This window comes from Rhyacophila brunnea, unplaced genomic scaffold (genome assembly GCF_057557595.1).
Source record: "Rhyacophila brunnea isolate RB1 unplaced genomic scaffold, BYU_Rbru_1.0 scaffold_13, whole genome shotgun sequence".
In the NCBI taxonomy this organism is placed as follows: Eukaryota; Metazoa; Arthropoda; class Insecta; order Trichoptera; family Rhyacophilidae; genus Rhyacophila; species Rhyacophila brunnea.
The window spans coordinates 8279538-8403954 of NW_028232785.1; the positions used below are offsets into that span (position 1 = coordinate 8279538).

At 35.3% G+C, this 124417-nt stretch overlaps 5 protein-coding genes across 6 annotated transcripts in view; 1 reads left to right on the forward strand and 4 right to left on the reverse strand.

Moving 5' to 3' along the window:
• Window positions 1-3917, reverse strand: part of RSG7 (Regulator of G-protein signaling 7) — a 22009-nt gene extending 18092 nt beyond the window's left edge. Inside the window, exon 1 of the mRNA XM_085941726.1 lies at window positions 3485-3917. The gene's annotated coding sequence lies outside the window, so the exon portion shown is untranslated. The remainder of the gene's footprint in view (window positions 1-3484) is intronic.
• Window positions 3918-55684: 51767 nt separating this feature from the next.
• On the reverse strand, window positions 55685-67805 carry mmy (UDP-N-acetylglucosamine pyrophosphorylase mmy). Its single transcript, XM_085941718.1, has one exon. It carries the CDS (start codon window positions 67471-67473, stop codon window positions 66022-66024), a length of 1452 nt encoding a protein of 483 aa, XP_085797844.1. The 5' UTR covers window positions 67474-67805; the 3' UTR covers window positions 55685-66021.
• A 571-nt stretch (window positions 67806-68376) lies between these two features.
• On the forward strand, window positions 68377-87805 carry Aduk (unc-51 like kinase 3 homolog Aduk). 2 transcript variants are annotated; one of them, XM_085941719.1, is made up of 11 exons: window positions 68377-68581; window positions 70423-70574; window positions 72609-72748; window positions 73596-73683; window positions 76021-76163; window positions 80185-80282; window positions 81535-81687; window positions 83377-83526; window positions 84283-84772; window positions 85493-85677; window positions 86074-87805. In XM_085941719.1, the coding sequence occupies exons 1-11, from the start codon at window positions 68495-68497 to the stop codon at window positions 86179-86181; spliced, it is 1794 nt and encodes a 597-aa protein (XP_085797845.1). In that variant the 5' UTR covers window positions 68377-68494; the 3' UTR covers window positions 86182-87805. The 2 variants fall into 2 exon arrangements, with proteins under 2 accessions (XP_085797845.1, XP_085797846.1); XM_085941720.1 differs by lacking the exon at window positions 68377-68581 and adding an exon at window positions 68626-68692.
• Window positions 87806-92757: 4952 nt separating this feature from the next.
• On the reverse strand, window positions 92758-96263 carry LOC147076343 (partner of xrn-2 protein 1). Its single transcript, XM_085941722.1, has 2 exons — window positions 95821-96263; window positions 92758-93390 (listed from the first exon to the last, which is right to left on the reverse strand). The coding sequence occupies exons 1-2, from the start codon at window positions 95985-95987 to the stop codon at window positions 93252-93254; spliced, it is 306 nt and encodes a 101-aa protein (XP_085797848.1). The 5' UTR covers window positions 95988-96263; the 3' UTR covers window positions 92758-93251.
• Window positions 96264-105461: 9198 nt separating this feature from the next.
• On the reverse strand, window positions 105462-118088 carry LOC147076344 (uncharacterized). Its single transcript, XM_085941723.1, has 4 exons — window positions 118018-118088; window positions 116453-116692; window positions 111596-111748; window positions 105462-109305 (listed from the first exon to the last, which is right to left on the reverse strand). The coding sequence occupies exons 2-4, from the start codon at window positions 116627-116629 to the stop codon at window positions 107620-107622; spliced, it is 2016 nt and encodes a 671-aa protein (XP_085797849.1). The 5' UTR covers window positions 116630-116692; window positions 118018-118088; the 3' UTR covers window positions 105462-107619.
• Between the last annotated feature and the right edge of the window lie 6329 nt (window positions 118089-124417).

Here is a 124417-nt window from a genome sequence, read left to right on the forward strand (position 1 = left end):
GCAAGCTAACTGTCTGCAAATATTGAATAAGCGATATGTTTACGTGTCAAACTTTAACGCATATTTCCACTCCTGAGACCCATACCCTGTTATATCATACCTGCGGGTCAATTCTATACAAAAGGCTGCTTTCGTCCGCTAAAACCGCTAACTAGGGTATGTTTGTATCGAATTATTAGCACGTGTTGTAACAATTACAATTAGATGGTATTAATTTATTGCTGCAATAAATGCTATATTTTAACGGCATGCCCCTTGGCTGTGCTAAAATTTAGAGCATGAGCGATAGAGAGACAGTTTCGACTGATTAAACGGCTAACTGATTTGTTACAATTATAATATTTCAATACAAAATGTATGTAATAAATACTAACACATTATCACGTTAGCACGTTAGCGGTCAATACGCGCCTTTCGTATAGAATAGACCCGCTGATACAGTAAGCCAGTTTTCATTAATTTTGAGTTTATTGGGATCAACCTTGGCTGATGATAATATGAAATATTTGTTGAATTAAAATCACCATATCCGCGTTAAACTTCAGCGGTGCTACAACAATGATCTACGCGCTACAGAGTTAACATATAACGAGGCACAGGGCCTGCCTTGAAAAAGAGTCATTTCCTGCACAAATCGAGTCATTTAGTGGTATCTACCCAAGAAGTAGACAATAATCGAAAAGTAAACCTATCGACGGTATAGATAGGTTTTGCGGAAGTATATTATGCCAATGAAACTCACAGGACGGGATGAATGGAATCAACTTGGAGAGGCCAGTCGATAGATCCAGGCTGATGAAGATATTTAATCAAAACTAGCTCATCTTGGGTAAATATTGTTTTCTTATCGACAAAGATAAAGGTGAAAAGGATTTGCAATGCTGCATGACTGTGTATAGATAATAATAATAAAAAATTATGTAACCCTTAGCTTGATTACTGTAATGCTTGTTAATTTATTACCTATCTAATCAAATACATTAGGTGCTTATTATCTCTTCTCTGAATCTCTGATAGCCATATAATTTTATTTCTTACAAAAACAACAAATTATTATTAGGTATTTAATAATTTTAGATTGCGTGTCTATAATAATTCAGATAGGTAAAATATTATATACCTACCTACCTACAATAGACACGTAATTAGGTGATGCAGGGTTTCCCAAACTATGTTCCGCGTTGAACCTGAATACTTAGATGTTCGCCGACAATTTGGAAAGGTTTTATACACTGCAACACATTTAAAGATACTAAGTAGAAGTAAAATAAGTAAAACTAAAATAAGAAATAATGAAAGGCGAGTGATGATCAATCTCCACTGATGTTTATGACGTCAAGTAGTATCTTGGTACAGGCGGAGGACCATCTTTTCTAACACCGTGTGCATGAAAGAGATGGGGTATACAGTGTAACCCCGATCTACCGTTCTTGCATAAATCGTTTTCCCGCACGGATCGTTCATTTTTGCAAGTCCCGCCAAACACCCATGAGAACAATGTTAAATAATCCCAATTTATCGTTTTCCTCGATCTATCGTCTAAATATTATGGTCCCGTCACAAATATTATCCCGATTGACCGTTTTGGTTGAACATTTTTCATTTCGCTTTCGTAGAATTGTTTATGATTACGGACTATTACAGACCTTTCAGAAGTTTAATAAGTCGCAACTAAAATTCCCCCCATGAAGAAAACTAGAACGCTAGCTGAGAAAATGAAAATAATTCAAGGCATCAAAAAATTCCGGGAGAAAAACGAGTTTTTTTTAAAAAAATAAATTTATAAGTATATCCCGCATTTATCGATTTTTTTCGAGGGTCCCTTGAAAATCGTAGAATCGGGGTTTCACTGTGTTGTTTTTACCTGATCAGCAGACAAGTCTTGTTAGTTTAACGACAGTTGCCAAGATTGACAGAACAGTTAGCCGCGCTAAGAAATATTGTTCATAAACCTGATAAAAAAACAGCTTGAAAATACGTGTTAAATATTCAGCATATCGGTGTACAAATTCTGGAGGGAAAAGTCTGCGGGAAGTGTCCATGTTATTTTTTTTTTAACTTTTTTCATTTTTTACGCGTCATTTAAGTACTGGAACCAATGTATTGCGTTGAAACAGGATTGGGTGTATACTTTTAGAAAATATAGATGAATTAAACTTGCATAAAAATGTAACGATTTTCTTGAATATTAATTTAGTCTGATTGCTTACAGTGCTTACAATGTACAGCGCAAGTGACTATGAAAATCTAATTGATTTAATTACTTAGTGACTTGATTTGAAACAAAAATACAAAGATCAGCCTTTAAATGATTTCTGGGCGAGTTTGTCAGAAGAGTACCCCAATTTTTCAAAACACGCTATTATTGTTTTACTTCCGTATTCTACAACCTATTTATGCGAAGCAGGATTTTCTTTTTATGCTGCAACGAAGTCAAAGTGCAGGAACAGGCTCGACGCCACACTAGACATTGAGCTATTTTACAAGCTGCTAGTCGGCGAGTTCAAAAGCGGGCGAGTCAGCTAGTGCGATTGTGATGATGACACACAAAACTTTCCACTCGCTCAGAAGCCAACAAGCTAGCGAGTTGAAACCGTCATTTTTGGTACTATTTGACAGGACGTATTGAGTAGTTCGTTTTTTTACCGGCAGGTTCGCCACTATCGCTCTACTGCGCAGACGCAGATCGGCTCACACGCCACCGAGCAGCAAGTAAAGTAGCCGGGTTTTGAACTTTTCTCGGTAGATTGTTTACAATCTGCTTGTTAGCTAGTTCGATGATGACACTGGGCGAGTTTACAAGCTGATTGTAAATTCGCCGGCTTGTAGCTTGTAAAGTAGCTTAATGTCATCGACGCTTTATAGTTTTATATTTAAAAATAATTAAGTAATACTAAATAAATAATGTGTTTTAATAACATTTTTTTTTAATTTATACTAGTAGGAATTACCCAACCTACTTAAAAAAATAAGCTACTTAAGTGTTCAGTAAAAATTTCCGGGTTTGCGAAGTGTTCCATTGCAGAAAAAATTTGGGAAACCCTGGTAATGAGATAAAATTGAGTCAATTATTCCATTTTTGAAAATTATCCGTAATTATCGTAATGTTGTCTATTGTTTTACATTCCACTCAAAATGTAAAGTGTCAAAACAAGAAATCAAAATTACTTAAATAAACAAAAAAAAAATGTCAGGCCAGTCCAAAGATGTTGAAAATAAATCTTCGAATCGGTCGGTTTGCATAGTAAACATAAACAAACGAATTATGTATTTACAATCCTACGAATACAAAATCGAAATATAAGAAGTCAACAAAATTGATTTTTTTAAACGTCAAAAAAGATGTTAACAGGGGGGGTTGAAACAACCCTTATTGTGCACATAATTTGCGGTACTGTATAAAATAAATAGCGTCCTACAATAATTGATCATATTTTTTACGCCGTGGGAGTTTTAACAATAAGAAAAACAAGCATTGACATACTTAATTTTTTTTCTAATATCCGGGACTGGGTGTCACTCGTCGGAGACACCTAAAAGCAGACATTTTTCACATAACAACACACAAAACATCACTGAATATCGACCGTCAGCACAAATATGTCTTTAATTGTTGTCCATTTGCTATTATTAGTTGATAAATCGCCGTCAATTGGCGATAAACGATAGTATTTGTGACACCAGTCGGGAATGGAGGGCAAGCGAGTGTCCCACGGGAAACGGCTTGTTTTCATCGATTTCGTAGCGAATATGGTCGCTAATTACGGCGAAGCGCTCGCCAAAAGAACAATTACTTCAGACATGAGTTAATTTTCACGCTCGATCGCACTTTTTATATAGGTAATTCGATTAATTTCCAAACCAGAGGGTCGGCCTAAAAAATCCAGCCGACATGATTCGGCATCGGGACGCGACGTACGTCGCGCGGGCGGCCGGGAAAAACGTCCCGGAGATGCACCAGAATCCTGTTGGAGCGAGACGGCAATATAAATTTTGTTGAAGAGAGAGCGAGATCAAACTGTGTCCAGATATTGAAATTAGATCCTGTGTGAAAGGGATGCAGCTATAGTTTAGTGAAGCGTTAGAACAGGATGGCGAATATCCAGGGCCGTTTTGACACATCATTTTTTATATTGCGAAGGCTGTACTGTGTACATACGTAGGACACCTATGTTAGTTATATTTCAAAATAATAATATTATGCTATTTTCCACCTACATTTTTTTTCTATTTTAATACAATACTACGCCTACGATGTCCGAGCGGTAGCGTGTCGGCTTATAATATCGTGGTTTCCGAGTTTGGCAAAAAATCACATGTTGTTTTTCAATGTGTGTTCGGACCCAGACTACGAGATTCTACTAATATCATTTTGAAACCTCAGTATCATACCTACTACATATTAGAAAAAAATTGGACCGAATGGGCTTGAACATCTTTTACTTTACGGGTAAGTAGTGGCTTAATTAACATCACCATGAGTGTATTTAGCCACATCACTAGCAAATAATATATACCTACAGGCAGGGGCGGCTCTACCTTAAGGGTTCGTAGGGACCATCCCCACATCGTTATCGTGTCAAAATTACATGCCCGATATTTTTATCATTATCATAATATACCTACTTAATTACATGATTAAATGAACTATTTAATTTATTTTATCCATCTAAACCGTTGCAATTTTATAGAGATATTTAGTCACTCAGTCCCATCCCATCGCCGCGGTACAAATCTCGTTCTACAAAGGATGTGAATGCATTAGCGTTAGTATAGACATACGGGGGAACGAATCAAATAACCCCTAGGTGAGTAAAAACGTTCTCTGTATATCGTTGTTCAAAACTGATGATGGTAAGTCTATAATAAGTATTGTTGTTAATTACGTTATTATTTTTAAGCAACCTTTTTAGATGTAATTAAGTAACGACTTAGATAATCATATTATTATATATGCAGCTACTAGCTTGGTTCATATTATTGTATAATATGAGAAAGTAGGTATGTATGTATATTTAATAATTAATGGCTAAATCCCACCACCTGGAAAGTCGTCGAGCCGCTACTGCCTACAGGGGAAGCGTCCCAGATTGAATCGGTAGCAAGAGGCTATTTTTTTCCACTCTCACTACACTGGAAATGAATTAGGTATAGCGAGCTGCTCCAGTTTCAAAAAATACGTGTTTACAGTGCAATATGCAAAAATAATTCATCCCCTTGTTATGTTTTACTCTCAACTTGTATGTAAGTTCATTCTCTACACCTTGGCCGCTATCGGCAGCTGTCGAGGGTAGTTTGTAATTTTTAGTATCGAAATACTAGCACTTATCGTAACAATTACAATAAGTTAGCCGTCTACTCTAAACAGTCAAAAAAATTATCTCGCTCTGAGAGTTAGCATAGCCAAGAGGTGCTGTTAAAACATTGCACTTATTGTAACAATTAAAACTAACTTATTGTAATTGTTATAATAAATGCAATACTGCGATACAACAAATGAAAAACTACCCTCGGTAGCTGCCGATAACAATCTTGTGTATAGAATAGATGCGCTTAAATGGATAAATTAAAGAATTTTTTGACTCTAATAATATTATACACATAATATTATACAAACACACAGTGACATCCCGTGGGAGTAGGCAGGTAATGCGTTGCATAATGGCGACACGTTATAAAGGGCGGCGAATGAAGGATCCGATACAAACATGACAACTGAGATAATACTGTCACTTCATAAGTAAGTATCTACGTCTTAGTTTTTAAAAATTTAGATTTAATATTAATTAACCCAGGGCCTTACACATGTAAATGCGGCCCTGCTAACTTGTGCATTGAAACGTCATGTACTTTAACTGCATCAAACCGACATACAATAACAGTATTATCTCGTAAGTAAAAAGGGATGGTATAAAAACTGTTTGCAAACATTTGCATAACAATATTATTTGACAAGACAAACATCGACCCTTCCAAACCAAACGGCTCGCACCACACTCGGTCTTAATCGAGCGAGGCCCTACGTTTGGTGTGAGGCATCAGCCTGGGAATGTCTCAGGAGGAGATGCCCAAGACTGAGATCGCCACGCTCTCTAGTGAGCTTTAACTAAGTTTACTGAAAGACGTAATTTAATAAAAGTGCCATGAGAGAGAAAGGCACGGAGACTAATGGCTCAAATAGACTCTATGACGATCGGTCACATATATGCCTAAAAACCCGTTTCTTATGTTGGAGTCCTGTGTCACAGAGTGTAAATACGAAGTCATAGCTGTCATACAATATGTATGTATGTATAATATGTCGGAATGGCATAGATATGATCATAGACACAAAATCGCTCTTAGCATAATATTATAATTATGTGCCCGATCGTCATAATATAGTATATTTGAACCTTTATTAGAAATACACGAATTTATTGAATTTAATGATTTATGTACTTACTTACTTATATATTATATTTTTTGACAAATGACGATAACTTATAGATATTATTATGGTGGTTTTGAAGCAAAATTATTTTTGTTAATGATTCTACTTTATTGAGTCATTTATATTGACAGCTGTTTCGGGATATAAACCTGGCTTCGTAACAGTGTTAACAAAAATAACTTAACTTAACTTAAAACCATTATAATGGAATTCTATCAAGTAAGCCCCAGTTAAATTAATAGACAATATTATTCTATTATATAACCCCGCCAATGAAGAACGTGTGCGAAAATTATACTTGAAAATAAGTAAGTGTGGTGTATATTGGGGGGGGGGGGGTATTCTAATTCATCGGAAGTAGCGATGAAACCATGGACTGTCAAAATATTTGCAGATGTAGACATGAGATGGGTTTCATGCAAATGATTATGCACGTGTATTTTTCTAGCGGCAGAAGTTTGCAAACAATAATTGATTATTGATTTGTTTGCAGGTACAGAACAGCAGCAGGCCTATATTATAACTGGTGATATGAAGTCACCCGACGATATGACGTAATTGTGACGTAAGCCAATACACGCTCGAGGCAAGCCGCCCAACGCACACTGCTCACCATAGATATTATTATACTGAAACACCTATTTGTGTATGGGGGCAATGGATAACGCCAGTATTTTAGTAGCGTTAATTTCTCGAATGCTATTATCACTCCAGTAGTACGTCACAATGATGTCATATGACGTCATGTCGACCGGGCGACTTCAAATCGCAAGATCTAACATAAGGCCCCAGATGTGTGTTCCTTCTTTGCAGTGTATTTTGGTCTGCACTAGGCTCTGGGTACATTGGTACATAATATGTGCATAATATTACATGGATACACATGGGTCCTTATATCGAAAGAAAAGTGATTGTTTGCGAGGGATTTTTTTTCGCTTGAATTGGTCACATTTGCAGGATAATTAGTTCAAACCAACTGACGAAACTACCCTTATTGTAACTTAGGTAGAGTTAATTTTTTTTTATTCACATTCCATATTATTATGCATGTTTACAATAAAGATCTGGCGGTAATGTTATAGAAGCGTTAGCATAATAGGGCAATAATAATTATGTAACTATAGAAATGTATTTAAAAAATTATTTTTATTTCTCCTAATGTAAGATACCACAGCTCTACGGTGCATGGTTTCAGCATGAGTCCCGTGCGGCTCCGTCTCGGGACGGAATGAGTACTTAAAATCATTTCTTTCAGACACGTTTATAGCGCCATCAAAGGCGGCCGTGCATTTTCACGAATGTACATACATGACGGGTGGTGGTGGGAACCTAGGTAGGTAGGGTAGAGTACTAATATGCTTCATAACTTTGCACTCCAGCTCTAGGAGGAAAATGATGTACTTAATATATTCTAAAAACATATTATATTAACTGTCTATATATTTATTATTCCATATTATATTAATACTAATAACTACCATTATTTGATCTAATTTCATGTGGGGTAACCAGGCAAAGAGGCGTATCAGTATAGTAAAGAGTGCAAAAAAGTGCAAAGTTATAAAACGTATACTCTACCACAGAACCGATTAATAAATATAATCCAGATAGGCTATGCCTATACCCCAATGCACACATTTTGAAGCAAGGTTTTGAATGTGTGAGTGCCCTACGAAAATGAAATAGACATCGTACAATCTTCAAATATACACAAATATTGAATGAGCGCCAGTGCATAAACCGAGCGCCGTTGTCAGAAAGGACAGGATTAGAATGACGTATTCTTGGCACGTTTAATTTTATACCATATTCTTCCTCACTCGAAATCGGTTGCCTGTTACTCCACACCCGTTAGGTATTTCAGTTCCCATTAATTCTGTGTGCCCTGTTAAAAACCTTCTGACGAAATTACCCTTATTTCATTCAAGTAGGGTACTTACATATTGTTTTATTTTGTCAACCGATATTATTATGACGTGTTATTTTATCTTCTAAGAGCTCCGGCAAACAAAAGCGGAGTTTTTATTGGCACAGTCGCTTTTTTTCACATGCTGCATCCGTTTTATACGTGGGCATTTTCGCCAAAGTTTGTACATGTTTGAAATTTGGGTAATATTATTTTTTCACTCAAATTAACCATTTTTATATAGCTAGCAGATTCCTTGTTCTATTGCTGAATTGGTGATAGCAATTTTTCAGCAAAATATTGATTAATACAATATTTATATCATTTTTATTATGAAATTGGGCATAATAAGTTTCCGTTCCGTGACTACGAAACTTAGCTTTTAAAACATGAATGAAACACTTTTTATCACTTAAAAGAGCTCTATTAGATTAAAAAAACCATACACTTCAAAATAAAACTACAAATAGTCAAAAAATATTATTGAATTTTAATTCTTGGGCACATTTCGTTCCCCTCCGTTACCCTATGTCTATAATGGCAGAGCATTTTTCCTTTAGTATTTGAAAAAACCAATCAATGTTCGTTCTGCTATTTTTTTAAAGACAATAATCACTTTTACTAAATTTTATTGGAAAAATAAATAAGTTTCGTTATTTAATAATCAAATGAAAAATAGTTAACGTTCAACTTTTTTGGGGACATTTTCGGAATGGAACGAAATGGTAACGGAGTGTAATTTGTAAAGCTTAAGTTACATGTTACCATAAAAACAAATTTTTGTTTTATGAAATTTATTTGAATTTTTTGATAGACAGATAAATATTCAACGTGCGTCAAAATAACAAAACAAATCAAACTTAATCACTAAAATAGACATATTTTATAATAAATTTCACAATACTTGTAAAATAAGGTAGGTAATAATTTTGACACACTATACATTACCATAACTTTATTTGGCATTTATATTATTTGTAACTCAGATAAAAAATATTTTTAAGCAAATTAACAATATATGAAAAAAAAAATCAGCAAGGGATTCAGACGCGAGTTCCTAGCGCGGCACGGAGTATATAACTTTTACGAAAATAATTATAGTCAAACTCGGTTATTACGATCTCGGACATAGCGAGATCTCGGATGTAATAACGAAACATTTGTTGACAATTGGTTTATGATTTTCGCCATACATTTAATTTTTTCACTGTTATAACGAGCAACTTATCGGATATACCGAGCTAAAATACTGTTAATGTGTCGACCGTTTTGAAACATTTCGACCCTAAGCAATAAAATCCGATTGGACAGGATGCCGCCGGGGTCGGATTACGTTTATGACACTAGTAAAGTGTCTAAGTACCTACCTTATTGGTGTTTCACCGACAATAATAAAAAAGTATCCACGCATATGGTTGAAAAATCCAAGGTTTGTGAAGTCCGTAGGTACCTACCAGCGTTAATTACAATAAACAACTTCTTTTGTAGTTTATGAATGCCATGCTCGTTTCGGGGATTTTTACGATGGTTTCCAAATTTTTTATTTTCGACTTTTTGTGTAATGTGACATGCTCATTTAAAAATACCTATTCTCTGATATAACGAGTAACGCTTATAACAAGCAAATTCAGTCGGTCCCATCTTCCTCGTAATAACCAAGTTCGACTTTATGTTGTCTTGAAATTTAATTGTATTCATCAACATAAAATGTAGCTATACAGGTTGATTGTAATCAAGACGTACTTTTCTGACATTTCGTGAATACCTACAGTTCTAGGTATTAAATCTAATCGAGTACACATTTCTGTTAAACGTGACAAAAAAATACTTTTTCATACATTTTTATAAATTTCTATGCCTAAAATGTATGGAGAAGTTTTAAAATTTTGGTGGCGTATAACAGAAAGAGTATGACAGAGCCAGTGCCTGTCTCGCAATTATTTCAGTCTGGTGTTTTTTCTTTTCCTTCTGTTGTTTTTTTTTATCTCCATACTTTTATGTGCGCTATTTTTGCGTATTCAGACATATCACATACTTTTTTAATCTTTATTATATTATTATATTATAGTCAGGTTATTTTCTATATTTTTTAATGAAAATATTTTTGTTTTTCATACGAACAGACAAAATAAATTTTTTTATAATCTATGAAGAACTAAACACACACTGTAAACCCAACTTTATGCATGCCATTTCGTTACTTTTACATTCCACATATACGTTACCACCAATATAGTTTCGGAATGGAAGTAACGGATTCTGTTTCAGAAGTGTTTGAAGCCAAAATTTAGCTTAGTTTTATTGTTAAACCTGCGATATGTTTTATTATATCTGTAGTATGAAAGATAAGCTCCATATGTGTAGTATGTGAAATAGAAATATGTGTTTTCTTACCTTATAAATCGTGGTAACAGTAGTGGAACTTCTTAAATGACCAACCCAGAAAGCAACCTGTTCCGATAGCGATACCGACACACACCAACAATTTAAAGTGTACATGGCGATCAGTGTTATACAAAAATGTTGCTACATTAAAAAAAAACATATTTATAGTGAAAATTTTTCGCCTTCATGCTAAAATCGTGGTAACGGAATGTGGAGTTCCACTTTTTCAAATATCCTGGGACACACTTTAAACGTGATTTTTTTTCAATATTGGTACAAATTTACGAAAAAACTATATATTTTCCAAAAATATATAATGTAAGCTGTTGAAAACACTACGAATTTAATTTTACACACTCAAAATTAATGACGAAATCAGACTTTGTTTATTTGAATTTATGGGTGGGACATGGTAAAAACGCACTACCTTTCGATCTAAATAATCAATTAAAAATATATACAGGTCAGATAGTTGTATTTAACTGATTGAATAGAGTAAATTAATAAATTTGCATGTTAAAAGTACACAACTTTCCAACATTTTATAATATAATAACTATGAAAAAATCAATCAAAGTCATGGGACATGCCAAAAACGCAATGTACAAACTTTGGCGAAAATGCCCACGTACACTAATATGCTGAATTAATACCCTACGTAAATTCAAATGTGACTGTTTAAACCGGGTATTCCCAACAGGCGGCCCGCTGTAAAATATTGACGAATGAAAATAATTAAAAAATACCTAGTAATTACTACTACTTATAGATATACCATTATAAATTGTCCGGTGTTCGAATTTAGAACTAAGTTCATCACGATAGAAAAATTATTGAATGATACCCATGTCAAATGTGGCGCCCTCACTCAGCAGACGACGTCTTATACTGGTGGGTCTATAGCTACCTACTAAGTATTAATTATTAACAAATCCATTTTTTTGACCATGTCCGATTCTAAGAAGATTATACTTAATATGGGCTTGCACCAATGTCATTGGCTTGCACAGAGTGGAGATTTGTATTAACAGATCTTTTTACGAGAAATGGATGTTAGCCACTTGATCAACCTATTAGGTCCATATTCTGACTCCAAACACACTGAAAAACAATATGTGAATTCGATACTGGGACCCACGACATTATAAGCCGACGCGTTAGCCGCTCGGCCATCGTAGGCGTAATGCATTATTAATTAATTTAAAAAATCTTTTATACCTAATATGTACTTAAATAAAAAAAATCAGGAAAAATATCAAAAAACCCTTTATAAACCAAAACAGCAGTGGTTTCAGGTACGTCGAAGTCTGAGGTGTTGACATGTATGGAGGCAGTCACGTCCCTAGACAAAATGCCGCCCTGGGCAGCGGGAAAATGTCACCCCATTTTTTTATACAGTTTTTTGTATCATCCGTGTACGACGGTGCACGTGTCGTTTCTGGTCACCATGGATGTCGAAGGGCAACGGAAGTAAACTAGACGTCGCGAACTTGACACTTGAAAAAATACTGTCCTGTTAAACTTTTTGTGTTAATTAATACAGTTTGTTTCCAACCAGTGAGCTGAATTTTGTAATAGTTATTTCTATATACCTATACCAAATGATTCTCCTCGATTTGCCGCCCTTCGAGTAACTGCCGCCCCCAAGCGACGCTCAATTTGCCTACCCCCACGGGACGTCGCTATATGGAGGTCCCTTTTCGATGTTTTAAAAATAAGACGTCGGTACTTTATAACGAAGCAACCCGGCATCGTCCGACTCGCGGAAAACCGCTACTGCTTGTGACGATCGTAGTTGTTCTTTCATTTATCGTTCTTTATTATGTTGCTGTCACTAAACAACGCATGACATATCTACCCCCACGGGATGTCATTGGATGACACTTATCAAACGGTGACAAATCGAAGAATAATAAAATATGTTTTTTAAATAGAAACCAAACAATAATGATATTTTTATTCCAAGATCTCCTATCTATGACTAATGCTATGCACCACAGTTGTATAAAAGTACAATGAAAAGAGTTCTCTCAGCCATAAATAGTTTCTGCAAAAATATAATTATAGACAGGGCTTTTTTTTTAAAAAAAAAAGGTGCCGGAACTCACTTCATGTCAAGCTTTTTACTAAATAAAATTATATTCAAATGTCACTTAAATGAAATTTAAAGGAGCTATGCCACGAAGCGAACAAAAAAAGGTTGATTTTTACGATAATTTTTTATTTTAGTCAAAACAAAGCTACAGAAACAATAAAATACATACATTATATTTGAAATATATTGTACAAATAAGACTAAATAAGACTAACTTTAAAATATAATTGTAAATACATATGTAATGTATTTATTTATGAACTTGAATAAAAGTTTAGAGTGATTTCCAAAGTTTTTTCCAATTCTCGTCTGATACATCATCTCGATTCCTTTTCTTAGTGTTAGAGTCTAAGGCCGAATGTCTTCCTTTAAGTAACCACCTATCAACATATTTTGAAGGATCGAAAAGTGTCAAGGGTGGTCCCACGAGTTTGATGAACAAGAGTGCCGAAACTGTTTTAGTGTTTAACGAAGCTCTTGTTGGGGTAATAATAAGATTCATTTGCGAAAACCCCCGTTCACATTCACTTGAAAAAATGGGAATAGAATTCAGAGCATATACCAAACGCAAGAGTTTTTCAGAATATGTCTTTTCGAGAATGTATTCGCGAAATCCACGAATCATTTCTCGTTCATCTAGTTGTAGCCTGATCGAAATGTTTCTAATTTCCATCTCTCCAAATCGTCGCTATAGGATTTGTTTCCCGAATAGACCAAATGTCAATTTTACAGGAGACGAAAAACAAATTTCACTGTCGTATATTTTAATATCAGTAGATGTAACAATCATTCTTTCTATACTGTATGATTGCAACATTATCTAAGAATAGATTCCAAGAATAATATACTGGTATAAATCATTAAATGAACAGAAAATGCGTTTTATTTACAAGTACTCACTGTGGATATTCGGGAAATTTTTAGCGCTCTCTCAGAATAATGGATATTCGGGACAAAACATGGACGTTCGGGATTTAAAACCGTAGCGTATTGCTGCACGGCCCACAGATTACTGAGTGGTCAAAAAGTACGCGCCTCAAATGTTATATTTATTTACACGATAATTGTTAATAATTACCTCTACTATTTAAATACTTAATGATCGTAATTACCCAAGTTCGTATGTAATAATAACACGCGGCAATCGCTTTTTTAGGTTTTTTTTCGGATTAAGTAATAAAATAGTTTTTAAGTAATTAACTATTTTTTTATTGAACGAATATTTCACAAGATTTAAGAATGTACCATTCTAATAATTGAACATACTTACATATTTTTTTTAAATCACTTCTGAGAAAATATATTATAAGGTATCTACTACTTCAATTACTAACCGACGTCACGGTCATTTCTCCAATATTTTATGATGGTACTTACTCGTACTTGCTAACAATTTTATATTAATACTTTTTCCAAAAAAAAAAAAATTCTATTTATATATATCTGTATATTATATATATATATATATATATTTCTATAATTGACAATTAAACTTATTACAAACCACCAAATAAATATTATATATTTACTATTGTAAGGAACAACAACACAAAATAATAGCATGTATAAATTAATTACCATTGGCTGCTAATATTAGGTAGGTACCAATATCCTAAGTATATAATATCCACCAAATAAATAGTTACTAACATACATATTAAATTAAAATATTAATTATCAGCGCATTCAAAAATAAATAATAGCATCGCCTTTATTTTCATAGAAATACCTAGATTAAAAGTAAAATAAAGACAAACAATGTTTGATTAATAATAATTTGAAATAATAATTATTTTTTACGTCATAGTAGTTGCCGGGTCATACTGTAGAATTCTTATAAACATTGGGATTTTGTGTCATTTATCAAAACAAAATGCAGTTATTTAGGTTGAAATACTCACTTCCACAACTCTATTGTAAGTTCAGGGCGAACTGGTGATGTATCAACTATGAATGATCTCTTCAAATTTGATGAATTCACTATTAAAACAATAGTAACGTTAAAAACAATATCAATAAGACGAAATTTGAAAGAAGTCTCCAGACGGCGGAAAAATATGAAAGTGGGCGTGATTGTTTTAGAGCTAGACAGCGTGAATGTGGGAGCGAGATGCACGGCGTGAGCGCGGTTTGATTGGCTAAAGTCATATTCGGGAAATAAACACTCAGCCAGAGATATATTTCGACCGAAATTAACTTGGATATTCAGGTACGAATAGTTGGACATTCGGGAGAAAACCACGGAGTAATTGTAACTTAACATGGCGTATTCGGGTTTTTTAAAAAAATATCTCTGTTCCTAGATAAAAATATATTGTTTTTATAAATGATTTCAGTAGAGTTCGTTAAAAGAAATTGAACTGCATTAAAATGTCGATTTCGACAAAAATGGATATTCGGGAAACAAATCCTATAGCGACGAAATGTCAACCGATTATCAATGTCTTCAGGCCAATATTTTTGGTCAAGTACGCGAGCCCAAAGTGCAAACTCAACATCTTTATTATCTAGCAGCCTTTTTTCAATTGACGTTTTCAACGTGGAATAAAATATTTTCGGATCAATAGGAGGATCATTTTTAGAAACTTTTTCGTGAAGTAAAACTCCACGAAAATGCAGATTGCTTATAGCAGCTGCAGCACATTTATAATAGGGTCCAAAATTCTGTTTTCTTTCTTCAAAAACTTGAACGAGTTCATTTATTTTTCGATTTGCAATGTAAAGGTTCACATTGCGATTTTGTAGGTCCAAACTAAGTTCCGACAATTCTTGGAGAGCGTCGCACATCAATGCTAGATCCAATAAAAATGCTGTTGATGTTATTTTGTTCTTTAAGCCACTGTAAGTACACTTGTCATTTTTATCTCTTGTAGGGTCATTCATCGCTTCTTCAAAATGACGCACAAGGGATTCATAATTATTCCACACAGCCGAAACTGAACGAAAACTAGATGCCACCCATCGGGTACTTAAAACTCTTCCGATTTTCAGTACCTCAACGCCTAGTGATTCTGCACATAAATGCAACTCTCTATTATTTTTCGGCGACGCGTGGTATAAAACATAAAGTTTATCAATAAATGATTTGAATCTATTGATCCCTGAAATTTTTTTTTCAACATCACTTACTGATAATTCTAATCTGTGATTAGTACAATGCCAAACTATAATTGAAGCAAATTTTTCTGTCAGCAATTTTTTCACTCCATTTTTAGAACCTAACATCACAGCAGCGCCGTCGCATGCAACCGAAACTAAATATTTTTTTAAATATTCTTCTGTCATCCCATATAAATCAAGAGATTGGAGTAATGATTCAAATATTCCTTTTGCCGTTACGTCTTTAAGTTCAATCAAATCCAAAAACAAATTAATTGGTGAATTCATTCCAACACTTTCGACACAGCATCGAACATACACAATGAGGGTGGTTTTTTGGCTTATGGTGGTAGACTCATCAATTATCAAAGAAATTATATTTTTCGATTGAACAATTTCTTTGAAAACATTTTTTCTCATTTCATCACATATATGATTTACAATGTTAACACATGCGTTAGTGGAATGGAGAATATGACCCATTTCGATCCCATTTAGTTCTTGGAGATTAATTTCACTTTCAAACATATTGAATGATTGATTTTCCTTAGCTACTTTATATGCAGTTCGAAAAATGTTTGCTGTTATTACTTTTTCGCGAGATAACGATTTTAAAAAAGTATTTTCAATCTGCTTTTTTTTGGCTTCAGAAATGACTTTTAACGCTGCTTTGTGTGCAATAGATCCTCTGTGATCGAAAATTTTTTTTCGAAGTGACCCCAATTGTAGCTTCCTCTCTTTCCCAGAATACGTGATTTCATTATTGGCCCATTCTTTGGATATTTTCATTCCCATTGTCGTTTCAGTTCCAAGAGTTCCAACGTTTCTGCAAATTGTGCAGCCAAGTTTCATTTTGTGTACGTTCAACCATTCGTTTTTTGAGCAAAAATCGTTTTTTTGATCTAATGACCAGCAGTCTGGCCAATCGTTTTGAGTTCGACCTTGATCCCCGAGATCAGCTAGAGATGATTCAGGAACATCTACATGTACCGATATTTCCATATCTTCTGTCATCGTTTCTGTTTTGAGCTTTTTATTTGCGGAATCGGCGCCGCTGCCGGTGGTTGAGAAGTAACAGGAAATTTTTTTCATATTTAAACTTGGGGTTGCACTAAATAATATATAAAATAGTTGCACAACACGTAATCGTAACACAAACTGACTAAACAAACGTAAATAACAATATACGCAGATGCTGCCATGCGATAAACGTCAAACTGTCAAAATCATAATACGCAGCATACGTATGAAGCTAGTTACATACGCATGTTTGCTATTTAAACTATACGGTTACTTCACTAACACTAACACGCCAACATTCAAAATGGCTTCCACCTGTACCTTATTTTATCATTTTAACGAATTATTATTGTAATTACTTAAGCGCAAATATTTTTTCGTTTAATTGATTTTGAAATAAAACCGTGAAAAAAGGTGCCGGAACGCCGTTCCACCGCGTTAAATGGAAAAAAAAGCCCTGATTATAGATATATACCCAGGTAATCAACCTTATAATCTATTTATACAATTTTGAAGCCTTGTTATCCTTTATATTTATTTTAAACATTTGATGACAGCATAAAGTATTTTTATTACATAAAATAGTATTCTTTTAAACCTCTCGCTCTTATGTTTTATGTTAACATGTACCTAACCGATTTTTTTTAAAATGGTACATGTTCAAACACGCGCGTTAACATCATTTTACTCCCTACTTCAATTATAGTTTGTCAATTTATGGCTACGACTGTATGTTGTAGCTTAACCACTGGGGAATGCCAAAAGAAATTGAGTATTTCAAAAAAACACTACCTTATTCTTAGGTCAATAATTATTATAAAGCAATCATTATTCGTAGGATGTTTATCACACTTGAATCGTCAAAGACATAGCTTATAATGAGTATCTTTAGAATGTGTTAATCTTGCCCATTTTTTGAATGATAAAATGCCCAATTCTTGTCAAATTTGGGATCACAGAGATTATCAATATAATTTTTTATCGTAAATATTTCACTAAAATAATGTCGATATAAATTATATTGATGGTTTTATAAATGCGTTTAAAAACTAATAAATGTAAAAAATCTTAACACCACTGTACATTTAAGTACTGAAATATGACTATATTCTAAACCATTAGAGCGTTTAAAAGAATACTATTTTATGTAATAAAAATACTTTATGCAGTCATCAAATGTTCAAAATAAATATAACGGATAAAATGGCTTCAAAATTATGTAAATAGATTATCTACAACGTTTAAGGTATGTCCAGGATCATGCTTTGAAAATAGAACAAAAGCTCCATTTTGACCTACGCTGAGCATGTCCCCCCTTGACTTTAAAATAAAGACTGTTTATTTATTAAGAAGGTTTCCAGACAGTAAAGTTTGAAATAAGGAACATTTTGGTATAACTAACTCAATATGTAATTTTTTTGAATTAATGTCTTCTGCCAGATCAGTGACGATTTATTAATGAATTAGTTTAATGTACGCCCTTCGCGTCATCGTTCTGTGATAAATAATAATTATGCTCGTGATAAAACAGTTTAGAGCCACTGGTTTAACCCGTGCTTAAACTTTGTCCTCTGCTAAAATTCAACAACAGAATTGACCACAAATTGAATGCTAATGTGAAATACTAAAAAAAGTGGTGTGATTTGAATTTAAGTTACTGATTTATGCTAATTTCTCACGTAATATCACAGATTCGAGTGATTTTTTTATTAGCAGAATAATAATAATTTTATACAAAATTACATCATTCAGTCAAAGAAAAGAGTAAAGTTTGTACATATCCAGTAATATTATTATAGGCCAGAGTTTCCCTGTTTTAGGCGCGATCCCTATGTTAGAACTTGCGAGTGCCAGCTGCCCGGTTGACATGACGTCATATCACATCATTGTGACGTACTACCGGAGTGATAATAGCATTCGAGAAAATAACGCTACTCAGACAGTGGTGCTATTCATTGTCACCATACACAGATAGGTGTTTCATCATATTAATATCTATGGTGAGCACTGTGCGCTGGGCGGCATGCCTCGAGCGTGTATTGGCTGACGTCACAATTACGTTATGTCGTCTGGTGCCACACGAGTCGATAGTTAGGAAATCGCGGTGCAGATATTAGAATAATAGCTTGGTTTCGCGATCCAACAAAGCAAACCAGATCTAAAGCAACTGGAGAGACAGCGTCGGCACTGGATCGTCCAGGGTAGAGGAAGTTTTTGAAGTAGTCCAAGACCCGCCAAGGGTTGTAGAGTCATACATGATGATCTGCCACATATAAGCAGTGCATGGGTTTTCTAACCCCGTTTTTGTATTTATAAAAATATGATGTCTTATTTACGGTAAACGAACAAAACAGAACAGCCAGGGGAAAAATGAAACATTAATTTTTATGGAAACTATTTATTTCATTATTTCGTTGTACCTAGTCACCCAATCATTTTTAACATTATTTATTATATTGAGTAAGATGAGATATCCTAAGCTTGCCGGCAAAGTCCCGTTTATTTGAGGCTTTCTAGCGATTAGGAATGCAGAAATTAGGTATATAATTTGATTTATTATGGCGTATTGAAAATCTGTGCTATTAAAAATCTATAAACATAATAGAGATAGGAAAATTTCAATATTAAATTTATATTTTTCCTGAAAGGTCATAGTTATATTTATCGTTATTCTGTTTTGTCATGTTCTGTTTTGTCACTGTTACGTTTTGTCACTCATTTACGATTGTTTAGTAATATCATATCGCAGTGGCGCACCCAGGATTTAATATTGGGGGGGGTCCAAGGAGGAGAATGTAAATTAGTCCCATAGGATCTTTTTCTTCTTCAAAGCCTAATTTCTCGTTTATCGGTCTTTTGTCTATTGCACTTGGTGTACCTACACCATGGTCCCCACATCCTGAAACGGGCCCGCAGGCTAGGATATTTGGCGGGCCCTCTACCTACCGCTAAGATTAAAGGCAGTGTGAAACACTACATTAACGTTCTTCAAATTGTGTTTCAATTCAAATCAAGGGTACTTATATAGTGAATTATTGGCGATTTTTAATACATCTACTTTAATAATGGAGCTGTCGAGTACCGACACATAATAATCAAAAAATATATTGCACAATTATATAAGTAATTGAAAATGTTCATGGTCATGAAGTATAATAGCACCGCAGGCGACTTGTTTTACTATTAAAGCTAATTTATGATGTGTGTTTATCTCACTTATCTGGTCACCTCGACACGCCGGGCCCCCCACAGCCTGCCCCCCAGGCTAGAGCTCTGTCAGCCCTCCCCAGCCATGACCTACACCACTCCGGAATTCGGGTGGACACCGAGAATTTTTTGACAGTTCCATTAGGGATTATGTTTCTAAAAAACCTGACAATAGTGTTTCGAAATTTTTGTGTTAGAAATTAAAATCTAAGAAATTTTTCTAAAAAGGGTGCTGGAGAATTATTACAAATCATTTTTTGCCGTGTTTTTATTTGTCTAAGCCCAAAGGTATAGTTTATTGGCTTTCAATTTCAATGTTTAAAATCATTCTGATAATTTTCATTTTTGGGGGGTGCCAGGGCCCCTTGCCCCCCCCCCCCCCCTGGGTGCGCCACTGTCATATCCACATTTATAATATTGAAGATGTCCTAAGGGGAATCCTGGAATACTGAATCCAAATCTAATGGAATCGTACAAAACTCTCATTAGGTATACTTACATAATTTTATCTTTTATTATTAAGATCGCTTAAAAAATTTGTAACAAAGCAACAGGAAATGTTATTAACTATATTATTGTTTGTAAAAAAAAGTTGTTTACGACAATATGCCAAGTTTCTTATTAAACATAATGATACCCGAACCGGAGCGCCATTTTTTAATTTTTACACCAGACAGAACAGTAGTCTCGAGGATTTCACGATCCAGTCAGGGCTCGAAATGAACGTGAGTGAACGAAGTGACGTCCCGTGGGGGTAGGCAGATTGAGCGTCGCTTGGAGGCGGCAGTTACTCGAAGGGCGGAAAATCGAGGAGAATCATTTGGAATATTATATAGAAATAGTTACCAAAACTTAGTAATAACGAAAATAGCTTTCCATTAAAAAAATCAGCTCACTGGTTTTGTCGGATACGCGATATCTAGTTTACTTCCATTACGCTTCGACGTCCTTGGTGACCAGAAACGACACGTGCAGATTTGCGAATAATTACAGTCTAATATTTTGTTATTATTGTTAGTACAACACATTTCTTAGATATTGGACTCGTAAAAGGACGATAAAAATACAGTATAAAAAGTGGGGCGGCATTTTGGCGCTGCCTAGGAGCGGCATTTTATCTAAAGACGTCACTGTGTTCGTGAAATCGGTAAAATTATCGCTCCGTCTCGTGGAAAAAAATAATTTGACCGTCTGAGCTAGATAGGCCATAGGTATAATAGTACCTTATTTTTTAAACACACTTATTTTTTTTATAAAATACACATAACATTTGATAACTACTAAGTAACTTTTACATTTCGAGCACTGGATCCAGAGCTGTGCTACGGTGCGTTTTCGTCCATTTTCAGAGCTGCAATCGACCCAATGTGGGGTTGTTACCAGGCGAGCACACAAGGGAGGGGAATTTCGGGTCCGGTCCATGATAGTCAAATAGTGAGTGTCTAGACTATGGCCCCCACATCTTGAAGCGGGCCCCCCTACCTATCGCTATGGTTAAAGGCAGTCTGCACTCTCCAGTATTGTTTTTCAAATGGTGTTCGAGGTCAAATAAAATTCAGTGTAATTTAACTAAATTTAATTAGAGCAAATTTAAGATGTGGATTTATCTCATTTATCTGGTCGCCCCGTCACGCCGCCCCCCCCCCTTGTGGGGGCCATGGTCTGGACTGTTGCGGTAACAGAAAATGGTGACCAGATGGTCGACGAAGATCAATATATAATAATTATTGGTAATTAAGCAGTTACTAACCTTATTTGGACATGGACAGCTCGTCGTTCCTTTCATTTCTGCGTAGTCTCCAAACGAAATCTTCTCGACTTTTAAGAATCACAATATCTTCAATTTTCGACGCGAAAGTCATTGGAATAACAACACCAGACGATAATATTTATTATTCGAATCACTAAATTAAACAAAAAAATATAGTAGCTGTAGTTATACGTAAGTTCCTACATTATTATTTAAATGATAGTAATTTATATTCCCGTTCACCAGTAGCGAAGGGTGGAGGTAGGCTGTTAAGATCCGCCATAAATATTGCACGTTAAACTTTGTTAGTCATACGTATTTATTTTATTGAACTAACACTACAATTTATTTACAGATGGTGTTTGTTAGTTTATAAAAATCAATTAAACCTTGCCTAAACCAAAACATAATAGTTTTAGTATACTTTGGGCGATACGACAAAATTGTGCATGCTTTTTCATTCAGACTTTATTTTTCGTTAGATTAAAAATACATTACACAATATATTGTTGGCTCATTTTTTTTAAATTCATTTAGCCTCGCTTAGACCAAATTATAATATATAAATAAATATTATTCTATCTATAAAATATCCAAAGTTGTGCATGATTTAATTGCATAATTTTAGATATTTTATAGATAGACGAGTATTTTTTGACTTTATCTATTATGGCATGGTTTTCGCAGGGTTTAATTGAATTTTAAAAACTAACGAACACCTATATTTGTAAATTGCACTACGTATGACTGACAGAGTTTAGTGTGCATTATTTATGTCGGATCCAAACAGCCTACCTCCACCCTTCGCCAATGCCTTTTACACGTGCATGGATTTACTGCTGACAGTACGTATTATTTATTGTGCAAGATTGCATGCACCGATCAAACAAGTTCAGAAGCTGCATCATAAATAATGGTGTACCCGAATATAAATCTTTTTGGGAACACCTGATTTAATGCACACTGTGATCAAAACCATAAACGATATTGTAATCATTTAATAATATTATTAATCTCTATTTTTTATATTATTAATCTCTACATTTGATAATATTGTAATCATTTACTTTAGGGGCGTTAATTTACTGATTCACGGTGTTGATAAAACATTTACAAAAAATCAACGATGAATCTTTAACAGTAATAATGAACGATAATAGATAATGGTCTTAATTTTGTGTTAGAAATAAAATTAATTAAATTAAATAATATTTATAATAAAATACTTCCGACCATGTCCGATCCTAATAAGATCATATGGGTCTAAACAGAGTGGAGGTTTGTATTAACAGATTTTGTTTTTACGAGAAATGGATGTCAGCCACTTGCTCAACCTATTAGGCCCATACTCTGACTCATACACAAATTGAAAAACAATATGTGTACTTACCAGACCCAGGATTTGAACCTGGGACCCACGGCGTTATATATGCATACGTTTAGCCTCTCGGCCATCGTTATATAACAATAATTCCACATATTGTAACTATAAATAAAATTATTAAAGACCGATTTCTTCTGGTTTAATAGATTTGCATATTACTATATTATTAAATACAATATGTATTCTATAAAAATCGCTGTTAAAAATGATTCAATTAAAATTTAAGTAGCTTCATTTAAGTATGTGGATGTAGATCGGCGGTGAAGGATGGAGGTAGGCTGTTAAGATCTGACATAAAGAGTTCACACTAAACTTTTTTAGTCATACTTATTTCTTTTTATTGAAATGCAAATTGCAGATGGTGCTGGTTAGTTTTTAAATTCAATTAAATTGTATTATAATTACTAATTAGTCTGCAGATTCGGCAAAAATGGTATACACTTTGTCAGGCATAATAATTATTTGTTTTCGTTGAATTAAGAACACGTTAGAATTACGTTTTATTGCAGATATTGTTAGTTGGTTTTTTTAAATTTATTAAACCCATCCCTAAACCAACCCATAATCGATACAAATATTCTTCTATCTATAAAATATGTAAAATTATGTATGATTTAATGGCATATTTTATGGATAAACGAATATTTTGCTATGATCTACTATGGATTGGATTAGGCAGGGTTTAATTGTTAGTTAAAAAATAACAAACACTATCTACACATTGCAGTTCAATGAAAATAAATACGTTTGACTTACAAAGTTTAGAGGTTCTTAACAGCCTACCTCCGCCCTTCACCATTGATTTTTTTTTTAAATTCTTTAAGCCCTGCCTAAAACAGACCATAATATATAAAAAAAATATTCTTCTTTCTATAAAATATCTAAAATTATGTATGATTTAATTGCATCATTTTGGATAATAATATTTTCTAGATAGATAGATCTATTAATAATTATTATGACTTGTATACGTAGGGTTTAATTGAATTTAAAAAAAAATAACTAACACTATCTTCAAATTGTTGCTATGAACAATGAAAAAATACGTATGCCTGACAAAGTTTAGTGTGCACTATTAATTTATGTCGTATCTTCACGGCCTATCTCCACCTTTCGCCACTGATACATAGATAGTTATGTATAAGAATGTATTATTACAACGTTTTTCTTAGCTAGTATTCTTATTTGTCCGGTGGTTCTTTGTCCGGTACAAATCTTGCAATCGATTTTTAACTAACTTCCCGACTAGCTAGACATTTGAAACTTTTAGAATATATCAGAGCACGATGCCAACGCATTTTTTAATTCCTTTAGCCATCTTTAAGTAGAATTGAATTCATTTTCAGTTAATTCAGTTTTGTATGAAAAGTTATTTCGACGCCATTATTGGTTGCTAGGGGTCTGGGGTCCTAGCAACTAAATTATTAATATATACGTGCGTTACTATGGAAATCAATATGACATTTCAGTATTATTTCTATTAAGTACACATTTTTTTTGATCGTTTAAGCTAAAGTCAAGTTTATATGATTCAACAGAAAATTTAAAAACGTTGTATATAAAAAGTTCTTTTTATCTTGTAATTATTTTTAAAATTTCGCCAGACAATATTAATATATTATGTGAAATAAATATTAGTATTATAGGTATAGATTGAGTTTTATTTTAAAATTATGTAGCAGTATCAGACAATAATTTATTTATTCTCTTTGTCTGTTCGATATTTGATTGACGTATTTTATTTTTAATATAGAACACATTTTTTTTTAACTTTTTCGTAAGATTTGAATTAAGAACAGTATTCATAGACAATATTTTTATTGTGTTTAATAGTTTTTATGGCTGTTTAGTGTTAGATTATTAAAAATGTATTTTTAATAAATATTTGTCAACTTTCGACATAATGCTGTTATTCCAACGACGTTCCTATTTTAACTGACTGCCACCTCGTAATAATTGCAAGTCTGGAGCGGCCGTGTTTCTCGTCGCCATGGAAATCTGCTATTCCCTGGACCAGTATTGATTTTGTATGATATAAATGCATTTCCAGGAAATTGATGCATCGCACACCTGCAAGGATCCCCGGGTGAGGCAGCACTACACCGACAAACTATTGTATCTCCGTAACCATGGTAATCAGGGCGCAGTTCACCGATGGTTCCAGATGACTCTAACACCTAGCGGCTTATCACGGGGACGAAAGAGGCGCCCGGTGCAAACGTTAATTAACCGACTTCAAGAACTCGAGATCCCCTTACCCTTATTTCACACTATACGGTTTTAGCCGTACGGAAAAAATCGAACGGTAAAAATCCGAATTGGCAACAAGTTCACGCTCTTTTCGCATTATACGATTTATGCACGGTTTTTTCCCGTCACAAACTCAGTTTGTGGTTGAGTGTTGTGCTGACCGTATGGTTTAAAATCATCGGTGGACGTCCGGGCGCCGTGAATACAGTGGTAATAGACGGCTGCTATACGGCGCCGTTTTGGTTTTTAACCGTCGCCGTGTAATGTAAAAGGGACATGCTCTTCTTCACGCCTATAAAAGAATGTCGCCGTTCGATTTTTGCGGTACGGTCAAAACCGAAGGTATAATGTGAAAGGAGCGTTATTTAGAGTGTTACAGATTATTCAAATTGGTTTTTTTTACATTGGCGAACATTACAAATTATATATGTAAGACTTTCACGAGGAGTGATGGGGGAAAAATAATATAAAACAATGATATATTTGGCGGAGAAATACAGGTTGAAAACTGCATCCTCTGAGTTAATAAATAGAATTTTCACATTACACAAAATTTACATTTTGGTGCAGGGTTTTGAATGCGTGAGTGTCCTACGAAGGGTCTAGGACGATTTGGCACCGCGAACTGGCCTCCGCCGATTGGCCTCCGGTAATTGGCCGCCGGTACAATCGGACGCCGGCCCAATTGGACGCCGACCCAATTCGACGCCGACCCAATTGACCTCCGGGAGGATTGGACGCCGCACAGTTGAATTAAATGCGCAAAGGAATAGACGTACGTTACGATTTGTTGGAGTAAATAAGCAAGTCAGTTTAATATGCTTCTATCTTCTCAGTAGTTGTACCTTATACATTTTGCGCTTGACACATTTTTAATATAGATTGAGAATAATTATTATGCCTTATGATGTTTATTAAAAGAAAATAATTCTTCCCTCGCTAAAACTTAAATATGTGCATAATCAATTAATTTATTGTCTATACATGGGTACTTATTTATATTTACAACAAATATTAAAAATAATGTTAAATGTTAGAATGAAAATTACATTATATTTCAGCGTTTTATCGACTAAATAATATTATAATAAAGCTTAAACATGTAAGTATATTATGCATAAATGCGTATTTTAAGATAGTATGAACAGTCGGAAGCCAACAGCGGTGGAGTGAGGTTGTACAACTTCGCTTGCGTATTCGGGACGCTATTCGCCTGGATACTCGCGAACGGTTATAAATACGGGATACAACAAAAATAATATTGTTTGTAAATGAATTTGACAATAAACTCAACATGTGTGGTCCCATGTGATTTTGACAATCAGTGCCAGTGCTTGAGAAAAAGTGAAAAATATTTATTGTTGCACGGATAGTGCACTTTGTGCGGGGAGTGCGTCAAACGCTGTGAAGCGAGGGGTTGTCCACACTGTTTTTTGTTCACACTGTTGCGCGAATTCCAAGACCGCGTGAACGGCAAAAGCAATAAAATGGAAAACACCACGATGGAAGTGAATGAAACCAAAAAAACGAAGAAGAAAAGAAACGATGATGAAGAGGAAGTGGTTGGAGAAAAAGAAGAAGAATGGCAGACGGTGACCTCTGGAAAAAAACCCAGAAGAGACTCTGGGGTCACTCCAAAGGGAAACCAAAACATCGTCATGATAGCGACGGGAAGTAAAATTCCATTAAAATTGAAAATAGCGCAGATGCTGCATAAGGCAGGAGTAAAAGTACAGAAAATTTACAATAAAAATTTAAAGACGTACATCCAAGTAGAAGACGAAAAAGAAGCAGATAAAGTGAAACAAGCTGGAGAACTCAAAGATCTCGGTTTTGTGACCAAAGAGAATGACTCCTGCTCTTATGGAGTAATAAGAAAAGTCGATATTGATATGGACCTCCAAGAACTGCAAATGGAAATCAAAAGTGATGCAAAAGTAATCAATCTTAAGAGGTTGACAAGAAAAGGTGATACAGGAGAGCTGACAAAGACCTCGTCAGTCAGTATTAAATTTGGGGAGAAAATATTGCCGAGAACAATTTACATATATGGAGTATCTTTTGCTGTAGAACCGTATGTATTCAGGGTTATGCAATGCTACAAATGCTGGCGATATGGGCATATCGCGAACAATTGCGGACGTACAGTAGAAACGTGCCCTAAGTGTGGTGAAAACCACAAAACCTGCGAAAAAAATGAGGAAATTACGTGCATCAATTGCAAAGGTAACCACGCGGCAAACAGCCAAAAATGCCCAAAGTGGCAAGAGGAAAAGAATTGCAAAGAAGCAATGAAAAAAATGAACATACCTTTCAAGGAAGCAAAAAAAAATATGTTAAATAATAGCTATGCTGACATATTAAAACAAAAAAAAATCGTAGGAAGAGATGAAAGCGAAACAATTCAAAAAACTAAGGAAAACAAAAAGAAAGAAGAAGCGGTGGTAGAAGCTTCAGGCTCAACAATAATATCTACAGGTAGTAGCGTAAAGCCTACAAAAAATAAGAAAAATTCAAAGGGGAAGACAGAGGTTAACGCGATGGGAGAAATTATGAAAGTCTTGCTGAAAGGGGGAGACTGGCAGCAGATCATTAAACAACTAATAATTAAAGCAGTGGACTGGGTATGCAAACAATTCAAAGAAGGACACTTAAAGGAAATTCTAGGGGAGGTTCTGGAGCAAAATGGATAATAAAAAACAAATTAGGATTTTACAATGGAATGCCAGAAGTATGAAGCAAAAAAAGGATTATATAGAACTCTACTTAATAAGACAAAAAATTTCAATAGCATTAATCTCAGAGACTTGGCTGAGGTCTGAATTAGACTATCTGAAATTCAATGATTACACGATGTATCGAAAATACAGAAGGGATGGATACGGAGGAGAGCGATTCTGGTGCATAAAACACTGGCGTCTAAAGAAGAAAGAAAGAAAGACGGAAGAGCTAGACAAAATAATTATAAAGCCATTTAACAGAATAGGAGTGAGGACCTGATCGAAGGATCCCCTTCTAGAAGAGAAGAGGCGATATGACAGCGAGTCGCAGTCAAAGCCTCGGTAAAATCACAAAAAAAAAAAAAAAAAGATAGTATGAAATTACAAACAAAATATTAAGTAAGTTATCTGCTAAGTATAAATGTTTCAGTAGTTTGATTGATAAATTACTTAGGTACTGGGTGCTGGACGAAATCCCGAAGGCCAAAATCCCGAATTCTGAAATTTCGAATGGCCGAAATCCCGAAAAATAAAAAAATACAAACATCAATAATTGCGCAATTTTTGCAAGAGAGACAAAAACCCATTTTTTGTGGAAATATAAATAAATGTAAAATACAAACATCAATAATTGCGCAATCGTGAGCGCAATAATTTCAGGAGAGACCATTTTGTAGAACGAATGGATTTTGTGTCTCTTGCAAAAATTGCTCAATTCACGATTGCGCAATTATTGATGTTTGTATTTTACATTTTTTTTAAATTTCCACAAAAAATGGGTTTTTGTATCCCTCAAAAAAATTGCGCAATTCACGATTGCGCAATTGTTTGTGTTGTATTTTACATTTTTTTTATATTTCCACAAACAATGGGTTTGTGTCTCTTGCAAAAATTGCGCAATTATTGATGTTTGTATTTTTTTTATTTTTCGGGATTTCGGCCATTCGGGATTACAGAATTCGGGATTTCGGCCTTCGCGATTTCGTCCAGCACCCAGTACCTAAGTAATTTATCAATCAAACTACTGAAACATTTATACTTAGCATATAACTTACTTAATATTTTGTTTGTAATTTTATACTATCTTAAAATACGCATTTATGAATAATAATATACTTACATGTTTAAGCTTTATTAAAATATTAAGTCGATAAAACGCTGAAATATAATGTAATTTTCATTCTAACATTTAACATTATTTTTAATATTTGTTGTAAATATAAATAAGTACCCATGTATAGACAATAAATTAATTGATTATGCACATATTTAAGTTTTAGCGAGGGAAGAATTATTTTCTTTTAATAAACATCATAAGGCATAATAATTATTCTCAATCTATATTAAAAATGTGTCAAGCGCAAAATGTATAAGGTACAACTACTGAGAAGATAGAAGCATATTAAACTGACTTGCTTATTTACTCCAACAAATCGTAACGTACGTCTATTCCTTTGCGCATTTAATTCAACTGTGCGGCGTCCAATCCTCCCGGAGGTCAATTGGGTCGGCGTCGAATTGGGTCGGCGTCCAATTGGGCCGGCGTCCGATTGTACCGGCGGCCAATTACCGGAGGCCAATCGGCGGAGGCCAGTTCGCGGTGCCAAATCGTCCCATTCCCTCCTACGAAAATGAAACACACATATTAAATATATTGTGTCCTCGCAGGCCGAACCCGGAGATCCCAGATAAAAAACCAGCGCCTTACGAACTGCACCACGCTAAATCGGGTTTTTTGTTTTTAAATTATTTTTATTAACTCTGCCCTCTGATTTTCTCAAAGCCTGGGTGTTTGCGATTGTTTTACTTCCATTACTAAATACACTACTGTCATTAGGCCACTAGGCCTGTTGTAGTGTTAAAAACATAAGAAGAATAACAGAGCGACGAAATGCAAGTGAATAATCTGCATATTATATTATAAATAATACAAAATCAGACCAGTTTATTCATAGTTTGCGTGTAGTAAGTATACACAGATATACTATAATTACTTCGATAGAGGACGTCTAGCCCAGATGGGTTACCAAGGCAACGCCAGGGTAACCTATGGTTGCCTAACAATAATGGACTCGCCCTTCGCAATAGACTAGATTTTGCAGTGTCGAATTATGACTATGCAAATATTTCGTTTATCGGAATATCTTTGGGGATGTCTTCATGCCATATCGACATCTCAGTTTAAAAAAATAATATACTTAACTATTATTGTATTGAAATACCATAGAACAGATAATAAATAAAATTTAGATGGGCTATAATAGCAGCAGTCTCCAAACTCATTAAGGATGTAAGCTTATTTGTATTAACCACAGAACAGATAATGAATAGAATACCAATAGGCTATATTCAATACGCCGCATCTTGATGCAGGGTTTTGAATGTGTGAGTGTGACGCCCACGGTGGCCGCGCGGCATAAGCGTTGGACTATAAAGCTGTGGGTCCCAGGTTCGAATCCTGGGTCTGGCAAGTAGGTACACATATTGTTTTTCAATTTGTGTGTGTCAGGGTATGGATCTAATAGGTTGAGCAAGTGGCTGACATCCATTTCTCGTAAAAAACAAAAATCTGTCAATACAAACCTCCACTCTGTGGAGGCCCATATGATCCTATCAGGATCGGACATGGTCGAGTGTCCTACAAAAACGAAGCACGCATTATGCACGTGCAATAGTGTGTGTATTACACCAACATTAAATGAGCGTAAATGCATAAACCGAGAGCAGTTTTCAGTATTTGACGTAAAACGTATTCTTGACACGTGTGTAAGTTTAACCCGGCTTCTTCCTTACTCGAGTCGGTTACCTGCTATCGCCTTACCCGTTATGTTTTTCAGTTCCCATTATTTCTGAGTTCCCTGGTATTAACCCTTTGCAGTGACGTCCCTAGACAAACTTCCGCCCATGGGCAGCGCCATAATGCCGGGCCATTTTTGTCAGTATACAATATTTTTCATCATCCGTGTTCGTGTCTTTTCTGGTCACCAAGGACGTCGAAGGGCAACGGAAGTAAACTAGACATCGCGAACCCGACAAAAAATACAGTCCCGTTAAACCTTTTAGGTTAATTAATACATCTTGTTTCCAACCAGTTAGCTGATTTTGTTAAAGGAAAGATATTTTCGTTATTAAGTACTTAGTTTAGGTAGTTATTTCTCGCGGGCGTAGTCACTAACTCCAGTTTTAACGAAATTGAGATTTTAATGTCATTATATAGAAAAGGTAATGCTGCTCGACTGGCATTAGCTACGATTTAAGATTATTGAACATATAATGTAAAGTAATGAAGAACTCAAAAAGTAAAGATTTTACAACCATTTTAAGAACACCAAAAACACAAGACTGTTATTGGTTGGAGTTATTAAAAGATATTATTAATTAAAATTAATGTTGTCCTTTATTTTCCATTTTATGACATAAAATCACATAAAACTTTTACTGGTGTTTTTTATATTACTGGATAGGCACTAGGCAGGAGTAATATTAGTGCAGGATCCCATAGACTTTTCGTATACATAATATGCGGAACGCATTCTGACAATATTGGAATAGGTTTTAGTGGTCACCAAGATATATAATGTCGATGTTGCCAGGCGATATTAGTGGTCAAATTTTTTTTATTGAGGTTTTAATTTTTTTTCTTATAACCCACCAAAAATTGTTCTGCGTTCTTCAATAAAACCAAGACCGAATCAGGGATTGATTGAAAATGCAATAATTGTACCATGCCAGAACGGTTCGTCCCATTTGAAAAAATAAAAATAGCGGGTAGTGCAATGTGTTCAAAAATATCGATTCTTAGGATCCTCATTGGCTTGAATTATTTTATTTAGTAGCATTTTTGTATAGAATCACCCAAATTGGTTTCTTTACTATATCTATGCATATGACATTTACATAGTTTTAGTATTATGGTTAATCCAGAAATAGTGTAGGTTGCATATATAGGTAGGTGAATAAATGAAATAACGATAACCATTAACAACACTAAGTACACATTTATTAAAAAAAAAGAAACAACAAGTCAAGTGTTCAAACTACTTTAAGTATCATGATCACAGTTTTTACAAACACTACTTACATATTTGCACAATGATATACATTTTAAAGCCGACTTCTCATATCTACATGATAATGTACGGCAGTTAGAATTACATTTGCATGGTTTAACTAAATAATTTGTTAGAGGTTCATTCGTGATTAATTGTCATGGATATAAATTATTTTCTCGTAACTCATAGCCAAGTTGTAGGAAATCAATAGGCTCAAATAGTGGATCAGATGAGCTTTTTCATAAATATTAGTTATATGTATATATAAGTATTAATATTAGTTAAAACTAAAATAAAACATGATTGAACATGTAAAATAATGAACTCATTGTTTGCAGTCCAGAGTCAAGCTACTGATATAGTTGACTCACTAATAGTTACGTAATTTGAATGGCACATAACAAAACATTGGTTATCTCAGAAATGTGTATTTGGAGTTAGTGACTTCTGCCTGTACGCCCATGATATACCAAATGATTCTCCTCGATTAGCCGCCATTCGAGTAACTGCCGCCCACAAGCGACGCTCAATCTGCCTACCCCCACGGGACGTCACTGACCCTTTGTCTGTACATATTCGTTGCAAGTTTAATTTCAATTATCCGACAATGTCTTTTCCAAAAGAGGCGAAAATAATATCAAAGGGAATGAGAAATCAACTAGTTGTAAATAAATCAAAGACCTTGGCCTATCGCAATGCTGTTTACAGTACGGTCCTGTTTTTATTTTCCCTGCATTTTCTCAGTCTATATTATACTGCCGACGAAACGGAGTATACGATTTTCTTCGCGTTAGAGAGAGACAAAAGTATGCATTCGAGGTATTATGTTGTGCAAACACAGTATTTTTTTTTGTTTCAGCTAAAGTTGCGCAAGCGCAAAGAGGTTTTATTGAACCAAACACCAATGGCGCCGATTTTGAACAGCTGTATTATACGTTCATATTGTAGGAAACTTGTTTAAAACAATAATTCGAAACACGATACACCCTGGGAGATCGTGTTAATAACATTTTTCTGATAATAATGATTTCTGCCGACGGCGTGTTTCAACTTACACTGAAGAAACAGCTAGGGAAGGTGAGGATTCGGGAATGGGACGACTGGACTCCGGACAATTGGACGCCGCACTGTCATAGACACGTATACAGAACGTAGACGAGATATTTTAATAAGTTTTTATCTACTACTTAGTAGTTTTAATTCATTTTACTCTTAACATAATGAATTCTTTATTGCGAATTGAGGATTACCATGCATAAGGCTTTATATAAAATAAAAAACTCTTTTTACGTTGGAACTTAAACATATGCACGATTAAATCATTATTTACGTCTGCATATTTACATTCTCACCAACTAATAAATCATAATATAATCATTTAAATATAAATAATAATATAAATTCTTTTTTAGTAGCTATAAGTACCTAACGTATATTTATTTTAGAATTTCGTGGCGTCCAGTTGTCCCGGTGCCAAATCGTCCTAGACCCGAGGATTCCCCTTTTTATTTTATTATATTTGAAGTAGAAGGCGCGATTGAAAAGGTAGCCTCGAAAAAATAATATAACACTATAAAATATTAACCAAAATATAAAAAAAATCCCTACAACTAACTTGCAAAGGTGCTGTCAAACGAGAAGATTTAGGCACTAGCCGGAAGGCGCTGGCGTCAACTAAATAGGAGGAGCTTGTTAGTTTACAATGGAAGTGCGGTTAAAAATAATTTAAAAAAGGAGGAGTTTGTTAGTTCACAGTTTTAACACGTAGCCAAGAAGTTCTTGTTGGACAGTAGTGACGTCAGACGTCAGTGATGCTGATGATATCTTCTTTTATTTTTAGTTATTTAGTTTTCCTACTTACCAGTGGAGATATGCTGTTAAGATCTGACATAAATAGTGCACACTAAACTTTGTCAGTATATGTTTTCATTGAACTAAGAATAAAATTTGTAGATAGTGTTGGTTAGTTTTAAAAGTTCAAATAAACCCTGCCTAAACCAAACCATAATATTTTAGGTGTGCTATGGGCGATCCGACAAAAATAGTGCACAACTTTTCAGTCATACTTATTTGTTTTTCATTGAATTATGAATAATATTACATTTATGGTGTCGGTTAGTTTTTTTAAATTCATTAAGCCCTGCCTAACCAAACCATAATTATTGATAAAAATATTCTTATACACATAAAATATTTAAAATTATGTATAATTTAATGGCATAATTTTTGATATTTTATAGATAAACGATTTTTTTTACTACCTATCAACTGGCAGAAGACACTAATTCGAAAAAAATACATATTGAGTTAGTTATACCAAAATGTTCCTTATTTCAAACTTTACCGTCTGGAAACCTTCTTAATAAATAAACAGTCTTCATTTTAAAGTCATCCTTTTTACGATTACTTAATAAACTCACATGATAGACCATTTCAAACATTTTAACAACTTCAAAGTCAAATTACTCAAAATTAGTATTCTCCAGTTGTGTGTGTTCTGCCATAACATAGACGTTATTATCTGCAGGGCTTAATTGAATTATAAAAACTAACAAACACTATCTACTCGTTGTAGTCTAAACCCAATGTAAACAAATACGTTTTACTGATAAAGTTTAGTGTGCACTAGTAAAGTCGGATCATAACAGCCTACCTTCACCCTTCGTCACTGAATGGTAGGTAGTACTTGCGTACACAAGCGCGCACACAGAAAATTTTGGGGTAGTCCATACGAAAAAATATCTATAATATTTATTTTAATGAATTAAAACAAAACACTTACCAATAGGTACTAACTGTAATAATTTGTAGGTACTTTTACTTACCTATTCTTAATTCAACGAAAACAATTAATAAGTAGGTATACTTAACTGAAAAAGTGTGCACTATTTTTGTAAGTTCCCCATAGCATACCTACACTATTATGGTTTCGTTTAGGCAGGGTTTAATTGGTTTAAAAAATACTAGCCAATACGATCTGCAATTATATGTATTATTTTTTGTTCAATGAAAACAAATAAGTATGACTGACAATCTTTAGTGTGCACTATTTATGTCGGATTTTAACAGTCTACCTCCACCCTTCGCGACTGCTACCATTAGTACATCATCACTGATTAATTTGTGTGTAGTAGTAGTAGTCTAAATTCTAAAGTCTCATTAGAAATAATGTAATTTTTAAATGATAATTAATATAATTTGTATTTGTTTGTTTTCCGATTTCGTCTAGTTGCAAAATTAATCAGAGTGCAAATTTATTTATCTTTAATTAAATAATTATAAGTAGATAATTTTGCATTTGAAGATAATGATTATTATTGAAACACTGATAAAATTGCCTTGTGATGATTAATCTATCGCAGCCATTGATTTATTATCGCAGCTAGATACCTGATATTATATATATTTTTCATACTCTGTTACTAAGTTGTCAAATGAGTGGGGGCGCCACATACATGCATTTGACATATCATTCGATACTTTTTATACTGAGATGAGCTTAGTTCTAAATTCTAACACCGAACGATTTATTATGGCACCTATGTCCAGTGGCAGCTCGACGACTTTCTAGGTGGTGGGGTTTAGCAATAATTGAGGTGCCTAAAAGCAAAGGCAGCTTTCTACAGAGTAGTTTTGAGAAAAACGTCAAAAACTGATAACAAGTCTTACAATTTAATTTAATCTATGTGAGCTATATATTATAGTAGAATATTGTGTTTCAAAGTCAATTTAACTTTTACAACTCATTAATTTTATTACATATAAGATATATGCATAATAAATTTCAAGAAGACTGCATTTGCTTCTCACCCATCAAGAAGTGTGACTTTGCCTTTGACAACTTGAAAGAAAACCATGTTTTCTTTTTAGTTTTTAACTTGTCAGCCATGTTTTTTATTGTAAAAATACTCAAAGACAAACATTGTAACTTGAATAAATGAAAAAAATCTTTACCTGCACATAAAAAAACAAATTTAATAAAGTCATTTATTTCTAATTATAAGATATACCTAATAATATTCCTTACAATTGAAAGAATTTTTTGTTTGTCAAATTGTAAGAATTAGATTGTTCAAAAAAAGTTTTGATGCTTGTCTTATTGGTCAAGTGGCGGTTACCTCGAAATTTTACTCACATTTATCTTCCAGTTTTCTGGACATCTTGAACGTTTCCTAGCTTTATTTGAAGCTATTTCCAAAGGGTGAGTTTCCATCTTTCAAAATTTTGTAATTTAACACTTCGATTCACAATTTTAACACAACAATTACGATTATAAGCCGCAGCAAAAACTCACACGGCAACCGTCAAAATGTACTGAGCCGCCATTTAGTCACGTGACTTTTTTGTATGGGTCGATGAAGATGCGACTGAAGCTAATTTTTAACAACGATTTTCTATGGGGAAAAGCCGAGTTTGCTGGTAAAACATCAGCTCACAACGTGCAGAATTTTTAGCTCTATGATTCTGCATTAATAAGTTAATAAGTCATTTTTTTACAGAAAGCTGCCTATGCATCTGACCCCCTCAATTATTAAATATACATACCTACCTACTTTCTCATATTATACACAGGGCTCGAAATGGAACGGAACGCACCGGAGCGCCGTTCCGGCTCGTGAAATTTGTAAAATTATCGCTCCGTTTCGTGGAAAAAATATGTTGACCGTCTGAGCTAGATAGGCCATAGAATAGAAAATTTGACACACTTATTTTCATAGAATACACATACGATTTGATGACTATGTAAATATCTTCAGAAAATTTGTCGAGCGCTCCGGTTCGTAAACTTTTCCATTTCGAGCGCTGATTATACATGAGGTACCAAGCTACTTATAATAATATGACTTTATTTGAGGAAAAGAGTAATTTTTCAGAATAAATAATATGATTATCTGAGTTGTTACTTAATCACATCTAAAAAGCGTGCTTAAAAATATTAACTTAATTAATAGTAATAATTATAATAGTCTTACCATTATCAGTTTTGAACAACAATATACAGCGATCGTTTTTACTCACCTGGGGGTCATTTGATTCGTTCACCAGTAACCGTATACTAACGCTAATGCATTCATATCCTTTGTAGAACGAGATTATTTGTACCGCGGTCACGGGATGGGACTGATTGACCCCAGCCATCGAAAAATAGACGACATAGCTGTCCTAATTTGTAAATGGGTGTCACCGTAAAATAGAGCGTATTTAATTTTTAATACCACGTTATCATCATTATGTTATTACGTAATTTACAATCATTGCTTTGTTTATTTGTATAATAATAATAAATATCTCTATAAAATTGTGACGTTTTAAGATGGAGAAAATAAATTAAATAGGTAGTTAATTTAATCGTGTAATTAAGTAGGTATAATATTATGACATAACATAAAAAATATCGGACGTGATTTTTTTATATGATAACGATGTGGGGATGGTCCCCGCGAACCTTTAAGATAGAGCCGCCCCTGCCTATGTCTATAGACTACAAAAGATCGTGACAAAAATATAAAACTATAATAGATAAAAGTACAATATTCTTCCATCCATAAAATTATGTAATTAAATCATACATAACATGATATATTTTATAGATAGATTAAATCTATTATGGTTTCGTTAGGCAGGGTTTACTTGAATTTGTATTCTTAGTTCAATGAAAACAAATAAATATGACTGACAACGTGGATACCCACAGCCTACCTCCGCTCTTCGCCATTGACAATCTCCCAATGGTCCGCGGCATACCGATTGGGAATCACTGCACTGGGGATACTGAGTCGAGAAAGTTTTAAAACAAATGCTATTAGCAATATCAGATTGTTTCGATGGTAGGTACATGCAGTGGCGGAACAAGGCGTGCGGGAGTGCGGCCCGGGCGCAGCTCGGGCAGGGGCGCAGAAGTGGTGTTCATTGAACGCGCAAGATCTAATTTTCGAACGGAAAATTACACCATAAAATGACAAAATTATAGGAGAACTAACTTTATTATTGTTATTTTAAAAAGTAATGATTTGTCCAGGGCTCGAAATGGACCGGAACGCACCGGAGCGCCGTTCCGGCTCGTGAAATCGATAAAGTTATCGTTCCGTCTCGTGGAAAAAATATTTTAACCGCTTGAGGTAGATAGGTTATATAATAGAAAATCTAACACACTTATTTTTATAAAATACACATACAATTTGATAACTACGTAAATTTATTCAGAAAATTGTCGAGCGCTCCGGTTCGTAAACTTTTCCATTTCGAGCGCTGGATTTGTCGTATGTACAAAGGTGACTTCGTGTTTATTAAGTATATTAATAATTTAAAAAATATGTTTAAGTATGTAAATTACACAAAGTTTCAGAATTCAATTTCAATTTTTTTTTTTAACATATTGTGGATATTACAAATTATAAGTTTAAAACGTTCACAACATGATATTTAGAAACAAAGATATATAAATATAACAGTATTACATAAAAAAGAGATATATCAGTAGATAAATTAGATAGGTACAAGGAAGTACACCGGATGAGTTAAGCAGACCCTATTTTAAGAATTTATAAAACAACGTCCACCTAATTTCATGCTCACGTAGGTGGAATATATCAACACCCGAAGCAATTTCGTTGAATATAGTTATCGACCTCCCAATTGGCATTACCAGTGGCAGGTTGATTCTGCACCTTGGGAGAATAAACAACTGATGGTCTCTATTTCTAAGAAAGTTATCAGGGACACACAGTTCTCATTTATACCTCGTATAAGTCGAAAAAAATACGCAGATAAATAAAGATTTCTTCTAAATTGCAGGTTGCAGTATGTAAGCATGCCTAAGAGAAAGTCTGTTGGATAAAGCCACGGATAGTATCCATACAACCTTAAGTAAAGGAGTCTCAAGAATTTCTTCTGTACCCTCTGCACTATAAGGCCATACTTCAACTGATGCGGTGCCCAAACAATAGACCCACTCTCAAGTCTGCTTCGAACTAAAGAATCAAATACAAGTTTTAATACCGTAACATCTGAAAAGACCCGGGAAGTACGCATGACGAAGCCCAACATTTTAAGCGCTTTGTTACAAATGGTAACTATATGGCTAATAAATGTCAGTTAACTCTCAAACGTAATGCCAAGATCCCTTACAGATGATATTCCTGACAGAACTCTGCCATGCATCGAGTATTGGAAAAACAACACATTTGAGGCTCTGGTAAACGATAAAAGATTGCATTTATCAATATTGAATTCTAGTTTGTTACGCCTGCCCCAATTTAATATATTATCTATACCAAGTTGGAGCTAACGACAATCGTCCAAGGTGACAACTTCCAAAAAGAGTTTCAAATCATCAGCGAACAACAAAAACATAGCATTTTTTATTACCAATGCTATGTCATTAATTTATAAAAATCGTGAACAGTGAATTATCGGAAACATTACGATAGTTTTCAACTATCGCAACTGTCAGGACTCGAAATGGTCGGGAACGCACTGAAACATAGCACAGGTGCGTGAAATTCTCGAGATTATCGCTTGGTCTCGTTGAAAATACGAATAATGAAAAATAAAGTTAGTAATTAAATTCACTTTCTATATTATGTATTATATTTTTTAAGTTTTTACGAAACTTATAAGAATCATGGTAAGTAGTAATATTTATGACGTGTGATATACCTAATACCACATTTTTCCTGCGGTGCTGACAATTTTTGCGTGACAGTTTTAAGACTGTTATTCCATTTCTGACATCATTTTTCAGCGCTGGGCCAACAGCTGTCAAAGTTCGACTTTTTACTGATTCGTTGTTCGTCCACAGTAGCAGAGCATAGGTAAATCGGACGACTTATTGGCCTCAGACTTTTGGCTCGTCAATGGAGCACCTGCATTGGTTATTAATTCCATATTGCTTAATTCTGTTAATGGTAACCAGGCATCATTAAACTCGGTATTAACTATTATTAATAGATTGTTAGTTAGACGTTTTATAACTTTGCACTTTTTGCACTCTTTACTATACTAATACGCCTCTTTGCCCGATTACGTCGTATAAAATTAGATCAAATGATATTTTTTTACTTATGTTAATAGGTATATATAATAATAAATAAATAGACAGCTAATAATATAAGTATGTAAAAAAAAATTTAGGATACATTATGTACTTACGTCATTTTCATCCTAGAGCCGGAGTGAAAAGTTATAAAGTACCTAAGTGTGCATTTTTTATTAGTGCCCCGTGCGCTGAAATATATAACTTGTACGCGGCGTAAATGTGAACTCTGCCATTCTTGGTGGTGTTGGCTTGTGTGTCTCTAATAATTACCTTAGGAATCGAAGGGCATCCGTTGTTTGCAATGACATTATCAATGGACGACGCACTCAATACAGTAGCTAGCAAGTAAATTCGCGTATTCGCATGTATAGGTAGACGTCACGCAATTCCCATTATTTTTATATCACGCATTGGGAATTTATAACAATATGACCTTAATTGTAATGGCGTTAGAGCAGTGTTTCTAATGTCAATGTTCATTTGAGCGAACCCGTTCGAACCGAACCATTCGGCAGACCCAACAAAAAGCATCAGGAATTTATAGAAATATCACCTTTATTGTAATGGCGTTAGAACAGATTATGCCATTCAGCAGACCCGACAATAAAGTGAGTGTCATTTTCTTTTCCAGATGATTCGTCCATATTAATGTAATTGGTTGTTTGTTATCCCACGATGCAGAACTAACCTGCCATTAGTAATGCCAATTGGGAGGGCAATAACCATGTTTAATGAAATCGCTTCTGATATTGATATATTCCACTTACGTGAGGGTGAATTTAGGTGGACGTTGTTTTATAAGTTTTTAAGATAGGGTCTATCGAAGTTCACTCTGTGTGCTTCCATCTACTTTTACTTTGTTATTTTATTTTATTTCTTTATTTCTTCTTCTTCTCGGTATTTTTTTTTAAATTATTAACACTTATTTTATGTCATGTCGTGAACGCTTTGAGTTTATAATTTGTTATGTTCATTATATGTAAAATAAAATATAAATTTGATTTGATTTGATTTGAAATACCTTAGTACGCCCCTGGATACATTCAGTTGCAATGTACCTAATCAACACTGATTTTGCAACAAATTGGCTTGATTGATGTAAACATTTCCGCATAGTTTAGTTTACCAATAACACGATTGATATCTAAATAAATATACATATTACGTTGGAACTTTTATATTGTTTTCAATTAAGTATCTATATTACAGAATATAATTAATATGGATATATCGATCGTCCAGTTCATTAGTCAGACATCTTATAACTTGTTTTCAGATTATGGTAAAAACGATATTACTTGACAACAAATTTTCTGTTGAATCATATAAACTTGACTTGGCTAGCTTAAACGATCAAAAAAAAATGTATTTGATAGAAATAATACTGAAATGTCATTTTGACACTCATTGATTTCCATAGTAACGCACGTATATATTAATAATTTAGTTGTTAGCACCCTAGCAACAAATAATAGTGGATTGGATTACGGATTTCTTCCGAAATAACTTTTCATACAAAACAGAATTAACTGAAAATTAATTTAATTCTTCTTAAAAATGGGTAAAAGTATTAAAAGAATGCATTGGTATCGTGTTCTGATATATTCTAAAAGTTTCAAATGTCTAGCTAGTCGGGAAGTTAGTTAAAAATCGATTGCAAGATTTGTACCGGACAAACAGCCACCCAACAAACAACCACCGGACAAATAAGAATACGACCTAATAAAAACGTTGTAAAATATCACTGGGTGATATTGTATGACGTCTCGTTTTATAATATATTTTAAGAGAACCAAATCATTGATGAAGATGAGAAATCCTTTTAAAACTATCATGATCACTTCAACACATTAAAACATGTTATTGTTTTGACCAAAAATCAAATATTATTAATTTATGACCGAATTTTATATACTTTATCAACAGTTGTTTAAAGATTAGGTACTTATTAAAACATATTAGTTAATATTTCAGAATAGAAGTGAAGTTATGGGCTATTATTTGAGTTGTCTGACTGATGAACCAGGCATGGCCCCCACAAATGGGGGACTGGCAGGGCTCTAGCCTGGGGGTCCAGGCTCAGAAAGGGCCCGGCGTGGCGAATCGACCAGATAAGTGATATAAACACACATCACAAACTTTTGTTCTTTAAAAGTGTAGTTATTAGAAATTATATAGCTGTACGAATTAATTTTTAATTGTGTATCGATACTCGATAACTCCATAATTCAAATGGATGTATTAAAATATACAAAAATAACAATAAATAATATACTTACACATTAATTTTATCACGTACACCGTTTGGCACACCTACTGTAGAGCGTCACACTGCCTTTATCTTTAGCGATAGGTAGAGAGGCCCGCCAAAAGTCCTAGCCTGGGGGCCCGCTTCAGGATGTGGGGTCCATGGAACCAGGCACAGATTGGAAATAATTCTGAGTTCTTTCAATGATTTCGATTTGTACTAGTAATGAACCAGACATTTTTGTGGTTTGAATGAATTTTGTTTAGAAATATTAACTAAATGATGGGGGTTGTTTTGGTATTTTATATAATAAATTCAAAAGCATTTTGTTTAAAAACTAATCATTTATTAACAGTCGTCCACTTTATGTATTTTATACCTATTTAAGTTTTACTAAAGACACATTTTAATAAAATCTCGCTGCCTCAGGCCATGCATTAGTTGAGGCACGGTCTAAAAAGATCGTTGCTAGGCGATGTGCGGATTGCGGGTCGCGGGTGAAAATGACGCCTGTCAAACGAAATATTATTTCTCATATAAATCCAACATACGTCCATTTTATATTCTGTTTATTATTCTATTAGTAACAATAATAATATATTCATTGACATGTTTTCTTTTTAAAGTAAATGGGTAAAGTTTTTAGTCATCTTTACACGATTTTAGAATTAATTGGCCCGTCGCCATCACGCAGCAAAGTGACGTATGTCTGACTCTACGTTCTCTCAATGAATGCGAAGCAAGTACAAAATTTCGTCGCGCGTACAGTTGAAAATTATTTGGCGTTTCACTGATGCGTCACCTTAAATATAATTCATAATTATATAATATTATATATGATGACGGACAGCAGGTGTACATAGACGGAAGCATGCACATGAAATTGTTCGAAGAACAAAGCTGGGATGGAGTGCTTTCGGACGGCTGAATAGTATCTTCAAGAGTGACCTACGATTATGTATTAAGCGTAGGGTGTTCAACCAATGAGTGCTACCCGTGCTCACGTATGGCTGCGAGACGTGGACTCTCAACACGAGAGATGTCCAAAGGCTAAGAGTCACACAGCGAGGCATGGAGAGGTGTATGTTGGGCATCACGCGAAATGACCGTAAGAGAAACAAATGGGTTAGGAAGCGGACAGGAGTACGCGATGTAATAGACGTTGCCAAACAGCTGAAATGGAGATGGGCGGGGCACATTGCTCGCCGAAAGGACGGCCGCTGGACAAATGCCGTCATCCAGTGGTACCCACGGGGCATGAAACGGCCACAGGGCCGCCCTAAAAGCCGGTGGATTTACAAACTGGTAAAGTTCGGTGGAAATACGTGGCAGCGAACGACACAGGACCGAGAGAGTTGGAGAAAGCTTGGGGAGGCCTTCATCCAGCAGTGGATTGACTCCGGCTGATGATGATATATGATTGTAGAGGTAGGTACCTTATTTCGCACAGAGAACCCGTGGTAGGTACCTACCAGCGTTGCCAGATAATTATAATATCAAATCGAGATTTTTAAATAGCGGTAGGCACAACCTAAAAACGCATAGTTCAATTATTTCAATCAATGTTTATTTTTATAATATCAATCATAAATGACATAACACAAACTACGAAACTCATTAATTATCAAAATAATGATATTAAACAAACAAACAGACCCTCACCTATCTGTACTTGACTGTGGATTTTACTTACCGATATACAAAATAAAAATTATTTGAATGCTGCATTTATTTCTCTTCTGGCATCAGCAGCACGTGGCCGAGCCAGGTTCAACGTCGCCTCTTCACTTTCAGCGTGATTAGAGGCTGCTTGGTGCGTTCTCTTATCTTCTCGTTGCTCCTAAAGTCATACAGTATTTGTCGCAAACATCTGTTTTCGAAGCTCAGTATATCTACGGTTGCTCTGAGCCTTCGTAAGGTGCCATGATTCGCTACCGTACTACCGTTCTTCAAGCCGACTGGATTCCGGCGTCCTGGAAGGCCGCTAAATACATTCTACAGAGTGTATACGGCGGAGCTACGGGATGCTGGTTTGACCTGGAACGAAGCAAGAAAACTGGCGAGCGACAGGGATTCTTGGAGGCGCCGCGTGGTGTCCATATTATGCTCCAGTTAAGGGGCGGATATGGCAAAAGAAGAAGAAAAAGAAGGATTTATTTGAAAATTTAAAATTAGATTGTTCATTTTTTATTGTAGGGAGCCTCAAAATCAGTGCGTCGAGCCTCTACGTAACTAAACGGGTGACTGTGCATTCCCCATACACAGACACTCCGCAAATTGAGTGCACTTAGCGATAAACATCTGGACTGTTGGTAAAAGTAAGGGTTTTCGTGTTTGTTTGTGATGTCCGCGCTGTCTTATGTTTAGACATGCCGCATTGGAAAAGCAAACATTGGATACCCCAGATGGTTTCACCTTGCACCAATTTATGAGGGGGGGTTCCGGACCCCATTGACGTCCCGTGGGGCTAGGCAGATTGAGCGTCGCTCGGGGGCGGCAGTTATTCAAAGGGCGGAAAATCGAGGACAATCATTAGGTACCTATTATGTAGAAATAGCTATCTAAGCTTAGTAATAACGGAAATATCTTTTTATTAAAAAAATCAGCTCACTGTGAAAACAAAATGTATTAATTAACATAAAAGGTTTAACAGGACTGTATTTTTTGTCGGGTTCGCGCCGTCTAGTTTACTTCCATTGTCCTTGGACATCACGTCCTTGATGACCAGCAATGACACGTGCAGATTTGCGAATTATATTTGAATTAAGTATAGGTAGGTACATAGGTACTTACCTAATTTAAAATTTATCCAAAAATATGTTTGCCAGTCACTCACTCAACTCAGTTTTCAGGTGTAAAATGTATCTGAAACCGTGGACTCGCAATATTGTTTATTCATTGAAGTAGAGATGGCATTTCAATAAAATTAGATTTAGTAATTACCTATATTTTGTGACACATTTCTTAAATATTGGAGTCATAAAAGAATAATAAAAATACTGTTAAAAATGGGGCGGCATTTTGGCCCGGGTCTAGGACGATTTGGCACCGGACAACTGGACGTCACGGAAATCGAAAATAAATAGACGTTAGGTACTTATAGGTACTTTAAAAAAAGTATTCAATTTTATTATTTATACTTCAATGATTATGTTATGATTTAATAGTTGGTAAGAATGTAAATATGCAGACGTAAACAATGATTTAATAGTGCATATGTTTAAGTTCCAACGAAAAAAGAGTTTTTTATTTAATATAAAGCCTTAGGCATGGTAATTCTCAATCCGCGATAAAGAATACGTTATGTTAAGAGTAAAATGAATTCAAACTACTAAGTAGTAGATAGAAACTAATTAAAATACCTCATCTACACGACGTGTCTACGACAGTGCGGCGTCCAATTGTCCGGAGGCCAGTCGTCCCATTCCCTTTTGGCCCTGCCTAGGGGCGTAATTTTGTCTAGGGACGCCACTGCCGGACCCGAATCGTGTGTGCGTCTGATTCAGTTTTCCTTTTGAAACACTGCGAGACAATAATAAATGGTGAAATTGATTAACCAAGCTCGCAAATGCAAGATTTCGTGCAAGGCAAGCCCACTAAAGTGCAATTTTAACGAAATCTTGCAAACTAAGGAAAATGTTGTTGCATTTGCCAACATCCAGAGCAGATGTGTCCAACCCGTGGACCTGTATAGCACGTAGAATCACCAGTGTAGATGTGTAGACGATGCTGTCATTTCATTAGAATATATCAACATATTCGTGTCCGGAAACTTGTACGTATGCAGTTCGCCGTATCACACTTCACCGTTAAATGTTGTAGGTATCGGAAACATAATATGGTCGTATGCATGGCCCCCAGGCTAGGATCTTTGGCGGGCCCCCCTACCTATCGCTACGGATAAAGGCAGTATGATACTCCACAGTAGCGTTTTCCAAATGGTGTACGCGGTAAAAAAATGTGTAAGTATATTTTTAGTGTTTTTTTTAATATTTTAATACATTCATTTGAATTATGGAGTTGTCGAGTATCGATACACATATAAAAATTGTATCGTACAAACACATAATTCCGAATTATAACAGCACTGAAGGAAAATAGCGCCGCAGGTGACTTTTTTTACTATTAGGGAGAATTTGTGATGTGTATTTATATTACTTATCTGGTCCACTCGCCACGCCGGGCCCTTCCTGAGCTCGGGCCGCCAGGGTAGAGCCCTGTCAGCCCCCCCTTTGTGGGGGCCATGGTCGTAACTATATTAAATACCGTTCAACCTCTTTGGGTCTTATAGTACTGACATAAAATTCATTTCTAAATAAAACACGTTTCTTGTCAGTTTACACTTTACAGGAAGCAAGCAGTAAACAAAACATTGAAAATAGCCGATATACTGGATTATTTGTTAGGTTAGGTTTTCATTGTTGAATTCATGAATTTTGGCGAAATCAGCTATGAAAATTGAATTAATGTTAATATTGAATCTAATAAAATTGGAGACCGTATAGTATACAGTCATTTCTTTTGGATAAGAAAGCTCACGGCGAACTGTGCCACGGTGAAATGTTTTACGTACAATTTACATGCAACCCAACATATTATTATTATCCTATTTAAAATCCTCACTACATAACTATTGTTGTAATTGTGTGAATAACCATTGAAAAACATGACGTTATGGTGGTCAATCGTAAAGCCAAAATTGTCACAAGGGTACCTCTAAAACTGTCAGGGTCACAGACCTCTACTTATCTAAAACCATCAATGCTTTGTTTGCATCAAAATTTATTTTTGGTAGACGGTACCTATGTCCAATTTTTCATATTCGCAAAACAGTTAAAACCAGTAATTGAATTATTAACCAAGAACAAATTGAGAACCTAGCTAAAAAATATGATCCATGGCAGTGACGAAGAGTGGAGGTAGGCTGTTAAAATCCGACATAAATAGCGCACGCTAAACTTTGACAATCAGACGTATTTGTTTTCATTGAACTAAGTCTACAATGTGTAGAAAATAGTGTTTGTTAGTTTTTAAAATTCAATTAAACCCTGCTTAATCCAAGCCATAGTAAATAATAGTAAAAAAGTCATTTATCTATAAACTATCTAAAAATATGCCATAGAATCATCCATAATTTTAGATATTTTATAGATAGCAGAATAATTATATCGGATCTTAACAGCCTACCTCTGCCCTTCGACATTGACCCAAGATATAACAAAATCCATGCAACTAACACCAAAAGGGCACATAACACAAGCACAAAAACGGATATTACATAATTAATATTTTGTTTCTTTATTAAACACCACAACACGCCGTGAAGCCAAATAATAGTAGTAAAACTCCCAGGCTTGAGGAATTTACATATTAAATTATGTTTATATATTTTGAACTCACCGGGAATCGAACTCAGAACTTCGGGATAGAAGGATAGCGCATTACGCACTGCACCACGAGAGATGTATAAAGAAAACACAAATATTATTATTAGGTTAGTATCACTGTAATTTTCGATAATAATTAATTGTACTTATAGGAAAAAGATTAAAATATATATATATTTTTTATCGTGGGAGGCCTTATAATAGTGGGGGTTAGTTAGTGCTTCGGGCTTCCAAGATCCTAAACCTGCCACTGGAGAATAGGTAGCAGTAGCGAGTAGTGGAGGTAGGCTATTAAGATTCGACATAAATAGGTCACACTAAGGTTTGTCAGTCATAAATATTTGTTTTCATTGAATTAAGAATACAATTTTCACATGGTGCTAGTTAGTTTTTAAAACTCAATTAAATCTTGCCCAAACCAAACCATATTAGCTTAGGTATGCTATGAGCGATCCGACAAACATAGTGCATACTTTTTTAGTCATACTTATTTGTTTTCGTTGAATTAAGAATACAATGGAGAAAGTGCTGGTTAGTTTTTTGAAATTCACTAAGCCCTGCCAAAGTCAAACCATAATAGATACAAAATAATTTATAGATAGACGAATATTTTTTGACTATTATCTATTATGGCTTGGTATACCCATGGTTTAATTGAATTTTAAAAAACTAATAAACACTGTGAGCGGAATGCAGAAACATTTGTCATAACTAAAATTTCCTTAGCAGAAAACACTATGCAGAAACACTGTCCTTAGTTAAGATCATTTTTATTGAAAATAATACCATATTTAAAAATTCTCTTTCCTATAGTTTAGGTAAATTATTTTATAATTGTTAAACGATGACAAAAATATGACAACTGCATTTTATAAATGCAATAACTATAAATACATATTAATATTTAATTATAATACTCTTATGTTTCCGTTATAAGTCATTATACGTGATTCCACAGGCACCACAAGATTTTTTTTTAACATGGTAACACTAGCATCAAGTGTCATTCTTCATCTGGTATTTTGTATTTCTGCGGGCTGGCGTATAAAAATAAAATAATATTCTGCAAGTACATGCCAAACGAATTAACACTAACAATATCCATATTGAGATACATTGTTAAATGAATTTGAGTGTATGGACTGTGTTATAGACATGCGAATTTATTTTGACAGCAGCTGTCAGTGGTAAATGGTAATACAGAAGGGGGCGTGTTCATAACAAAAGTAGTCTATGGTTAAGGATTCCCTAACTCTATACTCAGGATTGTCTATAGTTAAGTCATGCTTTTCGGCGACTTATCCTTAGGAACGAAGTCTTAGATTGTGCATTCCGCTCTGTCTGTACACATTGTAGTCTTAGTTCCAGTGACGTCCCTAGACAAAATGCCGCCCCTAGGCAGCGCCAAAATGCCGCCCCATTTTTATACAGTATTTTTCATTATCCTTTCATGACTAAGATATCTAAGAAATGTGTTGTAAGTATAGACACATTACCGACAAAATAACTACCTACTAAATCAAATTTAAATGCCATCTCTGCTCCAATAGAAATATTGTGAGTCTACGGTTTCAGATACATTTAAAAATACACCTGGCAACTTCCAAAATTCGCGAGTGACTGGCAAAAATATTTGGATAAAATTAGGCAAGTGTGTACCTATACCTATAATTCAAAAATCTCCACGTGTCATTGCTGGTCATTAAGGACGTGACCTCCAAGGACACTAGACATTACGAACCCAACAAAAAAATACAGTCCTGTTAAATTATGTATGTTAATTAATACATTTTGTTTCCAACAAGTGAGCTGATTTTTTAATTAAAGGGTATTTCCGTTATTACTAAGTTTAGGTAGCTATTTCTATATATACCTAACGATTGTCCTCGATTTGCCGCCCTTCGAGTAACTGCCGCTCTCAAGCGACGCTCAATCTGCCTACCCCCACGGGACGTCACTGCTTAGTTCAATGAAAACAAATACGTTTGACTGACAAAGTTTAGTGTGCACTGTTTATGTCGGTTCTTAACAGCCTACCTCCACTCTTCGCCACTAGTAGGTAGGTATTTGTCCGTTGAAGATACTCGTAAATAATTAATAAAATATACCAATGCACCTAGCAAATGTGTTGACAATTTGAAACTATAAAGAAACGGCAGGCATTGTAAGTTAATTTTTATGGGCAGATCTTTGCCTAGGGACGTCACTATGTCCCGGCCAATGACATTTTATTAATGGATGACGCACTCAATACAGTAGCTAGCAAGTAAATTCGCGCATTCGCATGTATAGGTAGACGTCACGCAATTTCCATTATGCGATATCACGCATCGGGAATTTATAGCAATATGACATTTATTGTAATGGCGTTAGAGCAGTGTTTCTAATGTCAATGTTCATTTGAGCGAACCCGTTCGAACCGAACCATTCGGCAGACCCAACAAAAAGCATCAGGAATTTATAGCAATATCACCTTTATTGTAATGGCGTTAGAACAGATTATGCCATTCGGCAGACCCGACAATAAAGTGTGTGTCATTTTCTTTTCCAGATGATTCGTTCATATTAATGTCATTGGTCCCGGCCGCTAAAATACCTCGCTACGCCCCTGAAAATTTGTTCTAGAGTCACTCCTGTAGCCATATAATTCTTATTATCAGATAATCTAATTGCTTATCAATACAAATATTATAAAGAATATGTCTTTGAGCTATATCAACAGTCTGATAAAAAAAATACATAGCCAGACAGATATATAATCTTGTAACAATGTTATTTACATTTCGTAACTTATAAAGTAATCAGTAAAAGGGATTGCAAAAAGCTTAACCATGCAAAAACGATAAAATCGAATATAATTAAAAAAAAATCAATCACGAAATGGAAACATTATCAGCACTGTGCATTACATATTTAATTCAATGCAATATTGTGAGTTTACTGCCAAAAGTTGTTAAGTCACGAAATCATGTTATGGAGTAATTACCAATGACATTCATATGGACGAAGCATCTAGACAAAAAAATGACACTCACTTTTTTGTCGGGTCTGCCGAATGGCATAATCTGTTCTAACGCCATTACAATAAAGGTGATATTGCTGTAAATTCCTGATGCTCTTTGTCGGGTCTGCCGAATGGTTCGGTTCGAACGGGTTCGCTCAAATGAACATTGACACTAGAAACACTGTTCTAACGCCATTACAATAAAGGTGATATTGCTATAAATTCCCGATGCGTGATATCGCATAATGGAAATTGCTTGACGTCTACCTATACATGTGCGAATGTGGCTATGAGCGAATTTACTTGCTAGCTACTGTACTGAGTGAGTTGTCCATTAATAATGTCATTGGTAATTACAAATTTATGTTTGACCTCTAAAATCAGGCACATTCATAGAACAGATTAATAATAGAATTCAGGTAGGCTATACCCCAATAGATTACTAATATTAATACTATCGACCGAAGGTACTTGATGGAATTTGAATTTAAATTCTAATGGATTTAAGTTTTGTACTATTCCATTTGAGTCGTTTTTTGCGACCTGGGTTTCGCCTTTCGGCATCTTCAGGCGCCGTGTACACTCACCAAAGGCTTACACACAGAAACGAACACTAGCTTATATAATAAATCAATACAATAAAGTGTTGTCACTGTGTGTGTTTGCCTTTGGCGAGTGTACACGGCGCCTGAAGATGCCGAAAGGCGAAACCCAGGTCGCAAAAAACGACTCAAATGGAATAGTACAAAACTTAAATCCATTAGAATTCCAATAAATTAAAATATTTTGAAGCAGGGTTTTGAATGTGTGAATGTCCTACGAATATGAAACACAGATTATAGACGTGCAATGGTGTGTGTCGCAACCTTCAAATACACAAATATTGAACGAGCGTCAGTGCATAAACCGAGAGCAGTTGTCAGAACGAAGTAATAATCTTTTAAGTTTATCCCATAATCTTCCATACTCGAGATCGGTTGCCTGTTACTCCACACCCGTTAGGTATTTCAGTTCACATTAATTCTGTGTTTCCTGCGTACAATGGTAATTTCTTAGTGCTTTATGTGCATGTTCTAAACTTCGGATGACCTTGAATAAAATTGTTTTCGTAGCATACATATTAGGTATGTATAATATAGACAGATAATCCGCTATTAACTCTAAATATCTAAATTATCAAGTTACCAACTTTTGGCAGCAACCCCACGTCATTATGATTGAAGAATGTAGCATATTTTATTGAACATACATAATTAATGTAGGTAACCCTTCAGAAAAACACAAATTAGAAAAATTCCAGTCTATATACATTATACACTATACAGTGGTGGGTTTAGATACTTAGATACCGTGACAGCAGGCGATCAAAACAAGGGGGGAGGGTTTCAGGTTCGATACCTACTATCGTGAAAACATAATTTTTAAAATGTCGCGAACAGCAGAGCAAGTTGCGCCGCAGGAGAAATTTTTACTTTACATATATAACAAATTTGTGAGAAATTTGTAATAAGAATTTATATGATTTATGAAGGAAATTGAGTGAAATCCTGCGGCACACCGGTTGCGAATCACTGCTGTTAGGGTCTCAAAATCAGTCGACGCCTGGAGCATCCACATAACGTAAGCCTCCACTGGGTGTTTGCCTTTGGAACTTTCTGAGCATTATCCAGTTTCATAAAAACAAAAAGTATAGGTTAAAAAATAATCTAAGCATACTTAGCATTTTCATAGGGGCGCCTCCAAACCTGTTAGCACCACATAGAACTTACCACCACTGTTTAAGAGTACGTATCGTCGAAATCCTCTAATTTTCAATAGATGGTGTATGTGTCAGTGGTGAGGGGTGGAGGTAGGCGGTTATTCGCACAAATATAGGTACCTATTTGATTTCATCGAACTAAGAATAAATTTGCAGTCGGTGGTCAGTTTTTAAAATTCAATTAAACCCTGCCTAACCAAATCATAATAGTATAGGTATTCTATGGGCGATTCGACAAAAATAGTACAGACTTTTCCAGTCATACTTATTTGTTTTCCCTGTCTAAAACAAACCATAATAGATAAAAAAATATTCTTCTATCTATAAAACATCCAAAATTATTATGATTTAATGGCATACTTTTTGATATGTTCAAAATGAAACAAATAATTTGACAGACAAAGTTTAGTGTGCTCTATTTGTGTCGGATACAGCCTATCTCCACCCATCCCCACTGCTAGGTAGGTATATGTAAATTTGGTCTATTTGTCTGTTTAAGATAATATTGTATATTTTCAGCCTGGGTCGATCCACTGCTGGATGAAGGCCTCCCCCAGCTCCCTCCACTCCTTGCTTTTCTCTGCCACGTACTTCCACCGAACCTGACAAGTTCGTTAATCCAGCGGGTTTTAGGGCGTCCCTGTGGCTGCTTAGTGCCCCTCGGGTACCACTGAATGACTCTATTAATTGTCCAGCGGTTGACCACCGGCCCACCGCCATTTAATCTATTTGGTGACCTCTATCACATCTCTCACTCATGTTTGCTTCCTTGTCCATTGGTGTCTTCTGAGATAATACTATATGCCTAACAAATTTGGTGACGATTTAAAATAAACAGGGACAGCGTTATAAGTCTGCTAAGGGCGAAACTTTACCTGGACACTGCTAAAATCCATGCCGCGATCAAAGCGTTGGACACACCTGATCCATACTGTCTATTGGTAACTCATTTTTATTTTAGAAAGTAGAATGTTGACAATGCAGTCGTAGCCTGGCGTTCTTGAAGAGTTTATAACAAAATCAATTCCTGTCTGCAATCGACTGGTTGACCTTTCCCAAAAACCTCTTACCTCGCATTGCGACAAATGGCAACACCATTTCAGTGAAATAATTTGAATATGTACGTGTTAATATTTTCAACACAAACTCACGAATATTGCTTGTTTTTGCTTACCTTTCTGAATGCAGTGGTCTTGCCTAGGGATTGCAATACCGGTATTCCAGTATTTCATCATTATCAGCCTGAATCTATCCACTGCTGGATGAAGGCCTCTTAAAGCTGCTTCCACTTCTCTCGGTCCTGTGCATTGCATTGCCACGTACGTCCAACGATTGTCTCTTCTTCGAGCTATGTGTCCAGCCCATCTCCATTTACGGCTTTTAATAAACTCTATTACATCGCAAACACTTGTCTGCTTCCTTATCCACTCATTCCTCTTTTTGTCCTTTCGCGTTATGCCCAGCATGCACCTCTCCATGCCACGCTGTGCTACTCTAAGTTTCTGGATCTCTATTTTACTTAGGGTCCATGTTTCACACGCATGTGTGATTACGGGAAGCACACACTGGTTGAACACTTTGCGCTTTAGGCACAGTGGAAGGTCACTTTTGAAGATATTATTCAGGTGGCCAAAAGCACTCCAGTATTTATCAATACCGAAATACCGGTTTTAAAAATCCAAAATACCGGAATTTTCGGTATTAAGAAAGCACACTTATTTTCGTTTTTGAAAATGAATTATAAGTTATGTGCTGCTAAAATGCAAATATATTGAGTGAATCCAACAGAGGTGAAAAAATAATAAAACAAATTTCATCAAATATATTTTATATTAAGTAATTGTCGCGATGAATTATCATAATATTATTTCGAAATAGAAAACATCCGTGACAATAATGTTCAATTATTCTATAATTATTGATGACTGTACAAGCGTTGAATTTAAGAAGCTTTTCCTGCAGTCGGACTTATTTGCAGTTGATGAACTTTTGAGGGATATCTTAACTTCCTAACAAAAATAGTCCAGTATATCCGGCAAATTTCAAAAGTTGTATGCCGCTGTTTTCAACTAAATAGACAAGAACCATAAAGTCTCCTGTGGCACAATTTAAAAATAAAAATGCCTATTTATGTAATATAGTGAGGGGTTGCAGTTACTTGGCTACCACAAAAGCGGGTAGCGATCAGTGCCTCATAATAATATGATGCCGAGAGGCGATAACTCAATAATTCTAGTGGATTTATTTAAACATACAAGGAATACCTCTAATTTTACCTGGCAGAACCGATGGGTTCCGCAGAATTCCATTATTTGGAGTGGGCAAGGTAAAAAATATATTAAATTACTTATAACTTCTATGTAATATTAAAAAGAAAATTTTAAATTGTATACTATATCTACTTACCTCCTTTTTGCCGCGCATAGATTTTTTTTTCCGACCATGTCCGATCCCGATAGGAACATATGGGCCTCCACAGAGTGGAGGTTTGTATTGACAGATTTTGTTTTATTACGAGAAATGGATGTCAGCCACTTGCTCAACCTATTAGGTCCATACCATGACACACACAAATTGAAAAACAATATGTGTACTTGCCAGACCCAGGATTCGAACCCGGGACCCACGGCTTTATAGTCCAACGCTTATGCCGCGCGGCCACCGTGGGTGCATAGAATAGATGTACGAATTATTATTGTCTTTGTTTGTATTATTGTTTATTAAAATATCGTGCGGAGTGGGCAAGCAAAACATTATTAACGTATTTACAAATTACATTATTTCATTTTTATTACGGTTTTATTTTTCAGTACCAAATAGTAAATCTCACACCAAACTAAGAAACATATTATTATCCTATAAACTGCCATTGGAAACAGGGTGTCAAAAAAAAATCATTCAATATTTTACATAATAATTTTATTGCAAAAATAATACATTTCTATGGTAAATTTATAAAGATGTCTTTAATTATATATTATAATATATCTATGAATATAAAAAAAACACGTCATTAAGTATTGACTATTCTGAACATTTATAATTATCAAAATTAAATGAGTGCTTTATATTAGGTTTTATATATTTTTATTAAGTACACAGACAATTATTAAACATAATAGGTATAATATATATATATATATTAACTTAAAATATACATGGTATCCATAAAAATGAATCTTGCAATTATTCCAGTAATTGGTGGGCTGATGAGCCAACAGGTACAAATGGCGTCCAAATAAAAATATTGAGTTAGGTACATAATATTTACAAAAATCCGAGATGTCAGACATGCAACGAGGTGTTACTACTAATTTTAGAGGTTTGCAAGAAATTGACTGTCTCGAAACGAAAAACAAATTTTTGTTTTGATCAAAGACAAGGTTTTGATAATTTATGATTTTGAGATAAGTACGCCAATTGATTGCTGTCCACTATCTACAAAATGAATCACTGAGATTTAAAGAAGAATGTGTCAAGTAGGTACTTACTCAGTTTAAAAGAAAAAAATACCGCTATTGTATTTATTAAAATTGCCATGTAACTTCAAAGCAACAGTGGGATAATTAAGATATCCAATTTTTATTAATAGTATAGGTACAAAAAATCTTACCATTATAATATAGGTATTATAAACTGCAGAAAAAATAAAAAAAGTTGACTATTTCATTTGTATGACACAAATAATATTAAAATTCAATTATCTCGAATTTTTTGACTAATCTCTATGTTGCTTTCCGGTAGCGATACCTATATAGTTTTACTGCAAATGAAAGTCTGATGTAGGTACCTAGATTTAAAGCAGTGATGCACAAACAGGGGCTCAAAATAACAAGTATTGTAAAGTCATTGAATACGAAAACATTTTAATTTCCTATTTACCTACTAAGTTCTATCGTGCAAATATGTATATATGTACGTATTGCAGAGTGGAAATGATTAGATTATCTGACATTAAATTAAAAATAATAAAATGTATAATATCTACTTTAGTATAATAATCAGGGCTCGAAATGGACCTGAGCGCACCGGAGCGCCGTTCCTGTTCGTGAAATTGGTAAAATTATCGCTCCGTCTCGTGGAAAAAAATAATTTGACCGAATGAGCTAGATAGGCCATATAATAGAAAATCTAATACACTTATTTTTATAAAAAACACATACAGTTTGATAACTATGTGAATATCTTCAGAAAACTGTAGACCGCTCCGATTCGTAAATTTTCCCATTTCGAGCGCTGATAATAATATATCACTATTTTTCAACACCGCGGTCCATGAAATATTAGAAAATGGATAAATTGGCCCTTCTTTCAAATAGATTGTGCACCACTGGTTTAAAGAATACCTACATAGTTTGGAACATCGCAAACATACATATTGGAAAAATCTTGACAAAAATATGGTGCAGGACAGGACTCGAACCTGCACCCTACTGAAGTTCGTTAATATTGACTCTGGTTTTGTGGTTTGAATCGAGGTATCTACTAATAATGATTATTAATAGATTTTTCTATTATTATATGTTTCTAAATGATGTATTTTTAATAAAGACTGTTACATTCTCAAGCCTTGTGAATTATTCGTTGAATAAAAAAGTAATTTATTAGGTTTAAAGATAAATGCAACCAACAGTTTTGCAATAAGTAGCACAAATTTCGATTCCTTGAAATCAACATTACATTTTTGTCAGTAAACGAATTTACAATAGCTGTTTATAAACTTTGTTAGGAACTCACACCTGCGAACAATGCCATCAGATTAAATGCACCTTGTTTATACAGTCCATTTCTGCACGCTTTAACCAAAACAACATTCATAAATACAGTACCGCGACGGAATACAAAAAAACGCAGTATTAAATATTTGTGAACATCTTTAATACAACGTTTGTCAATTGTTTACGGACAGATGTATGTTGATCATGACTAGGCTTATGGCTGAATTGATTAGGAATGGATAAAAACAGTTCTCTTGTGTAACTAATTTAATTGGCGATAAACCAGCGTCATTCAAACTTATAAAGAGGAGCTTCACGTTTAATTCTTTAGTAATCTAAACAATCTGCAACAAATTTCACTCGACATAAGCCGCAGATATTAAAACTTTTCACCGTCGCACGTGCAGATGCTGTTTTACATTCGTTTCAGCTAGCCGCGTGACGTTACTGTCGCGGCATGTGCGCACGGAAGACAGTGACAACACTGTCAGGCCTTGTCCCAGGCGAGACGATTTTCTATGTGCGGCGTTGAATGGACACAGACCTGAATCAACTCACCCGCACCACACCCGGTCTTAGGGTAGAGGCCCTACGTCTGGGTGTGAAGCACCATCAGTTATTTATGCCAGGGCATTATACATACATTTTTTTTGAGTATTTCATACATTTTACCCGTTGGCATATTATAATTGCAGAGTTTTTACTAGACAGTATTGTATTGCGACAATATAAGACAAAATAAGTTGACAAGCCTTGTTTACAGGAATGATCACGTGGATAACTTGCATTGTTACACCGGAAGAAAATTGCTAGAGAAACTTGGTATACATCAGTAGCGAAGGGTGGAGGTAGGCAGCTAAGATCCGCCATAAATAGTGCACATTAAACTTTGTCAGTCATACGTATTTGTTTCTATTGAACTAAGACTACAATTAATTTACAGATGGTGTTGGTTAGTTCTTCAAAATTAATTAAACCATGCCTAAACCAAACCATAATATTATTGGTAAAATTCGGGTGATACGATAAAATTGTGCACACTTTTTCATTCATACTTATTTGTTTTCGTTGAATTAAGAATACGTCATATTATAGGTAAATGGTGTTGGTTAGTTTTAAAAAAATCATTAAGCCTTAGATAAACCAAAGCATAATAGATAAACGTATAAAATATCCAAAATTATATATATGAATTAATGGGATAATTATAGATATTTTTTAGATATACCTATGACTTGTTTTGACAGTTATTTATTATGGCTTGGTTTACGCAGGGTTTAATTGAATTTAAACAAAAACTAACCAATACTGTCTGCTCATTGTAGTCTTAGTTAAAAGAAAACAAATACGTATGACTGAAAAAGTTTAGTGTCTACTTTTTATGTCGGATCTTAACAGCCGACCTCCACCCTTCGCCAGTGGTATACATACATACAGAATCTCGGCCATCCAAATTAATCGGGACACAGAGGCATGGAATATAAATTATATTACCACGGCTACTTAGGAATTAAAAAACCATGGATTACGTTCAATTTGTGTGAACCCGGTAGAACTTTGTGGCCGTACTAATCTCAACATTTTTAAGCGAATTGATGGCCAGCGAGTCATTTACAAACAAAATAAATGCGGAGTAAAAGTAAATCTAGCCCCTGCTCCAAGGTGAGCGCATCGCTAGAGCGAGTGCAGCACATCACAATATTGATATCTATGACATCTTCGTGTCCGGATACTTGTACATATGCAGTTCGCCGTATCACTCTTCACCGTGAAATGTTGTATCGGAAATATAATATGGCCGTATATTAAAGACCGTCCAATTTTTTGGAACGTATAGTAGTCACTGAGATAAAATTCATGTCTAAATAAAACACGGTTCTTGTCGGTTTACACTTTACAGGAAGCCGGCAGCACACGAATTTTGAAAATAGTCGATATACTGGATATTTGTCAGGTTAGATTAGGTTTTCATTCTTGAATTTATGATTTTTTGCGAAAATCAGCTATGAAAATAGAATTAATGTTCATATTGAATTTAATAAAATTGGAGACCGTATAGTATACGGTCATCTCTTTCCGATAGAAAGCTCACGGCGAACTGTGACACGGTGAAATGTCTTACGTACAATTTACATGTAACCGTGTCATCTTACATAAAGATAGTTATACATATTTTTAAAAACTACGTAGGAAATGAACTTATTTATTCAAACTAAGGGAAACGTCAATTTTATTGCATTTTTAAACTTAAGTACTTATCAGCGATTCCCAAACTTTTTTTGGCCGGAGGGTCCGTTGAAAATTTTGAAAAATTACGAGGAACCCCTGGCTGGCTGACACAATATCATAATATCGAGTTTGAAATGTGTAAAAGCGCACCTCTTGCTCAATCGACTTAATAAAATCAAGCATAATGTATATATTATTTTGTAATATGTATTAATATAATTGAGAAACAAGAGAAAATAGTTAAACACTTGTAAACATTTAAAAAAAATCATTATTTTCGTTACGTACAATTTATAATCGCATGATTTACTCAACTTATGCATGCTCAAGACACACTGCGCAGTAGATTGACGCGAATTGTGGTGGTGCTTGCTTGACTCCAATTAGATACGTTTGGAATCAAGTAAAACCTGCCTATGCACGAAGATTCTTTCAATCATCAGCTCTTTAAATGTTTATTTACACTTGTTTAGTTATCACTAGTATTACATTCTGTCACTAATTCAAACAATATTATAACACTTTATGTAGGTGTGAAAGATGCTAGCGGGGTGCGAAGGTAGAAACATGTACATTAAAAATTGGAGTGTAAGATATAATGTCCAGAATACACAAGTTGGACTACAGCTAGAAAATATTTAATTGTTTTATCGATGGGTCACGCCCAGTGACATTAATATGGATGAAGCATCTGAAAAAAAATGACATAATCTGTTCTAACGCCATTACAATAAAGGTGATATTGCTATAAATTCCCGATGCTTTTTGTCGGGTCTGCCGAATGGTTCGGTTCGAACGGGTCCGCTCAAATGAACATTGACACTAGAAACACTGTTCTAACGCCATTACAATAAAGTTCATATTGCTATAAATTCCCGATGCGTGATATCGCATAATGGAAATTGCGTGACGTCTACCTATACATGTGCGAATTTACTTGCTAGCTAATGTATTGAGTGCGTTGTCCATTAAAAATGTCATTGGTCACGCCATAAAAGAGGTTGCGAGTCGTAACACTTCTCTGTGCGAGATTACGGAGCACAGTTGGGAATCGCTGACTTATATAAATTAAATATAAATCTCATTTCTTAAAATATACTTACATCGTATTAAAATTGAATATACCTACCATAAAATTCTTATAAAAGTAACAATGTTATGTAATATTAAGTACCTAGATATATTATGTATAATTGTTAATATGTGTAACAACACAATCCTATTGCTTAAAATACAAATATAATTTGAAAAAAAACACACACAAATGGAATGGTAGAAGAAACATTTAAAAATTAGTTTAAATCAGGAAGTAATTTCACCATACAGACTTAAAAACAATTAAAGAAATTTGACAGAACGACAGCTGATCGAAGGTAGCCATGGCAGAGAATACGTTTAACAATATGTTGCCAGATTGACAAATTAATATATTTTATTGTTAATAATAGTAATATTATTGAAAAAAAATAACATAAATAACGAAGAAAAAAATGTTTTAAGTATGCAGGTACTTAAATACAGTTTTATTTCTAATTCATTTCAAGTAAAATTGCCGTCTGTATTATCGTGTTCGGAAACTTGTACGTATGCAGGTCGCCGTATCACACTTTCACCGTGAAATGTTGTACCTATTTATCGGAAATATATGGCCGTATATTAAAGACCGTCCAACCTTTTTGGGTCGTATAGTACTGACATAAAATTCATGTCTAAATTCTTTCTCAGGTTCTTGTCGGTTTAGTTACATTTTACAGGAAGCCAGCAGCAAACAAATTTTGAAAATAGCCGATATACTGGACTATTTGTTAGGTTTTCATTCTTGAATTCACGAATTTTCCCAAAATCAGATATGAAAATTGATATTGAATCTAATAAAGTTAGTAAGTATACGGTCATCTCGTTCCGATAAGATAGCTCACGGCGAACTGTGCCACGGTGAAATGTTTTACGTACTATTTACATGTAACCCTATATTATAATTTATTATCTGTGATGTTCGGATAAAAACACCTAAGTCGATTTTTGTTGAATATTAGATTTAACAAAACCATTTTATAATATTTTATGTCAGTCGACTTGAATCGTGAAAAAGTCGTATCACGTGATTGGTATTGCATCACTCACGGCCTGCCGTAGGAGCGAGAGAAAGAGAAGGAGTGAAATAATAGATTTTTTGACGACGAGTGGCTAAAGTTTATTATTTTCACGACGAATGGGAGATTGAGTATTTATTTGAGACGGTAAATACAATAGATGTTATTGATATTGTTTAATTTGTAACGCCCTTATTTCATACTATACGGTTTTAACCGTACGGAAAAAATCCGAATCGGCAACAAGACGTGCTCTGCTTTACGTCACTAAAATAATGTCGACGTTCGATTTTTTGCCGTATGGTCAAAACAGTGTAATGTGAAATGAGTGTTAATGTCCCCAGTCAAATACAATATATACGTTTATTCGTCTTTTTGTCAGGACAGTGAACGGTTATTTTGGTAATTATCCGTCCAACGGTCCAACGGTCCAACATTCCTGAGGGAAACAAAACAATTCTAACAATATAAAGAATTAATAGATTAGTCAAGTAAACAGGTAAGTAAGTGTTAAGTAATATATTACATTCGATATATCTAATATATCATAATATCTAATATAAGTGACGGTTAAATCTAAAAAAAAGGTGTTTCTTATTCGCACGATAGCCAACTAGCAAACTAGGGAAAGCTTGGATTGTGTAGAAATCAAACTGTGTTCTTATTACACTTAAAAACACATATACGTCGCATATGTATTGTATAACACACCTGTATTTGTATTTCAAAATTAGAATTATACCCACAGCCAAGTGTGCTTAAGGCCATGCATTAGTTGAGGCACGGTCTAAAAAGATCGTCGCTAGGCGATGCGCGGATTGCGGGTGGCGGGTGAAAATGACGCCTGTCAAACGAAATATTAATTGTCATATAAATCCAACATACGTCCATTTTATGTTCTGTTTATTGTTCTATTAGTAACAATAATAATATATTCATTGACATGTTTTCTTTTTAAAGTAAATGTGTAACGTTTTTAGTCATCTTTACACGATTTTAGAATTAATTGACCCGTCGCCATCACGCAGCAAAGTGACGTGTTCCTGGGTCAATATTCTCTCAGTGAATGGCAGCGAGTCCAAAATTTCGTCGCCCGTACAGTTGAAAATTATTTGGCGTTTCACTGATGCGTCACCTTAATGAATGACGTTGCATTGTTTTAAAATCAGGTAAGTGTTACCTCCGTGGGTCCGACCACCGCCATCATTAGATAAATAAAGCCTGAACATAACTTTTTGCACAAGCAACGAGTGGTCCACTGTTCAGCTGTCAAAATCAAATCCCAGATTGCTTGACATATTGATTCGCCCTTTCAATTCAAATTGAATTATAAAAAAAATCTCAAATCAAATATATTAACCATCAGTGTTATTAATAAATAATATATATTCCTGTTCAAAGTCAGACTAGTCCTTCACACAAAAACCGGTGGTAATATCGATTTCCGAAAAATATGTAGCATTGGTATATGCATATTTGTAGGTGTGTTAATGCTAGTGTATTATTTATCATCTAACTTATCTATTCAAATCAAACCATTCGTCAAAGACGCGTCAGTATGAGCACACTATAGAACAATGACAGGCCATCCATAGACAACAACGGGAGGGGCGGAAAAAGTAGGACCAGTCGTTGTGAATGTATCGGCTTTCTACTTGAGTCGGCAATGGTCCGACAGAATTGAATGGCTATTACTTTCTGGTATACGTTTCATGATGTTCCCGGAGGATGTGGTGAGCCGCAGCGACATGTGGACCGATCCACAAGGTCAAACTGGAATAGTTTGCCGGCGAAGACGTCATGACCAGCGAGAAATTGACTCAGATATACCCACATTATTATCATAACACAATAAGAGTTTACAAAGCAAATGGAATTAGCCGAATTATAATAAGTAGTCAGTTTTTGTTTTGAATCAATTAATATATACATATTATTATAAATGTATATTAAGGCCTGAGGATTAAACGAACAGTTAAAAAAAGTAAGACCCCATTTAATTGGAAGCAGTTATTATTCACCAAATCTATTTACCAATGAAAAATCTTTCAAACACGTACCTAACTGATCTGTTTGGAAACTATTTTTCTCGACATTTGTATAAAATTTTGTTATTATTTTCATAGAAATGTATAATAGATATACATTAAACTAACATAAATCTTCATTCATAATACGCTCTTTAGATCAGCGTTGCCAATTTAGCGTTTTTCGATAGGCATCTAGCTTGCAAAAAACGCATCTGGCTTGTGGCGTTTTTACTAGCATTCTTTGATGCCTCCAACAGCTTTAAATGTGCTGTAAATATTCAGCTAGATATTTAGTTTATTTATTTTCTGTGCATCAAATATCTGATTATCCGATAACTACTTAATGCAGGTAGGTTGGTACACATTTTAGTAGCGTGAGAAATAAAACAACATCACGCTGTTCACACAATATGTATAGACATATATCTGTTGACTTATTCAGTGCTAACACCGCGACTGGCGCGTTTGGAGTAGTTGGCCATTAGATATAATTAACGTGTTATTTAAATGTGGTAATTAAAAGTTCAGCAGCTTCGTTCTTGGTAGAATAAGACGTAAATTTACTTGCAATTTTATTTTCACAAAATCTAGCGTTTTTTCCTGCCAAATAGCTTGTTTTCTTTCCCCGTTTGGCATGTTATTGTCAAAAACAATTGGCAACACTGGCAGTGATGTAAAATTTAGATCGCATATTATTTAACTCCGACGTAGACTTACTTAATTTGGTCATTGGCGCACTTGTATTCGTTCAATACTCAGCACCTCAATTAAATATTATTAAGTAAATTAAAATGTCGCCTCTTATTTTGCATGTCATATTTTTTTTACAGTAATAAGTATATTTTATTAAATACAACTCCGTTTAAAGTCTACAGCTCTCAAAGTATTATTTTTTTTAAATATCTATATATTAATATGTAGGTACTGTTATATATAATATATATGTAGGTAGATATATATACGAGTATCTTATATACTGCGCGACTTAATACATGTTTATTGCGTAGGTATCTAGTGCAACCTGTCTCCCATAGTAAATTAATGTATCCATGTGACGTCAATGAGTACAAATGTGGCTAACAAAGGTTAAATCCAGGAAAAGTTTTCCTTCTGCCCCCTAAACAACTACTGACTATTCGCATGGAAAGCGAGACTCGAGGTTCACAAAGGATAGTTAAGTCCAGCAGAATGCTTCTCATCGGAGCCAGTCTCGTAAGGCAAACTCAAGACAATATTGTGGAATGGAGCATCTGTAATGAACAAGTCTGCAAGTGCAGCGAAATGGAAGGCAAGAAACACCTGTTGTAATGCAACGCATGCCCACTGTACTATAAGCTCAGGAAAGTGACGCCGTTTTTGCCGACTTCTAGTGCATAGCCATTTTTTGGAATAAAGCCAAACACAATGTTTTGCGAAACCTTGGTGGTCCTATTTGGTAGCTTTCAAAGTGGCGAAATAGGACAACAGAGTTTTGGCGCCAAACTTTGTACTTGGCATTACAATACTAAATATGGCTATGGTGCAGTGCATGATGGCTCTCGCAGTGTATCATAATACACAGCACTGTACTTTTGATGGAATACTAGCGATATACCATTGATTGTCAGGCGAAGTTTTTTTTTACAAGGATGATTATTTGTTACTCAACAAGTATATTTTTATCCCGGCCAGCGGGATTCGAAACCGTAACCTGTTGATCGAAAGTGGAGTATGCATCCGTTCCACAATGGGCGTTTATTGGAATCTAACAAAAGGTTATTACAAATGAATGCATTACATTGAAAGTACAATTCGACGGTTTAGGCAGGACGGGCGTCGATCGAGACAAGCTGATACGACAGAAGCCATGTAATCATAACAGAGCGACTATATATATTTTGTAATATAAAAATTGGCGCCGTCTCTTTGTAGAACGACACAGTGGAACAAAGGTTAGCGTATTCGCCTATTTTACGTGTGTCTTGGCTTCGAATGTATGTCCAATATAACAACACAACAGTACCAATTAATAAAAAATAAGGATTTTTTTACATTCTTACAAAAAAAAAATAGTTAAAATTAATAATCTTATACCGTACGAAATGGTTGGATCTGGTAACATCACGAATGCTGAATGGAAGTAAGTGTTGCCGCGTTATAAATATTAAATTATTCTCTTTTTAAAACAGCTGTCAAGCAGTGAACACAGCGGTAGGTAACAATAACTCACGTCACTCACAATTTGGACATTTCACTTTTATCTTTCAGCAAAAACGGCGATGATTTGAAGTCTTTTCCTTTGACGATGTCGCGAAGACCTTCTCCGGCGTACGTCAGCAGCGGAGATATCTCCACGTCGACGGCGTCACCTATGACTCCTCCGGCGCTCTTGATGTAACCTCTGTGCAAGGAAAACACGTCGTTTCTCGACGTCTTCGGGCAGTCTTTCCCGGCACTGTCGGCGTTCTTCAGCGCGCTGAATTCAACGTTACGCGGAACTTCAAATATGGCGAAGCTCTTCGCGAACTGGAACACGTCGAAGACGAATTTTTCGATCTTTATCCCGTTCGGCTGGTCCGGCATGGTTCGGACGCCCCGCGTATCAACACACGCGATCTTCTTCTTGGCGACGTGCAGCTTCAGCTCGCTCTCGTGGCAATCGGCGACCTTTCTCAAGAATTGGGCAGAGAAATAATGATTGCAAATGTTGCCAGCGTTGAATGTCAGTTTCCCATCGGGGTTTCTCAATTCGGCGGTCTTTTGCGTTATTTCTGAATACTCTACCACCTGGTATTGCCCGTCGACTAAACAAACAACCCCGACGGCTTCGGTAGGGTAAGCCTTTTCTACCACTTTAGCAGCGCAATCAGCATTTTTTGCAATGCAATATCCAATAAAAACAGGGTCAGCTACTTTAATCAGAATATTATCAATAGCATGAGCGTGTAAGTGCTTAATTCCACGTTTTTCAATGTCGTCCAGAATACCTCTTTCATACAACGCGCGGTAAATTCCGCCATTACCATCGGGCGCCATGGCAACCCTGTATTTTTGATCAAGTATAATTTTACCGTCAAAATCAAAACACGGCAAACTTCCTTGATTAAACATTTTAATATTGTCCCTGCTCAGTCCGAAATAGTTATTTTCAATGAAATAATCCAAAGTCGGCTGCGCTGTAGGTTCAGAGACCAAAACGTACCACGTAATGTTTCCTTTAGTTCCCGTTTTCTTCTCGGCCAAACTTTCAAGCTTCAAAATCCTTTCGGCCTGTATTTGGAAGAGCGACTTCTTCGAAGGTAACCCCACGTCGTACATTCCTTTGGGGGCGGTGGAACCCAGCCTGGTACCCTGCCCTCCTGCCATAACAATGACTCCGACCTGTCCCTTGGAGATAGCTTCAAGTCCCTTACCTTCATAGTCGTCGAGGACCTTCGGGCTGGTCGATAAAGCAGATCCGAACTGCACCGACGGAATAGGTTTCAATCTGTCATCCAATTTTTCACAATCCTCCAAACTTTCCATAGCCCTCTTGAAAAATGAGTTAACTTCACTCAAATGAATGGTTTTAATGTCATTTTTCAATGACTGCTTCTGATCTTCGGTCAATTCGTCCCAAAAATGTAACAAATGGTGTTGGTTGTACGTTGTCAACTTAATACGAAGGGCTTCGACGTCTGTACTCATTTTGACGTTTAACTCGCTTTTGTTTTTTTATTTAATAAATTCGAATTTGGAACAATATCCGAAAACAAAGAGCTGTCAGATTCGAATGGTATTGCACACAGCCAGCGAAAGAACGGCGACGTTTGAAACCGCTTCGCGGGTTTATATCGACTGGACCGATTGCGGTAGTGTTTCACTGTTTTTTTCCGGTTTATTGAATCGAATGAACGGCCGTCGGTTAGCTGTTATTCGTGTAATGTGAAAGCGAACACTGAAACCTTGGAACGGGAGGCCGGCCGGACAACATTTCACTGTCTCCCACCCGTACAGTTTTTTCACCGGCGGAACGGTACACGTTGCTACCGAGATTTGACGTTTCGTCAAAAACATAAAAGATTACGGTGCTGCCAAGTGCCATGTTCGATTTTCCGTAAAAACAAAGAGGTTTAGGTAAATGTAAAATTTAATTCTCCACATTGTCTCCAATTGATTTCTTAACACAGCATGTTAAATAATCAAGTACAAACATGCTCAGTGGTATAGTAGGATAAATATAATTTGGATCTAAACGTAAAAATCCATTCATCAGGGTTATTAACAGAATATGAAAATAAAATAAACATTAGAATAGGTAGGTAGTAAAAGTTAAGGTAGGTACCTATTCATATTCGTTCCTTCATTCAATTTGCGTCCCTTTATAATAATATGTCGCCCCTAAGCAACGCATGACCTGCTTAGCCCCGTGGGTTGTAACTGCATGGAGCTCTCTCTAAGCCCGTTTTCTATAATATGCGATGCAGGAGGAATATCGTAACAAAATTTATTTTATAGAGGTTAACTGCAATTTTATTGATAATTAAATTAAACTATTTAATGAAATAATTTTATTTCACTGGCAACGCTAATCTTTTGTTGTCAATTTTCAGGCGCCGACCAAATTATAAAATGATTCTGACAGCTATGTACACAATTGCTTAAATGTCAAATTGAAAACGAAGTTTTGCGCAATTTTAGTTTATAAAAACAATAAAATATTATAACAATGGCGTTTCCAAAGATAGAGGGATATGTCGTTGTCGAAAAGTTGGGCTCTGGGAGTTATTCCACCGTTTATAAGGCATTCACCAAGGTAGGGAATATCGATTATTTTTAAAACGAGGATGCATTTAATTTGGTGCGTCATCGGTTGAATTGGGAAGATTTTTCATAAAAGATCGTTGTAGACTTGTTTGAGATATGTGTAAGATAATATTGGGTCATTTAAAATGGGATGACAGATTTGTTTAACGCGGATAAATCGATATGTTAAATGTAAAAATGTGAAGGTGAATTTAATTAGGTGATTTACGGCGTGGGAAAAATCTTTTTAAACCCATTGGCCCAATGGGTAAGAGAGGCCAATGTTGTCATATTTGGTCAGAAAAAATTGCGGCAATTTTGTGATTATGGCATTTTGAGACTAATAACCACCTCATCAAAAATGGTGATATGACTGCAGTGGCGAGGGGTGGAAGTAGGCTGTTAAGATCCAACATAAATAGTGCACACTAAACTTTGTCTGTCATACTTATTTGTTTTTATTGAGCCATTAATACAATTTGCAGATGATGCTGTTTAGTTTTTAAAATTCAATTAAACCCTGCTTAAACCAAACCATCCAACAAAAATAATGCACATTTTTTAGTCATACTTATTTGTTTTAAATTCATTAACCCCTGCTTAACCAAACCATAATCGATAAAAAATATTTTATAGGCAGATGAATATTTTTTGACTATTATCTACCATGGCTTAGATTAGGCAAGGTTTAATTGAATTTTAAAAATTAACAAACACTATTTTACATATTATTATAGTCTTCAATAAAAACAAATTCATTTGACTGGCAAAGTGTGTTGCAAAGTTGTGAAAACACAATAACTGCTGACCTGTAATTAATTTTTAACACATTGATCGCCAACTAGTTTTACATAAAATAGTTAAAAAATGATTATTTGTCTCTAAGGTATTATTTGATAGGTAATGAAAGAATATAATGTTTTTTTCATTTTGATGATTTTTTTACGTAAATATTGGTTTTTATGATGTGCCGGCCACATGTGTCCGTCGCGGCGCCAACAAGTTAATTTATTCTATTGCGCCGGGCCGGCCACTTCGCCGGTCACCTGTCCATATGTGTTGACGAGAGCATGGTGCCATTTCGCCGTCGAATTATATTTAGATTTAGATAGTATAATAAACAGAAAAGGTACAAATACTGGATACACATAAACTGGAAATATACGTATACATACCTTATAATAATTTTTTTTATTCTATTTTTTTATTATTTACATATTTTTTATAACTTACGTTTTTATAATCTATTTAATTTTTATTTTTATATCAACAAAAACACATTTACAATTTAAAAGGAAAACTTTTTTTTTTCATTATGTACATTCTTTACATTAGTGAGCCTATATTTTGTGACTGGGAAGACATATTTTCAGGCCAAGTGGCAGTAATATACAGAAGGGCCATGCCGGTCACCGCGTATCGAAAAATGCACTGCGCGCATGCCCGCCGGCGCTGTAGAACAACTCTAAGGCAGGTCTTCTTTGCCGGTCACCGGTGACCCCCATGGCCCCCTGAACGTAATCCAATGCCAGTCACCGGTGACCCCCATGGCGATCAACGTGTTAATTACCACATTTAAATAGCATGTTAATTATATCTACTGGCCAGGTAACGCAAACGCGCCAGTCGCGGTGTCAGCACTAAATGAGTTAATGCGCACTATTTATGTCGGATCGATACATTGGACGATTAGGTGGCCATTCAATATAATTAGCATGATATTTAAATGTGGTAATTAAAAAGTAATTATCTATTCAGCAGTCAATGTGTTATGTGTTGACAGCCTACCTCCACCCTTCACCACTGTGATATGGAGTACTATAAAATTACCAAAAACACTTTATTCTATAGACCGGAGCAAGAGATGTAGTTGCCATAAAATGCATTGAGAAATCTCTGATGAAAGGATCGGCCGTGGACAACCTCATCACCGAGATAAGGCTTCTGAAAACCCTCAGACATCCGCACATCGTTCTCATGAAAGATTTCCAATGGGACGACAGGTGACGATTAATTTTTTTATAAGTATAGTTTTTATCAAGTGCAATGTAGTTGGTTACATGTAAATTGTATGTATTACATTTCACTGTAAGGTGTCGTACCGGAAAAAGATGGTCGTATAGCATTGAGATCAAAAAATGACATGATGTTCGGGGAGCATTGTAGACAGTAATGTTCCAATTTTATTAGATTTAATAAGAACGTTAATTTGAAATTGATTGGAATCAAATATCGGATAATAAAGATGGCAGCGTTAAGTATTATTGTATTCATTGTATTCTTGTATTCTTGTATCGATCAATAAACTCTCCTTCAAATATCCACGCAACAACGACCTTCTATCTCTTCCACATCATCATCCCTAAAAATATCTGTCCTTGAAGCTCAGTATACGGTTGCTCTGGGCCTTCGTAAGGTGTCATGACTGAGTACTGTCAGAATGTTAGCATCGAATAGATGGCATATGGTTTTAATCAATTACAGTCGTGAGTTTCAGGATTACATGTAAATTGTACGTAAAACATTTTACCGTGGCACAGTTTGCCGTGAGCTTTCTATCGGAAAGAGATGACTGTATGCTATACAGTCTACAATTTTATTAGATTCACTATGAACATTAATTCAATTTTCATAGCTGATTTTGGCAAAATTCATGAATTCAAGAATGAAAACCTAACCTAACCCAAGTTAACAAATAATCCAGTATATCGGTTATTTTCAAAATTTGTTTGCTGCTGCCTTCCTGTAAAGTGTAAACTGACAAGAACCGTGTTTTTTTAGACATGAATTTTATGTCAGTGCTATACTACCCAAAGAGTTTGGACGGTCTTTAATATACATATATTATATTTCCGATACAACATTACACGGTGAAGTGTGATATGGCGAACTGCATACGTACAAGTTTCCGGACACGGAGTTTCAGACATTCAGCGTTGAGTTGAATGTTGCTCCAGGCATTTTCATTCGGATAGCGAGGTCTTTTTGCAAAGGGCCATCTCCCGTTATGTGAACCTTTACGTATTTAAAGCTGTCAACACTCGATGTTTTGCCCGTCAATAATTGGAAAGATATCTTATGTCATAAATCCCTTGTGAACAGATAAAGTATTAAAATACAGTCGAACTCGGTTTTACGAGGAAGATGGGACCGACTGAATTTGCTCGTTATAAGCGTTACTCGTTATATCAGAGAATAGGTATTTTTAAATAAGCGGTCATATAACACAAAAAGTCGCAATTCAAACAAAAATACACAATTAGAATTCTTCCCCGAAACAAGCATGGCATTCATAAACAACAAAAGAAGTTGTTTATTGTAATGAACGCTGGTAGGTACCTACTGACTTCACAAACCTTGGATTTTTTACATGCAATTTCAACTGTATGCGTGTATACTTTTTCAATATTGTCGGCGAACACCAATTAGGTAGGTACTTAGACACTTAACTAGTGTCATAAACGTAATCCGATTCCGGCGGCATCCTGTACGGTCGGATTTTATTGCTTAGGGTCGAAATGTTTTTAAATAATCGACACATTAAAAGTTTTAAGAAAATTTTTGAGCATATTATATTATATCGTCACTGTTCTGGCAGAAGACACTAATTCGAAAAAATGACATATTAAGTTAGTTATACCAAAATGTTCCTTATTTGAAACTTTACCGTCTGGAAACCTTCTTAATAAATAAACAGTCTTTATTTCATAGTCATCCTTTTTACGATTACTTAATAAACTCACATGATAGACCATTTCAAACATTTTAACAACTTCAAAGTCAAATTACTCAAAACTAGTAGTCTCCAGTTAGTGTGTTCTGCCAGAACAGAGACGATATGATAAGTAGTTCGTTATAAAAGTGAATAAATGTATGGAGAAAATCATAAACTAAAATGTCAACGAATGTTTCCTCATTACATCCGAGATCTCGCTATATCCGTGATCGTAATAACCGAGCCCGACTGTAATTATATTATGCGTCAATTTGGTATGGCCAGTTTCGAATGTCTAATAAATGATCGCTTTAATTTTCAGATACGTTTACATCGTTATGGAATATTGCAACGCTGGCGATCTCTCGCGACATTTGAAGAGAAAGGGGGGAATCCCCGAGAGGGTCTGTCGACAGCTGCTTAGACAATTGGCGAGTGCGTTGCAACAGTTACGAGAGAGAGGTCAGTTGGCAACACAATGGAACGATTTTATCCAGAATTTGATTTAAGCCAGTGGTGTGCACAATTTATTGACTGTTACTCGATTCAGAAAGAAAATTAATTTGATATTGATACTTACGGGCATCTACATGCTAACCTACATTTGAATCATTCAAAATTTTATATAAATATATTATAGGATATGATTGTATTTTTGGGTGCGAGTCATGGACGCTAAATGTGAAAGCAGCTGAAATGGTGGATTGCTTTGAGAGAAAGATCCTTAGGCGGATATACGGACCCATGAATGATGGTGGGGAGTGGAGAATTAGGTACAACACGGAACTATACCGCTTATACCAAGATTCAAAACTCTCCAACTTCATAAAACTCCAGAGGCTAAACTGGGCAGGCCATGTCCGGCGTATGCCTGAGTCACGGATACCGAAGAAGATCGTCGAAGGAAACCCAGGGGGGAAAAGGCCAGTGGGAAAGCCGCGCACTCGATGGGGTGACAACATTACAAAAGATGCCAACCAGCTGCTAAAAATCATGAACTGGAAAAGACGTGCGGAGGACCGTTCCGGCTGGAGGAGGCCAGGGCTCGACTCGAGCTGTAGCGCCATCGAAGAATATGATTGTATTTCTAATTTACTTACCTACCTCTTTTCTTCTGTATATCCCGTGTATTCCGGTGGTTTTTTATTACGTATTTTTAAGTGTTTTATTTAGACATGAATTTGATTAGATACAACTACTCAAGGTGAACTATGATATGGCCAACTACATATGTACAATTTTCCGGACAAGTTCCTTGGTGTTATATTATGATGCATCGATGAATAAATGATGGTTTTGAATTTTGCAGGTGTCGTTCACATGGATCTGAAGCCACAGAATCTACTCCTCGACAAGCCTACACCTGCGGAGATGATCCTCAAAATAGCAGACTTTGGGTGACTATCGAATGCTTTGTTCTATGTTATCTTATATTAACTGCACTTGCACCAAACTGCGAAAAAGTTTGACTGTAACACGAATGAGCTTTGAAATTTTGGTATTAATTAAAACACTTGATGGCATTTCTGGAACGTTTTTAATGTGCTTCAATTGGTAGTCGCGGCAAAATTAATATTTTGTAAGTTGGTGGATTGAAATTGAAACATAGCGGCTATGACATATTGTTGTGAACTTGCTTAGTGCGTGAATAATTTGGATTGATAAATCATTTGACGATTTATCTCCTGACCGATCATTTCGTGATTGCCTGTGTCGCATTTCCGACGCTGTAGACTAATTATCATGTATGGCTCAGAGACCTGGCCCATGACCAAAAGCATGGTATCTTCGGAACCATCAATGATACGCAGTTGGTGCAGTGACGAAGATACAATTACGAGCTGTCACTTTGTCCATCAAACAGTCCATCAACTTGGGGCACCTTAGATGGCTAGGTCACGTACACAGGATGGACGAGTCACGCTTGACAAAGAAACTGACATTTGGGAAACCGGACGGCAAACAATGACTTGGTCAACATCGTACATGGAGGGGTAGTGTCGAGTTGGATTTAAAGATTTTGAACATCCTAAACTGGAGGAAGTTGCTTTCGACAGATCTGGATGCTGGAAGAGGTCAAGACTCGCATAGGGTTGTGCGTTAGCGAGAAGAAATAACCATTTCTGTTTATAGGCGTACGCATGGGTTTCCACAGAGTGGAGGTTATATTAATAATCTCTTTTTTACGAGGGATGGTTGATCTAGATCAAACTCACATGTAAAAAACCATAAGTAGTACTTTTTGCCAGATGTGGGATTGAATCCAGAGCGTTGGAGCGGACCCTTTTTTGAGTTGCTCCGCTCCAGCTCCGCTCCGGGACCTAATACTTGCTCCGGCTCCGCTCCGGGTATTATATGTATACAAATGTTGAAAAAATAAAAAAAATATGTAGTTTTAAAACAATCGTCATTTTCATTATTAAGTAATTCTATTAAACAAAATTCACGACAGCAAATCGTCTCTCATTATTTGCCTTTTCTGTCAAAAAAGTGAGGTTATTTATCACTCGGCAGTGTTGCCATATTGCAAAGTGTTGCAAAGTGTCAAAAAAAACTATTTTCATTGGATGAAAGAAAATTAGGACGAAAATTTAAAAATAAAAAATAACATCCGGAGCAGTGGAGCACTACAAAATTTCGGTGCTCCGGGTAAAATCCCATGCTCCAGTACTCCGTGCTCCTGCTTCAAGCTCCGCTCCATCACTCTGATTGAATCTACACCTGCAGGCGCTGTGCCAACTACGCTACAGTAGGGCCCGTTGAGCAGTTTAAATGTTAAGTTGTCACTAATACAATACCCATTTATGAGATGGTTGCTTACTCCATGTTTTTTCAAATAAACCTTGTTTACGCATTCACAGATCAATGGTGTCATGAATGAATGTTGCTAGTTACAAATCAATCACAAAATCTAAATTACTGAAATTCTAAATTATGTTCTAATGGATTTAGGTTTTGTACTATTTCATTTGAGTCATTTTTTGCGACCTGGGTTTCGCCTTTCGGCATCTTCAGGTACTGTGTACACTCACCAAAGGCATACTGACAACGAACACTATTAACTCTAACTTATATAACAAATCAATAAAAAACTTTATCACCTACTAAGTCAAGGATCCAATAAAAAAATATAACAAGAGTTAATAGTTAGTCAATAGTTGAAGTGTTTGTAAACAACCCCTTACCTTATCAATCGTTGTCAGTGTGTGTTTGCGATTTCGTGAGTATACACAGTGCCTGAAGATGCCGAAAGGCGAAAGCCGCGTCGCAAAAAACGACTCAAATGGAATAGTACAAAACTTAAATCCATTAGAACAATGATACTCAACCTTTTTTTTCTTCGGGCCAAATACATATATTTGTAAAGTAACGCGGGCCGCATCACTACTGGTGTGATGAAAAAAATCATGAAACCTGTCCTTTCTTATAAAACAATTTTGAGATTTAAAAAATTATGCGTGTTTTTTAAATTAATCGTGTGCAATAGCAACACTCTTATACCAGATCTGACGTGGACCATAATGACAATCCTCTTCGGGTGTCACTATCTGTGCGTCAAAGTCGAAACGAATCTCAAGATATACGAAATTCCTGATAATAAATGTGTTTCGGGCCGCACATAAAAGCTTAAAGGGCCGCAGGTTGAGTATCGCTCCATTAACATTTAAATTCAAATTCCATCAAGTACCTTCAGTCGATAGTATTAATATTTTAAATTATGTATTTGTTGCCAGGTTCGCCCAGTATATGTCAGAAGAGACACGACTCAGTTCGATGAGGGGTTCCCCCTTGTACATGGCCCCTGAAGTATTTGCGACACTGGGAAAAAAGGATTCAGGCACCGGCTACGATGCCAAAGTGGACCTATGGAGCGTAGGTGAGAAATTATAATCTTTACTAAAAAAGCTGATGATGCAACCATAATTTGGAGTACACAGAGCGCAGTTAACCTTAAAGTGGTTGTAGGTCAGCGTAAACAGACTCGCTGCAAACTCAAATCGTGTAGATCAGGGGTAGTCAACCTGGTCCCTACCGCCTACTAGTGGGTGTTCCAGCTTTCATGGTGGGCGGTAGAGGTTTTAAAAACATTGGCATTATGTTTCCATAAAATTTCCCGTGACAATTTAAATTTCAGAAAATATACTATTTTTATCGCCTCAGGGATCTCATTAATAATTTAATTGTGTAATTAAATGTAATTTCATCAGACTTCATGCTTCTACAGTAAGTTTTATAAAGAATTATTCTGCCAAACTTAGCGAAAGTCTGACATTAAGTATTGGGTTAGTAAATATTATCATATGCTTTGTAACTCTGCTTTTTAAATTTTATAGAGTAAAGTTACATCCCTACTTAATAAATCACCAATACTGTGGAACCGGTGGGCGGTTAGAAAATTTTACTACTAACAGAGATACAAAAGTGGGCGGTAGGTATAAAAAGGTTGACTAGCCCTGGTGTAGATCTTCATTCATTGACACTGACACTCCTCTGCCGTTTTAGCTAGTGACCAGATTTAAATACTTAAGTATGTACCACAGATCCCAATACTGACAGTCTTTCTAGTTAACTTGGTATCTGCTGGGCATGGTGGGGGTGCATTCTGCTAACCTAGGGTTGTGTAGAGGTAGGCGTTGTATTCTGTGAGGACCAAATGCAGTTTGTTCAATGCGTACATGTGAGTGACGTGGCATCTTCCGCATTGGAGAAGTGTGGAAGTATGCTGTTAAGATTCAACATAAATAATGCACACTAAACTTTGTCAGTCATACGTATTTGTTTTCATTGAACAAAGACTACAAATTGCAGATAATGTTAGTTAGTTTTAAAAGTGTTTACCAAGTCATAATAGATAATAGTCAGAAAATGTCTGTCTATAAAATATCTAAAATTATGCAATTAAATCATAAGTATGTAATTTTAGATATTTTATAGATAGAAGAATATTTTTTATCTATTATGGTTTGGTTAGGCAGGGCTTAATGCAGCGATTTCCAAACTGGGAGGCGCGAAAAGTTTAACACAATTAATGTAGCCACAGATTTGCAGTTTGTAAAAGCATAGTTTATAAAACGGCCGCTAGTTATAAACTACGTAAAAAACAGCCCTATAAAAGGTTGTTTGCAAAACTGTCTGAAGATAATAATATGGAGACTAATGTTATTATACCTCACTTTTATACTATTGTGAAAAAATGAAATAAAAGGGTCAAATCATAATATTAAAATTTGAGGCAAATTTGTTGAGGAACGATAATTTTGTTGTTAAACTTATCTATTTGGTTGAAATTAAAAAAAAAAAAGTGAATAAATAAATGCAAGGACCACTAATGCATTCACTGATTTAAAAAGACAAAGTGAAGGCATTCATAACAGATTGGAGCTTTGGAAATAAAAATTACCAAAAAAATAAATTCGCCATGTTTCCACTTTTAAATGAAATTCTGCGCCAGATATATTGAAGCAAACAAAAATCTATTTACTGAGTTCTTGGATAGTTTGCTAATGCACTTTTCACATTATTATATTAATAGTAAAAAAAGTCCCGATATGTGTCAAATACCGATCCCGTTTAGTAGAAAAACACTTTGTTCTAATAAACAAGCACAATCATCGCATGAAAAACAAATTAATTTAAAAATGAATATAATATAAGTAGTAAAACCTTGTATATTTTTATATTTTTTGATATTTAAAAATGTGTCTGTATTATTTAATGAAATAAATGGGGGGAGGCGCATATATTAGATTTTTTTAAAAGGAAGGCGTAGTGACATAAAGTTTGGAAACCACTGGCTTAATGAATATAAAAAAAAACACCAATCACCATCTGTAATAATATGTTCTAGCTAAGCCAGCTGGCTCACGCCAGTCTGTCTTCGCTAGGTCTTGCAGACAGCTTGGCGTCCCAATGACATGATGTTGGATTTTAATAAAATTGTGAAGTACGCAGAGACGGCGCCGTTTGACATGTCGCTGATTTGTCACTTTTACAATTTGAAAATCGTTACTGTCGGTATAAATTTGGCGTCATATGCATAGTCTATTCTGGATTTTGGCCTTCAGGATGTCATCTGATACCATCCCAGGCTGCTAGACCTAGCAGAATAGCTGACAATTTGTTTGCGATTCAATATAATGTAAATATTAATCTCGTATGTATTCTTAATTCAACAAAAACAAATAAGTATGACTGAAAAACTATGTGGATACTATTTTTGTCAGATCGCTCATAGCATATGAAGGTTTTGGACATAAGGTAGACCTAGAGGCCGCTGGATCGATGAAATGATAAAGTTCTGCGGAAGTACGTGGCAACGCAATGCACAGGACCGAGAGAAGTGGAAGCAACTTGAAGAGGCCTTCATCCAGCAGTGGATAGATTCAGGCTGATGATGATGATGATGATGATGATGCTCATAGCATACCTAAACTATTATGGTTTTGTTTAGGCAGGGTTTAAAATTGAATTTTAAGAAGTAACCAGCATCATCTGCAATTTGTATTTTAAGTTCAATGAAAACAAATAAATATGACTGACAAAGTTTAGTGTGCACTATTTATGTTGGATCTTAACAGCCTACCTCCAACCCTTATCACTATCTTTGATTGAACCCCTTCAGGGATTAAGCCGTAAGCTTTCTCACTTAGTTTTTCATTAAAAAAAATCGGTGTGTGTACTTATATACGCGTGTTAGAAGTTATACTTAGGCGTAACAAAACAAAAACAAAAGACTAGATTCTTCGACTAGCTCTTAATTATCTTGTTATATTACCCACTCAAGAAAAAGTGCCGTTGGTTTATTTCTATACACTTTAACTTATATTACTAAATTCTATAATTATTTCTCGTTGTTTTTATTTTTAAAGTAACAACACTCTGACGTTTAATCGATTGTTTACGTAAGGAATTGCAAATGGCCGACAATAATAAATTCGTTGCCGAGGAACAATTCTACTATCAAACTTGCGTTTGTATACAGCTTGATACCGCCTAAACCATGGCATCCTCAGAGGATCCAAGGCCATGAGGCCTGAATCATCATTGGGCGGATTCATGCAAACATGAGCAGATCGACTACGACACAGATATTTCTAGCCCGTAAGCTTAGATGTATGAAAATTTATAGTCACCCTTTTGCAACTTCAACAAATAGAATCATTCTAGCCCTTAATGTATGTAAAATCCTGCATTTTTTTTTATACCTACATTAATTCTAAAAGCAAGCGAAGTAAAACCTAGCGTCATTATAAATTTTATACTTATTCAATTTTAAACATACAAGCAAGCTGTAATTTTAAAGCCAATAAATATTAAATAGCAATTGATTTTCTAGTTACCTAGATAACTATCGTCTTCGATTATAAAACAATCGTCAGCACAACACTTAGATGCCTAAAATAATAATTATTAATATCATTTTTTTATATTATTACCTACATTAGCCTTCATCCAATTTTGACCAATATTAAAATTCGTATACTTACCTATATTTTATAAATATTGGAAGCAAAGTTCCCAGCCATACAATGTACCTAATACCTAGAATATTTTTAGTCTTAACTCTAAACTGATTTGAGATTATTTTGTAAAAATATGTCTTTGTAGTAAGTTCAGTAATTCAAAATATGTACTACCTACCTAGCAAAGAAGTCCACAGCCCCTTTCAAAGCATGTACCTAGAAAAGGTTTGGTTGACTATTTCTGTGGTCCAGCGCTACTCCTACGCCCCCCCCCCCTCCTTTCGGAAGTGAAAAGCTGACTGATTCGTAGCTAACTTCATAACTAACAGCTCTCAATTTCACTCTACAGAAGAAGTATAACTTCAAAAAATGTTTTTTTTGCGTCATAGGCAATCTAGTTATACTTTGGAAATTCTGTATTATTTTTGTTTTCAGGAGTAATTCTCTACGAATGTCTATTTGGTCGTGCTCCGTACAGTTCAAGTAGTTTCAAGGAGCTGGTGGGAAAAATTCAAAGCCGACAGAAAATAGAGGTGAGTAATGACAATTCTTTTATTTCCTCTCCAGACACTACCTACTACCTACATACACTATCGTATGACGGCAGTTCATCAATATTTAGACTGAATAGTTATGCGTTAAGACTATAAGAATAGAGGTATTGTTTGACGACTGGACAACGGGATAATGGACAATTCACAAATAAATGAAATTGTATTCCGCGGAATCTTGGGGTGCCGCAAGATAAAATCAAGAAATTTCATGAGAACTCAAAACCAAATGCCACCTATTCGACGCTTGCATTCTAATAGTGCTTCTTTATGGTAGTGAATCATAGCACCTTACGAAGGCTCAGAGCAGTTGTCTCCAAACTCAATAAGGATGTGAGCTACTTTCAAAAATTGAAATTGTCTGGTGAGCTGCTTATACATAATATTATGTAGTATTATTCCTTCTTTATAATTTTTTATCATCGTCCTTTATCGTACCAAACATAATATTATTATATTAATTAAAATAAATTAGGACATCGAACTTCCAATAAAACGTAAAATGCGTAAGTACATATTTTAATTATTTATTTAAAAACTAAATAATAATTGAAAAATATCTTGAAATAAGTGTGAGTAAAAGTAAAAATAATGGCATTGACTTTCCTCCACAATTTTTTCAATTCTCGGTGAGTACCTTGTCACTTCCATCCAAATACAAATTTACATCTGTGACTCTGTTTCTATATTTACTTTTAACCACCTTCATAGTGGAAAACGTTGATTCATATAAGTAGGTAGAACAAAACAATGCCGTGATTTTGAGCGCAATTCGAACTAAAATTGGATACTTTTCTGTTGGGACAAAATGCCATGCAGATTACCTATACAGTTGAGGCAACACTATTAAGTGATAAATCACATTGGAATTCTATCAATTCCATTTCTGATGATGAACATGGCCCTTCTTGAAGATTTTTGACGATACAGCTGGATAGTTTTTCATTCGGACTCATATCGGAGAATAATAAAATTTGAGAGGCAAATTTATAAATATGATAAAATATTCTACACGAGCTACCGACAATGCTGCCGCGAGCTACTGGTAGCTCGCGTGCGACTGTTTGGCGATCACTAGCTCAGAGTAACCGCATACTGTGCTTCGAGAAAAGATGCGACGGATACTGTGTGGTAATATAGTGAGGTCTTCATCTACCAATAGATAAGTTCCAGAATGAAGATGCTGTTAATTACTAAGGTGTATGCCTACTGCATTATTGTTTGGTGTTTTCAGCTGCCGCTCAACAGCCGTGTGTCCCAGGAGTGCGAAGACCTTCTGACAGGTCTCCTGCAGCACGATGCGGACAGGAGAATGTCCTACGAAGACTTCTTCCATCATGAATTTCTTGACATGGCCCACATGCCTTCGCCGGAACACTACAAGAAGGTATGACATGATGAGAGGTTTATTGCCAAATATAGATAATTCCACAATTGAATATTTACGGTAAATAATAGTTTCGTGTGAACGATGCAAGAAGACTGGCGAGCAACAGGGATTCTTGGAGGCGCTGCGTAGTATCCAACTAAGGGGCAGATATGGCCGAAGTAAATCCACTTGACTTATTGAATTGTCGGCACGCGGTATCATATTATTATGAAGCACTGACTGCGGCCCCCTTTTATGGTATTCAAGTAACATTATTGTGACCCTGCGCTATAATAGGTATAAATAGCCATAGGTAGAGAACGAAGAACTGGAAGAAATAAAAGCCCGAATAACCGCTGCAAATAAATCGTACTTCTCATTGCTGCCCATATTCAAATCCAGAAATGTCCACAGAAAAATTAACACCCGGCTCTATAAAACCGTCATACGCACAGTCGTTGCATACGGGTGCGAGTCATGGACACTAAATATGAAAGCAGCTGAAATGGTGGACTGCTTTGAGAGAAAGATCCTGAGGCGGATATACGGACCCATGAATGATGGTGGGGAGTAGAGAATTAGGTACAACTGCTTATACCAAGATTCAAAACTCTCCACCTTCATAAAACTCCAGAGGCTAAACTGGGCAGGCCATGTCCAGCGCATGCCTGTGTCACGGATACCGAAGAAGATCCTCGAAGGAAACCCAGGGGGGAAAAAGCCAGTGGGAAAGCCACGCACAAGATGGAGTGACAACATTACAAAAGATGCCAACCAGCTGCTAAAAATCATGAACTGGAAAAGAAGTGCGGAGGACCGTTCCGGCTGGAGGGCGACTCGACTTGAGCTGTAGCGCCATCGAAGAAGAAGAAGAAGAATAGTTTCGTGTTTCAAACGTAAATGGCTTAATAATTAATTAATTATATATTTGTATCATATAGGCGAAGAAATGTATTCAGTAAGAAAATAGTCGAACAAGTTTTCAAACCAGAACGTGATCGGTTATTTTATATTTAGGGCTAGAAAAAGAAGAAAATAATGTATTTGTTACCAATATAACCACTCATACGATTGTTTGATTCGATAATTACAGCACACTCTCAGTAATACGCCGCTCGATTATCCGACAACTACTATAATCCGCCGTTATTTTTACTAGTTGAAAGCACAAAATCAAGCTCTATAATTCGCCGGTCAAATTCAGTAGTCTGCCGCGTACAAGTATACAACGCAGATGAGACGAGTTTACTTTGGAAACGTCTCCTTCGTAAAACGTACGTTCATCGCGAAGAAAGTAATGTACCAGGGAGGAAAGTGCTCAAGGACGGCATCACAATTATGCCGTGCTCCAATGCAACCGGGACACACAAACTAAAGCTTTTGGTCATAGGGAAAGCCAGGAATAAGCCATTCAAGAATATCTGCCCCACTGAACAACTGGTTGTGTCAAGTGATTTACTGTTTAATATTAAGTTAATAAACTTAGTTTATAAATATGTATAATTTAGTAAATATGTACTTGATTTTGATTATAGATAAAACCGTAATTTGCTAGTACAAATTTCTCAAAAAAACTATTTTTACGAAGTAGCTGTTTTAATTTTTACCATATTTTGTATATGTATGCACTATAATCCGCCGCTTTCACTAATTGGACACTTGTCTGGTTTTTGGGGATTACTGAGAGAGTACTGTAATTAATTTCAGGCGGTGGAGCTGGTGAAGAGTGCGATTGAATTTGACACGTGCGGCGACTATGAACGAGCGTACCATCTCTACTGCGAGAGTTTACGCTACTTCGTACCCATGGTTACTGAAGAAACAAACAGGGCGAAGAAAAACGCCTTAAGATCTAAGGTAATTGTGGAAAATCTAGCGATAAATTCCATTTGGGGAATGCCCAAAGTAAAAAATTAAATTATAATATATTGCATTTTTCCAATGACATTATTAATGGACAACGCACTCAATACAGCAGCTAGCAAGTAAATTCGTGCATAGCGACATTCGCACATGCATAGGTAGACGTCACGCAATTTCCATTGTGCGATATCACGCATCGGGAATTTATAGTAATATCACCTTTATTGTAATGGCGTTAGAACAGTGTTTCTAGTGTCAATGTTCATTTGAGCGAACCCGTTCGAACCGAACCGTTCGGCAGACCCGAAAAAAAGGATCGGGGATTTATAGCAATATCACCTTTATTGTATACCTGGTTAGGCAGGGTTTAATTGAATTTTAAAAACTAACTTACACTATCTATACATTGTAGTCTTAGTTAAATGAAAACAAAAACATTTGACTGATAAAGTTTAGTGTGCACTATTTATACTGGATCTTAACAGCCTACCTCCACCCTTCGTCACTGATGTATAATTACCACCACAAAACATAATAATTTGCACATATAAATATTAAATTATTATATATTTATTTTTTAAAAACTAACCAACACTGTCTGCAATTTGTATTCTTAGTTCAATGAAAAAAATACATTTGACTGATAAAATTTAGTGTGCACTATTTATGTAGGATCTTAACGGCCTTCCTCCACTCTTCGCCACTGCTTCACGCTTATGATATATGTTTATAATTGTAGTATATTTTCAGGTCAATTGCTACATAAAGAGGGCAGAGTACCTAAAAATATTCACAACTTGCGGCATTCTTCAGTTACCGAAGACAATAGAGCAATCCGCAGATAGTGTGATTACGCCGAAGCATAACGATTCTACATTAGCAACCGACAGTAGTAGAGAAGAATCTGATATAATAGTAATCGACGGTAGAAGTACTGTCACTTACAAAAAAAACAATGACCAAAGAATACCGGGATGTTCCAACAGTAGTGCTGTGACAAATAACGATCTATTAGTAAGCGACGGTTCAATATCAGAAAGAAATGCCGCCAGTTTGACAGCAGTTAACAGGCAGGACGGTAGAATTCGAACTGTTTCTTCGAACAGCGATCAGACATTAGTAGACGGCGGTTCGGTTTGCGATGCCGGCGTTGTCGAGGTGACACCGGTCAGTGTGGATCTGGATCCAAAGACTGTTGAGGAATATTTGGCAACATCCAAAAGAAATTTTGATAAATTATGTAAGTATATATACATATTATCGATAATTAAAGAATTAAAAAGTGTACAGCTGTGTCGAAGGGTAGAGGTAGGCTGTTAAGATCCAACATAGTTTAGTTTGCACTATTTATGGCAGATCTTAACAGCCTACCTCCACCCTTCGCCACTACAGTGGCTTAAATAGTAAAGCTGATTTTGGTTATACCAAGCTAAAATATCGTCAAAAATTTTCTTAAAACTGTTAAATGTGTCGATCGCTTAAAAACATTTCGACCCTTAGCAATAAAATCCGACCGGACAGTATGCCGCCGGAATCGGATTATGTTTATAACATTAGTTAAGTGTCTAAGTATCTACCTAATTGGTGTTTTCGCCGACAATATTGAAAAAGTATACACGTATATGGTTGAAATTGCATGTGAAAAATCCAAGGTTTGTGTTGTTACTAGGTACCTACCAGTGTTCTTTAAAATAAACAACTTCTTTTGTAGTTTATGAATGCCATGCTTGTTTCGGGGAAAAATTCTAATTGTGTATTTTTGTTTGAATTGCGACTTTTTGTGTTATGTGACCGCTCATTTAAAAATACCTATTCTCTGATATAACGAGTAACGCTTATAATGAGCAAATTCAGTCAGTCCCATCTTCCTCGTAATCACCAAGTTCGACTGTATATTTGTTTTATGAGTTTTCTTAAATTATGTATGTTTATTTAACATAGTATTGTTATGTATCGACAGATAGCCTGTGTTCTTCTACTAGTGTCTTAAGAGTCGGTCTGGAGGCAGGACTTACAGCGGAAATGTTTGTTCAAGAAGGACGCAATAATGACGCTCTCAGACTCTACAGTTCGGCCATTGCTACGTTGCTAAAAGCCAGCCCTACGGAGCCGCCCGGTCTGAGGAGAACCATGCTAGCCGATAAGGTGTAGATGTCGTTATTTGTTACTAATTTTATGTTAACTTTACCTGTGGTCCTCCTAACACCTGTCCTGATTGGTTACATGTAAATTGTACGTATTACATTTCACTGTAGCACAGTTAACCATGAGCTTTCTTATCGGAAAGAGATGACCGTATACTATACCGTCTCCAATTTTATTAGACTCTTTTATTTTGTTAACTGTCAATTCATGTTGGAACTGCATTGTATTGTTGTTTTAATTTAATAAAACGCAATTTTTTTGTAGTACTTATTCCACTTTAAATCAATAAATTAGGACCGGTTTCGTCCGCTTCAGAGGGACATTTTCAACTCAGACTAGAGTGCATTTGCACTTGCTATTAATAATATTTAATACGATTTGTATTTCTTCTTGCAGATAGAAGAGTGGTTGCGGGAAGCCGAAAGCCTTAAGGCCCTTCAAGAGTCTCTCAAAATGGAGGTCGATGAAGACACGTCAGCGTGGGAGCATTGCTGTCTTCAATGAATATCATTCGTATATATTATATTAGAAAGAATTTAGACTATACCTAAAGTGATTCAGATAAAGTATTTGTATTAAAACCAGAGTTGTAGGAACCCCAGATTATTTGATGGCAGGAATGGAAAATTGTTTCTTCTTCGTCTTCATCAGGACTGAGGATCGTAACCTGGATGATTTGATTGTTGAACAGCCTTCTCAACGGGTTGGTGCCACTCCTCTCGGCATTCAACGACACGCATGGCCTATGGCCACTGAATGAGTAATGGATACACCCATCCGATGTTTGCTTTAATATTCTGATGTCGCATGTCTAAAAGACAAAACAGCACGGATGACACTAACGATCTTAATAATTATGACTGCTAGGCCATGCGCATTCGATAGCCATTTGTCGATGTGACAGCTCGCAATATTTGAGTGTCTGCATGAAGAATGTACCTAGAAAAGGGCGAGGGTCCGTGGTTGAAGCGACGAGAACCTATAGGTGTCATCACCATCATCATCAGCTGGTCGATCCACCGCTGGATGTAGACTTCCACTAGCTCTCTCCACTATTTTCGGTCCCTAGCTCTTGACTGCCACGTACATCCACCGAATTTTATGAGTTTGTCTATCCAGCGGGTTTTAGAGTGCCCCTGTTGTCGCTTAATGCCCTGTATGACAGGCATTTGTCCAGCCCGTTGTCATTTCATCTGCTTAGCAACCCCTATCACATCGCGTAGTCTTGTTTGCTTCCTTATCCATTGGTTTTTTTTGTGATCTTTATGTGTTGCGCCCAACATGCACCTTTCTATGCTACGTTGCTCTACTCGTAATATTTTGATTTATTTTACATTAAGGCCAGCGCTACATTACACGGATATTCCGTCGCGGAAGATGTGCGACGGAACGCCAATACATTTTATTACATATAATTTGCCATCCCGGAAGATCCGTTGTCCGTAAGCGAGCCGCTCAATTTCAGCGTCAGCCCCGCCCTCCGCGCGCTGATCTTCCGTCTTCGTCAGATCGGCAACGTCGCATTTGTACGTTAATTAATGCAGCGCGGCACATTCGGCGTTATAAATAGCTATGACTTCTATCGAATCCATTACGTTCAAGCGTTGCCAGTCGACTGCCACGGAATATTGAATGTGGCTGTAATGTTTAGTAACTTCCGTCTAGTGTGGGCCTAGCCTAAGAGTCCATGTTTTACAAGTATACGTGACCGATGGTAGCACATATCGATTGAACGCTTTACGCTTAAGACATAATGGGTGGTCACTTTTGAAGATATCATTCAGGCACCCAAATGCAATCCATGCCAGCAGTTCTACGAGCAATCTTGTCATACATACCACCGTCCATTGATAGATGAAGTTGTTGACTTTCTCGATTTGATGCCATCGATGAGGATTGCTTTTGGTTTGGATGTAGGCGGGGTTAATTAGTAATTCAGGGCATCTGCTAGATTTTTTTACCCCACCCCCTCTCGCTGACTTAAAGAATCAAAAATAAATTCCTATGGATATTTATTCAAAATGGACCTCCTTCCTGGCATTAGAAGAAACCACATCTGCGCGTATTCATGGTAAAATGGTTCCACTATGTAATACAGTCATTGGGGTTCATTTCCTGTCTTAGCCTTAAAAATGAAGAAAAAAAACAAATTTTCCACAGTTTCAAATTCAACTATGTACACCAAAAATGTTGTGAAATCTTGCAACAACATTATTAGCGTACAAATTTTAAATATTATATAGTCCAAATTCTTTGGTTAGATAGATGTATTTTCTGGTTTGCGCGGGTTCATTCCTAATAATCTATCACATCGAAGTCAATACATCGTTTTTCACTCTAAAGATTAATTAATTAACGTCTTGCTAAAAACGCACCAATTACGAATAAAATAAAACTAGCTCTGCTTTGGTCACTCGATCACAATAAATTATCGATCCATTATTACGATGGTAACACTATATGTATATATATGCCATAGAATGATAATTTACGTGTTCCTAATAGCGCCTGTACACGTGCATGGATTTACTGGCACCAATAGTGTGTATTTTAAACTATCATGATAATAACTGTTCACACGTAAAAGTGCTGACTGTCTTGCTAATCTCATTCTTCAAGAGTAAGCGGGACGCGATTTGGCAGGTCGTGAAAATCAGTTAACCTCAAAATGGGTCTGCAGTAGTTCGTTTTTTTACCGGCAGGTTTGCCACTATCGTTCTACTGCGCAGGCGCAGATATTGCACATTCCAATTAATTGTTACGTGAAAATTAAGAAGCTTCTGAACTTTTTCAATACATGCATGCAATCTTGCAATTTACACGATAATACATATTTACACATGCATTTTTTGTTATGGCGTACATATATACGTACTTCAGCAGTAAATCCATGCATGTGCAAACGGCGTATAAGAGTATAGTTTAGATAAAATGGTTTATTTATATTTGTTTTTATTGTGTACATATATTATATTTGACCATGTCCAATCCTAACAAGATCATAGCGCATCGTGAGTGTAAAACCAAGGCATCTGCGAAAGACATATTTTGGATATATCGTCACTGTTCTCGCAGAAGACACTAATTCGTAAAAATGATATATTGAGTTAGTTATACCAAAATGTCCCTTATTTCAAACTTTACCGTCTGGAAACCTTCTTAATAAATAAACAGTCTTTATTTTAAAGTCATCCTTTTTACGATTACTTAATAAACTCACATGATAGACCATTTCAAACATTTACTCAAAACTAGTATTCACCAGTTTGTGTGTTCTGCCAGAACAGAGACGATATTAAGGTTTGAAGTCTTCGTTTTGTTAGGAGAAATAGAGTTTCTAAAAAAAACTGTAATATTTGGTTTATATCTACATTATATTGCATGTTCTTTCAGTTACTTCACTTTTACATTGTCAAGTTTACGACTTTTGCAGTTGTTTTGCATTTAATCTCGATATTGAAAAAATTGCAGATTCCTTGGTTTTACACTGACGGTGCGATAGGATTGCAGGATCAGTTTTTGTTTTTACGAGAGTTTTTATGTATATATTGTATTACCATAATAATGTAAATTATAATATTATGTAAGTCTGAATATTTGTCTATGTGTAAGATGTATATTTCTGTTTTACTCAGAAGCATTGAAGAAATCCTTCTCTATTTGGACCAGTGGCGAAGGGTGGAGGTATGCTGTGAATATCTGACATGAATAGTACACACTAAACTTTGTCAGTCATACTTACATATTTGTTTTCATTGAACTAATACTACAATAATTACAAGATAAAAAGAACTTTTTATATACAACGTTTTTAAATTTTCTGTTGAATCATATAAACTTGACTTGACTAGCTTAAATGATCAAAAAAAATTGTACTTGATAGAAATAATACTGAAATGTCATTTTGATTTCCATAGTAACGCATGTATATATTAATAATTTAGTTGCTAGGACCCCCTAGCAACCAATAATGGTATCGAAATAAGTTTTCATACAAAACAGAATAAACTAAAAATGAATTCAATTCTACTTAAAGATGGCTAAAAGTATTAAAAAAATGCATCGGCATCGTGTTCTGATATATTCTAAAAGTTTCAAATGTCTAGCTAGTCGGGACGTTGTAATAAGAAAAATGTTGTAATAAAAACGTTGTAATAAAAATGTAATAATAAAATTGCAGATAGTTTTGGTTAGTATTTAAAAAAAATAAGCCATAATAGATAATAGTAAAAAAATTAATTCGTCTATCTAAAAAATATCTAAAATTATGCCATTAAATCATACATAATTTTAGATATTTTATAGATAGACGAATTTATTTTTTATCGATTATGGTTTGGTTTAGGCAGAATTTAAAAAAACTAAGCAATACCATTTGTAATAAGATGTACCTATTCTTAATCCAACGAAAACAAATAAGTATGACTGAAAAAGTGTGCACTATTTTTGTCGGATCGCTCATAGTATACCAAAACTATTATGGTTTGGTTTGGCAGGGCTTAATTAAATTTTAAAAACTAACCAGTACCATCTGCAAATTGTATTCGTAGTTCAATGAAAACAAATATGTTTGACTGACAATGTTTAGTGTGCACTATTTATGTTGAATCTAAAGAGCCTATCCATGGCTACTTATACCTATTATGGCGCAGGGTCACAATAATGTTACTTGAATACCATAAAAGGGGGCCGCAGTCAGTGCTTCATAATAATATGATACCGATAGCCGATAATTCAATAATTCAAGTGGATTTATTTAAAAATACATCGCAAAAAATTCACGGAATATCTTCTTCGGCCATATCCGCCCCTTAGTTGGATACTACGCAGCGCCTCCAAGAATCTCCGTTGCTCGCCAGTCTTCTTGCATCGTAATCAGGTCAAACCAGTATCTCGTAGTTCCGCCATATACACTCTATAGATAGTATTTAGTGGCCTTTCAAGACGCCGGAATCTCTTCTGGCATCCACATCACGTGGCTGAGCCAAGTCTAACGTCGCTTCTTCACTCTCAGCGTGATGAGAGGCTGCTTGGTGCCTTCTCATATTTCCTCATTACTCCTAAAGTCATACCACCGCTCACCCAGTATACACCTGTTCTCGAAGCTCAATATACAGTTGCTTTTAGCCGTCGTAAGGCAGTACCGTCAGAAAGCAAGCGTCGAACATGCCGCATTTGGTTTTGACCGAGTACAATTGTGAGTCCTAGACACTCCGAACTGCATATGTACAAGTTTCTGGACAACGTTAGAATGTATAGAAACATTTGTATGATTATAATCTTGATGGATTTTTGATCATATTACGGATAAAACAAATAATGATGATGAAACCTTATTAGACTTATGTTGCCAAAATAGGCATTACCCTTTTACTTACTATAATATTATTGTCAATCTCGTACGGTAATTCAAGGTGACATCACCGGAACGGACGGAATTTATTAGCATTGTAAAGTGAAGGTTTTAATTACTATCGATGTTTCTTTAAGGAATTTGTAGTAAAAGAAATGACGCATATGACTGATATTCTGAGCATATGTTTATCCTAACTTATATGACTGCAATCACTGGATCTGAAAGGTATGAAAAATTGTTACATATCACCGTTTATTATTTTGAATCTCTTAAAAGGTAGGTTAAACTAGGCCTAAGAAAGCGTAGTGTTCATTGTTATGTTCTCTCGATCCTTTTCTATCAATGCTAAACCCGGAGATGTCACGGAGAATTTACGCTTTCGAGATGTGGTTGTATAGACGCTTAGTCAAAATTCTTTGGACTGACCAGTAGGCAAATTTTGTAGTTCTCAATCGAATGGGAGAGGTACAGGAAGTTCTGCGTAGTATGAAAACCAGAAAAATACACTACCTCAGTTTGAGTGAGTGAGAGGAAAAAACTACAGTTATTCTCTATTTGTTTATATTGTTTATTCCAAGGAAAGATCAATGGTAAGCGTACCAGAGAACAGCTTCACTGAAATGTTCCAGGTAGCAGATGATGGTGGCGAATCTCAATGAAGAAATGTACCTGACATACCTTGCATGAAAATAAGTGGTACATGCTTGGAATTTCCTTACACTCAGGCTTGGTTATTTGTCAGATAACCCAATTTTAGCTTATGAACTTAATATTGTGATTCTCTGTCAAATAATGACTTTCTACGTTCGATAATCGAGACTGGTTTCCGGGGAGAAGTTGCTCTACGGGTCAGACCCGTTCTCAGACCCTCGGAGCAGTGTTGTGAACTCTCATAAGCCAGAAGAGATAGGATAAGAAATTAGATTTGTTGAAAATATAATAAAATTCCAGCTATTGGTTAATTGAGGACAAAGAAAAATTCTTCCATAAACATCAACACCCACAAGGGAAAGGTCGAATATCTATGGTGGAAATTATTAGGTGTGCGGGAGAGTGAGACGTTTTTTTAGGACCATCGACAAAATTCTTTCCTCCACTTAAAAATGACATAATTATGAACATGGATGTTTTTAAAAAAATCTGAATCTGTGAAATCAATTATTGTAATAATAAAAAATGCCAAATGTAATTTTTTCAAGCTCAATGCTTACTCAAAAATTTTAAAATCCAGCGGCAATGTTGCCTCGGAGGCTAGATTCATTTCCCATGCAGACAATCAGCCCTCTTCGGATATCGGTGATGCCATAAAGCTTTTACTGTATTTAATTCTAGTTTTGCACATTAGCCATGTATGACATTGTGATGGATTTCTCTCATGGGCAGACTTCTCAGGTAGACTCCGATTTCTATAAGCTGGCGTACACGTCATCGCGTCGCATTAACGATGGAGTTGGCGGGGGGCGGACGTAATACAGTGTTAAGATGCTGAAGCGGGGGGAATTTAATCTCACTAGTTCATAAAAGAACCACGATGACGTGTACGCCAGCTTATAGAAATCGGTCTCTAATTCTGCAGTTTGGCGTTGGATTCGGTCTAGGGGAATCGCCAAAAACAGGCAAATTTTAGTGACAGATATAAGCTTCAGGCACCGTGTTACGATTCGGCAGGTTTATTTGAGGTTATGTAAAATTTTTCAAAAGGGTATTTACAAAAAATAAAAGATGACATTGTTAAATAAGAAAATTTGTTTTATTTTATATTTATAATCGATAGAATGGCTCCTTTTGGCGAGAAACCGAGTGTAAAATTAAAGTGGATGTAATATTATTATAATAGAAAGAATGCAATCATAGATCAATTGAATTTGTTATAGGTAAATGAGATGTCTAATTCCAAAAACCGGTGAGTCCATCTACATTGTCAAAATCTAACGGAAAATACATATATATTATTCTATTTGTAATTTCACATAATCTATAGCTCAATCAGTTAGATGAAGCTACCGAAGACTTTACTGAACTGGAAAGCAGCGACTTTGGATTAGGTCAGCTGAAGAAAGACCAACCCCAAAATGTTGCGGTCCTGATAATGGATTTGTACAAATGTATAGAAGTATAGATTTTGGTTTAAAAACCTTCTAATGATACTTCACGTTAGAAATATTGTCATTTAGATCTTTGAATGCATCGCATTATCGGGTGTCTATATTGCTATGATCTATCTCTTGGCTTTTTGCTGTGCAGCATCGCTGGCCTGTACGAAGGTGCGTTTCAGTTTCTTCTCTCGCTTCTGACGAAACTCCGAGGCCACTTCTTTTGACAGTTCCGCCACGAGCCGCATCGTCTCCAGGGGATATCTGAAACAATACCGATAGGATATGTTAACGCTATCAGATCATTGAAAGCTCGCAGAAGACGGGCACATGCGTCGATTTTTTGTCGGAGCGATCACTTAACAAAATACAATGTGTTTTAATAATAATTCAGAGCACAAAGGGGTTACATGTAAATTGTACGTATTACATTACACCATAGCACAGTTTGCCGTGAGCTTTCTTTTCGGAAAGAGATGGTCATCTCTATTTTCATAGTCGATTTTGGCAAAATTCATGAATTCAAGAATGAAAACCTAATCTAACAAATAATCAGTGTATCGGCTATAATCACTCTATCGAACTAAAAGCACTCTTTACAAGACACTTGTAAAGCCAGTGCTCACCTACGCATCGGAAACCTGGACATTAACTCTGCGATATGAACGAGCCCTGAACATCTTTGAAAGAAAAATTCTCCGCCGTATATATGGACCGATCAGGGATGGCACCAATTGGAGGAGAAGATATAATGCTGAGCTCTACGGGCTGTACGAAGATTGCAGCGCAGTTCAATCAGTTAAGATTGGGAGACTGCAATGGCTAGGTCATGTGCACCATATGAATGACAATGAACCGGCAAAGAGAGTGATGTCCAGCAATCCAATAGGATGTAGAAGAAGAGGGAGGCCAAAGATTCGCTGGTTGGATGGAGCTGCCAGTGACTGCCGTATTCTGGGGGTACCAAATTGGAAAGCGGCCACAGTGGATAGGGACAGGTGGAGGGAGCTGTTGGAGGAGGCAAAGACCCACACCGGGTTGTCGCGCCCCAAATGATGATCATCGGCTATAATCAAAATTTGTTTGCCTCTGGCTTCCAGTGAACCGACAAGAACCGTGTTTTATTTAATTACACATGTATTTTACCTGAGTACTATACGACCCAAAGAGCTTGGACGGTCTTTAATATACGGCCATATATTTCCGATACAACATTTCGACACGGTGGTTTATAGGAACGAATAGAAAATGGGGTAATTGTGCTGCAGAGGTGGACATGAGTTTCTATAATTTTTTTTACGAAAACAGTTTATTCCATGTAGACAATTATAATAAATACCTTTTTCTGTCAGCGCATCGGCTTTTCAATCCAATAATCGTTAATTGAAAATTTGAAATACATTTTGATGCACCATTATCACAAACTAAGATTATATGAGGTAATATTAGGTTGGGGTAGGTTAGATTAGGTTTGGTTTGGTCTAAAAAGAAAGTTGTAAAATCTCATGTCCACCTCTGCGGCACATTTACCCCGTGTTTTATTTAGACATGAATTTTATGTCAGTACTATACGATCCAAAGAGGTTGGACGGTCTTTAATATACGGCCAATGACATATTAAATGGACAACTCACTTCATACCGGCGCGCACGAGAAATTGTGCATGAAAGTCATTCACAGATGTATAGGTAGATATCACGTGACCATATGACGTATCCATTTCCATTATGCGATACAAGCTTCGAGAATTTATAGTAATATAACCTTTATTGTAATGGCGTATTAGTGTCATGACTCATTGCGTTAGAAATAGATTCTCGGTTACTTACGACTTCTCGGATATTAGACGCAAGTGAGCCCAGCGCATCACAGGCAATGACATTATTAATGGACGATGCACTCAATACAGTAGCTAGCAAGTAAATTCGCATGTATAGGTAGACGTCACGCAATTTCCATTGTGCGATATCACGCATCGGGAATTTATAGCAATATGACCTTTATTGTAATGGCGTTAGAGCAGTGTTTCTAATATCAATGTTCATTTGAGCGAACCCATTCGAACCGAACCATTCGCCAGACCCAACAAAAAGCATCAGGAATTTATAGCAATATCACCTTTATTGTAATGGCGTTAGAACAAATTATGCCATTCGGCAGACCCGACAATAAAGTGAGTGTCATTTTCTTTTCCAGATGATTCGTCCATATTAATGTCATTGATCACAGGTGACTGTCCAATGGTTTCTGTCATTCAATTGCATTGAATAAACATTCATCAATATCTTAAAATGGCATTTTATAAATAATAAATAATACTAAAACATGAAAAGTGATATCCCATCTTTCTTGGAGTGTTTAGTAGATTTTTTTACAATTTTTAACTAGGCACATTGGCATTTTGTAACACAATAATAATGGTGGAGTCGAAACCTGAGTCAGAAATTTTGTATGGGCAGACCCAGCGGTATCGCCAGACCGCTTGCAAGCAGAATGTTCATTTGAGCGTAGGATACCGATATTAAAATATGAATTTCGCCATCCGGCAGACCCGACACAAAGTGTCATTTTATTTTCTAGATGCTTCGTCAATATGTTTCCGATACATCATTTCATGGTGAAGTACGGCCAACTGCATACGTACAAGTTACGGAAAAGTGTGGTTTATAGCAACGAATATAAAATGGCACCAACCTGCAACCCAAGAATTCAACGTTGGTAAATACCCTCGCAAGGCAGACCAGCTCGTCTTCCGTGAATTTGAACTTGTGTAACTCCATAAAACTGCGTCTAAGGTCCCAATGCTCATCGGACTCGTGGTCTGTCCGGTAGCTGTCAATGTCCCAGTCCTGTCCGCTCATTTTGTACAGGAAATAGGATAGGAATAGATTTATTCTGGCAGCAAGACTTTGTCAAGATTAAATGCAATCTAACGAGTTAGTATAAGAATTGAAATTTAAAAATTGTTTAATACTGATCACCCTAAAATGACGTTGAAATAAATTATCGTACAATTATAGGAGATGTTTTTATTATAAAATGCACTAGTGAACTATATCGAAATCGTAAGACAACAATAATAATTAATTTAATATTTAGTTAGGTTATGTTTTGTTTTGGCTAGACCATAGATAACTAAATTAGTATTAGTGTCAGTGTTGCCATATTTTGAAAGTGGAATTATAGTACAGTGCCTTCAAAATTATAGTATTTCGGCAAAAAATATTGTACGCGTTGAGTGACCAATAATTTTCTGCATTTTCAAAAAATTAAACGTGGGGTAATTAACGTCTTGTATTTTTAGACAAAATTCAAATGTTAAGTCAGTGGCTTCCAAACTTTATGTTACTACGCCTCCCTTTAAAAAAATCTAATCTAGGCCCCCCCTTATTTCATTAAATAATATATACACCTTTTTAAATATGTAGTCAACAATGTACCTACTAACGAATACAAAAATGAAAAAAAAAACAAGGTTTTACCACTTATATTACATTAATTTTTGACGAATGTGCTTGTTTATAAGCACAATCAATTTTATTAGTTAATAGTCAATCCAAATGCATCTTCGTTCATTGACAAAGGAATAATTCTATCATGTACCCCACAACCTGAAGCGAACCCCCCGGGTCAGGATTTTTAAAATGATGTGAAAAGTGCATTAGCAAACTAACCAAGAACTCAATATATAGATTTTTGTTTGCTTCAATATATCTGACGTAGAAATCATTTATAAGCGGAGATTTGATTTCTTCAGCTCCAATTTATTATGAATGCCTTCACTTTGTCTTTTTAAATCAGTGAATGCATTTTAATGGTCCTTGGATTGATTTATTCACTCTTTTAAATTTCAACCAAATAGACAAGTTTAACATCAAAATTATCGTCCCTAAACAAATTTGCCTCAAATTTCAACATTGTGATTAATTTGACTACTTCTTTTTTTTTTTTTACGAGATTCACAATAGTATAGAAGTGAGTATTATAAAATTAGTCTCCATATTTGCAGAAAGGTTTGCAAACAAGCTTTTATAGGACTGTATGTTTTATGTGTGTAGTTTTATAACTAGCGGCCGTTTTATAAACTATGCATTTGCAAACTACAAACCTGTAGCTACATTAATTGTGTTAAACTTTTCGCGCCTCCCTTTGTAACACACTGCGTCTCCCAGTTTGGAAATAGCTGTGTTAAGGCCATGCATTAGTTGAGGCACGGTCTAAAAAGATCGTTGCTAGGCGATGTGCGGATTGCGGGTCGCGGGTGAAAATGACGCCTGTCAAACGAAATATTATTTCTCATATAAATCCAACATACGTCCATTTTATGTTCTGTTTATTATTCTATTAGTATCAATAATAATATATTCATTGACATGTTTGCTTTTAAAAGTAAATGGGTAAAGTTTTTAGTCATCTTTACACGATTTTAGAATTAATTGGCCCGTCGCCATCACGCAGCAAAGTGACGTGCGTCCGACTCCACGTTTTCTCAATGAATGCGAAGCAAGTACAAATTTTCGTCGCGCGTACAGTTGAACATTATTTGGCGTTTCACTGATGCGTCACCTTAAGTAATTAACGTCACCTTTTTTTAGACATGGGAATTATTTATTTTTTTTGCTTCTCACGGATTATTATGGCGTTGTTTTTCTTCTATTGGCAACTTAATTTCCGATTTCTCAAAATTATAGTATTTTGGGCGTACTATACCAGTTATAATATATTATATCGTACATAGTACGCAGACGAAAATTATAGTACAAATACTATAATTATAGTACGGTTGGCAACACTGATTAGTGTTGCCATTTTTTGACTGTATATAGTATACATACAGTATATTATGGCTCGCTAGTAAGCTCATGATCATTGCCCTGGCTTTTGTAAACATCCAAAACCGAACGTGTACTTATATGCGTTGTACGATTACCTACCATTAGAATAAGCTCCGTCATTTATTAACCCGATCTGAAGACATATACGTGGACTGCCGGATACGTTGGACTGGCAGACACCAGTCTTAATTTTAACAGTGTATATATATATATATATAGCATCTCCGTGCCAAGCGTATTTTTGACACGTGTTTAAGTTTATCCTATATTATTCCACACTCGAGGTCGAAAGCCTTAGACATCACACCCGGTAGGTATTTCAGTTCCCATTCTGTGTTCCCTGGGTCCTCCATTTATTCCTTTATTTTCATGGAGGTAATAAATATTTCGTGTAGTTATTATTTTAGGTATTTTATGAAGTTTTTGGTGCTGAATATGTTCATATTTTTATATTATGTTTTTTAAATGTCATAATTGGACTATAGAACACCCAAACAATATGTATTTCTGAACTGCCTTTTGTTTTTTATTTTATTAAAATGTATTGTATTCAAAGAGATTTGATTGAATGGTATTATAATAGGTATTGTACATTAGTATCACTTTTGCTTGGCCTCGCACTGTCAACTGATGATGAAACCGGTCCAATTGATTATGAAATAAATTAAAATAAGTACTTACTACACAATGCGTTTCATTTTATTTTTTAAGTTAATATACCGTCTTTCACATGGGTCGAAATGGAACGAAGCGCCGTTCCGGTTCAAAATTATCGCTGTCTCTTGGGAAAAATTAACTTGATCACCTGAGCAAATCTATATACTTACATTTGTACATAAAATTAATAACTAAGTATGTTGATATTTTCGGAAAATTATTGTGTGGTCCGGTTCGTCACATTTTCCATTTCGAACGCGGGTTTTTCCGGCAATGGTTGACAGTGAGTTCAGTGGCGCACTCAGGATTTAATATTGGGGGGCGCCCAAGTAGGAGAAGCTCTTTTTCTTCTTCACAGCCTAATTTCTCGTTTATCGGTCTTTTGTCTATTGCACTCGGTGTTCCTACACCATGGTCCCCACATCCTAAAACGGGCCCCCAGGCTAGGATATTTGGCGGGCCCCCTACATACCGCTTATATTAAAGGCAGTGTAAAACACTACATTAACGTTTTTCAAATTGTGTTTTAGTTCAAAATAAGGGTACATATACTATTACAGTGAATTATTGGCGATTTTTAATACTTATATCTACTTTAATATTGGAGCTGTCGAGTATCGACACGTAATAAACAAAAAATATATTGTACAATTATGTAATTGAAAATGTTCATGGCCATGAAGTATAAGAGCCCGCAGGCGACTTTTTTTAAACTAATAAACCTAATTTATGATGTGTGTTTATCTCACTTATCTGGTCAACCCGACACGCCGGACCCCCCACAGCCCGGGCCCCAGGCTAGAGCCCTGTCAGCCCTCCCCAGCCAAGACCTACACCACTCCGGAATTCGGGTGGACACCGAGAATTTATTGACAGTTCCATTAAGGATTGGGTTTCTAAAAAAACCCGACATTAGTGTTTCGAAATTTTTGTGTTGGAAATTAAAATCTAAGAAATTTTACTAAAAAGGGTGCTGGAGAATTACAAATCATTTTTTTGCCGTCTTTTTATTTCCAAGGTATAGTTTATTGGCTTTCAATTTCAATGTTTGAAATCATTCTGATAATTTTCATGTTTGGGAGTGCCAGGGCCCCTTTCCCCCCCTGGGTGCGCCACTGAGTGATGACGCCGGCTAGATGGCAGCGACTTGCCCACGCTCTACGTCTTCAGCTAAAATACTATTTATTGCTGATAAATAGTATATAATAGTGACTGAAAATACAGTAGGTATATTTTACAATATTTAACCAATTTAAAAAAAAATTGAACGTTTGTTTGACAATCAAACTGACAAGACAATGTAGGAAGGTACCCACCTACCAGTGTCGAAGGGAGGTAGGCCTTTAAGATCCGCTCCAAATTGTGCACATTAAACTTTGTTAGTTATATATGTACGTATTTGTCTTTATTGAACATGGACTACAATAATTTACAGATGGTGTTGGTTAGTACTTTAAAATAAATTAAACCCTGCCTAAACCAAACCATAATATTTTTGGTATATTTTGGGCGATTCGACAACATTGTGCACACTTTTTCATTCATATTTATTTGTTTTCGTTCGATTAAGAATATTATGTTTGTTTGTTGGTTTATTTCTTAAATTCATTAAGCCCTGCCTAAACCAAACTGTAATAGATAAAAAAACATTATTCTATCTATAGAATATCCAAAGTAATGTACGATTTAATTGCACAATTTCAGAAATTTTATAGATAGACGAGAATTTTTTGACAATTATCTATTATGGCATGGTTTCGCAGGGTTTGATTGAATTTTAAAAACTAACCTACACCATCTTATTTCAATGAAAACAAATACGTGTGACCATGGCCCCCACAAGGGGGGGGCTGACAGGGCTCTAGCCTGGGGGCCCGGCGAAGCTAGTCGACCCGATAAGTGAGATAAACACACAGCACAAATTTGCTTTAATAGTAAAAAAAGTCGCCTGCGGGGCTAATTTCCTTCAATAAGGTTATTACTTCAAATTATATGGTTGTACGATAAAATATTTAATTGTGTATCGACACTCGACAACTCCTTAATTCAGATTGATGTATTAAAACATACAACAAAAAACACTAAATATACACATTAATTTTACCGCGTACACCATTTGGAAAACGCTACTGTAGAGCATCTCACTGCCTTTATCCTTAGAGATAGGTATGGGGGCCCACCAAAGATCCTAGCATGGGGGTCCGGTTCAGGATGTGGGGGCCATGCGTGTGACTGTCAAAGTTTAGTGTGCAGTATTTATGGAGGACCTTAACAGCCTACCTCCACCCTTCGCCACTGCTACCTACTTATGTCATTTTGATACAATAATATTATTTTTTGTAACAAAGTACTAACTTGAAAATAACATTAGGTATCCATTCTGTTTATCACACTATTGATAACGTACTTGCAGCAGAGTTTGGTATTCTATAAAGGCTGAAGAGTATAAAATATAAGTTATTAGTAAGTTATTGTAGTTTTGTACCGACTGTCAATTTAGGCACTTACTATATGTATGATATTATACACATAATAAGTTTACTTACTTTGATCGAAACTTCTAATTATTAATAACTCATAACCACTAAATCACATGAACTCCGAGGTCTCCAAGATATTACCTACGTTAAAATAATCAGTTTCGAAATCGGAGTGAACATGACAGACGCATAAAAGACGCGCTTAAAATGTTGGGCTTCGTCATGCGTATTTCCCGGGTCTTTTCGGATGTTACTGTATTAAAACTATTATTTAATTCTTTAGTTCGAAGCAGACTTGAGAGTGGGTCTATTGTTTGGGCACCGCATCAGTTGAAGTATGGCCTTATCCTCTTGAGACCCGAGGGTTCAGAAGCAATTCTTGATACTCCTTTACTTGAGGTTGTATATACTATCCGTGGCTTCATCCAACTGACTTTCTCTTAGGCATGCTTACATACTGCATTCTACAATTTAGAAAAAATCTTTATTTAGCTACGTATTTTTTTCGACTTATACGAGGTATAAGTGAGAACTCTGCCATTCTGGGCAGTGTTGACCTGTGTGTCCCTGATAACTATCTTAGAAATAGAGAGCACTAGTTGTTTATTCTCCCAAGGTGCAGAACCAACCTGCCACTGGTAATGCCAATTGGGAGGGCGATAACTATGTTCAACGAAATTGTTTCGGGTGTTGATATATTCCACCTACGTGAAAATGAGTATAGGTGGACGTTGTTTAATAAATTCTTAAAATAGGGTCTGCTTAACTCATCCGGTGTACTTCCTTGTACCTATCTAATTTATATTTTTTGTATGTACCTACTCATTTCTACTTTTTAATAACTTACTATATAATATGTCTATTCTGATCTATCTCTTCTTTATATAATACTGTTTTATATTTCTTTGTTTCTAAATTTAATGTCATGTTGTGAACGTCTTAAACTTATAATTTGTAATGTCCACAATATGTTTAAAATAAATAAATTGAAATTGAAAATCAGTATGGTACTCTATAGAACAGCGATGGCAAATACGTAACACGCAGTGACGTCCCTAGATAAAATGCCGCCCCTAACCAGCGCCGAAATGCCGCCTGGTTTTTATTTTTACTTACAGTATTTTTATCATCCTTTCAAGAGTCCAATATCTAAGAAATGTGTTGTATGGATACTTTTACTAACAAAATATCAGACTATTTATTCGCAAATCTGCAAGTGTCGTTTCTGGTCATCAAGGACGTCGAAAGGCAATGGAAGTATTCTAGATATCGCGGACCCGATAAGACCAGTGAGCTGATTTTTTTAATGGAAAGATATTTTCGATATACCCACAATCGGCATATAGGCTTATAGGCCTATAAAAATTCGTTATTACTAAGTTTATGTAGGTATTTCTATATATTCCAAATGATTCTCCTCGATTTGCCGCCCTTAGAGTAAATGCCGCCCGCAAGCGACGCTCAATCTGCCTACCCCCACGGGACGTCAATGGTAACACGCGTGCCTAACATGGCACGCTAAAAGTTTTCGACGGCACGCCAAAAATAAATTCCTTTTATTTTATAATATTCAACACGTTATTAGCGAAAAACTATAAAATAAAAGCGAATATCTGTTGAAAAACTAGCGATCTCGTTGTTGACAATTTTTTCTTCCACGTAGATAGGTACTCATATGAAAGTACCTATTTTTTCTATATTGAATCATGTACATTCAAAGACTAGAATTAGGTTGACTTAAGCGTCAATGCCATTGAGCTACTTTACAAGCTACAAGCTGGTGAATTTACAATCTGCCTGTAAAGTCGCCCAGTGTCATCATCGAACAAGCTAACAAGCAGATTGTAAACAATCTACCGAGAAAAGTTGAAAGCCGGCCAACTTTACATGCTACACTCCGGCGTGTAGGCCTATTGCGTATGCGCAGTACAGCGTAGTAGCGACCTCCCGATAAAAAAACGAACTACGTTCTGTCAAAATAGTCGCTGGCTTGTGGCTTCTCAGCGAATGGAAAGTTTTGTGTGTAATCATCAAATCGCAGTAGCTGCATCGCCCGCTTTTAAATTCGCCAACAAACAGCTTGTAAAGTAGCTCAATGTAATTGACGCATAAGGTAGATTCAGCAGCATATATTAATTTCCAATTCAGTAACGAAAAAGTCTCGCAAATAACATAAAACAAAAAACCTCACACAAAAATTAATGTGTTACCTATTAAATGTTTTTATACAGTCGAACTTGGTTATTACGAGGAAGATGGGACCGGCTGAATTTGCTCGTTATAAGCATTACTCTTTATATCGTTGTATAACATTTTTCGCGCAAAGTTCTATTTAAGCATAGAATATAAAAAATCTGAAAACCATCGTAAAAATCCTCGAAACAAATATGGCATTCATAAACTACAAAAGAAGTTGTTTATTGAAATGAGCCGCCGGCGCTACTAGGTGCATACTGACTTCACAAATCTTGGATTTTTTACATGCAATTTTAACCATATGCGTGGATACTTTTTCAATGTTGTCGGCGAAAACACCAATTAGGTACTTAGACACTTAACTGGTGTCATAAACGTAATCCCATCCCAGCGGCATCAGTCTAGTTAACTGCCCGGTCGGATTTTATTGCTTAGGGTCGAAAATGTTGTTTTTAAACGAACGACATTTATTAACAGTTTTGCTCGGTATACCCGAGCAGTAAGTGGCTCGTTATAAAAGTTAATAAACGTATGAAAAGTCATAAACTAAAATGTCAACAAATGTTTCCTCATTACATCCGAGATCTCGCTATTTCCGTGATCGTAAAACCAAGTTCGACTATATTTCCTTATTTTCATTACTAATTTTATGTGTATCATTTTTTATATATTCAATAAACAATGTAGTCACCAATGTACCTAATTTTTTTTTTTTATATTCAATTAATATGATTTAGATTATCCTACAAAGCAATGGCACGCACCACGAACTAAAAAATAATCGGTTTATTTTGACACGCCGATCAAATTCTATTTGCCATCACTGCTATAGAACAATGATAGGTGATAGGTCATCCATAGACAGCAATGGGAAGGGCAGTAAAGGTAGGACCAATCGTTGTTGGTAAGTTTCCGAATGCTATGGCTTTAAATAAAGTCGGCTGTGAACCGAATCAGACGTTCCGATGGCTTTGTTGAAAGCACTCGCCTTGAAAGTGAAAAACGGGAATACAAGTCCTACTTGGTCTAATATTGGTGTTATTATTAATGCTCGTATGATGGTTATAATATAATGATAAACCCAATGCTGTGCCTCGATACAACATTTTATGTGTACCCTTCCATTAATATTGATTTTAACTAAGTAGATACTTAAGAAAGTAATACTATAAAATATTAATGAGTCGGTTGTCATTGTCATGTTAAACATTTTTTAAATACCTAATCATCATCAGCCGGGGTCAATCCACTGCTGGATGAAGGCCTCCGCAAGCTTTCTCCAACTCTCTCGGTCCTGTGTCGTTCGCTGCCATGTATTTCCGCCGAACTTTACCAGTTCGTCAATCCAGCGGCTTTTCGGGCGGCCCTGTGGCCGTTTCATGCCCCTTGGGTACCACTGGATGACGGCATTTGTCCAGCGGCTGTCCTTTCGGCGAGCAATGTGCCCCGCCCATCTCCATTTCAGCTGTTTGGCAACGTCTATTATATCGCGTATTCCTGTCTGCTTTCTAACCCATTAGTTTCTCTTACGGTCCTTTCGCGTGATGCCCGACATTTACCTCTCCATGCCTCGCTGTGCGACTCTTAGCCTTTGGACATCTCTCGTGTTGAGGGTCCACGTCTCGCAGCCATGCGTGAGCACGGGTAGCACACATTGGTTGAACATCCTACGCTTAAGACATAATGGTAGGTCACTCTTGAAGATACTATTCAGACGTCCGAAAGCACTCCATCCCAGCTTTTTTCTTCGAACAATTTCATCGTGCATGCTTCCGTCTATGGACACCTGCTGTCCGAGATAGACGTAGCTGCTGACTTGCTCGAGTTGGGTGCCATAAATACAGATAATCGCAGGGTCCGAAAAACAATTCCTCATCACTTTTGTCTTTGAGACATTTATCTTTAGACCGACCGTTTGACTGACATCCGCGAGTTCTTGCATTCTACCTTGGAGGTCTTTCGGGTCTTGTGAGAGTACCTAATTAATACCTAAGTAAATACCTAATAAACTTATAAAAAAAAACTTTTGTAAGTATACCTACGGTGAACTGCAGGTGTATGAAGTCCTTCGTCTCTGGTGCTTTGGGTGTTGTGAGAGAGAGACATTACAGGAATTGGTATCACATTAGAAGGGACAAAAGTATAAAATAAAACACATTTTAATCGGTTGACTCCGCGCAGAGTTAAATTTTATTACAATAGGACAAGCATTGATTTTATTACATTATTTTTTTTAACGATTCAACGGGGCCTTTTGCTTTTGCACGACGCTGACATTTGAGGGTTGGTTAATTATGGGCACGCAATAATTAGGTTTCTATTGCACTTGCATTTTTTTTATCACGGTTGAGTTTACACATTATTCATTAATAACACAATAACAATAAGGGGCGCACTGACTGATAAGGGTTGAAACAAGCGGAGGCTATATTGTGATATAAGGCCGTGCCGCATGGCATTTTGTTACCCTGTACAATCGACTCTGTCTTTATGTTTTGGGGGTAAAAGTTCAACTAACTGATTTTTCCAAGAGCGTCTAAAGCGTCAATGACATTGAGTTACTTTACGAGCTACTTGTTGGCGAATTTACAATCTGCCTGTAAAGTCGCCCAGTGTCATCATTGAACAAGCTAACAAGTATATTGTAAACAATCTACCAAGAAAAGTTGAAGCCTGTCAACTTTGCGCGCTATACGCCGGCGCGTGGGCCTACTGCGTCTGCACAGTAGAGCCCTATTGGTAAAAATCAAACTATGTTGTCAAAATAGTCGCTGGCTTGCTGGCTTCTCAGCGAATGAAAAGTTTTGTGTGTCATCATCGCAATCACAGTAGCTGAATCGCCCGCTTTTTAATTCGCCAACAGCTCGTAAAGTGGCTCAATGCAATTGACGCAATACTCTTGGGGAAGTAAAGGGCCGGCGGGGAATTTTGGATATTTATCTGTAAATTTGGTCACTCTATGCCAAGGGACGCTGAGCGCGTAATATTATTTAGTGATATGTATCAGGGGTAGCAAATCAGCGGGGCATATACCTAGTGATTTTAAAGGATGGTAGTTGTTGTTCTATATGATATTTTTGATATAGAATAGGGGACATTTATATAGGAAGGGTATATTTGGCATAACTACCTACAATAAAATCATAATTGGGAAATACCAGTTATAGGTAATAATTAGTAACTAGCAGAACGTGGTTTCGATCCACGGACCTTTGGGTTATGGGCCCAGCACGCTTCCGATACGCCACTCTGCTGCGTGCCACGAGTGCCAAAATTAACGTAAATACATTTAGACGACTATCTCTAGGCGACTGATGCAATTTTTATTGTAGTTTATTTTAGATAGAATAATTTAATATTTTTTTTCCGAAGGATCTACATAACATGATAAATTTATAATATAATTCATTAAATTAGATGAAATGGTAGGAATATTAAAAAATTTTCTTCGATGATTTGCTTTGAATAAGTAATTTTCGAGAGCCGCCTGGCTTTAGGAGACAGGAGGCAAAAAACGTTTTGGGTTGATTAATAAAAAAATAGGCATAGACATTGGGTGCATTATGATTGATGATTTGGTATAATATCTTTTTGATCTACTAATAATTAAAGAAGTTATTACAGAAAATCATTAAAATTGAGGGTAAATGCTTTTTTCTTTAAATTAAAACTTAATTAAAGCTCAATTAAAACCTGAATTTAGATAACAAATCGGCATTTGCGGCTTACTAATTTTTTACAGAACCTATATTTAGTTGTATAGTACATTGTTAATATTTAATAAAAGCACTTTTCGAAAAATCGAGGATTGCCTTTTTTCCTAAACGAAGCCGATATACATGTTACAATGTATTTCCGTGTAGCGGAGGTACTCAAGCATCAGGCTACTGATGCATTTAATTGATTTTAATACAAACATCGCATTGATGTTTTTTTTCACCAGTATGTGTCAATTATGTGTTTTGAGTTCACTAATTCGATTCAAATTTTTAAAACATACATTTTAATGGTTAATTTTTCAGTATTTGTCATTTTATGTATTTCAAATTATATATTTGTTGGGATTTTTCAGAACACATCATCACATTGACGTGGTTTTTCACCAGCATGTGTTTTTGATGTTTTTTGAGATCACCAAATTGTATAAGTTTTTTAAATCACACATTGCATCGGTGGAGTTTCTCACCAGTATGTGTCATTTTATTTAAATTAAGATAATGATTTCGACTGAGTTTTTTTAAACATACATCGCATTGATGTGGGTTTTCATTGATATGTGCCATTTTATACATTTTGAGAATACAAATATTTATTGACGTGGTTTTTTAAACAGTGTGCGACTTTTTATGTATTTTAAAAACGCTAATTCGTAAGTATTTTTTAAAACACACATCACATTGATAAGGTTTTTCACCGGTATGAGTCATTTTATGTAATTTGAGTTCATAACTTCGATTGAATTTTTTAAAACAAAAATCGCATTCATGTGGTTTTTCACCAGTATGCGTCATTTTATGTCTTTTGAGTTTACCAATTTCCGAGAATTTTTTTGAACAAACATCGCATTGATGCGGTTTTTCACCAGTATGCGTCATTTTATGTGTTTTGAGGTGACCAATTTGCACAAAATTTTTAAAACACACATCACATTGATGTTGTTTTACACCAGTATGTGACATTTTATGTCTTTTGAGAGAACCAATTACCGAGAATTTTTTTAAACAAAGATCGCATTGATGTGGTTGTTCACCAGTATGTGTAATTTCATGTCTTTTGAGGTTTCCAATTATTGAGAATTTTTTAAAACAAACATGGCATTCATGTGGTTTTTCACCAGTATGTGTCATTTTATGTATTTTGAGATGACCAATTATCGAGAAATTTTTAAAACAAACATCACAATGATGCGGTTGTTCGCCAGTATGTGTCATTTTATGTCTTTTGAGTATGATGATTGTAGAGAATTTTCTAAAACAAACATCGCACTGATGTGGTTTTTCACCAGTATGTTTCATTTGATGTATTTTAAGATCACGAATTTCTATGAATTTTTTCAAGCACACATCGCATTGGTGTGGTTTTTCACCAGTATGTGACATTTTATGTCTTTTGAGAGAACCGATTAACGAGAATTTTTTAAAACACAGATTGCATTGATGTGGTTTTTCACCAGTATGTGACATCTCATGTCTTTTGAGAGAACCAATTAACGAGAATTTTCTGAAACATAGATTACATTGATGTGGTTTTTCACCAGTATGTGTCATTTTATGTCTATTGAGTTTACCAATTTTCGAGAATTTTTTAAAACAAACATCGCATTGATGTGGTTTTTCACCAGTGTGTGTCATTTTGTGTGTTTTGAGTTCACAAATTTGTATAAATTTTTTAAAACACACATCGCATTGATGCGGTTTTTCACCAGTATGTGTCATTTTATGTGTTTTTAAATGACCAATAACCGAGAATTTTTTAAAACACACATCGCATTGATGTGGTTTTTCACCAGTATGAGACATTTTATGTGTTTTGAGAGAACTAATTTCCGAGAATTTTTTGAAACACAGATTGCATTGATGTGGTTTTTCACCAGTATGTATCATCTTATGTCTCTTGAGTTTACCTATTTTCGAGAATTTTTTAAAACACACATCGCATCGATGTGATCTTGTAGCAGTGTGCATTTTGTATGACCGCTGAGTCTTTGTGCATGAAATGTGGTGACAATTTAGGTTGTTAATAGATTCAAATACTCCCCAACAATTATTGCAAATAAAGTTACGTGGAAAATATGTAATTCTTCCCAACATAATTCGAACTTCCTTTGGCAAGTAAAATTTTTGAACTTCCTGTTTTACGTTTTCATCATCTATGGTTATCTCAGAATGCTGTAACATGATTTTATTGGTTGCATGTGCTATGTCGTTGTTGGCCAGGATATTAACTGTATCTTTTCCAACGATGCACAGTGGTTTAATGTGGCGTACTGAGAAGCATTGCTGAGTAGAAATCTACAAAAAAGGATAGGCACCTATGTTCAATATAATAATCTTTAAATATATAAAATATGTATATATACCCAAATGTTGCAGAGATACTATGTGTTCGACGGTTAATTGTGATAAATAACGGGTTTTTTTCTCGCTTGGATGGAAATTACGAACGAGTTAACTGTCAAACCGACTGTGATTCTGCGCTTACTTTTTGACTCACTGTATGATTAGTAGTCAGGAAAATCATCATGAATAGAGTCACGCAACAAAATTGTCAAAATTTACTTAGATCATAGGTTATCGATTCGCGCAACTTATAATAATTGTTAATTGAGTTAGCATTTACTTGGAAGAATTCCATTTTACAAAAAATGAAAAAATAATTAATATTAAATTCTACAGGTTTTTAAAAGGTTTGTCGATAGCTATTAAATTTGGTAATGCATTCGTCGCCACTATTAAATATTTTTATATTATTTATTAAGGAAAACAAACAGTTACATATTGATTACAGAAATTTAAAATATAAAAATAAAAAGTTATTGTAACCAGCAAAGTTTCCATATACACATTATAATATAGTTAAGCCTAACAAGATAGAGAGTAAAATAACATAAATATAAAGAAATTACATAAGAAGATTACATGAGAAAAATGAGGAATAATAATGAATAATTAAATGATATACAATAGATAAAAAAGAAAAATAAAAAACTAACATAAAAAATAAAAGAATATATATATATATATATATATTATGTATAAGTAAATACATTATATATCTATTTATACAAAATTTTGGAGATAGCATGTTTAAATGAAACAGGTGAATTATTAAGAGGATCAACGGTGGAGAAATACATATTATAATTTAAACAAGATATAATTTAATATAATAAATAAATATAATTTAAGTACATGATTAACACAATTATACTGATATTTTAATTGATTAATAATGTCAAGAAATAACCATAGCACTCGAACACTGTACTTTCGATAAATTTTGTTTTGATAACCATTAATAACCCACTTAGGGTTTTCAAAGAATTAATAATATTACAATTATTAATAAGTATACAAAGCCATAATATTGTTTTGTACGAATAAGAAAATGTATTCTGTCTCTATCTATACGTATAGTATTTAAGCAAAGGCAAACGGCCTAACTGAATAATCTTGATAATGGTGTCACAACCGAAATAGTTATCGACAAACCTTCTAAAAACCTGTAGAATTTTATATTAATAATATTTTCATTTCTTTATAACAATTGCATTTTATTGCAAAATTAAAAAAGCGATGGGGCTGATTTTTGCTAAACGGTTTGTAATTAATTACTGCATATGAAATAATGGGTACCGATCCAGAAGAGTTCATACACCACCATAAAAATGTACTGTTTGTTGCTCTTAACAAGCTGGTGGTATCATTAGACAATATTTCATCAAAAATGAGGCTGGAACTCGTATTACAGAACTATAATCATCGATGACATTCATCCGGACGAGATGTGGTTTCAACAGGATGGCGCTATGTGCTATACGGCAGCCGCAATCATCGACTCATTGAATTCATAATTTGACGATAAGTTGATTTCGAGAAACGGACATGTTATTTGGATTCAAAGGTTGTTCGATTTGACATATCTGGACTATTTGCTTTGATGTTTCGTGACGACACCAGTTTATGTCGATTAACCAGCAACCATTGACGCATTGAATGCCAACATTGTTTGTGTCATTCGTGGTATACGGCTAGTAGTGTTTGAAAAATAGTGATCTTAATTGGGCGTCTAGAATTTGTTGAGAGCAGCTGCGGTGGCCATATGCCCGAAATTATTTTTAATTAACAATGCCACGAACGCTTCGATCTTTCAAATTAAAAAAAAAAAAAAACTATTAAAAGTCACTTGTTCCACGTCGCCACTGTACAGTCAAATATCAAATTGTTTGGGAAGTGAAAAAAAAACTGGGCATTGGATTAACTTATTATTTTATATAATATTTATTTATTATTGAATTACAAATTGGGTGGATTACGTTAAGAGAGGGTTCAGCATTTGGCAACAATATTTTTTGTCAAGTTACAAATGGCTTAAAAATAGTTTTGAATTATTTTGATATGAAATATTTTTTGGGATTTATGATACTTGGCCAGTTCGTGTAAGAGTACCTATGCAATAAGTCCATTACCACCAAAATGTCACATTGGCGAAAAGTGAGGAGTACGGCAATTGGCCTGTACAGTGACGTTATTTCACAAAGATCTTTTAGGATAACAAAATAACCTAATTTGTTAAACGTACCTGTTCTAATGACCTGTATTGTGAATTGGAGCAGCCAGGTTGCGGATTCTCATTATCGATTTTGCGGATTGCGTTTTCATCAAATTCTTCTTTAATGATGACTCCTTTATTATCATTCTCATACATTATATTGATTATAGCATTTTCACGCTTCTGAAAATAACAACATTATTAATATCAGGTAAGAGTATCACCACTATGATCAGGCAGGTTCAGCTCACTGGTGGAGAAGACTTCCTACTGCTTCTGCTATCAGTGGGTGCCAATTAATGACTGCATTTGGAAAGTGAACGAGCGCTGCATCACATCTGCCCCAGGAAACATATTTTTTTAGTCTTGCATTACTGACAAAGAGATATGATGACAAATTAAAGGTGATCAAATACAATAGCTCTTAGCTCGAGTGATAAAACAATTAGTAATACTCGAAGATTTAGATAAATATGGAGCGAATTCACAACGATCGTCGCCGAACACAGCGACGATAGAATCTCTCGCATTTTCCACTAAATAAGTATGGTTAATACGATGCACTGTGTCACTCAACAACTGGTTATTTTGAAACTAAAGTGAGGAACGTGGTTAGTTAGCAGCGTTGCCAATTCGGCGTCTCTTGTGCAACATCTTTAAATGTGTTGAAAAAACGCTAGATATTTAGTTTATGTATTTTCATGCGTATTAAATATCTGACTATCTGATACCTAATGCAAGTATGTAGGTAGAGTCTATATTCTATAAGCTGGCGTACACGTAACACGGAAAGCATTGTGCCATCGCGTTCAACTGTTGCAAGTTTTCAATGGGAGGGAACGAGATGGATGCTGAAGCGAGGGGGGGGAACCGCACGCCAGCTAATAGAAGACAGACTCTAGGTACTTAGTTTAGCGAGAAATAAAACACTACGAATCAATTTCATGAATTATTTAATGTTTTTGTATATTATTCTGAATCTCCGCGTATATAAAATAATATTTTAACGATTATTCATCCAAAAGGTATGATCTTTAATTCTCTATATGTGACCTATAAAAAAGAAGTCCTCGTCTTCCAGCATGAAATGAAACGTGAACGCCGTTGACACAGAATAGGTATTTCTTGTCAATTTTGAAATATATTTCTGTTAAAATATATGGTTTTTACACGTATTGGCAGTTTTTGGATTTTTGCACTTTTTTTGAAGTTAAGGTTCAAATAGACTATATGACGATCGAGCACATATATGCTAAGAGCGATTTAGTGTCTATGGTCAAATCTATGCCATTCCGACATATTATACATACCTACATATTGTATGACAGCTATGACATCGTATTTACACCCTGTGACACAGGACGCCAACATAAGAAACGGGTTTTTCGACATATATATGACCGATCGTCATAGAGTGTATTTGAAGCATTATTATACTTGTTTTGGGGCGTTTGGTAGAGATTGAAATTGAGAGCTGCGCATGCATACTGTTACGAAAGTGCGCGAAAGTATGAAGTTAGCCACGTGATCGGGGTATACCCAACGCGCATGTGTCAGCTGCATACAAACACAAGTTTGATACAGACCGACAAAGTTATCTGTAGAACGGTCAAAAATGGAACTACGATTTACCATAGGACGCCATTTTGAAGATTTCATTCGAATGTCAGATTTTGTACAGTTACGAGTCTTGATTGGGTAGTTTTCGACAGGGGCTTCCCCATCCCATTATTCAGGTAAGTTTGTAGGTCTGTAGTCGAATTGTTCCGTTGCCTCGGGGACGAATTTATAATTGTTGGTCAAAATAAAATAAAAACGAGAATTCAAAAAGCTACGACAGCAGCAGAACGCATGCGACATTATAGACTACGAATTAAAAATATTAAAATGGCTTTGAATAAAACTGAGTCATTAAATCACGGATCTTCTAGTGTTTTAGGAAATCCAGATACCTATGCATGATACAACTCCTGAGCCGTTACTTGAGTCTATTAATATTACAGTGGATCGGGTTGATGGAAACGTACGCGATTCATCTGTGTCTCATATAGCACATGATAATCGTAATTTAATTATTGTTCAAGCTCAGAGGCCTTATGTTATAACTTGCGAGTTGAAGTTGCCCGGTCGACATGACGTCATGTGACATCATTGTGACGTACTATAGGAGTGATAATAGCATTCGAGAAATTAACGCTACTCAAACACTGGCGTTATCCATTGTACCCATACACAAATAGGCGTTTCAGCATAATATCTATGGTGAGCCGTGTGCGATGGGCGGCTTGCCTTGACTGTGTGTTGGCTTACGTCACAATTAAGTCATGTCGTCGGGTGACAACACGAGTCGATGGTTAGGAAATCGCAGGCCAGGTACGTCATGAACACGATTCTTCTACGTTTGATAATTGTAATACAACATTGCAAACTGCTCCACTAACATCAACGTACAATCATTAACGGTTTTGAGCTCAGAGAAAAAAAATCAACAACCAATTAACACGTTACAGATACATTGAGTTGTTATGGACTAAAACTCATCTTTGCCATACAGCGGTTATAATCGATTCAGAAGTGCCCATGATGAATTTAAAAAAAAAACTCCAATAATTCATTTGGACATGCGTGTTCCGTATGTGATAGGTCTGTGGTTCAAAGACGATTTAAAACTTCCATCTTCTGGACATGATGAAATTTTAACCAAGATTATATCTAATATATCAGAAGCAAATATTAAGCAATGCACCACATGCGTTCAAGCTTTAAATAAAAATAATATACAATTAATGTCAATGTACAATGGTTTACAATTTTCAGAAATACCTCTTGATCCCGCAACGTTGGATTTAATTTCGGAAAGACTTATATCACCACGTATTCCTTTCATGCAGATCAGAAGACTGAGATATGTGGATGGTTAATAAGTACGGTATTTATGGTCAAATAATTGAGCGTAGTTATACGCAAAGCAGCCATTCCACACCGACCTCAATCAGAGATAGAAGCACTTTTATATAAAGTGTGTTTCTTTAAATCCACAAAGCCTGTGTATACTGTTTATACATTTTGAATGATAGATATTATATAAAGTTATGATTTTGTGTAACTTTTCAATAGATAAAAGCATAAAATCTATGAAATTATGGTGTTTTAGCAGTCCAGGCTGTTTTGTGCAAACCCGTTTTTTTAATGAATGTTCATTCTGGGATGCAGCCAACTCTTATTTTTGTAAGAAAAATCTTTATTTTTGCAACTATTTTCTTTAAAAAAACCTTCTAAGTTACTCAGTTATTATGGGAATTTAAAAGTTCTGGAAATAATTCGAAAAACTCGTATATTATAAATTAATATTTAGCTGCCTGGCACTAATTTTTACATGAAAGTTACACAGTTAGGATTTTAATTAGGTACGTCATAATATTACCATATGATTGCTTTATGCATATCGAAAATGGCATATTTTTAAAACGCATTTATATGACAGAAGCTTGGTTGATTTATGCAGATCGAAAAAATCATATTCTGCGATTTGTAAAATCTTTAAAACGCATTTATGTGAGATTTTTTTGTACAGAACGTAAAACAAACATGTGAGACTATGGAAATCACAATAACTCATTCTTTCAAAATTGTGGCTTGGCTGCTTTGTGTATAACTACGCTCAATTAACGTGCCTGTTTCAGTTAAAACGATGGTCAAATATTTTCTAAGAAATATTGATGACGACTATTAATTGTATAAATTTAATGTAGGTACATATTAAACGTAAGAAAATTCATCGATCCAGTTACATGGTATTGTTAACAAGCGTACAATTAAAACTCCGCTAAAATTTTTTAAAGTTGGTACCGTCTCCGTTGTATACGATGTACGATATTGTAATTATTGATGATTATTTTTTTGTTTTCTTATTTTTGTTTTGTTACGCCAAAGTATAACTTCTAACGAGCGTACATAAGTACACGCACCGATATTTTTTCGACAGATAGTACAAATAGGACGACAGAGAAATAAGTAAATAATTCACTTGCAATTTTATTTTCACAAAATCTAGCGTGTTTTCCTACCAAATAGCTTGTTTTCATACCTCGTCTGACATTTTTTTGTCAACGACAATTGGCAAAACTGTAAGGTCCTCCTCCCACTGCGCAACTGAAATCTGACGGAACTGGTCGGTGATGGAACTCATAAACTGACAAATGTGATGCTGCGCACACGGCGCTACTTAAACCCACTGGAAATAAAAATCACATAACCTCAAACTGTCAAACTGGACCATCAGGTTTTTTATACAAAAACTGATAACACGCACGCTGCTGCGTTTACTCGAATACAATTAGGTTATTTCAATTTTGCTGATCTTGTACTTTTGACGTCTTGGGTTGTTATGGTTTTATAACATGACGCTTGTAACGCAGTGCTACCAATTTTGGTAAGAAAATATGATTTTTCACTGAATCTACTGATATTGGTACCACTGTTTTACGGTGACTGGAAACTTCTAGAGAGACCGCGCGACTAGTATTCGTGACCGTTTTGAAACTGAGAGATTCCAGTCGCGCCGTCAGCGAGCCGCCATTGAAATACATTAGCTAGATAGGTACTAGTTGGGATTTTAGTTTCAGTTCCGTCGGATTTCAGTTGCTCCACGGGAGGGCCTTAGTAAGTATTTATTTTTACAGTAGATACCTTATTTTAAATTCGAAGGAAAAATCATTGTATAAACGTTTTTGTTCCCTCAAATTTTAATGTGGAGCAGCAAAAGAATAATCGCAATTATTGTAGTTAGCCTTGAAGAGTAGTCTTTACTTCCGTTTATAAATTGATTGCGCATTTGTAAACAACATTATAAATAACCTCGCTTAAACAAATTATGAATCTACTTACCTCTATTAAATGAATACTATTGTTGTCGTCTTCGATATTTTCCTGTTTGACTGACACGTCAAATGGATCCTTGCTTTTGATAAAATTTATGTCAATCCATTGGTATGCACTGTCGCTGAACACTTCCCCCGTTTCGTCAGGCAGTCGTTCATCGTTTGTTTCGGTTTTCACCTCCATTTTATGCGGTATTTGATATCAATTGCTTCACGACATCAGGCGCTGTGCGGACGTGTTCACCGGCTATAAATTAATGGCATGGCTTCTAGCATAGACAATAGACATTAGGACTTCGACAAAAAATTTAAATTGTCTATGCTCTTTGGGGAAAATTCAGTATTCTTTAGCTGTTGCATACCTACCTACATAATATTCTGAAACATTAAGTAGGTACCTATTTAATTAATGAATATAAACATGATTTGTTGTACCTTATTAGGCAAACCAAAATATAGTTTCGTTTGTTTATAAGTGTTACATCAAGGAAAGAAGAACATGGAAATTATAAACAAAATATCCTGTCAAAGTATCAATTGTATTTGACCACCGAATCTTTAGATTAATAAAGCCTGAGCATAACTTTTTGCACAAGCAACGAGTGGTCCACTGCCATACTATTTTTATTGATAACGTACTTGCAAGCAGAGTTTAGTATTCTATAATGACTGAAGAGCATAAATAAGTTATTGTCGTTTAGAATCGACTGTCACATTGACAAACGTCCTAGTGTATTATGATATTATTATACTTACACAGAAGAAGTTTACTTACCTACTTTGATCGTCCTCCCAATTGTTATTAATAATACATAACCACTAAATCAGATGAACTCCAAGGTCTTTAAGATACGTCAAAATAATCTGAAAGACATCTGAAACTAAGAATACTCCGACAAGTGAACACGACAGACGCGTCGGTATGAGCACTCTATAGACAAGGCCAGGCAATGACAAGTCATCCATAGACGACGGGAGGAGCGAAAAGTAGGACCAGTCGTGTAATGTACCGGCTTCCTTCTTCAGTGGGCAATGATTTGACTCATATTTTTCAACCTGTAAATGTTTTACCGAACTCTATAGCTGAGATACAGACCTACAGTGCGAAATCTTTACGGTGATTGGCGGCGGCTTGGAGAACTACATCCCCTACTCTCGTTTTTCAGTAGGTACTTACAATCATCTTGCAATACTTTGAAATCGAAAACCATAGACAAGATACAACACGAGCGCTGCCGCCAGATCTCACGTTAAAGATTTCACAGTCTACAAACTTATCTGGAGAATGGAACTACGAACTAGGTACCATAGGACGCCATATTTAAAACGTCTTTCGAATGTCAGATTTTGCCAGTTACGAGTCGTGATTGGGTAGTTTTCGACGGTGGCTTCCCCATTTCATTCTCCAGATAAGTTTGTAGGTCTGTATGTCAGCTGTAGAGTTCGGTAAAACATCTACAGGTTGAAAAAAATATGCTCTAAAAATGAGCATAGACAAAAATTAGACGGAAACGTCAGAAATCAATAAAATATTACCGTCGATGTATATTAAATACTTAGGTACCTACTTACAGTGCGAAAACTTATCGGCCGCGGCTTGGAGAACTAGATCCCCTCCTCTCGCGTTTCAGTATTCATTCCCTTCACCTTGAACGCATTTGACGTTTCTTATGAGTGCACGGTATTAGTAATTTAGACGTGTTAATCATGGCAAAAGTTTTGAAAAGTGACAGCAGGAAGTTTATAAGTCATCTTATCTCCTACCCTGAAGAAGAAAAACGACAAAATAACCTCATTCGGCTCTTCAACAACGTTATCGAGAGTTGCCGCGATGACAGCTACAAACACACTTAAAATTTTAATGTTGCCATTTAAAATTTATCCAACGATTTGGGAAAAAATCAGAGAAATAATGGGAACTGAAATACCCAACCGGTAAGGCTATGCAAAGTGTAAATTTAATATAGTACAGAACCTCCTTAATTATATTATTTAGGGAAAAAGATAGTACGCTTTATCATCTGTTGAAAATGTACACCTAGGTTTTTGGTTTCTCACAAAAAGTAACGGAGAATTTAAAAAAATCCTGGCCTCTTTTTTATTAAGGGATTTCTTCCGATCAAAAATGCTTTAATTCCATTTAAATCAAAGTCAATGGCCATTAATTTACCTGTTTCGAGCACTCCTATTCTAGGTTCACCTGATTTTCTTCTATTACGAAATTATTGTAGGTATTTTGCAACAATTTGTAGGAGTTATGGAACTATTAATATGTACTTTTGGCGTACTATTTTGTAATGTCGAAATAATTAAATCTTTAAGTTAAGATATATTTTCCTCCGATACTTAAAATTATAGTATTTTGGGCAAACTTTATAATATCGTACATAGTACGAGGACCAAAAATGAGGGCCTCAAAAGACAAAAGGCCGAACCCACATTTTTCGCTTTATGAGTTAAGCTGATGTTTGAATTCTCCAATAATCATTAAATTTCATAAGTGGAAAAATAGCCCAAGCCAACTTTCCACGTACATCACGAGATATCAGTGTAATATTGTTTGTGCATTTACTATAACCACGTGATAGACTGGCCCAAGCCACCGTTAGGCGATTGTATCGCTAAATTTCAAAACCCGCTATACCTAATACCTTTTTGAAATAATTAAGATATGGATTCGTAATTAAAATCTCTACGTGAAAACTTTATCGACTCTTCCAAAATCCGCTACGATTGACTGTCATTTACGAAACAAAATCAATGCGTCTATCAATTCCGCTATATGTAATATGTATGTGTAACTTTCAAAAACCGCTTTAACACAACTGGCCAATAAAAAGCGAGAATCAGACTAAAAACAACATGGCCGCCAGTACATTTATCTTGTGACTTGCGAGAAGAATGTTATTTTGAATGTTGTTATTTACTTACAAAAAAATGGAAAAGTGTTATAGTAGGTTTTGAAACATAGTGACACATTTGTCCATTGTTTAATGAATGTCATTTGTGGCTTAGGTCATTTTTGTATATTGTCAGGCTTGATAGATGCTTGCGATTTGGAAGACTGAATATTGAAAATATTTAATATAATATATTATTGTAATATAGTATTTTATATATTGTTCATTATATTAATATATAACTTGTAAGTCTATATTTAATTATTATTCATATTTTAGGAACATAATATTATTATTTATTTTAAATATTATTTCAACTAGCATATTTCAATCTGTATTTTCTTGCTCTCATAAGTGATAGTTGTAAAAACGTGATCACTTTTAAACGAGAGTCAATTCGTGTGAGAAAGACGAAGAAAAAAAAGAGTTGAGTCGCCTATATCCAAAGTTCACCTTGTCCATTTTGTTTGGTTTAGAGATATTCACGTAAAACGTGTATGGAATCTCTACATGAAAAAAATAATTTTCTCCTTTTTTAATCAAATTGAAATAAATATAATATGCTTGGGAAAAACATATCGTTTGGTAAAATATCATACACAGTTTTTGAAATATTTAAAGAATTGTCATGGACAAGCTGAGATGACTTTTTATTTTTATTTATTTTATTTATTAAGGAAACAAACAGTTACATATTGATTACAGAAATTTAAAATATAATAATGTCATGTTATTGCAACCAGCAAACTTTCCATGTATACATTATAATATAGTTAAGCCTAACAAGATAGAGAGTAAGAATAACATAAATATAAAGATATTACATGAGAAAAATGAGGAAGAATAAATTATGAATAATTAAATTATATACAAATAAAGTAACATAATATATATATATATAAGTAAGTATATATTCCTATTTATACAAAATTTTGGAGATAGCGCGTTTAAATGAAACAGGGGAATTATTAAAAGGATCAACGGTGGAGAAATACATTTATTATAATTTAAACAAGAGCGCCGAATAAAAGAGTTTTGTGCATAATTAGAACAGCTACGACTGATATGGTACAAAGTTTGGTTTCGCGTAAATCTTGATGGACAATGGAAACCCACCCTTTCGAGCAGGTTTAGCAAGTCAACAAAACCATTGATAATTTCAAAAAGAAAATATTGATCAGATATAGAACGTCGACTTTCCAAAGATGGTACCATAAAAGTTGCAGTGGTCGAAATAGAATTAGATAAATCATAACTTTTCATAACATCACAGCTTTTGACACAGTTTTATGGACGAGACGCATTTTCAAATTGAACGCTGTTTTTCAACCGCTTTACTAGCTGCAAAAGACTAATATTGAGAATGTTTATAGAATAATAATGTATGAGCCTCTTTGAATAAGCAAAATAACTGCATAAATTCAGTTATTTTTTTTGTCAAAACTGGATAAGATGAATTTTGGAAATAGGTGACTCAGTTACAGTTTGAAAAAGAAATTCGTCCCCTCAAAGCAGAAGCAGCTAAAAATTGTTTAAAACTGATGCGAAATTGGGAAAAAAGATGCTAATCTATTCAGTATCATAGTTTTAGATTAAATTAAGACTTTACCGACACAAGTTGTATAAACGGGGGTGTGCTATTTCAAATGATAGTTGTCGACATAAAGTTTAGGAATTCATAATACCTACTATAAATTTAATGATGAGGCAGTGTGAAATGAGAGCTTAGCGTCTCGAGGTCCACGAGAGATCGGTACATGTATCATGCACTATGTAAAAAACTCCGTGAATACACCAAATCTCATAATGTAGGTACAGTGATCAATGTGGTGGACAAAATATAAAAAAATGGCATTAACATTCTATTACATTGGCACTACCTAGTCCAGATTTTTAAGTAACCGAAATAGACCATTATTTTTGCTATCTGGTCATTCGTACCTCCCATGTGATCAAGATTTTGGGTTGATAAACAAACAAAAAAGGTAGGTACTTTCCAAAGATTTGTATGCCTGATCACTGGGTGGCAGTTATAAAAGCGACACGTAAGGTTGAGTCATTTCATATCATATTGCTAACTTCTGAAGATACAAAGTGTACTACAACACTTGAAAATTTTATTACAAACAAAAAAACAACAGCAGATAAGAAGTCAAAGGTTAAATGGCTAAAAATGCAATGCTTGCGATTTGTGGAGGAAGAACCATTTTATAATCTAGGTATTTTAAATATGTACTTACTCGAATAATGATTCTGTTCTTTTTGATTCGGTAAATCGCTAGCCTACTATTGGTTTGTGACACAGACCAATTCAAATAACTTCAATAATCAGCGGGAAACGAGCACTACATGTACACATGCTTACTACTACGATTGCGTTTGGTTTAGAAACAAACTTTCTGTTGGGATATTATTATATTCTGCTATATATCATATAAAAAGTGATTTTACATGGCACTTATACACCGTAATGCTTTATTTTACGTTTTTGTTATGATCCATATCCACAAAATGCAAAATGTTTTTCGTTTTTGTGGATATGGCACAAATTATGGATATGGAACAAACCAAGATAATATTTTTTCCTATTTTTGTGTTACAATGCGCGTAATATTTCATTGTTACTGTGTTTTCGTCAATAATAATAGACACATTATAGGTCATTATATTTATCATTAATTGCGATAAGAAAAATTGTTACAATAAGAATATTAAAATACTTAATCTTGGTAAGTGATTGAAAAAGGACATAATGTAAATTATAATACAATATCATTGAAAAAATAAGAAATATAAAGGGAAATAAGGCAATTGAACGTTTCCAGAAAAAAAAATTAATTTAATTTTTATTGCATATAATGCTTTGAAGAAATCCTTATCATTTTGTGCTAATCAATGTCAACGATTTTCTTGTTTTCTGTTGGAACATATTTTTTTTAAATAGGAATTTGAGGTAAAATATTGCAATTACTATTTTGTATAGGAAGAGGAACCCATTTTTTTCTAGAGCTACTAACTGGGAGGGATAATTATATTATGACAAATCAAATTTATTTCAATGAAGTCATCATTGAAATCCATCTTCCATTTCACATTTGATGAATAGATTGTTTTTCGTATTTTAAATGCTTTAATTTTGTGAATTGAATATTGGTAAAAGCATAAGAGGCTGCAATGGCTTGGGAGGTAGTCGAAAAAATCAGCCTCTAACATCTGTAAAACTTAAAAAAAACATTTTTTTTCGATGATATTTTCAATATACCGAATCAATGAAAATGGAGAATAAACCTCCCAATTTCTTAGGAAACGTTCAATTATGCTATGAGCAGTATATACCTCTTGTAATGTTCCATGCCCAGGTTCAGAAAACTTTTGTTCAATTACGTTAATATTAGAAAATACCTATATCAAGTAGAGCAGTTGACATAACGGAATTTTTATTTTGAGGTACCTACACATTTTTATCCGGCCACAAAATTATTAAGTACATATATGATTTACGGTTGGAATGTCACGAATGATCTGCGGCAGTATTTTCAAAATATTTCCAGATCTGCCATTCAGGAATTCGTGCCAAATACAATCGTATACAATTGTATTTATATTGCAATAAGCTGTAGTTAAGACTTATAAAAAAAATTATACGTTTGCCTTCGGAAGAGAAAAAAACATTTTCCAAATCAAATGTTATCAGAAATTCTACGGGGAGATGGAGAAAAATCCATTATTTACTTTAAAATATCTATTTATAACAATACAAGACGAATCACAAACAAATTAATGCCAGTCAAACGTTATGCATGACGTAACTAAATGTAACTATGACTAAAAAAACTCACTAAATTACGTATTGTTTTGTTCTTTGTCCACATTCTTCCAGATAAAATGCGCAATGCCATTGGTTGAAAAGGATATGGAACAAACCAATACAACTTATAATATACCGTAGCGAATTAATACTATTGGTTTGTTCTATATCCGAATATGGAACAAACCAATCCAATCTTTTGTATTATTTTTATGGATTTGGAACAAAAATATACTTAAAACTAGTTTATTTCAATATTTTTCGGTTTTTTGTCACTGGATATGTAACATAACAATACTCAATGATCGTTTTACGTAAAAAAGTTTTTTTTGATAAAAGTGGTCTGTGTTACAAACCATTACTAAGGTAGCGAAATGTCTCCAAAAAGAAAATCCCAGTGTAAAAAAAAAGATTTAAGGAACTTCCACCGTACCTACTTACCTACCTCCAATACATGATGACTTTTATACCACTGTACAGACTCATCGCCGTGCTGAAGTATTTTGTTCGAGGAGGATTCCACTGATAACAATTTTGTTCACAATAATTCTTAAATTTAATTTCAAAGAAAAATAGTTTTCATGTTACATATTAATTATGTCAATATACTTTATGTTAATGTTATACAAATGGCCATAGCTACATTATTTCCTATTTACAAAGTAAAGTGGCCTAACCCACATTAAATATTGTTTAAGAATAAGAATTTTGAAATTTTAAATATAACATTCTCACACTGTCCAATATAATATTAATAATCAATAAAAAGTTTTTTGTTTGTAGAAGTATTTTTTAAAAATGCCGTTAAGAAAATTGAATTTACTCATGCTTTTAGGCTTGGGCCTTTTGTCTTTTCAGCTCCTCAATATTTAACAGAATAGGAGTGAGGACCTGATATGACGGCGAGTCGCAGTCAAAGCCTCGGTAAAATCACAAAAAAAAAATAGTTACTATTTAGTTTTGGACTTTATTTAAATACACAATCTTTTAATACCAACTAACAGAAGGATGTAGTTGAATAATGATTACAATATGAATTATAGTTAACGGCCGAACCAAAATTACATTAATACTTTAAATACCTACATTACTTATAAAAGTATTAGCTTATAAATTATTATAGCTAAAAATTCTTATTCTAACATCGACGAAATATAATTATTATTAGGTATTATCATTCTTGTTCATTGTTACATCCCTTAAACACACACTATGTTTTTTATAATTCTACACATTTTAATTATAATCTTTACACACTATTATT

Coding starts and splice junctions, on each gene's coding strand:
- mmy (XM_085941718.1), bottom strand. CDS start 67,473: ATGAGTACAGACGTCGAAGCCCTTCGTATTAAGTTGACAACGTACAAC.
- Aduk (XM_085941719.1), top strand. CDS start 68,495: ATGGCGTTTCCAAAGATAGAGGGATATGTCGTTGTCGAAAAGTTGGGC. Junction 70,575..72,608: donor GATTTCCAATGGGACGACAG/GTGACGATTAAT, acceptor TTTAATTTTCAG/ATACGTTTACATCGTTATGG. Junction 80,283..81,534: donor AAAGCCGACAGAAAATAGAG/GTGAGTAATGAC, acceptor TGGTGTTTTCAG/CTGCCGCTCAACAGCCGTGT.
- LOC147076343 (XM_085941722.1), bottom strand. CDS start 95,987: ATGAGCGGACAGGACTGGGACATTGACAGCTACCGGACAGACCACGAG. Junction 93,391..95,820: donor GTTGAATTCTTGGGTTGCAG/GTTGGTGCCATT, acceptor GTATTGTTTCAG/ATATCCCCTGGAGACGATGC.
- LOC147076344 (XM_085941723.1), bottom strand. CDS start 116,629: ATGGAGGTGAAAACCGAAACAAACGATGAACGACTGCCTGACGAAACG. Junction 111,749..116,452: donor ATAGTATTCATTTAATAGAG/GTAAGTAGATTC, acceptor TGTTATTTTCAG/AAGCGTGAAAATGCTATAAT. Junction 109,306..111,595: donor AATACAGGTCATTAGAACAG/GTACGTTTAACA, acceptor CCTTTTTTGTAG/ATTTCTACTCAGCAATGCTT.